This window comes from Lepisma saccharinum, chromosome 6 (assembly GCF_977018435.1).
Source record: "Lepisma saccharinum chromosome 6, izLepSacc3.1, whole genome shotgun sequence".
Taxonomy (NCBI): Eukaryota; Metazoa; Arthropoda; class Insecta; order Zygentoma; family Lepismatidae; genus Lepisma; species Lepisma saccharinum.
The window spans coordinates 6,841,039-6,962,934 of record NC_139234.1 but is presented as its reverse complement, the minus strand read 5'-3'; the positions used below and the strand labels follow the sequence as shown (position 1 = coordinate 6,962,934).

The following is a 121,896-nucleotide window of genomic DNA, read 5'->3' as shown; positions in this document are numbered from 1 at the left end:
AGACCATAGCATGTGCTGCATTGACAATCCTTCGATACACAACGATCATGATTTAAGGCATAGCCTATGACTTGGGGCACGTTAATATTTGAACAATGTTCACCTAGTATCTGGGAACTGAACACAATCAATTTCCCGACTGAGTCATTAGTAGGGGGCGGATTTATAGGTACTAAAAACTCGACAGTCAAATAGGCACCAAAATGATGAAAAAATACACTGAAAAGGCACCCTAAAATAAAAAAAAACGACATTAAAATAAGCACTGAATGTGAACTTATTTCAATTTTCTTCTTACAATGCACCGTTATACAGTGTTAGCACTTCAGTTTATACATAAAAGTGCGCTAACGGTTAACAAACCTTTTTTCTTTTGATCGAAATTCACATTTGCGGGAATCGTCAGTTAAAGTAATTCTCATAAAAAGAGCTAACGACTGTGCGAATTTGAACAAATGATGAAAAAAACAATTAATACCATTATAACAAAAAAAATAATTAAAACAATGTTCCAATTGAGACCCTCAAATCTGGCGAATACCAGATTTCAGTCAGTACAACATCAACAAAGCCTTACATCTTTCAATGTGGGGAAAGCCAAAGACACGTAAAGAAAGCTGAAGTATGCAAAAATTGCAGAATATAAATTTTGTGACACCATTAAGCAAAATAGGCACCTCAAAATAGATATTTATAGGCACTATAAAAATGTGTTTTCGGACTAGAAACACCATGAAACGAACCTTAAACTTTAGACCCTCTGTTTTACTACAAAGGCATAAAAATGGCAAATAGGCAAAATTCCGCACCCAAGTCATTAGTATTATTCTAACTCATTGCTTCGCCTTCTGAGACTGCTGGAACGCATGTAGTCTGTGCAGTTCCTTCTAAATTGATTGATTTGGTCTATTTTACTTCGTTTTTCTGCCACTTCTGGCTAATCGCAAAGATGGGTATGAGCGATCATATGATGATTTTGATGGAGATACTCAGAAAGAACACCCATGACCATTCGTCTTCGAGTTATACATCCGCGATACAGAAACGCGTAGTGAGAATTTTGATTGTTAAGTAATATTTACTTTCATGAAATAACGAAGCAAAAGTGTAAATTCAACAATGATCTTGTAAGAAAATGTCCAGCTTTTAAAGGATAGTATGGAAGAAACGAATATGAGGTAAAGTGTAAGGTGGCTGTCACTTTCCCCTGCTGTTGAAAGAGTGCTAGGAATGTTCGTGCCATTAAAATCATATTTCTCTACCCAATCTAAATTACCTCAAATTTTAATTTGGTTTTTGGAAATAAGTTAAAGCGAATCTTACTTGTTACATTGGTATTACCTTGTGGGGAGATTTCATTCTCCAAGAATTAGGAAAGGAGTAATACTCTGTGCTTCAAATTGTAGATATTCTTTGTCGATTGTTAAATAACAGATTAAGAGATTGCTTTCTTTGCTTATTAAAGGTAAGAGGAAATTATTGAAATACATCACCTGAAAAGTATCTGAGAGTAAGTTGGTAAGATTTTTTTTATATTGATTAAATTATGAGTAATGGCAAATGTGTTGCCATTTTTGCGACGTCCTCTTTTTCATGACTTTGTCCTCCTTTTTCGCCATGTTCTGTCCTCTTTTTAAAATGTATGTGTCTAGTCACCCTAGCTATATGAATCTTCATTTCAGTCACAAAGCGACATCACACAGTTTAGACCTTTTATTCATTATAAATACAACTTCAAATGCAACAGAATCGGTTAGAAACATTGTGTACTACACCCTCTATCTCACACCCACGCAAAGCACTATGCCAATGAATACTTACAAGAATTCACCACAGGTGTCGCAATCAGTGGCGTAGCGTTATAGTACGCCCGTACGCCCGGCGTTCCCAGATTTAAAATTTCAAAAAAGCTTAAATGCTGTGATTATAAAGTAAAACGTGACTAATTTCATAAATGTTTGACCTTCATGGCATTATAATAGCTATTTTTGGCGATCCGCTTGCAACGCTCCACTCTCAACACTCGTTCTAGCATCTCTTTTCAATGCCTGTTCCGGCCGGACGCCGAGCAGGTTCGGCGTACAGGACTCCTATATTTCTTGCTGCCTTTATGGAGGGAAAGCTTCCATTTCTACAGCACGCGCGTAAATGGGCTCTCTTACGCCAGCGTACGAGAGGTCTACCGTGATTGGTTCATGTGACCCTTCCTGCCTTCTGAAGCAGACGACAGCGGCAGAATTCCTACCCGGTTCTTTGCTCTTCGCGTTCATGCAACTCGTTCTATGTGATGCTACAATACGCAATATTGACTGACGTAACTTTAACAATCTCAAATATACTGTTTCTTAATGGCCACTGCATTGTTTAATTTATCGCACGAACAGCGATGTGCATTAGAAACTAAAAGATCAACACAGTTTTTGTCAAATAAGTTGGTGAAGTCCTCGTGGTAGAAATTCAGCCTGTGGCTGCTCTACCACTTAACCCGCAAAACTATTAATTTTTTTATTGTATTTTTTTCGTTATTATCTAACTACTTAATATTGTGTCAATGGAAATGTTTAGCATTCATTTGAAAACTCTTAACATCGAATGGTCTCTGGACAAAATTATTTTAAAATGTTTATCAGCATTCTCAAGATGTAATAAACAGTGGTCTGAATTACTAATCGGCACTGTTACGTCAGTAGAGTGTACGATATTTGGATCATCCACTCTGCTTTGCACAGTGCGCCAAGACGACAGAGGTCCCTGGTTCGAATCCCGGCGTGAGCACGGGTGTTCTTTGTCAGTGTCCCTTCATCAATATCATCACTCATATTCATATTCGCAATTAACCAAAAGTGGTAGAAAAGCGAAATAAAATAAACCAAATCAATCAGTAGTTGGATCACCCACAACAATGACGTCTACTGTTGTGCAGAGGCGCTTGTGATTCAGGTAGGTTTTTAATGATTTGCGTCATGTAGAAAGGTATTTAAAAAGGTATAAAACACCAGAGTTCAAAAAATTTGTGGCGGAGATCTTCAACCAGTATTGGAATAGTCGGGGGTCAGCCCGACGTATCCCCAGCCGTTATAGTAGGTCTGAAAACCCAGCTGACTTCAGGCAAATAAACAATACCTATGGCGACTAATACCATAAGTAAATTATTAAGCAAGAAAGGACCGACCCTTCCTTCGGACTTGGCGTTCCCACCCGAAATGTCCATGCTACGCCACTGGTCGCAATAGTGATAGGCTTGCTAGAAGACGTTGTTCGTTCCTGCTCAATGCTTTACATTACGTTTTTAGGTTCCACTGGGAATATCATGATAAGGGTGCAGGCAGCACTATAAATGTAGACAGTGGCGGCGATTGGGTCCCAAAACCGGGGCGGCAAGGTACCAAAACTCGGGGGGGGGGGGCAAATACAGTATATTTCCCTTTGTAGGTAAGATTTAGCATAGCGCAGGGACAAAAGTGGCGAAAAGTGGGGGGGGGGAGCAACTGCCCCCTCGCCCCCTAATCGCCGCCACTAAGATATTGTAATTTGAAAGGTGGACACAAATTCTACAGCTGAACGTTCGTTTTCTCATTTTTTTAGTAGGTAGCCCTCATTTGGCCATCTTATCCTGTGTTTGATGTTTTCATTTCTTTTAGAAATACTGGGCCAAAAGGGGGTTATGTCTCCACAACCCCCTCCTTGGGCACGCCACTGACTTGTGCCCTCCATACTGAAATACCTTCCGCCGTCATTAATTCTCACGCCATCTTCATTTCCTATTAATGTAATAATTATCACCACTCAGCGCCTAAAGTGGAAAATATTAGCATGGCGGGGGGGTTGGTCGAGCTTTGGGGACAGCTGGGGGATGCTCCTATGGTTCAACATGCTGACAAAGAGACAGCTGGGGGTGCCTTACGAAAATTTTGCTAGCTGAGGAGTTACCCTCCTCCCGCATACGCCATCACGCACTTCAAGCACTGTTATCACTACTAATACGCATTTGATAATAAACATTATTAATGAGACATTTAGTTAGAGTGGAAGAAACCCTCAAGCAATGGCGTGTGCATGATTTTCGAAAGGGGGTGGGTTATGTCGTACTTTTTAGTAGTCAGCCCTTTATTTGGCATATTTTCCAGCATATTAAGTTATTTTTTAAGAAATTGTGAGCCAAAGGTGGGTTATAACACCCGCCCACCCCTTGAGCACGCCACTGCCCTAATGAAATACAGCTCTAGGTCACCGGGTTCGAATTCCGGCTTGAGCAGGCGTGTTCTTTGTGTGTGTCCCTTCATCATTGCATCATATCATCACTCATTCCCATCATCGCGATTAGCCAAAAGTGGCGAACAACCGAAGTAAAATAAACCAAATCAAGAAATATATTTCTACATGTTCTTCGTTTTAGGCAGAAAATGTGTGCCACAACAATCACTACACAACTTTCGCTTTCAAGCAGAGCTGCCTGCACGTATATGCGCAACGTGCATGCACTTCGAAACGAAGGCAAATTAGGCCTAACAGCTTCGTGTTGTTCACCCCTCCGTGCATGTGACGTAGCTGTCGAGCGACAAGAGGAAACGAAGGGAGTAGTGGAAGCTATTTTTTAATCTCGGTGTCTGATTTTCGGTAATTCTCTCCGACATCCTGAAGGCGAGAGTTTATCGTGAGTGATATGTGAACGCGGCGAGAGCTTGTGTTTATCCGTTACGTAACAAGAGATAGTGCGGGAAAAAATGGTGACTCGAAGACGAAGGAAACGTGAAGAGCCTTCTCCCACCGGTTCTGCTTCAGAAACAGCAACAGGTGAGCGTAAACACGCATGGGCGTGCGCAGACTATTTTGTTTGTTGGGGATGCCTTAAGGAGAGTTCCAATTGCGTATCTGAACAATGTTAACCTAATTGTCGAAACTTCATGTTCCTTTTTCACAGAAACTATTTATTAGGTTTAAAAGTTAAACATTATAGTCTCTAAGTATTCGCTTTTAACACAGATTTTCCTATCACTGTGGCGATATTTATATTATTTAAATAAAGAAAGTAAACAATTGAAAATCAATATTGATATTGAATAACCAACTTGACCAAAATGTAATACGATACAAGGTTATAGATATATATACAGGTAATATACAGCTAAATATCTGTCATTAAATAAATCTATAGGTTCACTTTTACAAGTTTTCTAACGCGCATTACTTTATAAAATATAATACTGCATCTGGTCGTTTCATGGTTCATTTTCTGTGCGATTTAGAAGAAATAACTTGTTTGCTACGTGGAACTGACTTTTATAGTAAACAATATGACATTGTTTTAGAGAGAGAGAGGGGGGGGGTTATCTTAAATGAAACGGAATAGCTTACTTTTTTAAACACGCATAGTACCGTATTTTCATTTCTACATTTTATATTCGTAGGTCACATGGCCGTATTTAGAGGGGGGGTTTCTAGGGTTCAAACCCCCCCGAAACATCTGACATGTTGGATTAATGGAAGTTCAGAAACCAAAATCTGTAACTATTTTCATTTTTTTTTTCGAAGCATCACACAAATACAAGGAGACGTTGAAACGATAGAGCTAGAATTTTCATACATTTGGAATTCTGAAAGTTGAGTGAAACAGGATTTATTCTCGGAATTGCAGCCCACCCATAACCCCTCCATTTTCATTTATGCTGTCCTCTTTCCAGTTTAGTTCCTGCGTCACAAGGAATATACACAGAAAATTCCCTTATGATTGTCCCAAAATTTTATTTCCAACTTTTAAATTCCCTGTCCGATAAAGTTGAAAATCCCCCTTGATAGGAGTTCAAACCTAGGATCTCCAGTGTCGTAGCGCATTACGCGATTGAGGTTACAATCCATGCACCAGGCTAAGTTTTTAAAGAGAGTAACTGGTTCCACAGTTTTCAAAATTCCAAAAATTAAGTTATAAGGTCAAACAACAAAAACTTTATGACTAAAATTTCTATCTAAATTTTAGAGCTTTTTCTTGAATGTATCTTAAAATTTGATAACAAAGTATAATAATTGTGCATTTCAGTACACACTGTACGAAACGTAAAAAAAACAAAACAAAAACAAAAAAAACTTGTGCTCGATATTCACTCATCTGCTGAATTGAGTAAGCCCCCTTAAGGATATAATAATAATAATAATTATTATTATTATAATAACAATAATTATACAATAATAATTAAAATTTCATAATAATAAAACAATTTTATTCCAAAATAATAATAATAATAATAATAATTATTATTATTATTATTATTATGATCGATAATAAAAAAACAATTTTATTCCAAAATAATAATAATAATAATAATTATTATTATTATTATTTTGGAATAAAATTGTTTTATTATTATGAAATTTTAATTATTATTGTATAATTATTGTTATTATTTATATTATTCAAATTTATGGCGACGCCCATGGGAACAATTATGAATGAACCCCCCCCGAAAATTTTTCTTGCCTACGGCCATGGTAGGTCATATTAGGGTGTGCCGTGCGCACGCCTATGTAACCCGTAAATGTGTGGGTTGGGGGGGGAGGGGTGTGTGTGTAAAACTTAAGCATATTCAACTCATTTCGGCAGAGCGTCGGTAACTAACTTTACGAGCAGACGAAGTTTTCCCAAGACAACAGTAACAATGCCCAGAAATATGCATGTTATTAAGCATTACTGTACAATACATACGTGTAAAATTACATTTTAATTTAAGGCTTACTGTAAATGCATATTTCTTCTATCAAGAGCAACGACTGCTCTTGTGCACAATAAAGGGCCTCCCCGATGGTGCAGTGGTAGCATTTTCGCCTTGTAATCAAGCGGTCCCGGGTTCGATACCCGGTGGAGGCACAAGTGGTTCGGATCCCACTTTCAACTGTAGGTCCAGTCCCGATTAACCTTACTGTGCATAAAGTTGACTTAAAACAACAAATTAGTCTTGTACACAATAGCAGGTAGCTAGCAGAAGACAACTCGGGCAGTATTTATCCAAACACCCTCTCCCCAAATTTCATAAACAACCTCCAACATTTTTCACAAAGACCCAATTTATGTCCACTGATTGATTGATTGGGTTTATTTTCTATCGGTTTTCTGCCACTTTTGGCTAATTTTTAGGATCAGAATGAGTTTTAAAATTGATGAAGAGTCACTCACAAAGATCACCCATGATCAGGCTTGGATTCGAATCCGGTACCCCTGGTGTCGCAGCGCGCTGTGCTAAGCAATCCACGACGGAGCTCGGCTCAATGTCTGTTTATTTTGGCTTTAAATTTACCATTACATCCCCCCTAAATAAGAACGTATCCACAAGTGGTTAGTTCTGGATAAACTTCTGGGCATTCGAACCCGGGTCCCCTGGCGTCCTAGCGCGATGTGCTAACCACTCTGCCAGGGAGGCAGCGTCAAAGTCTTTTATTTAGCCTCTTTGTTCTCATAATACTTATCATTTTATTTCAAGGCATTATATTATTATATTAAATATGACTCGCGACAAATTGCTGAAGTAATGAATTGGGCCTCCACACAGCAATATTTTGACACCACTGATTACATTGTTTAAAAAAGAGTAAATCCACTTTGCAAAGCATTTGTGTATGTCGTTTTGTATAATTCATAACCGAGTTTGTGTAATTTCATTTCGCTGTTTGTAAACTGTTTGGCACACACAATTGTATTATTATTATTATTATTATTTTGAAATAATGAAGCCCACTTTATAAGCAATTATGCCATTTAATATGGTATCTCCACAGCTCGTTTGATTTGTTGTTTTAAGTCCACTTTATACACAGTCCATCGGGACTGGACCTACAGTTTAAAGTGGGATCCGAACCACTGTGCAATGTGTCTCCACCGGGTATCGAACCCGGGACCCTTGATTACAAGTAACTCCTCCACAACTCAAGCGCCAAGCGTGTAGATATGAGCACAATAGAGTTAAATATTAAATGTAAAGAAATAATCGGTGTACGTTGTTATGGGCGTAACTTGGGGTGGGGAGGGGGCAGAATCGAAAATTTTCCCATCCCATAAAAACAGTGCCCAGGACAATTTTCCTATATAACTGTTATAATAACAAATAATAATAACCCATGCTGCCCCGCAGTCGGAGTACAAAGCACGGCCACGGAGGAGGACCTAAATAACATACATTTTCAAAATCATAAAATTTTAACCTTTAGTATTTTGCTCCCTGGTCTAGGGCTTGTAAAAATTTTGCAGAGCCGAGTGTCTCACTCCAAATTACGCCTATGTATTTACTTAATAAAAGGGTTTACCCTGACCAGAATTTTTCATCTGAGGATGTAAATGTAGAGCCAAAATGATCATACATTCAGAGCATATGAAAACATTTAAGGATATTCAGGTAGCTAATTATAAAGGTGTGTGGATAAATCATTGCGATGTAGCTACACAATCTAATAAAAATAAACACGATCTACTCACATTAATGGATATCAGTCGTTTTAATCGAATGCTTGCCCAGTAAAGTGAATCATCCCAATCACCCACGCCATCTATGCATATTTTGAAATCTGTGCACACTACCGAACCGCATATTGAACAACTTCGAAAACGTACCGTATTCATTATATCACAAATCAACAAATGACTGGATAAAGAATAATTTGTATTTATTTTTTAGAGAGGCGCCCACTGCATGTTGGCAGAAAACTGCCTCTCGTTTCTAAAAATTACGTGTTGGGTATGTCTTGATGTTCATCCCCCACAAGTCGGTTAGAACTTGTGCGCCATCAACAGCGAACACCCTTTTTTAATGGGATCTTCTTTCCCTCTTTTTATAAAACTTTTCTCCGAGAATGTAACCTCGAGAGTTTGAGGTACAGTTTCTTCTACAGGTAGAAATCGAAAGTATATGAGTAGAAATATAACTAACATATAAAATAATATTTTCATGCAAATTTGAAGTAAAATATATTGTACTCACAGAGAACCATTTATACACAGAGTTCACATTCGTTACAGTTAACGTTGTGCTGCCATCTATTGATACTCTGGCGTACTACAACGGCATGGAGTTATCTACGTTTGCCTGAATGAATGAAATCTCTCTACACGTCAAATCAAAACAGCAGAAGATAGCATCGAGCACATTTGCATCATCCTTGGAATATTATTTTTTGCAGTGTACATTCTACAGATAAATCTGGACATAAAGTGGCGTGTACAGTCTGTGCTAAGGGGTAATGCCCCTCCCCATTAAAAATATATGTTATGCACACGAAAATTGGAAAATTATAGCAGTGCCCCCAACAAAACAGATTTTCAAAAAGAATAAACATACAATGAATGAGGTGAAATTAATACAACGTTTCTAAAGATGGGGGAAGGGTTGGATAAATTGTTGAATTATCGCTCAGACCAAGTAGTGATTAAATAATAACAAAGTTACCACAATTTAAAATTACCAAGCATTTATCTTCCGTTTAAAAAAAAAAACCACTAAAATCTTCATTGCTTTTTTACATGCCCCATATGTCTAAGCATATGCCACTAAGACTGTTGTTTTTTTTAACTGTATTTTAATTAGGGAGGGGATGTATTAATTAGCATAGTAATTGAGGATATTGAGTTATTGACTCACACTATTACTGCCTTCTGAATTCGATTTCTGACCTGGGTATTCCATTTTGCATTTCCATTCATCAAAGAAAAGGTTAGCGCTGATGACCTCTGTTTCCCACACACGTCCTACACTGTAGCATGGCCGTATTTAGAGGGGGGGTTTCTAGGGTTCAACCCCCCCAAACTTCTGACATTTTGGATTAATGGATGTTCAGAAACCAAAATCTGTAACAAATTTTCAATTTTTTTCTCGAAGCATCACAAAAATACAAGGAGACAATGTTGAAACAATCGAGCTAGAATTTTCATACATTTGGAATTCTGAAAGTTGAGTGAAACAGGATTTATTCTCGGACTTGCAGCCCATCGGCGACCCCTCCATTATCACTTCTGCTGTCATCTTTCCAGTGTTGTTCCTGCGTTACAAGGAATATACACTGAAGATTCCCTTATGATTGTCCCAAAATTCCCTTTCCAGCTTTTAAATTCCCCGTCCGATAAAGTCGAAAATAAATCCCCCTTGATAGGAGTTCAAACCTAGTACCTCCAGATTCGTAGCGCATTACGTTCGCGATTGAGGTTACAATCCATGCACCAGGCTAAGCTTTTAAATAGAATAACTGGTTCCACACTTTTCAAAATTCCAAAAAAAATAATTTTAAAGTCAAACAACAAAAACTTTGACTAAAATTTCCATCTAACTTTTTAAAGTTTTTTCTTGAAGGTATCTAAAGTTTAATGACGAAGTAAAATAATTGTGCATTTCAGTACACACTGTATGAAACGTAAAAAAAAACAAAAAGAAACTTATGCTGGATATTCACTCATCTGCTGGATTGAGTAAGCCCCCTCAAGGATATAACAATAATATAATAATAATTATTATTAGTATTATTATTATGGAATGAAATTGTTTTATTATTATGAAATTTTAATTATTATTGTACAATTATTATTATTATTTCGATTATTCACATTTCTGGCGACGCCCTGGGAACAATTATGAATGAACCCCCCCCCGAAAATTTTTCCTGCCTACGGCCATGCACTGTAGCACAGAGAAAATACATATATATATATATTCTCTGTGACTGTAGTTTAATGTTCAGCATCCTGGAGAAATTTGACCAAAAAGAAAAAAAATGTACATGTTCTACATTTTGAACAAAACACTGCTTGTGTTACAAAATCTTTCACTTTAGAAGCTAGAAAACCACAGGGAAATTATTTATTTCCTAACAGAATTTATCACCACATCATGGTATATTGAAAACACTTAAACATGTTCCCCAGGACTCCTGGAATCGTAGCAAGCTGTGCTAACCATTCTGTCACAGAGGTCGGCTGCTGTGCCCAGTTATACAACTATTACAGCATATGTACATAATCAAGGGTTTATCCATAAGTTTCCCTGACAGGGGGATATGGGTGTAACTTAATTTTGAGGAGGGTATAAGGGTAAATTTAAAATCAAAATGATCATAAATTTGGCTTCTGTGAAAATTTGTTTGGAAGTATTAGGTGGCGTGTGTAGATAAATCACCCTCCACAATGTCTTCAAGTGAGATGTACTAAACTCCAAAGTAGTCAAAGTTTTTATATTATTGTCTAGTAACCTACTCCATATGCTTCTCTCTCAGATGGTCAAAAAGAAGATGGCAGTTCGGATGGCTCGAGTGAAACCTTCCTGCCTCGTTATTCATTCCTGGTCCTCTTTGTGTCTGCACTTGTCATGCGCTTCGGCGGAGTTGCTAACTCATGGTGGTTGCTGCACCCAGAAGAAATTTATTCAACATGGGAAGGTGAGAAATCTCTCGGTTTCATTGTTGCCCCATATTATACGTATGTTAGCAATATACAAGCGTGTTCTGTTCTATGTTCCTAGAAACTTTTCAAATATGGCGGAAAACACTTGAGGGTGGTTTTTAGTTCTTACATCTACCTGATTCTTGAAAAAAAAACAGAGCAGGTCAAGCAGTGGCGTAGCGCAGTTCTCTGATGCCCTCCTGCAAGTAAAATATTGGGGCTCCCAGTGAAAAAAAAAAAAATCGACATGATGCCAGTGTGGGACGGATGCACAAAATTTAAATAAATCAACTTTTACCCTGCCTTCCCATTGTTTGTCATCAACTTAGGCTATATATCAGTCTAATAGTTTCTCAAAACTAAATCAGGGTGGTCTGAATCTCTGATAATAACTGGATGAAGAAATTAGAAATATTTTCTCTTACTTCAATGCAGTGGCACAGCCAGGATTCTTTTTTCAAGGAGGGTGGAGGCTTCACACAGCCAACTATTTTGTTCGTGATCCTTTGTATTTCTTGTTCGAAACGTAATTCTAAAAAAATTAGCTTACATATAATACACATATATTTTTAAAAAAATACTGTTTGGGGAAATTGTTTAAAGGATAGCAAACACTCCTATCCTTCAGCCCAAAAAGCAATCCTCTGGCTATGCCAGGCCAAGATTCAACGAAAGAGCCACTAACATTACGCTTCTAATACTAATAGTGAGTTAAGTTGACAATAAATAAAAACAAAACTTTAGCAATAAAATTCCATCATTCAAGAAATAAGAAGAACGAAGAACCAGTAATAAAAATATAAAATGAACATGTCAAATATACAAATTCCATAAAATTCCTGGGTATTTGGGTACAAGAAAATCTCAACTGGGACATACATATAGATAACCTAGCAGGGAAATTAAGCAAAAACATACATGGTGTACGAACCTTAAGAACCATAATAAACAGGGAGACAATAAGAACAACATATTTCAGTCTTTTCCCGTCACAACTAACATACGGAATTGTATTTTGTGGGAATGCTAGAAAAAGTGCAAAAATTTTTATTTTGCAGAAGAGAGTAGTACGAATTATGGCAGGAAAGAAAATAAATGAACCATGTAGGATAATCTTCAGGGATCTTGGCATTGTACCATTACCTTGCCTATATATATATATATATATATATATATATATATATATATATATATCATTTTCTGTGCTATGTACAAGTAAAACAAGATATGTCAAGTTTCTCCAAACGTATCAAGGAAGTACGTCAATACAACACAAGAAAAAATCACAATCTGGTTATACAAACTCATAATACCACTCTTCTTGAAAAATACCCTAAATTCGTAGGTATCCACCTGTATAATAAATTACCTGATCACATGAAAACAATGAAATCAAGTACCCAATTTAAGAGGGAATTAACAAAATTCTTATTACATTGTTTTTATTCAATAAATGAATTTCTAAATTTGTAAATATTAAATTACATAAATTGTCAACAAAGAGAGATCGATTGTACAGAAAATGTAATTATACTATTTATATTATCATATACGAAGTACATGCTATTATTGTGCTATTATTATTCCATGTTGTTTTAGTTACATATTTACTTTTAAACTAAAAAAAAAAAAATTCTTTGATTATTATTGTGCTTGCCTTAAATATTGCATGTAATTTCATTCCCATAGTGTATTGTTCCTTTATTTGGATTTCCATCATGTAGAAATTCTTCAAATCATTACTGTAATTCTTGTCTATATTTGTATTAATATTTTATAACTGGATTTGGATTTCCTTCATGTAGTAGTTCTTCAATCATTACTGTAATTCTTGTCTAGAATTGTTTTAATATTTTATTACTGTATGTATTGTTATATGACGATTTCCATACCTATGGACATGGGTCAACGGAAATAAGAATATGAGTATGAATATATACTCAAGCACAGTGGCGCAGGAACGGGGGGGTACAGGGGTACATTGTACCCCCTCAAATTTTTGAAGGGGGGTACTGTACCCCCTTAAATTCATAAATCCCGTTGTATCCCCTGTACCCCCTTTAGACAATTTGACAGACGCAAGGTGCTACTGTTAAAGGAACATATTTTCAATTCGCTCAATAAAAAAGGTTTAGGTATATTGTTTATAACTTACAAGCATTATCTAATTTATCTTACTTAGCTACCACAGAAATTCAAACCATTGTAAACTTATTATACTACCTTGTGCTTGTTACTATGTAGTTAGTTCATTGACCTGTGTTCTTTGAAACCTCTTTAAGGAGATAAAAATTGTGTAAAATTTCTGTGAAACGATGGAATCAGATAAAGTTTACTCTCAGAAAATCACGCTCCAGATGAATGCTCCTTTGCGTAAGGGGGGTACACTTTTCTAAAGAAGCGGTCGCGTCGATTCAAAGATAATATATAAATCTTCATCAGAAGAGCATATGACTGACCTTTTCTTTTGAATTTTTCAAATGGAATTTTCCGAAACGAAATACTTACACAAATGAGACGAGACATTGGGGGGTACAATGTACTCATGTACTTCATAACTTTGTACTTAACCTATATATTAAGAGATTTTTGAACATAGAGATGATACTGAGACAGGAAAAGTCTGTGTTTCCTCTCAATTTTCGAAACGAGACTGAAATAAATCTCTGCAAAATCAAAACGAGGCGATACTTGATGTCCGAGATGATCTCGTTCGAAACTCTCATATCATACTTGAAGAAATTGGTTAAAATAAATTTAAATTACTGTGTGTCTTATCAGACGTACCAAGCGTATAATTCATTGACTTCTTTTTTTTCAAAATGTCGTGTATTTTGTTTACTGTAATTGCAAAGTTAATGCATTAGTAATAATTGCGAGCCTGTGCTGCCCGGTTTAATCTATTTATAATATAATTCCGTATTTCGACGGTTCACAGCATCGAAACAAGATACAATGCAGAAAAACGTTATTAAGAAAAGTTTTACTTTAATGACATATACGTTGTGAAACTTTGAGTGGTGACACAATGTACGTGTTGCTTATACTAAACATTTCGTGGGTCAGGACGAGATATCTTGCCTTGTAAATGAAGGCGAGATATCTCGCCTTCAATTACACAATTCAATGCACAGAGCTTTGGATTCCACTTTAAACTGCAGGTTCAGTCCCGATTAGCCCATGAAGTGAATATAAGTTTTAACAACTTCTGAGTAGACACCGAAACAAAAGAAAAGCACAAACAAGAACGAGAAGGACCTCACCACAGAGCAGGGCCTCTCCAATTGCGCAGTGGTAGCGTCGTCGCCTTGTAATCAACGGGTCCCGGGTTCGATACCCGGTGGAGGCACATGGCACAGTAGTTCGGATCTCACTTTAAACCGTAGGTCCAGTCCAGATTAGCCTTAATGTGCATAAAGTGGACTTAAAATACCAACTCAAACTCACCACACAGGAGACGAGCGGAGGCTGTGACAATTCTCGACTTGTCTCATCTCGATGTCATTCCTAGGTCAAATGAAAGATTCTCCTTTCCTAGACATTAGAACAGGGTGCATTTTGTGATTTTATCAAAGGACGACAACTTACTTTACCTAAGTATTAGATATAGTACTTAGAATTGGACATTAATCGCTTAAAATCTAATTTTGATGTCGAATGCAACACAAACACAACGCCATTTGAAGTTAAACCCTAAAGTCAAACTGGAAGAAAATTACATTAGTCAAATGAATGCACGGGATAAATGAGACTGACTGCATGTCCTATGGTTTCCCAGTTGGCTTGTCAAAGCCACTGTGTTATCTAGACTAGACTTCATTCAATTTCTTGCAAATTTTTCTGCATGAAAGCAATGCATTGGGAGTATAAGGAATATAAGGAAAGTAAAAGTATGTTTAAAACTTCTAAATTATTTTTCTAATCAGTTAGGGTTAGGTTTAGGACATTTCACATTCGGTTGGTAGATATTGGTAGATTTTGGATTGAATTCACAAGGTCTTTGAGCAAGATGGGAATGTTTGATTGAGTGATTTGGTTTATTTTACTTCGCATTTCTGCCACTTCTGGCTAATCGCGAAGATGAGGATGTGTGATGGTATGATGAAATTGATGAAGGGACACTCACAAATATCGCCCATACCCAGGCCGGGATTCGAACCGGGGACCTCTGACGTCATAGCGCACTATGCTAATCCCTCCGCCACAGAGGCCGGCGAGGTGGGAATGTGTTTTGCATTTTCTTTGTAGATGCGAAAATCTTTAACTGTGATGCGCACATGCTTTTGCTTACATTAAAGTTCACCTTTTTACGTAAACGAGGAATTGACAAGACTCCTTAAAACATGCATGTACTGTATATGCATTTAACACTACTAAATACGAAAAGAAACCTTGGCCGGTTATTCATATTATCCACCAAAGATTGAAAAGAGAAATAAAACAACTTTCGAGCGTTTGGCTTTCCTTGCTTGCTCTGAGATCTGAAGGATTTCGGTTTTGTATATGTAATGATAGTATACTTTCAGTGCTTGAAGAACGTCGTTAGGTACAAATAGTTACCGGTATGTTACAAATAAATGCTTTGTCAGATGTTTTACAAATATACCAAACTTAGACGTCTTACAAGTTGATCGGGAACCATCTCAACTCAATATTTTTTTTAAAAAAATAGAACACCCTATAGATGTCTGGGGAAATACCAAATACATGGTCTTTAAAGTGCATTGGATGTGGTACACATCTGCCATAATTTGTTTAAAGATATTTTTATGCTTAGCTATGGGACTTTAAAATTAAAATGAACTGAACTGATGTGGACTCTATAAGTATGATATATTCAAAAATATGGTTTCTATATCCAGTTGGTGAGAGACGATTATTCCTGGTTGGAATAGAGGAGAGAGGGAATCCTCCTCACCCCATTTAATCTCACCCTTCATTAAAAATCAATAGATGTATCTTGGTTCGCAATTTTCACATTTCGAACTCCTGATATTCCATTTCGTTAAATTCAAAATGAGCCCAAGAACAAGGTCCAGAGCTTTATATTTTTCGGAATTGTTATCTGGTTAAAATCTGTTTTTAAAATGATCATAAATACTAAGGAAAACAAAGAAATAAAAATTATTTATGCCAATTTTTAATTTAAAAAAAAACAACTACAGGAAATTCGTGTGCTGTTCTAAAATGGAATATTTCCGATGCCTTCACATCATACCTATAGGTACTACCTTTGAAGTAGTATATACATAATATGGGAGACAGAATTTTGTACCCCCCAAATGAAAAACGTTCCTGCGCCACTGCTCAAGCAAACTTATCATTTCAGTTATGGGGGTTGAACTGGACCTGTAGATTGTCGATGGTGACTTAATATCAAAAGGTCAATTGCAATCTGCTACAAAGAAATAGCAGCGGACTCAAGTCTTGAGAGAGAAAATTAAGTAGCGACTGGAAATTTTCACTAAAAATTTGTCACTCAATGAAATGCCAATTGAAGGGATTGGAGCACTTCGAGCATTGTTTACTCTGTATACCCTGCATGGAGGAATTGAGGCTACTGAACTGGACCTAAGGTCACAGGGATAATTGCCCCTGGGCTCCACCTCCTGAGTTTTTGGGCCCCCCTTGACGTAAAATGTAACAGGTGTGAACAATGTGGGAAATTTATCTCAGATCTTATTTCAATCTCATATTGAGGCTTGGGGGGGGGGGTGCTTGAAAATATTTGGTGGGAAGTTACATTTTACATATCACGTAATATTACTGGTAAAAAAAAAAGGTCATGAATTATGAAGTTGGTTTGTTTAGGTATTGTGTAACAATAAGGCATCGACCGTTTGAGCAACTGAATCTTTCTACTGGATTCACAACTGTACTACACTACACTACGTTTACGAAAACTATGTAGCTATAAAGGTATGAGATGAGAGAAGTTTCCTATCGATTGCCATCTGTGAGCAAGTAACTTAATTCTGAATTTCGGAGGAGGCCCATAATGTCAAGTTGCGTGGACCCCTCTGGCTGAGACAATACGCCAGTGCTTATTATCGAAGATGTTGTCATATGATATGTTACTGGGAACCAAATTTCTGTTTCGTAAATCCATTTTTTTAAATATGCGACACTATCTACTGAATTTCTGGGATTATATAAAATGTCAGGAGCACGGAGAAAGAACATTGCGGGGGCGGCCGCTATGCTAATGAGGTAAAGTTATGTGGACAGTTAACCCATAACTGCTATGGTGAATGAGCGAATGCAGTATTTTAATATTACAACATTCTTTGTGAAAAAATATAATTTGCTCTTAAATTTTATAATTTTTTAATTACTAAAAAGGTCATTCACAGATTATGGACTCCACACAGTTCAAATGTAAAAATATTAGGCCTTCAAATTTATTCAATGATAATTAAAAACTGTACAAATGAACAAAATATCAGCTTGGCTTCCACTGATATAACCATTGAATTTCAAATTTAACAAGCGTGGTCCTGCATTATTCCAAAACATGTTTCCGTCCATTCATTTATTTAAATCTTTAACATGATTACATCATAATGTTATTCAAATGTACTATGATGATAAACGGTCAAATAGGATTATTAAACAATTTTTAGTACATATATATCCTAGACAGATTTATAAACTTTAAGAAAAATACAAAATCTGATAAAATCAAATACATGATATTTGATTATTGAAATGTAACTGTTTGATTATATTGATACTAATTGTAGCCTAACCATCAGGTAATGCATTAATTGTTATTCAAGATGATTTCTTTCAACTATATCATCATCAACTTATCCTGAATTTTTGAACTGGTTTACCCCAACAATTCTTATTTATTGTAAGTAATAAATACACCATGCAGGTATGCAAGTACAAAAAAAAAAAAAAAAAAATCTGACAACTTCAGATTTTCTGGCAATTTTGATATTTTTAATAAAATTTCCCTTCATTTAACACTGCCACTGCCAAGTGTGGCACAGAAACAAAAAGGAACAAGCCGTTTTTTCCCGCCAACATTGTTTCCAATGGTGGAAATGTCCACATAGAGCTCATGTTTTTAAATATTCTGTAGGCTAGTCAGCTGCTCACTTTTCTTTGGCTCCCTCACCTCCGCTCGTACAATCGGGGAGGAAACGTGATCACCAGAAAGGTGTGATAGAGAATAATCAGTGGCATAGAAACCAGTTCTTAATTTCTTTAAATAATTGACTTACATTCAGGTTTAAAAGCTTGTTTTAATAATTTGCATAATATACAGGGTGTTTCTAAAGGTCGTTTACAACGTTTGGGAGGTGATTCCTCACACGAAAACAAGCAAAAAGTGTTAGTTCCATTTTTACGACTGAGGCTTCGTTTCCGAGATAGGAGCCTCGCAAAAGGTGACAAAGTGAACGTCACACCTAACTGGGACGAATACTATCACAGATAGAGAGGCGGTTCCAAGGGAATCATAAAGGAATCGTATGTGCTTAGTCCGGAAGTCACTATGAAAAGTTCACTGCACGCATGCGCAATGGAGTCCTCAAAGGAATTGGGGATATCCAGCAAGAACAATGCATGGATAGGGTATGTAACGCAGCAAGGAGGACCGTGACAATGAGAAATGCGTTAAAGACAACACATCCCGACCTCAAACATGAAAACATGAGCATGGAACACAAAATCCGAAAAGTTGAGCACGGTTGCATACCCCAGTTACACGCGAGGAATGAACGAATCATGTCATGTGGCATACGAGAGACACATTACTCCACCAGGAGAAGGGAAAGAAAAACACAATATCAGATGATTGCGACAACGTGTATTTTTACACACGACAACTACGTAATATCCTCCCCCCCCCCACACACACAACAAACAACAAATGCTCCAATGTCTTACGCACAGACAGTACGTGTCACTGTACACAAACTGAAGGTGTCAATTTCACCACACAAAGGGGGTGGGGAGCAATACCAAGAGTGTTCTCACTGGGATTTGCCAAGGGCGATAATCACAGACGGTTTTCAAAATGTCTGCTGTTCACTTCTACGCAGAGATGACAGCGACGAATCAAGGATTGTCGAGTACGAGCAAACAAGCCAGGTGTATCTGCTACCGTCGCGGCGGCGACGTTGATGCGAGCAACGAGGTCCTCAGCTGATGTGACAGGTGTGTTGTATACGAGGGTTTTCATTTTTCCCCAGAAGAAATAATCGAGAGGGTTGAGATCTGGCGACCTCGGTGGCCAAGGCACAGGCTCATCCCTACCAATGAACCTATTGCGAAACACGCCATGCAGGAAATGTACATTACGATCGAAAAGAGCTGGTGCCCCATCTTGTTGGTACCACATTTCTTGCCGCAGTGCCAAAGGGACGGTCTCCAACAGTTCAGGCAGAACCTCACTAAGAAATGCATGATACGTGCGACCATTCAGGCGAACAGGGAGAATGTATGGTCCAATTAAATGATCATGTACTATCCCGCACCACACATTAACTGAAAACCTGTGCTGGTGATGGGCCACAAAAAGTGCATGTGCGTTGTCAAAATCCCAGACATTACTGTTTCTATTATTGAAGACATCCATCCTGGTGAATATGGCTTCATCTGTCCACAATACCTTTGCCCCGAAGTGAGGGTTTGTGTCCAGCTGATGCAACAACCATTGCCAATACTCCATACGAGGGCGAAAGTCACGAGGTAACAGTTCTTGTACTTTCTGCAGTTTAAAAGGGTGCATTCCTTCCTCTGACAACACTCGCCAAACGTTCACATGAGACGTGTTTCGTGCCAGAGCGAGCACGCGCGTACTGGTGCCAGGATGTTCTGCGACCGCTGTTAACACATCTTATGCAAACTGATGTGTGCGTACACTTCGGGGTCTTCCAACTTCTTGCCGCGGTGGTAACACTGACCCTGTTTCACGCAGTCGACTGTCCACAACGTGAAAGAAGGCGTGAGACGGTAAACGTCTATGTGGAAAGCGTTCTCCATAAAGACGCCTTGCATCACGGCTATTACCGTGTGCCTCCCAATACATGAGATGCATGTCTGCTAGCTGCTGGGTCGTATACGCAGCCATCTGTGTAATAGGGAGCTGGAACCGCAAAATATCGTTTTTGTTTAACATTGGCACACTGCACAAATTGGCCGTATCACCGTACGAACACCACAGACCAATTGTTGCCATACTTGGCTTGCCCACTCCACCACGTCAACTTCTTTCAATACAAAATACTAGTACTCTTCAATGCGTATGGCAACCTATAGCGAACTGCTGATCATATCCCAGCACCTGCAACACGACTGGGATGACTGCCGGAGAGACCCTTCGAGCTCCTCTCGCCGGTACAGCAGTCATGAAAGTCAAACGTAGACTACGAGAGCCAGACTTGCCAGCGCAGCGTTTCCAAAACTCGTCTCTTTTACATCACAGTGATCGCGTGCGAACACTCTTGGTATTGCTTCCAACCACCTTTGTGTGGTGAAAGTGACATCTTCAGTTGGTGTACAGTGACACGTACTGTCTGTGCGTAAGACATTGGAGCATTTGTTGTTTGTTGTATGTGTGTGTGTGTGGGGGGGGGGGGCGTATTACGTAGTTGTCGTGTGTAAAAATACACGTTGTCGCAATCATCTGATATTGTGTTTTTCTTTCCCTTCTCCTGGTGGAGTAATGTGTCTCTCGTATGCCACATGACATGATTCGTTCATTCCTCGCGTGTAACTGGGGTATGCAACCGTGCTCAACTTTTCGGATTTTGTGTTCCATGCTCATGTTTTCATGTTTGAGGTCGGGATGTGTTGTCTTTAACGCATTTCTCATTGTCACGGTCCTCCTTGCTGCGTTACATACCCTATCCATGCATTGTTCTTGCTGGAAATCCACAATTCCTTTGAGGACTCCATTGCGCATGCGTGTAGTGAACTTTTCATAGTGACTTCCGGACTGAACACATACGATTCCTTTATGATTCCCTTGGAACCGCCTCTCTATCTGTGATAGTATTCGTCCCAGTTAGGTGTGACGTTCACTTTGTCACCTTTTGCGAGGCTCCTATCTCGGAAACGAAGCCTCAGTCGTAAAAATGGAACTCACACTTTTTGCTTGTTTTCGTGTGAGGAATCACCTCCCAAGCGTTGTAAACGACCTTTAGAAACACCCTGTATAACAAGCGAGTTCCCATATATTAAAGCTAAATGTTTTTTTTAAAAAAAATACGAGGAAATATGGTTTACTGGCAGTAAATACATCCTGGACAATATGCCACTGTCACACAATTCATCTGCTTCATTATGTTTCTGCAGCCAGTATGATCTTAATTATTATTTTTCAGTTGCACACAGAGAGGTGTATGGATATGGTCTAGCAGTTGAAGATAACAGCACTGCCTGTCCACATTCACTGATTTCTGTCCGAGTAGCGATGGAGGTTCTACGACTGCAGAAGTATTTAGACATATCAGGGAGTCCATTCCAAGTAAGCACTAGTGGTTTATTGTTTCCTATGCTGAAGCAATTACAAATTTTCATAATTACTGGAAAAATATTATGCAAAGCGAGAATATAATTACTTTTTAAAATTACTGCAATGGTACAGTCAGGTTCAAAGATAATTTTTTTTACATGGATGTAAATTCCCAATCACTGTTTTCATTTACTTTTTTATTAGACCCTTACATGGAATGTTTTTGTACTGGTGATATTAGAGAGTATATTCTCTATATTTTTAAGTTTATATTTAGCTTTACATTGTGCAAAATAAACTGAATCAGTATCATGATTGAAAATTCACGTATGCAAGTATTAAGTAACTAATGATATTGCTTTCTCAATTTGTATATTACTTCTTGTACATTCCATTTTTGCCTCTTTGGCTAACCACCAGACTGAAGATGAACGATGATTAGATGAAATTGATGAAGACACACTTGCAAAGGAATATCCATGCCGAGGTCAGGACTCAAAACAGGAACCTATAGACGACAAGATTGTGAGTTCACTCCTCAAAACACTATGCTACTGAGGCAGGCGTATCACTTTTACAAGAATACTGGTTTCAATATTAAGACTTTGTTTTGTGCATGTTAGTCAATGATCAATACACAAATATAATGACTATGGATGTCTAGAAGAGGCACGAAGAAATGCCATGTTTCCTGTCCCCAGAAATTGTAATGGAGTCAAAAATTACATATTTTACACATCATGTAATTACATTACAATAAATATAAAATGTAGGATGTGTGGTGATCCACTCTCCAAAGATCTGACTGCCACATGAAAATCCAGTTCAATGCTGTGGTAGGTGACAAGTGGGAAATTTTCCAACAATATCCACAGATAAAGTGGCTGTGAGGGGTCATTCAAGGACTACTCGGGGGAAGGGGGGGGGTGTAAAAGAGACCAGAGCATGGAGCCGATCACATCACATCTACCATTGCCAAGAATTTTTAAGGCTCTACATTCACTCTGTCCCGCATCTTAACATGGTGTGAAGAGGTATGTGCCCACTACATGTCCCTTCAGTGTTACCAATTGTTGTAAGGACATCGATGTAAACAGAAGTGGACATTGGAGAAATCCCATTAATATGCGAAGTTCAGAAGGGGGAAGCTGAAACATAGTATGTAGCAAGTTGATAAACATAGGCTCTAGCTGAGTTTCACTGTCCATTTATTGGGGAAAATACTCATGAGTTTCTGATATTTTAACCTAAAAAAAAAAAAAAATCCCCCAAATAAAATGTTAATTATATACACACGATCAAGACTTATCATGGCAGGTTATGTTATTTGAAAGTTTCGACAACTTTGTTGCCCGGCCTTCTAGTTCATATTGTGGCCTTATCTCCACGTCTTGGTTGCAATTCTTATTTTTGTCTCTTCTATTTTTTTTGCACGGCTGTCATGTTACTTGTCGTGTTATGGGAATCTTGAAACATTGTATAGTTATATTTCTTGCCACATATTGCCTTATGACCATGCAATAGGAACAACAGGCTTAATTTAATTTACTCCAAACATAACAAGTTTTATGTAGAAAAATTTTCATTAACATTAATTGAAATGTTTTGATTTAGATAGTCTCTCATCCAAGTACTTTTCAGACATAACACTGCTTGATCTTTCTATTCATTAGATTACATTAATAAACTGGCATATTAGATTTGTTTCTTAATTAGGTCTAGGCATTTTGTGAATGCGTCTGCTTGGATTCCGTTCGCCTATGGTTTTTATAGTCGGATTATGGTGGTGAAGTTATTGTACACAGAATTTCAACCTTTCATGTTGCATGTATTCAAATAGCGTTTCTCAGTCTAATGTTTCTCTTATTTGAATGTTAGGTACCTATCGATCAGCGCCAGAGATGATTATTCTTAGTGCGTTGTTCTAGATACTTTGTAGTGGCCTTTGGCAAGTTGGGACACTGTACTACCACACAACACAACTTTCCTTTACCTTTTATAGTTTAGCCACAAACAATTGGCAATGTGCACATGAAGCAACAATAAGTAACAGTGCGAAGGAAGATTTGCTTATTTATCTTTGTTGACTGGTTTTGTGATGTCCTGTATAATTTTGCATCCTAGGCTGCAGCCTACTGGTTAACATGACACCGATTACAAGTAACACTGGCAGACGTTATCTCAGCGAGGCCAAAATTTCAAATACAAGCATTTTTTGGACAATGGAATTAGCTTGGAAAAGACTGACTTGCTTTGCAGTCCCATAAAAATTCTGCACAATCTATTGTACTTGTATAACATTAAAATGCAGATATGAAGGTAGAAGTTATAATATAAATATATATAAATATATCATAGGCATTTAAAAATTTTACACAAAAGAAGAAAAAAAAATACACATCATTAATCACTATTGTGATCCATAGAATATAATAGTTTCTACACATTATTTGTCAAACTTTATATGATTTCATACAGAGGAAGAAAGGAAATTCTAAATCTAGTGAATTAGATTTTAATGTGATGAAACCAAACAGATACGAATTTAGAATCTTACTTTTATTATTCTCCTTCCTCACAAGCTGTGATAGCTCAGTCGTTAGGGCATCTGACTACGATGCAAGAGCTCTGAGTTCGATCCCTGGTGGGGGGAAACCGGGATTTTTTCCACCTGTTTGAGCAGCTCCGGCACCCACCCAGCATCGTATAAAGTGGGTACCTGGAGGAAACTCTGGGGGAGGGGGTAAAGGTGGCCAGGGGTGTGGTGCTGATCACATCACCCTCACCTTTGGCCGTGATCAAGAAAGTGTGGGACCCTAACCCCACCCCCTATACGCCTTCATGGTATGGTGCATAGCATACCTTTTTTGTACCTTCCTCACAAGATTCACACACTTCATACATTTACAACAGATTTTAGTAATTAGTATTTCTATATATTTCTGTACAACGTGTCCGAAAATACTCCCGTCAAGGGTCGTGCAGATCACTGCTCCACTGAAATTATGAGCTCTATATAACAAGTCAACAATGGTTATATATTTCAAATAATGGCTGAACAAACAGTTCCTGGACTTTACCAAGAGCCAAGGTCAAGAATGTTGCCAAACTGCAGTAGTATGTAAAAATAAACAAGTGGTTCACAAGTGATCCGCACGACCCCTGCAGTGTTAAAATATAGAAATTCAAATTTAAGAAATCAAAATTCGAATTGATTGTATCATTGCATGATCTTGTCATCCAAGGATGTGAAAAATTCAGTAACCACAATTATGAGCGACATATGTACAAGGTGTACAACTTTGCTTCCGCCGTTTTCCGACAGGTGGCAACAACAGGAAGTAGCGGTCGAAAGAAGCAGATCGCAGACGTCACGCAGTTAGCTTGGACCTCTGTCAACATAACCCCATTCAAACATTAGTCGAGTGGTGTGTGCATCGTGAAGTTGTTCGCGATTGAAAATGTCAGTGTACGAGCCAAATTCTCGTCATTTGCGGGAGGTTCTACTTTTTTGTTTCAATATGAAGAAAACTGTGGCTGAGGCTCATCGAATGCTCTCCACTACGTATGGTGAGGACGCTATAAGTGAGAGAACCTGTCGTGAGTGGTTTCAACGCTTCAAGAACGGTGACTTTAACGTCGAAGACTGGCATAGTGGTGGAAGACCAGCTCGGCGTCGTGTACTATGAGCTGTTAAAACCAAGTGAAACAATCACAGGTGCTCATTATCGAACGCAATTAATGCGTTTGAGCTGAGCATTGAAGGACAAACGGCCGCAATACAGCGAGAGGCACGACAACGTGATTTTGCAGCATGACAACGCACGACCCCACGTTGCCAAAGTGGTGAAAACGTACCTGGAAACATTAAGATGGGACGTCCTACCCCACCCGCCTTATTCTCCAGACATCACTCCCTCTGATTATCACCTGTTTAGATCAATGGCTCATGAACTGGCTGAACAACACTTCCAATCTTATGAAGAAGTCAAAAAGTGGATCGATTCGTGGATCGCCTCCAAAGATGAACAATTTTTTAGACGCGGCATTCGTACGCTGTCCGAAAGATGGGAGAAAGTAGTGGCCAGCGATGGACAATACTTTGAATAATGCCTGGGTAAGCAATGTTTTTCATTACAGCGTCATATTTTTGGGGAAAAACGGCGGAAGCAAAGTTGTACATCTTGTAGTATATGATATTTGAAATATCTTAAAACTGGCATATATAGTGTGTATGATATTTGATTTGTTAATCTAACTGATTACAATTAATCATTATTTTTCCTCAACCGTTTCAGTTTCTTCGATTTGTAACTGCTGCCATTTCAATGCTCTCGCCAGTTGCGACTTTCTTCCTGATGAATTTCAACAATCCAACAGACACAGACGCATCTATTTTGGCAGCAGCTTTGGTGGCTTTTAGCTTCCCGCTGGTAGCCTTCAGCACGAACAGCTTGCAGTCTCCAGTAACATTATCCCTTGCGCTCTTTCTCCTCGTGTTTGTGCTACCACCACATCCTCAAGGTCAAAGTAAGAACATGCTCAGTGAATTATTCACGACATTCCAGAAGGAATTGTCACTAATCTCCGGAATTTGCTTGGGTGTTGTAATGTACTTGTGCAGCTTCGAGCAGGCGTTGTTAGTGTTTTTTCTTGTGGTGTATCACACTGCGACGCATGCATCCACTATTCACTGTTTACGACAGTGTGTGGCAGGCTTTATCGGTTTTGCAAGCGGGATATTGTTTGGTGGTTACTACGATTTTGTGTGCTTCGGAAAATGGTTTCATTCAGTGCTTTGCCAACAGGTGTCTCTAGTGTTGAATTCAAAAAGTGCCATCACCGATTCTTTGTACTATTACTTCGGGAATGGTTTCTTTTATCAGCCGACAGTATGTTTCCTAACCTTACTCCCTGTGTGTTATCTTATTGTGCATTTTTGCAGTGGTGAAAATGTCAAGACGGAGAGAAACGCAAACACAATGAAAGTAATGGTAGGTTACTGCCTGGCTGCAATTTTGGTGATCTTCCATGCCGTGTGCTTCAAAACAAAACAAGAGATAAGAAACGTTCACGATGGAATTATGATGTCCCTGTGTGCATCAGGGTGTGCTGCGTCAATGCTCATCCACGTAGTTATCAGTGTTCTCAGCCAGAATGCAAGTCCGGAACGTTCTCGGGCTGTTAAATTCACCATCAAGGCATTAGTTTACGGGGAACTTGTGCTACAAGCAATGGACGTGAAGCAAAGTTTACCCCAGTATCCTTCAACCAGTGCTGTGAGTGAGTGGACGAGTAACGCACAGCTCAATGTTACCACAGACGTGAATCAGTGCATGCACTATGCAGGGATGATGTTGCAAAATGGCTCCAAAGCCCTTTTCTTAGATTTCCCACTATTGCGTACCGGCGGATTCAGTCTTATTCACAAAAACGTTCCGGTGCTGGCTAAATTTGGTAATGCTTACTTGGAACTTGATTTCCTTGCATCGTACGCCCAATCCAAGAACCACGTCACGAACTATTTCGAGCTCCAAAATATTGGTGGTGTTTTGCAGTATCTTGCCGCTGAAGATTCTCCTTACGACGTTGCTGTGTTGGTTCAGGACACGGATAAATTTGGACCAACGAGATGGAACGCTTTGAAAAGTGCTTATAAGATGGTGCATCAGTGTGAAACTGTAATCGTAGGTTATCGAATTAAAAGCCAAAGAATTCGGCAGTTGTTCCGGCAAAATGCCGAGAGTTTCTCAGCTTCTCCATATGCCGTCAGAGAGGCGGAGCAGTTGTTCCATCTCAATCTCCATTCCCTTGCTCTGGACAGGCTTAAATCTGCCAATGTAGACTCTCCTCATGCACAGAAACTTATGGAGAAACTTGAAGCTCTTAGTATTATAGATGTTGATTAGTTACTACAACACCAAACATAGTTTCCAACTTTAGTGAGAAGTTACTAAATGCTGTTTGGTTTTGAAATTCGTGACTTTTAAAAGTTCCTTAGTGGTTAATGTGGAGAATTTACATAATATCTTCTCAGACCTCTGTGTTGGTCCATATTACGTTATCTGTATCATATCATATCGTCCAGTTCTATTTTTAATAGGGATAGGACCGATTAATCGGTACTCCATCGGTATCAGCCGATATAGGCATATCGGTGTATCGGTAAAATTACCGATTATTTTACCGATCAGATATATCGATGAAGATCTTTTAATTTAGTGCAAAATTATGCCATTTTGTTGTAATTTTTAGGGATAATTTCCATGCTCTTCTTTCTAAAAAGTAAATGTCTAAATATTTAGCTTCTCTTGCACTGCAGTCACCTCAAAACACACATTTATTAAGGAGATCAATGAACATTTCAGGTTCTTCAAGGACCATTCCTAATTTTATATCGGATCGGTAGAATATCGGTTATCGGTATCGGTAAATTTTATATCTGTACTTTATCGGTATCGGCCAAAATTTCATATCGGCCCATTCCTAATTTTTAAATATTGATAACTGTGCATATCAGTACAAATATTAAAATAGCTGTTATATAATCAGATCCATTTTTTTTCACATAATAGTGGTGCAAAATTAATGAAAATTACGCAATCTGTGAACCCCACAGGACTGGACAGACTCTGGAAAAAATATGGGTAGCTTTAGTTACAACATACCATTTTTCTAACTCACATGTTCAAGGGTCTCAGAAGATTTAAACAGTGTTCTGGGTATGGGGTTGTTTGTGAATGTCTCATCAATTTCATACTATGACTCATCTTCATTATCACAATTAGCCCAAAGTGGCAGAAAAGTGATGCTAAATAACAAAATCAAACATGCAATATGAAGGGTGCGCCAATGCAATTACAAATTCACCCTCTCTGCATACACATACTTCAAAAACAGCAATTCCTTCCTGGCTAGAGCTTGAACCCAGATTCTAGGAGCCCAGAATCACGGGTTGAACATTCAAAGCATACAAAAACTCAGGTCAATCAATTGAAACCATTATTTATTTATTATAACTTACATCTTTGTACAAATAATTGAATGTCAAAACTATCTTGTGCACACTGCCAAAGCATGGATACCATGTTGAATAGTTTTTTGTCCGACGCACTCATTCATGCCTTCCCCTTTAAATAGCTGCCGCTAACAAGTACTATGTATTAACACAAAAATCTACCATTGTTTCTTTTGCTGACAAAACAGGCACTCCACACTCGATTCTATACACTTAACACACAAACTAAAGCAATAGAAATTACTGTAATGGAAGGGCATGGTACATTCATGAAATAATATAATCACATGCATCATATAGGACTTGTGATTTTGTATATTTTTCAATGATGCAGGCAAAATATTGCGAGGAAAACAAAAACAATGCTTCAGAAGAACCAGTAACACATTACTGATAGACTTTTACGTATATGGACTCTTAAAGTCCCATGGTGCAACAGCTCTTTGGGGGTGAAGCAGACTTAATTGGATCTGTGGTCAGGCCAGCAATCACGCACTGTTACAGCTGCTGTTCTCCGACTTTCTACACCCATTTATTTCCAATCTGCACTTTCAGTTGAACTGAATATTATGACTTGGCTGTAATGTTGTCTTCTTATTTTGGTGAGGGCAGACCAACATTCGGCCACAGAACTACTGGAAATCCTGGATGTGTTTGGAAACTGTCATCTTACGACCAGCTAACACCAATGTCACACTTTACAACCACAAGGTTGTTTGTGAAATAGTAAAGTAAAAATTTGCAAGTGTCATCTGCATCTTTTCTTCTCTGTATACACCAGTTAACCAGATTAATAAAATATTTTATAAATTGATTATTTGGAAGCATTTATGAATTAGAACCATAAAACATGATATACAAGGGCTGGACAAATATGAATCATAATATATTATTGGGAGGTAGGATTGACAATCTATGGCCATTCAACTCACTTTGGGTTTGTTCCTGTACAAAGGTGACACAAAAGTTCATATTACTGTATATCAGTGCATTATAATCAAATTCCTGAGCAAATAAGGTTGTAAACCATCATATTATGATGAACCATATTGGCTTTTCAAAGTGTGAAGTGATACATTGTTTACATCTCACTCGGCCACCATTACATCTACACTCGTGACCTAGAGGTCGCTTCTGATTGGTTATGCTATGGAAATAGGACCGAATCTATCCTTGAGAAATGCCACAAGACTTTTCCCTTCACACGGTAGCATTTTGGTCATGGCATAAATGTTAAGAAAAATGCTAAGGAAAACGATTTCGTCTAAAGTGGGCCTTATTCTGTTTACAAATTATTTAATATTTGCCCAGTCCTCGTATATATGGCTCACGTACTAATCCATTTTAGGACTAAATGGAGAGTAAGAGTTCAAGTTTATGTAAACAGTGTACATTTATGAATGTTATTACATAAACAATCATAGTAAGTAATGATGTAGTCAGAAGTAAATTGTGGCTGTTACTGAATCTTTAAAATGCACCCTCAAATTTCTTTGAGTTGTATACATTTATGGCAGGCAAGACAGATAATGCTAAAATTAACGAGACAATACACAATGCACAATGCAGTATAGAGTGTAAGTTGTGGGAAGTTCAGCATGTTTTGAGTAAGCCCCTAACAACGGCAATTTTGTCTTTATTGTACAAAGACAAATACGAGAGCTGACTTAACGCGTTGCCAACCGTGCTGATAGAATTGAGTTTTTTGTTGCATTTGTGCCTTCAGGTTGTCTAGAAAGCCAGATTAACTGTGGAAATTGTTTTACATGCAATAATAATAATAAAACCTTTGACAGTGCCTGACCCTCAAAGAACTCCTATATTGCAGACAATACCGATTGTATAATTGTATAATCTCACAACAAATCACCCTCTTTCTACAGTACTAAGTCATGCACATTCATTATATTGCGTTTACTGCTGCACACGGCTTAGAACACGGTTCTCTCTTTTTTTTTCCAGTTTTATAAAAGAACCAATCGACCCCTTTCATACATTAACATGAAAGGGTCTCACAAATCACATCTGTATAATAGCCTGCAACACTAGTCATCCACAAAATAACGCTGCATACAAAAAAAGAACCTCACAAAAGGAACGCAAGTACCCAATAAACATAAAAACACAGAAAAAAATAGTCAACGAACTAAGTCATATTGAAAGTACTAAAGAACCATTCTTCATTTAAATACATAATCACACAACCTTTACCTCATATCATAGACAAATGTCTTCTCGAAAACTTCATAACCCAAGGCATATTTGATATATTTTGTGTAATTTGCACTAATTATCCCCTAATATGGACAAGTAATATTCACAGATTAATAAAAAGACAAAAAGGAACAAACTCATGTACATATTTCTCCAAACTACCTATCTAGCTAGAATTCGTATATATACATATTAACAACACACACACACACACATAACTTAAAAAAATGGGGAAAAGCTGGAGTTTTCACTTGCATCATAAATGATTACATATTTCTGACATGAAATATCACTACACTCAATAGCAAGTAACATTAGGTATACAAAGGTTTATTATTCACTAATTAACAGTATTGTTTTCCTTTGAAATATGCTCAACAATGTATGAAATTATAAAAGGGCAATGTTATTCATCGACACAAACATATCAGTATTATCAATTGTTGCAAGTAGAAAACTACACCAATCACATTATTACATTGTTGCCTTTGATCCATAATTGCATTATGATTGAAAAATGCAGGACGAAGATCCTGTCTTGTGAACAACACAGTTTCGTTCACTATTCATATCTTACTTTAAACAAAAAAAAACAAAAAACAATGAAGTATTGTATATTAAAACTAGTTCATGGTAACATCAAAATAAATTAAATGTACATTAAATGTAAATATAATTCTTCTTGTATGAATGTAATTGTAACTTTTAAATTACAAATAAATGATTGAAGAAGGGAACGTGTGTTCTGAAACATTACATAAAGATACATTTTAATTTGCATAGAGGAAAGTGTAAACCAATGTGTATACTCTGCTAGTTCCAATGATGCTTGGAAATAAGACTACACAAAATGTAAAATGAATTAGCAATTGTGTACAGTTTCAAATCTTTATAATTTCAGCTAATGTTCATTTGCAAATTTTTATTATCATTAGCAAGATCCCAAAACAACAAACACACTATAACTGAGTGACGACTAATGCAAACTCATACATACTGCAAATGTAATAAAACTTGTGCAAAGTAAAATTATTTCTTCACTCCTGTTTTTGAAACTGAGGGGGCAGGCATCTATCTAGAAATTTATTTTACGAGGGTCCAAGTATTTCATATATATTAATAATAGTAATGATAATTATTATAAATACATGAATAAGTAAAAAGCATCGAGTAATTATTGAGCTTTACTGCTTTTCTTCTACGGTAATTAATGTCAAAATACGCAAGATTTATATATGTTAAATGAAGTCTGGTCATTTTCATGAATATTATTATCATTATTTAAATTTTTGTAAGAACTGTTAATACAAAACTGATTCAGATGAAACAATAAACAGTAGTTTCCTTTTCAAAATTTACTACCTGGGAACTCCTTCTTTGGGATGGGCCAGGCCTCTTTAAATACAGCTGATGAAAGGACACACAAACTGGAACCTCAGCGGTGAGATTGTGAGTGAACGGCAGAGAAGGGGAGAAAGCAAGTGGGCTGAGCACAGCAGTGCAAACATTTGGTAGCTGCAGCCATTATACCCCCTCCATGGACTCACTTACAGAGCCCTGTAAGATTCCCCGGACAGAGCACAAAGCACTACTACTTTGTATTCCTTGACTGGACCTTGGACAAACTCTTCAAAAAGTCATATCGATACAAGTAACTTAAGCTGTTGCAAATACTATGGCTCTATGAGGTTTTATTAATGCAAAATGTTAAACTGAGAAAGTATACAATTTGTAAGAAGCACAATCGCTAATAAATTCTCATTTGATTTTTATTAGAGGAAAATAATTGGACAATAAGTGCACCTCCCATATTTAATAATTGCTCTTACTGGAAGACTAACATCGACTGGTGAAAAAGAGGCACCGGTTAAGAAAAGTGGAAACTCGTTCTGAAGCATGAAAAAGCAATCTAGCAAAGTCACACGTCTGCAATATCTTCACTTATATAAAAATAAATTACAATAAGCACCATATACCTTGTGTGTTTGCCATACAGGTATCCCCGCATGAATAACATGAATGCAGAGGCCTTGAACATCTGAACCACGCGGAGGGACAAATAACACATAGCTCTTCTATGTATACTTGCCGAGTATTTGAATTTTTGTCTATGTTATTTACCATTTCTGCCACTTTTATCTAATCACAACAGTGACAGGCTTCTTGAAAATCTATACCCTAGGTTTATAGGCAATGCTGTACTATCCTATAAATACGGATAGTCTGAATATCTGATCTTTTGGGTAATTCAGATATCTGCCATTATTATATTAAAGTCATTTGATTTAAGGTGAAGAGGGACAATTATGCACCAGGCATGCATTTATTCCAATATCGTCGGAATGAGCAATGCTACTAAAAAGATCTCCGCTAGAAATGAAGAGTATGAATTTCTCCCCATGTGGCAAGTGGAAGCGGTTTCCTAAGTTGATTATTAAGCCTTATACGATTTTTGAAAAATATGATGAATTAGTATTTACCGAATCCCATGTATTCCTTATGGGACATCAACTTCAACTTCAAGTTACGGCTCATCAAAGGGGAGTTTCGACTTTTCCTACTACTATGACATAGTTCAACGTGTCCTTTTTCCGTCCATGTACTTTTCTACGTCATCGGATGTTTGATATTCCCGAGAGAACGAATAAAATAATGGTCCCATAAGCCTAGTGCATTTCTCCTTGCCTCCTACGGCCATCCTGGCAGTGTTGCCAAACCTGATGTGCATAATAGAGCTAAATTTCACCATTAATATAGCTAAAGAGGACTTTCAAGGAGCTAGATTAACTAAGGCTGCATAAAGTGCCTACTAGGGTAATTTTAGTTGTCAGAGGGGTGGGGGTGCTGCTATTACAGTTAGCTTTAAAGTGATGGCAATTTATTCTTAGCTTTCACCGCCTAGATTTGGTGGCATCACCCATCTCAATAATCCAATGATGTTAATATAAAATTGAAAATAAAGGGTTCCCGGATAAAAAAATTGTCATCTTCATCTTAGCCACAACGCTATATATAAAAATACATGGGGAGGAAAGAAGAGGTGGGTGATGCAGCCTATAGCTATACAAATATCACGTCACGTGCAAAATGTACACTCATGGCAAAAGTTGGTATTTATGGGCCAGAGCCAATGGTGGCATCATAGTGGGGCAGAGGTTGGGTGCCACAGTTCACAGTCAAACGAGTGCACGAAAGAGCCAGATCTGGCTCCAAAAGAGCAAAGTTGGCAACAGTGATCAGCAGCTGCCCCAGCGAGAAAGACCTAGGGGAAATTGTCCCTCCTCGCCTTAAGGTAATCCAGGTATCTCAATATTTGGGAAATTCAGATAATAGAACATTTTGTGGTGATCCCTGTTACAAATCTGGAAACTGCAAATGGAATCCACATGATTTCCCTGAATGTCAACAGAATTTCATTTGATTTTTGATATTTAGCATTGCTTTTCTGTCACTTATGACTAATCACGATGATGAGGATGATATTACTGAAGGGACCCTCGTGAAGAACTCGGATGTCCCAAGTCGTGATTCAAAGCTGGCATGTCAACAGAACTAAGGTCTTATCACACTGATGTGACAAGTCCAATGAAAATGCGGGCATGTGCAGGATGTTATACTGCTATGGTGTGAAATGCCGAACTGATAATACATGGGGGCTTCACACAATAAAAATGCATTCATTGTGCATCCGAGGTGACACGTGTCATTCTCGTCAGAAAACTGCCTAAATGACCCCAAAGTCTAGAAGGCAACATAATAGAAAATTTGCTACTCAGCAGAACCTTTTGCAATACTCATATGTTAACACCATAGTTATCATTTCTCAAGGGCTTGTGGCATCAAAACAAGGGATGAATAAGTAAAACATTACCGACATTCATGTTCACTACACACTGTGAATGTTCGCCACTTGTACAGTGACACCTTGTTTGCAATATTTTTATCACATTTCTACATGGTGAAATGCTGAGTTACAGCTTTGACAAATTATATTGTATTTTATAGACATAACTTAAATTGCATTTCTAGCAGTTTTTAGAGAAAGATGTTCACTTACGGAGATTTCACACCAAAGTGACACACATGATGTCCCCTAGTAGAGTGACATTCCACTTGGAGACAAACTTTAAGAAGTAAATGCAATCTTTCATACTCAGGGTACCCATTAATTTTCTCAAAACATTTGAAGGCAATTTTAAAATACATTTCCACACCATAGTGTACTGTTTTAACGTGCCAATAATGATGCGAGATTTCATGTTGCTTGTCACTTAAGCACTAACGAATGAACTGGGAGGCTTGTGTCTTCTCACTGTGGTGTGAAGCAAGTGTTGTATGTCACTTGTCAATTCGGAATGAAAGTTCCCTTAACCCTAGAACACTACCTTACGTAACATCTACCTATGCTTTGTGCTCAAATCCCTCCCCTACCTCCCACCCACTCACCCCTCTGCCTAGCAGGGGCTCAAGTTGTCTGTCGGACATAAGGCAGCACTGAGGTAAGGAGGGTGCAAGTGCTGATCATCTTGATTTGGTTTCTTATGTTGTGCACTGTATGTAAATTTTATGTAGCTGTAGTAAAATGAGAAAAATCTTTCACATAATTTTGGCATTTGTAAATTCAATTTGGATACTTACATTTTGAAAACGAAAGTTTAGAAGCATGCACTATTTTCTTGTAAGACTTTAAAATTACATTTGTTCCTTATTTACAGCGTTATGAATATTATTATTGTTTGCTTTTCATTTTTCGAACTTTTTGCCTTCATTCTTAATGTACGAACGGGCTTGAAAAGCAAGACCTTCTCTTCAAATATTCTATGTTTAATAAAACCATGTTTATACATTTTAAAATGAAGAATAAAACTCAATATAAGGAAAAATAAACAAAATAATGTTCACAATGAATAGAAATTTGTTTTCTTGATGTAGAGGTTGTTATAAAAATCGATTCCTTCATGTACGTAAAATGTATGTAGCGCTAGTTGCACTGCAATATTGGAACACGGTAGTGTTCTAGAGTTAATGGTAAACTGTACTTACAATTCAAAATAAATGAACAAAAACTATATTAAAAAAAAAAAGCATTTTTAGCAATTAGCCTCAAATGGCAGAAAAGCAACGTAAATTAACCTAACTCATTCAATCAATGAATATAGAATACCTCTCATCAAGAAACTGGTTCAAGAAAACAGTGAAATTTATTTTCTCACAAATTCTGGCAAGTACAAATCCCACTTAATTTTCCATGACTTTCTCAGGCTTTCCAAGTCAGTGGAAACCCTATTGGAGTGGTGTGGTACACCGTAGATATTACTTGTGACTTGGGTGACAGTCGGATGAGACAGTTTTTTTCTTTAGCTTGCGATGTCACTTCAGTCACATATGCTCGCTGAATGATTTACCCCAACGAGCTGTATATAGACTACTTGAACTCTGTTGTCAGGCATTGATTGGAAAACACATTAAACAGTGGTGTACGCTGAGTTCAAGAACTGGGCTATCTCACAATACTGTTGTGTTTAGAATTGCAAAAAAAATTCTGAAAGGGGGAAGGTTCTTCCTTCTTTAACGTTTTTAAGATTCATAAATGAAACCAGCAATCACATAGTTATAACTGATATTATTATTGACCCATGCTTATAAATGTGGAAACATCAGTCAACAGAAGGAATGAGATATATGTTTAACAGAATGAGTAACGAGGAAATACGAAACAAGATTATTTACATTAAATTATCTACCTTGACAAAACAATACCGAATACAAAAAAAAATCATGGTACTATTTAAGGCTAGGTTTGAACCACCTGTGCTGTTATAATAGTTTCAATGATTACATTTTTCTGAAGACAAATTGATTTTAGACTATGGTTTCATCTTACTTGTTTATGTGTTGAAAGATAGAAACATTTTCACATTTCGAATAACTTGAACCTAAAATAAGAGCCAACAAAATTTTCTTGTTTTAGCCTTCATCTAAAATTTATTACGCTTCGCAGATAGCTCCTGACATTAAATTTCCTTCAACTTAACCCTACCTTGAAAAACCTTGCATAGTATGTACATTACGTCTTTATTTTTACCATCTAAATCACCTGCCAAAAAGGAATACATGAAATAAAGGAATTTTATGGTGCATTAATGATTCTGAAACCATGGCAATTTTTTCTCGACTGTTCAATGTTTCAGAGCTTAAATACTATGTCCTTTTGGTATTAACAGTTCTGTTTGACTCTTGGCCGGACAGAGTTTGCGTTTTAAGTCCACTTTGTGCACAGAAAGGCTAATCGGGACTGGACCTACAGTTTAAAGTGTAACCACTGTACAATGTGCTCCCACTAGGTATTGAACCCAGAACCAAGCTGGAATTCACCATCATGTAAAGGGGGCTGTTACGACCAATGTAGGAAATGCCTTGCAAACCTTTGTGTTATCAACGATTGTAACTTATGACTTGGGTGTGAAAATCCCCTTGATAGTTACATGCTGATTCTCAGACATTAACATATCTTGTCATTAAAAATACTTTAAGTTATGTCAGAAAACAGATTCAATTGGTATTTTATCGATATTTTCGTAAAATTGCTGTACATTTCTACTGATATTTCTACAAACGAGATAAAAATAGAAAGAAAGACAAAAAAATTAAATTGGAAGGTTGGGTTGGTACCATACTAAAGAATGGTGTCATAAATATTGGGAGCAAAGCATCCTGCATCCACACCATGTTAATGTTTCAAGTTGCTGGGAAAACCCAAGATGATCCTGCAAATGGGATCAACACATCAAAATATTGGGAAAAGATCCACAGGCAAGTACACTTTTTGTTTATTTTCTTATTGTTGAACAGTGATTACATGAATATGCAAAAACAGGGTTCTCATTCATTTTGCCAAAATTAATTCCATGACTTTTCCAGTCCATTTTCAAATAATTCTTCCAACTACTTTACATAACATTATATAAATGGTAAGTCTTCAACTTTGCATGGTAATCAAATTAATTGAGTGTTTTATCACCGGAAATAAATAAATGAAAACAAAATGCTCTTATACAAAATATCTAAAACAAAGAAGTTTGTGGGAGAAAAAATGTGTTTTTTCCGTGTCTAATCCTGAAAAGCACAAAAAAACATCACATTTTCCTCACTTGTTCACTTCTAAACCTATTTCTCTTACTTTTCCAAGCAATTTTAAAATAAATATCCAGACTGCTCTATGCTGTTTTCATTTTTAAGTGATAAACTGCACTTGCTTTTCAACAATGCTCAAAATAAATGAACAAATGTAAGTTTTGAAAATATTTTTACGTAGAATACAGCGGAACCTCGATTTTTACGTATGAATAAACTTAAAATGCAGAAAAATGAAAAATCAAGGTAACTTTTACATGTTGCTATGTTGGATTGATTGATTTAGTTTATTTTACTTCGCGTTTTGTGCCTCTTGGCTAATTTGCAAAGATGGAGTTGAGTGATGAAATTGATGAATGGACATTCACAAACAACCAAGCCCGAGCAGGATTCGAACATGGGACCCTTGGCGTCGCAGTGTGATGTGCTAACCACTTGGCCACAGTGTCCGGCTGCTATGTTCGAATCCTAAAGATTGAATGTATATAATGTGGAAAAATGTTAACATCGGGATTCCACAGTATTTCCCATCGAGGAGGTAGTTGAAGACAAAAGGTAATATATTTTCATTCCCAAATCATGTCAAGCACAAAAAGCCAAATTTTCTCAAATTTTCCAGGATAAGTAAGGCATGGGAAGCCTGATGTGAAATCAACAATTCACATTTATTAAATATTCGGAATTTTTTCCCTAGATCAGTAAATAATGTGTCCACTCCTTAAAATACCCTTACTACTATCCGTTAAGTTGCCTCAAGGAAAAAAAATATGCAACACAATCCATAATCACTACTAATCATAATTTATTCAACATATTTCCAAACATCACTGGTATAATTAAAAAAAAAAAACGGTAATCATTAAGAAAGTGACAACCTCTGCAAAGGAACATGTGTTTACAAAACATCACATAAATCATTATCGTACAAAACATTGCCATGCTGTATGGACACCCTTTTATACATATTGTTATTACATCTACGCAAATTCTCTCATGTACAAAAATGTCATGTTTTCTACCTCGGATTTCTAGTAAGAAACAAAGTGAACTGACAATGTGTTACTATTTATGTACATTCACTATGGAAGCAGTGATATCCATGATGGAAAACAAGTGTTGCTAGCCACTGAGTCTTGCCACTAAATTCAGGCAACATTTTAGTTGAGAGGGGAAAACTTCTCATTACGTTTATAAATTCTTTCCTATCATTCTTTTAGTGCACAATTAAGCTGGTAGCTATTTATCTGAGTGGTAGCAAATTTCAGTCATTTTTTTTTTTGGTACAATGCAAATTACTTGATAATCGTACACGCCAAGTACCAAAAAGTGTCTGTAACATATTTTGTCATTTTTGCACTTCATGATCACCGAATGACTGAAAACTTCCAAAGCAATTAATTATTGTCATCAGAACTTTGCTTTTTACCAAGACATTTCTTTTGAGCTGAATGAAAACCAAAAACAACTATTTAAAAAATATAAAATATTACTATATGGAAAGTAAATTATTTCTTAAAAAGAACAGTTATTTACTTGATTACATATCAATATTTTTATAATCAACAAACAACAAAAATATATTCCCTGATGTTACGAAATAAGATTGTAAATATGCATCCAAAGTTCATTTTATATTGATTTTAATACAACTCTACACCTATTAATTGGTATTAACTCTGAAGTTCGTGAAAAGACTGGAATTGGCATTTGCCTAAATGAAACAATGTTATGTACATAACTCAATTGCTAATGGCTTACCATTTTCTGTTTTTTCAAATAGTGTAAACAAGCAATTGGCAATACTTTTCCAGAGTCCAAATATATCATAGAGTCTGCAAAAAATGCCACGCCAACACTTTCGTGGAGTCTAGATATCCTAGAAACACATGTGAAATTATGAATAATATTTTAGAGCAAAACTATGATATAGTTGCAATGGAAAATTTATAATTAAAAGTTTCAAATATTTTAAGCTGCTTTTAATTGTTACAAGTATTGGTGTCCGTCAGCATTGGTTAGAGTATCTGCATTGCTTCACAGTGTATTGCCTCATATACATAATTGATCACAGGTAGGCTGCTTTAGCTAAGAGAGGTGAGAAAAGGGACAAGCACACTTTTAACCGTCAATCGTGGCATGCACTTGGTTTCGGCAGGAAGACTGGAAGAGCCAAGGCCAACGCACCTCTCGCACAGCCTATCCTAGGTTCTGTAACCTTTTTAAAACTTCTCTTGTACTGCACAAAATGCTATCAACTTGCATCTAAGTGATCACAGCATGATATCACAATTCGTACAGTCAATGAACATATTAAAATCATGAATTGCACTCATTCATCTTTCTTTCCTAGGTGCATCCTTATGCTTATCTTAAAAATGATATTACTAACTTCTGAATATAACAGAAGGGTATATCAGAAATGATCTTGGAGAAAGATGGAAAAATATTCCTCGGTCTGGCCCTAGAAGTAAGGTCTATGTCAAGAAACAAGCAAAAATTACTTGTTAACTACAATTAAACTGCTCAAAAAACTTTCACTAGGTCAACTCATTTTACAATTATTAACTTTTTCTACACACAGGTAAGAATATTTTGAATTCATTTGCATTTAAACAAAGCTAGATAATTTAAAAAGCTGATGGACTGGCTTTAAGTAATGACTTTACATAACCGTTAATATTTTAAATTTCTCTCTTAAATGATTTCAATTACTTTTATTCAATTTTTATCATATTCTTCATGAATTACTGTCCTTACTGTCAACACAATTATTATGAATCATCTTTAAAAACATTAACAGTTATTTAAGTTTCTTATTTGTGAAAACATTTATTAAAAGAAGAAGAAGGAAAAGTAACGTTACCTGTGGGTGTAAATCAAGTTACCGTGACAAAAGCTTCCGGAGTAGAGTTGGAATCTTGCAGTCAAAGTAAAGGTGATACCAAGAATATTAGCACACAAAGTACATTGTGCAGAAAAGTAGTCTTACCTTAATTAGAATTGGAAAACAGGAACAAAAGTCACAAAAATTAAAAGGCCACGGAAGGAAATTGACATTTTGATAATATCTCATCCTTGCAACACTCAGTAAAAATAGGTAGCACTGAGATTTATCTTTCATCATTTCGTTTTATCCTGGCAATGGGGATGAGATATCCCCAACATGCTGACACCTGTTTGCAGCAAGCCTTTTACTTTGTGCTGTTTTGCATCTTGTTTCTGCTTCCCAATTTTAATGCTGGTCAGACTATATATGGTACACACATGTAAGTGCTAACATTTTTTTGAAACACCCAATTTTTACTTGTTTCATTTATAATTAATTTGTGTTGAAGCTCGCACCTCATGGGAAATAATATCCTTATTTTATTGTTTCGTTCTCATCAGTAGCCTCTTTCACCAATACATACTTCTCCCACCAGACATCGCTACTGACATTTTCACTAACACTGTCCTAAACATGAAAACTATTCTTGTAAGACCAAAGTTGGCAAGACTTTCTCTGCCATCTTATCGCTAAAGATTTTCCCAACTTTTCAGGACCTACAACAAGACTGAATAAATCTGCATAACATTGTTCCCATTCAACTCCAATGCTAATATCAGTCTTTAGAAGAACTTCATAGTGCATTAACAACTGAAGGGGCCTGTTGTACATTTTACAGAACTTTGGTACATTTCGTTTATACACTATAGAAGGATCAGTACAATTCTGCGGCAACACGTACGATTCATCCACACTTAGCATACATATCGTTCCACACCAGCAATTCCTACACACACGTTAACACACACATGCACCCTAGTACATATGATATGACATTATTACCCAGTTAGGATTTTGTGAACGAAACCCAATAGTTACGACCCATCCGTTCCTGACGAGCATAAATCTAATGCATCCAAAATGTAGTGAAATATCGAAAACGGACCTAAATATACAAGCACCTATTCTTCACTGCACAAAATTTCTTTCTTTTCAAGCTACAGAAACTCGCATACAGCTCTGGAAGTTCATTACGAAAAAATAACGATATGGGGGGGGGACTAACTTCGATTTGGCAAAGCACATCGGAATAACCACTACATAATATTCCAATAATAAATATAGAAAACTAACTGCATTTTGGTTACTAATAACTCTTACACACCACAAGCTAAGATTTATGGAAGAAAAAAGAACAAAATGATTAGAGGGATCGAAATACAAAAATCATGTCCCTGTTATTATCAGTTCTTCTTTTTTAGCACCGTCAGGGGGGAGGGGGTGGGGTTAGGCCACTCCGCCGCTTTAATAATGTACATCTTCAGTCGGGAAATACTTCAAACTGAAGCAACTCACAAAAAAACGTCGAACTTGTCATTCCATTAAAAAATCTAAGGAAGCAAAGGCCTGAAAAATAAAGTAAAGAGCGCATTAAAGATCGCTGTGATAAAGACAGTTAATATAATTACAATAAAATTTGCGTTAAATCTCTAATAGTGATGTCACGAAAATCACAGAACTGTAATTCAATAACTGTAATTTGTTAATCACCATGGCTGAATCAAACAAGGCTAGATTTCCTGCTGAATTTTCCAGTTGGACTTTGATCTAGTTGTGTAGTACTTGCTCACTTGCTGGTAATCGCCTCCCAAGGCATTGGACAGAAAAGACAAGTTCAAAATATGGACGAGCTACTTGAGGAAGAGTGTTGTAGGAGAATAGCTATGGCTGTTATTATTTAAAATTAAAATTAACAGAAAAGCTTGGGCTTCAAACTGGCTCAAAAGAAAGTTGAAGTAATCAAGGTATACTCAACAAGCTATTTAATGAACTTGCATATGTATATTCGTACATCAAATTCCAATATGCTTTTCTTTGTTTAACCCTCCCGTTGCCAAGCTTTTCGACACCTTTATTTTACCAAGCGGGGTATTTTGACTACCCCAATACAATTTTGCGGTTTAGTGTAATTTTTGTTTTTAGATTCTGTTATTTTCAATGAATAGCTTTATTTAGTATTGAAATACAGCTTTTCAAATTCTTGAAAGTATATTTAAACTGAACATAAACACCGTATGGTGACACTAGTGCAGCGTTGCCATGTATGCACGCTCTAATTCAACTCAACAATAGTAACCTGAAACAATAGAGAACAATATATGCTATTTGAGCTAAACAATGGATGTATGGTAAAACTCAATGGAAAAATTAAATAACGGAGATGAATGAGAGAAATATTTCATAAAACCTTCATTTTTGACAAATAAGAAGATAAGACATTTCATACCAAGCGGGGTAGTCTGACAACCCACACCAATATATCCCGTCAATAATAACTATAAAAACAAAAAAATTGGGTCAGTCAGGAGTGTAAATACAATTTCAATCATTTTAGGACAAAGTCATGAAACCACAAGTATGTAGCTCTTCAGATAAAATTATTATAGGGAAAAATCAACCTGGGGTAGTCAGAATACCCCGCTTGGTAATGCGAGGGTTAAAAAAATATAGACCTGGAAAATAATATAAATAGACCTGGACATTTAGTAGACACCCTGCACTTTAAACTGTAGGTCCAATCCTGATTAGCCTATATACACATAAAGTGCACTTAAACAAAAGTTCAAACAAGTGCAACTCAAAGTATTCAGTTTATTCCGTGATTTGAATAACTCTCAGGACAATTCAGACTTCAGAAAGTGTCATGTCAGTGTCCAAATTTAGTCTTTAGAAGTTTATTTTGCATTTTGCAGTTCATCTCAGATCATTTCGAGTCGATATACCAGGTGTTCCGTTCAAATCTCCCTAATTTCAATTAATCGTACAAAAGTATGAATGATAGAGCAATGAAATTTCAGAGAATTGAAGAAAAACTCATAAAGTTTATTTTCCACACACTAATCAACCTCCACATGTGCCTCATTGGTAGCACGAACAATATCCAGTCTGTATTCAACTTATTGCCATGTTCTCTCCAAAATGTCCCCTGTTACTGTTACAATCGTATCACATATGCGAGTTCGTAACTCTCGGATGTTATTCACTGGAGTCGAAACACACGATCCTTGACGTGACCCCAGAGGAAGAAGTCCAGCGGAGTGAGATCAGGTCGAATTTCTTCCACCTTTTCCTCCGACACACAACGGCGAGCTCCACCAGATTGTTTTAGGACACCGCCGGTTGTTAGAAAGTTACTAAACCACAGCCTAATTGATTTAGCATCAGGTGCAACTCCTCCGTCCACTCGTCTGAAATGTCGTTGCGTTGCAATCACAGATTTTGTCTCAGCATACCACATTACTGCTTGCGCGTTGTTGAACAGTCGCCATTTTTATTTATGCAACCGTGACGCTGCGTAGTGAGCAAACGGACAACTTCAAGTCATGAAACCAAAACTTGGAAGATCTGGCCTTTCATTTGGTGTTCCAGTTATTTCACAATTCATGGTACTTCGTTCACAGTAAATAATTGAAATTTGGGAGAGTTGAACGGAACACTCTGTATGATAGCAAAATGCACCTCATACAACTTCAACACATTAAAAGTGAACATTACAGTGTGTGATTTCGTTTTCATATTTCGTGCTTCCGTCGAATTTATTATACACGCCTCTAGCTATTGCAATACACTGAATAATAATAATAATGCAGAATTATTCAAATTAGAAAATGGCTACTTACTATACATGTGGAAGACCCATGTCCATCATTTCCTCCTGCGTAGAGTCGTTGGTGTTCATTGCTACGTCCCTGTTGTTCTGTTCAAAGCCAAAGGCAGGTGACATGTGGTGGCGTGGACTAAAGGGGTTCCGTAGACAAGCTCCCTTCCTGGGTGACCGTGCCTTCACTACCCTAGGCTTGTACATCTCCTCTAGCACAGATGGTGCGACGTATGTGAAACCCTGCAAGATTCACGATCAGTATGGTGAATAAAATATCACGATTTCTGTACAAAACAGCATATTTGGGGATCAAAAGCAACATATAAAATGGATTTTGATGTTAAAAATGGAAAATAAAATTCCAAATTTGATACAGAAACTGCACTTATGCAAAATAAAAAAGGATTTCATTATAAGAACACATTTATACATCGACTGGAGTATTATTAAATTTATTCCTGTGCATGGACATCACTACTCATTTCAAATTTTTCAGCAGAATTAACCAATATTCCAGAATTTTACATAACTCACAGGATAAATCAGACTGGAAATTGCTCTGTTTGTACATAAAGTATAAATTTCAGATGTTTATTTCTTATTTTTCACTTGATTCTGACTCATTTGCTGAAAAAATACGGTACAACAAAGCCACTCACACTTTTTTAGAAAAATAAAAAAAATAACATTACAATGTGCTACCGCCATTTGGTTCAAGGAGCATAAATCTTAATCTTAAACCTCAGCTAGCTTATCTATAGGGTAGGGTTCTTTGTAGACAACGAAACCAGACAGGATGCCTTCCAATGGAGACGTTTAAACAAATATATTATATAAACACAGCATACATGGAGTAAGAATATTTACATGATAAGTAGAGGCACATATTTTTGGTAAATAAAAAGGCAAAATTTCGGTACAAAAACTGAGTCAATTTCGGGTTCAAAAGCGGTAAATAAAATAAAATATCGGTGTTATAGCGGTGAAAAAATGAATGAAAAGTGGTATATAAAAAGACATATTGGTTTTAAAATTGTGAAAATAATCCTAAATTTGATTTAAAAACTACACTTATTCCACAGAATTAACATTTCACTTCTAATAGCACATTTATGTAATCATCAGAGTATTAAGTTTATTTCTGTGTAAAGGAGTCCATTTTTGCTTCTCCAATATTAACAGCAGAATTAATCAATTTTCCGGAAATTGCATAACTCTCAGGATAATTCAGACCTCGGAAGGTGTCACGGCGGTGAATAAACCCTGAATTTCGTGTTTAAGAGTTAATTTCGCTTTTTGCAGTTCATTTCGCATTATTTCGTGACAAAATATGGTCACAAAATGCACCTCACACCTTTCAAAAACATGAAAAATTAACACTACAATATGTTTTTTCAAATTTCGTTTTTTCGTCAAAAACGAAATATGCATGCCCCTAATGATAAGCTATGTTCTTCTGTAATTCTTGTTTACAATCAAGTTTTATATTTGTATTTTTTTTTATTATTTCTTATCTTGATTTGTATATTCTTTTATCTGGACTTCCTTCTTAACGGAAGGTCTGGATCTGGACTTCCTTCCTGTCTTTTTTGTGAACTTCCCTCTGGATTTGCATTTATTATGTTTTTGACGATTTAATGAATTCCTTTATCCAGCTATATTCTTTTAAGCTTTGGGAATAATACTAATATCCTCCCTTGCGGCTGCAATTGGAACGCGCCAACACTAACTGAGTACAACAGAGTGTATACTTGGTGCAAATGACTGTCACACGCATCCAAGTAGGTGCTACGGTTGAAATGCGCAACCAAAAGTGCTGTGGGGCGTCGATTGGAACGCGCCGCCACTGATGTAAACAAAATTTGCGCTACGGGAGTGATAAATCAATCAGACAGATGTAATATCTGTTCAAAGACACACATTTGTATCAGTGCTTTGACTTCTTTAGTTTTCTGGTCAATTTACATATGATCACTGGTTTGATTTATCGCGTATATACATTAATTTATTTGTTTTATATTTATTCTTTATCTTCTTATAGTAGATTCTATAGTTTTTCATCTTTCCAATCTGCTTTGTTCTTATTTATAAAGTTATTCACATATATTATGTTAATTCTTAATCTTTTACACCTGGTGCTGCCATCTCTATTCCTCTTTGGGAAACTATTTACATTACTTGGTCCTATTGGGTATGTAACAAATGTTTGTTCAAAACCAAAATACGCATGTCCCTAAAAATCAGGACACACCTTCCTAAGTTTTTAATTTTTAAATCATGCAATAAATGCTATACTACAAATTTATTGTTGGTATTCTTTTGCTACAGTGCGTCCATTTCGATCTTCAGCCGAGAGATCGAGAGAAGCGTGGCGGGCGGCGCTGACGGAGATGCCGAAATTTGCGGCCTGTAATGCCCGCTTATTTTTATGGACATATGCAGACATTTATATAAATATTGCAAAACGAGCACTAACCTCTGTTATAATTTATCATCTGTAATTCATCCAAGTTCTGCACTTATATACACAAAAAAATACGCTTTAAAAAACAATGTAAAGAGCCACAGATAATAAAACATTTTAATCATAGTTTTGACCAGTAATGTCCTGCTTAAGTTTATATCCTTGAAAGAGTTTTGTGGCGATGGGGATCGTTTGGAGGTTTCGAATGTGCCACACTGTATCAAGATTACGCTGTAGACGAAACCGTTAAAAGTCAATGGTGTTCGTGAGCTTCCTTGCAATCCGAAATCTCCGAGCTCAAGTTTTTTGTTCCTTCGCGACAGAGCTGTGAATATAGTGGCGAGCAGATGTAAACCAAGAGCGTGTTAATTTCGTACTGTGCGCAAGAGTGTTATTATTGGTTACTTGCCGTTACTTGTTTGTGTTATTGCAGTGTGTATGTGTGTTGTGTCAGTGAGACGATTGGAATGCCAGCCGCAAGGTTCACGTTACGAGGGGGGCTGATAAGTTCTCGGCCTGACCCAGAAGGACTTTAGCTACAGGCACGAAAGTTTCAGGCTATTCAACGTATTCTCCCCGAAAGTCTACACACTTGGCACTCGGTGGATATCAGTTTGAAAAACTCTCATAACACAGGTTAGTGCTCGTTTTGCAATATTTATATAAATGTCTGCATATGTCCATAAAAATAAGCGGGCATTACAGGCTGCAAATGTCGGCATCTCCGTCAGCGCCGCCCACCATGCTTCTCCCGATCTCTCGGCTGAAGATCGAAATGGACGCACGGTATACATGGACTGATATGAAATATAAACTAAGGAAAAAAAACCTAACAGAAAATCCTAGGTTCCAAGCTGGCATCCTCGTATCATAAGAATAACAGCTCACTAAAAGAGCAAAATTACAGAACGTCAGACACGACAATAAAAGACAAACTTTGAAAAATGTATTGAATAGAGATGGATAGAAGAACATAACTGAGCAAGTCAGAGCCTATAAAAGGCACCTTATAAGAGAAGAAGAGAACTTATGCTCTGGTTCTTTAGACACTGAGAATAAGACAAAAATAATTTCCTGTAGCTAAAAGGTTTAAAATAACCACACGTATAAATACGAACCTGGAACACTAGATTGGCACTCTCACTAAGTGTAGATTCATCTGGAGAATCCACTGGGGTCTGTTTTGTGAACTTTGTGTCAAACTGAGACACATCGTCCTCACTTGACTGAAAAACACAAAGGAATAATCACAAAAAAAATCAAAATTACACAGAGATCATAATTACATCAATTCTGCTCAAATTTCAAGATGCTTCTTACAAAGAGGCTAAAAAAATGCAAACCAAAAACAAAATATGCACAATTTTTAAGGTGGAAGCGGGGATTCCTTGCTCCCCCACGTTCCCTGCAAAAAATACTAAGGAGATCCACGATTATTACAGCCTCACATTTTATTACTAAGACAATTCGATGTGAATGTAACTAACTGTAACTTGCTTATCAAAAGACAAATGATCTTTCACAAAGTAATTGAGGTAGAAATTGTTAGGTGGGGAGAATTCTTGCTTGAGCCTTCGAGCTAACTGGGGGAATGATCCTACATAAAAGGTAAAGTGCTCTCCTGTGCATAGCACCATGCAATGAAGGCGTATAGGGGGTGTGGGGGTAACACCCCACACTTTCTTGATCCGGTCGTGAGTGGGGGTGATGTGATCAGCATCATGCCCCTGACTGCCTTTAACCCCCAGGGTTTCCCCCAGGTACCCATGTTATTCGATGCTGGGTGGGCGCCGGGGCCGCTTCCATCGTTAGAAAAGTTCCCGGATTTGAACCGGTCGGGGATCGAACCAGCAACCTTTAGCATGGTAGTCAGACGCATTACCGACTGATCCTACATACATACGTATTTTAACATGGGGACAATGGGACGGGCAGGAGGAATGCTTTGTGTAATTCTTCCCAGCTGGGGAATACCATCCCTCAATATCCTACCTACCCCCCACTTTTGAGCACTGATTGCGATATTACACATATATTATGTAGGCATAATTGAGGTTACTGCATTACAGTTCCAACTGCATGCAGTGGAAATTTTCAACTGCAGGTTGGCAACATCAGTAGAGACTTGATGCAGCCAACTGTTCAGACTCAAATTGGAGACCTGTTTAATTGCTTTAACCTATTTAAATGTAATAACTTTTCAAATTGCAGTGTACATTCAGCTGATATTATTTTTGGTAGATAGTATTTAACATCTGGACAGAACATGATTTAAAACATTTGCAAAGTTCATAATAAATAAAATGTACAAATGAATCATACAATATGAACTGCATTGTGAAGTTTGCCTCTTTACAAATACAGTAGTACCAACTTGCATAAATCAGTGTAACTTGGGGATAGTGCAGTACAAATGGGCAAAGTGGGCCTGGGAACTTTTAAGGGCACATAAGATAATGTCTTCTAATTTTGTAAATTATATCCAAACCAGACAAAATCATGACTAATTATTTTTTTGTAACTGATATTAGATTCCATGTACTTCTTGACTTTTGAAAAGGATATTGTGTCGTGTGTCAAAATGTTATAGAAAATTAACGGATTTCAGACAATGAAGAAACCAAAGTTCATATTTAAATTAATTCTTTACACCTTTAATTAGATCTTGTCCCTCCAAGAGCCTTCCTTCATGAAAGACAAAAAGTGTGAATAAAGGCTTTAAAAAAAGAAGAAAAAGGGTTGATTTACATCTTTCATGTGGTTTCTTTTTACTAATCGACATTCAGTCTAGTGGGAACTCTGTACATATGTTTTGCTAGTGAGGAAATTACTGGCTAGGCTGCAATATCAGAGGCTGTGCAATTTTAATTCTTTCCATTCACCCGTGTGTGTAGTTTACGTACTTGTTTGTACAGTTGAATCAATCAAAGCTAGTATGCCCTTGCCCTAATGTACACTCAAAGAGCCACACAACCTAGGGATAAGACAGATTAATCAACACACTATTGGCGTAGGCCGATATAGGCATGTCAGTGCATCGGTAAAATTACTGATCCGATATATCAAAAATCTTACAATTTTGTGCAATATTGTTCCATTCTTTTTATAAATTTTATGGATATAATGCAATGTCCAATGGGTACTTTTTAAAAAACTAAATGTCTTAATATGCATGCAGCTTCTTGTGCATTGCAAAAGCTTTGTTTAATTGGTAGCATACATTTATTAAGGGGGGGAAGGACAATTTCCCCTAGGTCCTTCTCTCTCAGGGAGCTGGGGTGCACTGTTGCCAACTTAGCTCTTTGGAGCCAGATCTGGCTCTTTTGTGTACTTGTTTGGCAGTGAACTGTGGTACCCACCCCTGCCCCACTATGATGCCATCACTAGCCCTGGTCCAAATAGAGCAACTTTTGCCATGAGCATACATTTTGCACGTGACGTTATATTATTATATTGGTTGCGTTGCCCCACCCCATCTTACATCCCGAGCTACTTTTATATATATCTGTGAATGAGGTGAGTATGACAATATTGTTATCCAGTAATCCCTTATTTTCGATTTCATATGACTATCAGTGGATTACTGAGATGGGCGATGCCGTCAGATCTACATGGTGAAAACTAAGATAAGATTGTCATCACTTTAAAGTTACCGGTAATAGCAGCACCCCCACCCCCTTGACAACTAAAATTACCATGGGAGGCACTTTATCCAGCCTTCCTAACTCTAGTTCCTTGAAAGTCAACTTTAACTCAATTTAAGGTGAAATTTAGCTCTTTTTATGTGCATCAGGTTTGGCAACACTGCCAGAATGGCTGTAGGAAGCAAGGAGAAATGCATTACACTTATGGGGGAATTATTTTATTCATTTTCTTGAGAATATGAAACTTCCTATGGGGGAAAAAAACATCGGGAAGAGGATCCATTGAAGATGATATTTTCACTAGAAAGAATCGAAACTCCCATCTGTTTAGCCGTAACTTGAATTTGAAGTTGTTCCTCCATAAGGAATAAATGGGATTCTGTAAATACTTATTCATCATATTTTTCAAACCCTGTATCTAGCTTAATAATTAACTTTAAAAACTGTTTCTACTTGCAACATGGGGAGAAATTCATACTCTCAAATTATGCGTGGATTTTCTTTAGTAGCAGTGCCCATTCCGACGATATTGAAATAAATGCATGACTGGTGCAAAATTGTCACACCTAACCTTAAGGATTACTTATGTGAAATTTAGAAAATTTCGCACTTCCGGGGTTGCCCAGATTAATGATTAAATCCTATTAATTTCGAAGATCCACTGTCTTCATTCACAAAAGGGTACGGCATTTGAAGCGGAGATGGTACCGCGTTACTGCATTGTTTCTTCCTGGGCGGCCGTAGTTGCGATTTCTCCCTGTCAGCGGCGCTGGCGTGCACATCCTGGTTTGCGTGGTCTGCTTCCTGTTGTCAGGTGGCATTGCCAGTTGGGGGTTGGGGTGCTGGGCCGTACTGCTCGGCAATGTGCTGTTCCTGTTCCCTGCGTGGCTGGAGGGGGTCAGGTACGTGCACCGCATCTTTTCTTTTTCAGGTCGGGGATCTTTCTGAGGACAGGGTGCCAAGTTGGGTGTGCCTGTCCATTGTCCAGGTTCAGTGTTGGTTTCTGTTGGATGATAGCATGGGTTTCTTTGACAGTGTTTTCTATGACAGAGCCGGTTAGGTGAAGTATGGATATGGAGGAGATGGTGTGGTTAGTGGAGTGGAGGTGTTGGGAGAGGCCTGATTTTGGTGTGTCATTTTTGGCATCTTTTACGTGTTCGTTGATCCTCTTGGACAGTGTGGATGGTTCTGCCAATGTAGGTGTTGTGGTATTGGCATGTGGTCTTGTAGACACCAGAGGATGCAAGTTTGGGTAGGTAGTATATCTTGAAGTTGGTTAGTGCTCTTCCGATTTGGGATATGGGTTTGTGTGCCACTCGGATGTTGAAAGGTTTGAGGGCCTTGGCAAATTTGCCAGATGTGGTGGGGTGGTATGGAAAGGTGATCCATTTGGGCTCTCCATACACCAGCGCCGCCGAACGGGAGAAATTGCAACTACCGCCACCCGGGAACAAACAATGCAGTGACGCGGTACCATCTCCGCTTCAAACGCCGTACCCTTTTGTGAATGAAGACAGTGGATCTTCGAAATTAATAGGATTTAATCATTAAACTGTGCAAGGCAGAAGTGCAAAATTTTCTAAATTTAATGTAAGTAATTTTAAACCACGTTTACCGCAACCATCATGAAGTAACTTTAAGGGTAAAAACTAGGGATGGGACCGATTAATCGGTACTCTATCGGTATCGGCCGATATAAGCATATCGGTATATCGGTTTATTTACCGATAATTTTACCGATCCGATATTTTTTTTTTTCAAAAGTTGACAGAATTCTGTAATTATTTCGCTTTCATGGAAGAAAATTAACAAGGTCACAGAATTCCTCATATATTCCTCTGAAAACAGACCGCAGGAATCTTTCAATTTAACTTTTTTTTTAGCGGAGTAATATTCATAACGAAGACAATCGTAAAAAACTGCAGCCGGCAAATCGGTTCCAAATCTCACGTTCATGTTGTGAAGTTAACTGCTATATATTTTTTTTAGAGGAACGGTGTGCAGAGTGAATCCGACCATAAGCAATTGCAGTCAATAAATCAGTTCCAAAACTCACATTCGTGCTTTCTCATTGAAAGGTAATGAAGTCTTCGCTACCATACCTTTGCGTACATCTTCGAGCAGGTTGACAAGAAATACATGCTACGCACGCACAGCTTGATTGAGGGATCTCACTTTTCGCACCCACAACTTCACCGCTGCTTGCTCCCTTCGACTTGTTACATCATGAAAAGTTCCGTGTGTTAATGCTAAGAAATCTTCACAACGAATACGTGACGTCAGACCACGGAGGGGTGGGGCTTGTGTTCGATTTGGTGTGCGACCAGATAATACCGCTTTCTAGACAGAGAAGCGAGCAGAGGGGAGGGAGCATGGAAGATTTGCAAGCCAGTTGTTGGCCATGCGTTGCCAAATTGTGCGTCGTTCTTCAACATATAGTTGTTTCCTTTATTCGATAGCAAGTGTTTGTATCGCCATGAAAGAGAAAAACGGACACAGAAAAACTAGACATAATATTTGACCTTGATAAAGGTTTGACAACAAAGGAAGGGCAGGAATTTATTCAGATGGCAACGTGGCACTCGAGCGCAAGAAAGGGGAAGCAAGAGAGAACAAACTTATCGCAGTAGTCACGCAGTATTGCCATATGAACGAAACTTCCACTAGGAACAGGGAAAGGGGATATTTTCATTTTGTGGCAGTTGAAAATTGTCAGTAATGCAGGTAGTACACCTGAGCCGACTGAATCGAAACTAGTGATAATGGCCTCAAGTGGAATCCAGGTTCTGTGAAAATCGGCTGCATTATCCTGTATATATGTTTTCAATTTCCGCAACTTTTATGCTCCTTTTGGTTTGATTTCACTCCACATGGAAAGGTGCTCCAAGATTCAAACGTAGTAAATAAAATTGCATTTTCTTTTGGAAAAAGCACCAATAAAAAAACTGATGGTGCCAAACAGAGGCGGATCCCCCCCCCCAAACACACCCACCCACACGCAACTCTCCTTAGTCGGCAGCTGTCCTACAGAGAAGGAAAATTGAATAATTCGTGAACTTTCATATTGAAAATGAATTTTGCACGTAACATTTAGAGATATATTAAATTTGTCTGCTCCCGTGGGAATTTCTCCCACCTCGACATTAATATTTTTTGGTGTGCCGTTACTGATCTCGAATTATATTAAAATTCTCTCAGAGTTAGAATAGCCTATTTTTGCATTGTATTTCACATTTTTAAAGCACATTTCTGGGGGTGTGCAGGAACTCGAGAAAGTCTGTTCCCGGATCGGGGGGGGGGGGAGGATCTCAATACAGACTTCAGAAGTGGCATTTCTTGAAAATAGCAATTTTTATTCCATAAATGCAAAAACAATTACTTGAGGGGAAAGTAATGATTAGAATTCGAGATATTCACAATGCTGGTGAATTTCAACATTTCCCGCTTCGTAAATTTCCCGACTTAGACGAAAAATGGAAAATTTTTACCCACCCAGAACATTCGTTTCGTAGGTTAAAAAAAATTCCCCATCCCGCACACACTTAAATATCCGATCTAGCGACAATAGCGAACTTTGCAGTCCAGTTGTTGGAAACACTGTCTCAACTGTGCTGCATGCTCACTCGGCCTGCTGCTCTCTTTACTCTCTCTTTGTTTGTGTGCATCGTGTTGAATACATCGCGTCACGACTTTTGTGTCTAGTTATCCAAGTTCGTTCGTTTTTTTTTTTTTTTTTTTTTTTTTAAGTTTCTGCGTAGAGACATGCCAAAAGAGAAGAGTACAGTGTGGAAACATTTTAAAATTAAAATAACCGATGTTTCTAAAGTTGTGTGTCAACATTGTTCTGCCGAAATTTCTAGAGGCGGGAAGTCGACAAAATCATATACAACGTCTAACATGCAATATCATTTGAAACGATGTCTTCCACATCTGAGAAAGCTGAAAGATTTATATAGTGAAGAAGTATTTGCTGAAAGTGAGAACTCTAGTTCCGGGGGAAATAATGCTGAAAAAGAAGATAAAGTACCAACACCTGGCCCAAGTTCATCTGTTCTTGCTATCCGTGAAACGCTATCAGGATATCAAAAAAACAATTCAAAACTTACCATGCAGCCGACAATAGACTCTTTGTTAAACAAGAAAAAAAATATTCAAGAAATGACCCAAAATCAATAGCAATTGATAGAAAAATATGTGAAATGGTTGTTCTGGACATGTTACCGATGCAAACGGTAGAAAAGGATGGATTTCGAAGGTTTGTCAACTTTTTAGAACCACGGTATCAGATACTTAATCGGAAGGCATTGTCTTCCTCACTGATACCTAAAATGTATGAACGTGTATCACAGAAGGTCCATATAATGCTGGAAACTTGTACATTCATTGCTGTAACAACAGATGCGTGGACCTCAATTGCTGGGCAAGATTTTTTGAGTGTGACAGCACACTTTATAGACACAAATTTTAAATTAATAAATTTAAATCTTGAAGTAGTGCCTTTCAGTGGCACAAGTCACACTGGACTCAATATTGCAGAAAACCTCAAAGAATGTTTTAATAAATGGGGAATTTCCTCGGCAGTAAAAGTAATCATTACAGACAATGCTCCCAACATGAAACGTGCTGCAGGCTTGTTGGATGATCCATTACCTATATGGATACCATGCATGGCACATTTGCTTCAGCTTGTTGTCAACCAGTGCCTAAGTCAAACTGAAATATCTTCGGTTATTAAAATTGTAAAGAGAATAGCAACGCACTTTCATATGTCACCAAAAGACTCCAGAAAATTAAAGGAAACCCAAGAAAATCTAGGACTTCCAGCTCATAGTTTAATCCAAGATGTTCCCACTAGATGGGATTCAACGTATCTTTTGTTGGAGCGTTTCTTCGAACAAAGAATTTCTGTAACAATTGTAACATCATCTTTGTCACTCCCAGTCGAAATATCATCATCACAGTGGACCCTAATCGAGAGTTTGGTAAAGGTGTTGAAAATATTCCATGAAGCTACTGTATCATGTAGCAGTAATAGCACATCGATATCAGATATAATCCCAATGAAGAACAGTGTTGTACAGGCAATGAACAGTTTTGCATCTGAACGCCGAGTGAGGAACTTAGCAGAAGATTTGAAATCAACACTAGAACGTCGATTTCAAGAACTTCAGCCTGGGACAAAAGAAGTCTACATGAAGGCAACAAGTCTGGATCCTCGCTACAAATTAAGGTAAGCATAAATCAGTAACTTTGCAAGGACCTTCTCTGTTATATACCTGTCACTTTTTTACCAAATTTGTTCTTTTTTCCTTTGCATATTTTCAAGGTAAGACTCTACTTTATGCCCTTTTCCTAAGAAATACGTGTCATATATCGTTGGAAAGCTTATTGTATAAGGAATTCAACAACTTAAATTACAAACCTTTGTTGCATGGTGAGGCATCTCATTTGCTAGCATTTAAATATGCCTGGATCATGTTTTATCAGAAGCTGCCTAACTTCAGGCAACACAATGAAACTTTACTTTCAAATAGACAATACTTATATTGAATAATCCCATAAGTAATCTATTAGGCAAAAATGACTTTGGACTTGGCATTCCCACTCGAAATGCTCATGGTACGCAATTGGTATTTATGAGCAACCATTCATTTACACTTTTCATATGTATATCTGGGCTGCTGCTATCTACTTCACGTGCTTGGGGTACAAAGAGGTATTAATTACATTGCAAAATGCTTTTCTTCAGTTAGGTGAGTCAGGTTTGGACTCTTAGCATTAATAGAACACACCTAAATGCTTTCGGTACTAATTTACTATTCCACAAACAGATTTCTTCATTTTTGCACAAGAAACTACTTACGGTAATAAGTTCCTGTAGCATTGTCTAACGTCTGGAAAGTGTTTTCTGTCATGTGGGAATGTATCATAGCGGAAATCCATTATTTTTGTTGAAAAGTAATTCTTCGACGCACAATAGCCTTTGGCGCGTACACCTCCGTAGATTGTCGTGCTTGTGTTTTGTCGATTGCAGGGTTTCCAACCACGCCGATGTTTTCCAAAAAGATGATGTATTATGGATGCGTGGTGAAATTCATACCGGGTGTGAAAGATCCACTGGATTTTGTAATTGGGTACTTGAAAAACAGTAGCCCCACAAACCATTGATGGATAGCCCCAGAAACCATTCATGCATAGCCCCACGAACCATTTCCGGCAAGGTTAGGTTAGGCAAGCATAGTTAAAATTGTGTTCGTAAAATAATGTGAAGAAGCTTAAAAAAAATAAAAACTTCATGAGTATTTTTTGGTTACGAAGGTTGGAAACACTGCATCGACAAAACACAAGCACGACTCGCGATGATGTACGAAGGTGTATGCGCCATACTGTTTCTTACGTAAATAAAGAAGTACTCGTAATGTGAAAAATGGAAATTACTTTCATGAAAAAAAATGTGAATCCACCTTCAAGAATGTTCCGCGAAGCAGATACATAAGTACGAATTTTAAAAGTGACGAAACTAAGAAGTTACATGTGTTTGTGGAATAGTAAATTCTTACCATGCTTTCATTGTTAGGTTAGGTGTTTCAGGTTTAGGGCTATTAGTATTAAAATGTCCCTAAATGATTTCAGCATCTGATCACGTAAGATTCAGTGTAAAGCACAAAACCCCCTGTTGAGCCTCACATGAAAAAAAAAAATGATAGAACTATGTATCCAAGACGTGAGTAAACCGAGAACAACTTCTCACTGTGAAGTGCAAACAATCATGTACACTACTTTTCAAATCTTACTTTATCTGGTAAATAATGCTTTTGAAGCTTTTAACTGTGCTAATTAGCTTCTCCATGCTTCAAATTTACTTTCCAAAACTGTATTCTAAAGCATTTTTCTAATTAAAAAAAAAACAACATGTAAGGGCTTGTATGGGGATCTGGTGGCTAATAAAGCCCATTTCTTTTAAAGGGCTAATTTATTGCTAGGCCTTAATTAAACTAGTCGGTAATTAGGCAGGTTTTTTTTCAGTATTGTGGTGAGTTAAGTCAGTAATTTTGACTGACTAGTTTCCATCCATGGGATGAAGTTGTAGTAATGGTTGTTGAAAAATAGAACTAGTTCCCTCAAAATAAAATCTGAAATACACCACCCAACAAAAATATTATGATTTAACACATCTTTCAATTTCTAATTCAAATTAGTAAGTGTGGACAGTATTAATGCAGTTTTCAGTGTAGGATTATTGCTAAAGTTCATTTTTCTAATGTACATGCTCATACACATCAGAAGTAAAGTTTTTCATTTCATTTTACAGGATTTTTAGAGAAGCATCACAGTCGACTCTAGTAAAAGAGTTGCTACAGCAAGAGTTTGAAGCCTCTACCTCATGTACGGAAACTGGTGGAAACCATGATGAACAGATTTCAAGTCAGTCCAATGCTGAATATGGACTTTGGGGTATTTGTACCCAACTTCTTGAAGAGTGTACCCATAGTGAAACACGTTCCACATCTCCTCTGGAAGCTGAAATGGACTCTTTCTTCAATGAACCATTGATATCTCATAGTAACAGTGCCCTTGGTTATTGGGAAGGAAACACCAAGTATCCACTTCTGAGAAACTTGGCAAATAAATACCTAGGTGTGCCAGCATCTTCAGTTTCGTCTGAAAGACAATTCAGCACAGCAGGATATATCTGCAACAAAAACCGCACAAGACTGAATCCACAGAAGGTTCAGCAACTTACATTTTTGAATAAGAACCTGCCAGTTGTAGACTTCAAGTGGGACTAGTTTGTGTTATTTCTCTTTCCATTCAAGAAAAACCAATTGAAATATCTGCATGTTAAATGTGATTAAAATTGATTTTTTATTTTTCAGATCAATGTAAACAATGCAATACCTCAGAGTTTGTTGATAGACAGTGCATATTATATATGTGTAGTTAATAGATGTGTTTTTATCAATATTTCTAAATATAACTTACATTTTTCTCAGATATTGATTGAAGGACTGTATATTATTCCAATTTTCCTATACTTGATACTTTGTATTGAAGGAACACCATGCACAAGGTGTTGAGATTGCGAGTTGGCCACTCCACACAGCTACTACTTTATATCGGATCGGTAGAATATCGGTTATCGGTATCGGTAAATTTCATATCGGTACTTTATCGGTATCGGTAAAAATTTCATATCGTCCCATCCCTAGTAAAAACACAGTGAAGCACATCGCTCATCGCCAGAAACTCGCAGGGACAAGTTTCCGGTAATTCAAAAACATGGAGTTAAATGAGGAAAAACATAGTGGAGCCCTGCTCATTGCGAGAGGTTCCCAAGATCAAACACTGTTTGATCTTTCATCCCTTGTTTCAAGTGGAAGGCTCCGTGATTGGTCCACTCAAGGTCACTTCTTCCTTTTTTGGAAGACATCCTCCTTTTTCCCCACTTTTTTTGACAGAATTGTCGTTTGCAAGCTTGTGCGATGGCGGTCAAGGTGACTGTCCGACAGCCGGTTCATTCATTATATCCTGACATTTTTATGACTTGACCGGACTTCGTGCAATAAGCAAGGGTCCCTGTGCCTCACAGCACATCCCTCATCGCCAGAAACTCGCAGGGACAAGTTTCCAGTAATTCAAAACCATGGAGTCAAATGGGGAAAAACATGGTGGAGTCCCGCTCATCGCAAGATGTTCCCAGGATCAAACACGGTTTGATCTTGGGTCTCTTCTTTCAAGTAGAAGGTTCTGTGATTGGTCCACTCAAGGTCACTTCTCCCCTTCGTGGAAGACACCCTCCTCTTTTCCTGCTCAACGGAAAGAATGGGTACCAGTTTGAGTGGGAGAGGCTTGTTCGAGGTGCCTGTCCCGACATCTGGTTCATTCATTATATCCTGACATTTTTATGGCTTGACCGGGCTCCGTTCGATGAGCAAGGGTTCTTGTGCTGCACTGTGTTTTTACCCTAAGGAGGTCAATGAACCAATTGGAATTTTATATCGGATCGGTAAATTTTATATTGGTACTTTATCATTAGCATCCCTACCACAACCACTAAGTTATGGTTACTCATTAAAAAGAAATAATCATGTTACAGTTACTTCAAAAGACTGGACCTAACACACAAACTAAAAATGCAACAACCGCATACGAAAAGAAACCACTCTCCTCCCAATTCCCACCTCCTTCTTTCACGAGAGGAAACTCACCAACGAAGGCTTGAACGGAGGTTCCAACTTCCTCGCTAACACATCCGCCCAGTTTATGAGCTTGAAGAATGGGTGAGTCTTTATCGATTCTGCATCCAATGGCCCTGAACCTAGTCTTTGGTTTACTTGTCGCTGCAAGATACAAAGATGACAATCAAAGTAACGTTATAACAACAAATGAAATAGACTTAACCTCTTACAGATTATTAACCGTACATAATTGAACAGTTTTACTATTCAACACAGATATTTGAATCTTAACAACAGTCACAGATGTACTACACCTGCGAGCCATAACTTCAATAGGAATTAATCGTGATTAACCTACACACATATCCATTATGAAATAGGGCTGAACACATATTTAGCTTCAATTGGTCAAGTACCAATAAGTGATATTCTACTCAACTGATAATAAATGAAATTCCAAATCTTTAACCCAATTATCTGATTCCTGAATCCCAAATCTGTATCTGGTATTAGAATCTTATTTTTAATTCTAAATACATCATAATTTTTAGAATCTGAAATGAAAGGCATAATTGAAAGGCACTGCAGAGCTAGGCCAAGGCTATAGAGGAATCTTAGAACAGAGAAAGTAGGTAGAAAGTGAGACTTACTTTGAGCAACTTTCTAATTAAGTCCCTAGCATCTGGAGTTAGATACGGTGGTAGATTTAACTTCCCTTTTAGTATCTTCTCTATAGTCTTCTTCCTATTCTCAGCTGTAAATGGAGGCTGGAAGGAAAGTTAGAAAATAGTTTAAGCACTATTTTGGGGGTTTTGGGGGGGGGAGAACAAGGTAGCTTACCCAGGTTGAATACTCCAAAATATTCAAGATTAAGAACAACATATCTTAAGAAGAAAATGAACAGGTACTAATATTTTACACTAAACAGTTATTATTTTCCTGTAGTTTACGGTTATTACAAGCATGAGAAAACAAGTTTTTCTTTGTGACGTTTCAGGAGAACACACGCTCCTTTCATCAGACATTTATTTTCATTTTGACTAAAGATACAGTTATAACAATGGTTAGTAATTTTTTAAACAAAAAGAATCCATTATATAATGGATGTTGTCAATGTTACATTGTTGTAATATAGCAAACTTAACTGTGAAAAAAGCAGTCTTGTTTAATTTTTATTTGATTTTTTTTTTTTTAAATTATGAATCCCAAATATCATCATAAGATGGCACAAACACGATTTGGACATTATAAATCTAAACCCAAGAACAGGTTTGTCAACTCATATCATTGAAGAGAAGCATTTGATTAAAAAGAGAAGGGTTTTAAAAAGATTAACGGGAAACACAGAGTTGAATGTCTGGGAAGCTTCGTTCATTGCAGAAGAACACTGGAATAAATTAAAGAATGAAAATGGTAACATAGATCCAGTATGGAGTTTTCTTTTTCACAAATGGAGTAAGCCACCATCTTTAAAATTTAATATAAGAGAAAACATCAAGAGACTTTGTGAAAACAATGATGAATTTGAATTACCTGATGATATTTGGGATTCATATATAAAAAAAAATCTGAAATAAAAATAAAACAGACTGCTTTTTTCAGTTAAGTTTGCTATATTACAACAATGTAACATTGACAACATCCATTATATAACGGATTCTTTTTGTTTAAAAAATTACTAACCATTGTTATAACTGTATCTTTAGTCAAAATGATAATAACCGTAAACTACAGGAAAATAATTCTATAATGCAAGCAATGCGTACATACAAGAAAAACTGGCATTGAAATATTTATCTAATGAATTTCATGTTCTTATTTGCATTAGTTTGTCCCCAAATAATGAAGTAGAGACTTGGTAATGTTTACGCTTATACAAAATATTATTTAAGAAAATTTAAATTAAAACATCTTTCAATAATCTTACAACTGCAACAAGTTTCACAAAAAGATGTGAATAAAGAACACAGTTAAGAAGCCCAGTTAAATTTTCGCGGCGATGATAACTGATGATTGCATGAAACGACAAAGGAAAATTCACAAAACTCCCTTAGTGCTATCAACATGAGTGTAAAGAAACTTTCAGGCTAATGGGACAAGCGATAAGGGATGTTCACACTGATGTGACTAGTGACACAGACACTTTCAGAGTGTAAAATAGAATTCACTGCACGTGAGAGTCCAAACAGCAAACCATTCTGCAAGCGACACGTTCATGTGGTGTATTCGTATGCTACGTGTTACTTCGGTCGGAAAGCTCCTTAAAGGAAGGGTACTCAGATCAAAGCGGCACACCACAAGAAGATTTCCCAACGAAGTGACAAGCGACATGAAGCCTTCTGTCTACTATCCTGCTAATTGTGCAAACAACTGATCTAGGTGACACGATAAGCTGCACATGTCACTCAAACTGGGCCATTTCTTCAATAGCTTGCAACATGTTGCTGTGGTTTGTTGTTCGTGCATACGCGATGCGTGTCTTGCTTTAGGGAGATTGCACACCAAAGCGACACAAATCACTTGAGGATTTCACCAACTGAATGCTGGCCTGTGCTGCCCATTATGCTGCTACAGTGTGAAACGTTGCTCTTGATTGGCTGTTCCCAAGAGACATGTCTGTCGTGCCGCTTGGGTCTGAAAGCTACCTTGGACCGTTGTCACGTGCCGCTTTGGTCTAAAATCTCCTTGAAGAAACGGTAGGCTGCATTTATTACAGACTGCTTGTTTCCAAGCTACACTTCTGGTTTGTCGCCTTGGTATGAAATATCTCTCAGGATACTGTTTATATTCTAAGAACATAGAAAAATAAACTCTAGTACACAATCCAACACCTGATATCCGGAATCATATTGCGATGTTTCTTCTTGTTGATTGATTGATTTAGTTTATTTTACTTCGCATTTTGTGTCTCTTGGTTAATTTGCAAAGATGGGGATGAGTGATGAAATTGATGAATGGACATTCACAAACAACCAAGCCCGAGCGAGATTCGAACCCGGGACCCTTGGCGTCGCAGTGCGATGTGCTAACCACTCGGCCACAGGGATCGGCTGTTTCTTCTTGTGTTAAGCATGCTATTTTTTTTATTTTATTATACTTTCTTTCCAAACTAATGCCATTTCGTGACTACAAATCACTCCACAAATACAACTGTTTCCATCAATTCACTTACCGACTTTCAATAGAAACAAATCTACACAATATATTCCAAAAACTAACTAAGCTGTATTACTTTCCTAAGAAAATTAGTTGCGGTACTGATTGTACTGCCATCTATGTTAGTCATCTGCCTTAGGAACCAGGTTATCGGGCCGTTTTTCAAAGTACCTATTCAAGGCGCTGTACCTGCACATAGAGGCAGCAATTAGAGGAGCAGTTCCCTCTTACTTTTTGACCCCACACTATGGACTCTTAATCCTAAGCCTTGTCTACTAAGGGAAAGTAAACTGTCCTTGCCCCCGCCCCTTAATAAAAGTTGCAATTTCTCACATCTAGGGAGAAAATATCTGCTTGCACCTTTTATTCATGTTTTACCAAAATTCACGCATTGAAAGTGATGTAAAGATAAATTAAAATTTGGTAAGAAAATTAATATATGGTGGTTGTATATACCCATTAAAATTTCTTATGGTTCTAGTGAAACTTTGTTTTTAACGATTGTAAATAATCTGAATTTTTCAGGAATTTTGTACCATGCTAAGTTTTTTAGAACCTACTTCATGATTTTTCGAGCCTAATTTAAGATTTTTAGAACCTATAAGCACCCTTTTTTAGAATCTAAAAATGAAGGTCTAGACATAACATGGTTTTGTGTGTCTACCATGATAGTTGTACTGTAAAATAAATACCCTGTCAATGAGAATGAAGAGAAAATTTTTAAAAATACAAAAAAACTTTACGATAATAGAGGGAAATATAATTGCACTGTACAACTGAACACAGAAGGACAAGACCCTTACCGCTCCCGTCAACATGTCGTACATCAAGGCACCTAACGACCACCAGTCCACAGCCTTCCCATGACCACTTCTCGTCAGGATTTCTGGTGCCCTGGAAAACACAAATCTTCAGTACAGCTGTATTCACTTTTTCCCCATCAAAGCTTTCTTGTGATATGTATACATGTTCGGTGCTACCGTTTTATTGGTACTCTATTGGTACCAGCTGATATAGACATCCCAATTTATGAGTAAAATTACAAATGTTTTTACCATTTTCATGTACATAGAGCCTGTAATTCAATGAATTTATTTTCTATTTTGTTATTACTTTTGCGACTAAACACAACTTTGCAACTAGGGTACTTGGTTACCTGAATTAATTAAGGAGGTTAATAAACCAATTCATGTTCCTAAACAACATTTACAACTTCCATCGCATCCGTAGAATATCGATGAACGATATCAATAAATTTTATATCAGTACTTTATTGGTATTGGCCTAAATTTCATATCGGCTCAACCCTAACAATTTTGGAAACTAAGACTACACATATTATTGGCATTGAGATGAGTAGCTAAGGATAAGAGAACATTTTAATCTGGTAAGTAACACAGATGTAACTTGGTGGGGGCAAGGGGCACTTGACCTCCCAAAATATTATGGTTTATGAAAATATTATTACAAGTTATTGGTACTTTTCTTAACCTCTTGGAACCTATGTAAAAATTAATTTTCATTCTGGACCCCCTTCCCCCAAGTTAAGCTCAAAGTGAAATTCTGGGTAGTAGTAAGGTGATTGACATCAAATCCTCTTACCACTGGTGATATTCCAAGTGGGTATTAACTGTGTGAAAGTGCAGAGTTCAACAACTTCATTTTGGATAATCAAATTCTTCATAGAAATATTAGCTACAAATTGATATCTATAATGGGTTATACAGATTAATTATGTCCTTTTCCTATTTGAAAGAAATCACACTCACACTTATACACAAATGCTTAATATATCTCCTTGATAATTAACATAAGCAAATTAACGAAGAAAGCTCACAAAGACAAGACTAGAAGAGTAAAACCACTTACATGTACTCTATTGTTCCGCAGAACGTGTGAGTGACAATGCCTTCCTGTATATGTTCCTTGCATAAACCAAAGTCAGTCAGCTTTACATGCCCCTGGGCATCTAGAAGAATGTTTTCTGGTTTCAAGTCCCTGCATTAGAAAAATTGTAATCTCAGTTTCTTTCGAAGCAAAAATAGAAACCAGAATGGTTACCCAAAGATCCAAGTTCTCAGGGTAAAAAAGACATTTATAACAGAATAGTGGGGTCAATAGTTTACACCAATATTTACAAATAGTTATTTGCATTGATTTGTTCACAACAATGAAGCAGAGATGTATCAAAGTCAAATTATGGACATAAAATACCATATTTCACTTCATAATCGTCAAACCCTATTTTTTCAGTCCAAAAATTGGTTTATAATCTTTCAATGCGCAGAATCTTTGCACACACAAGGTTAGATTTTTGTCTGTAAGTCCGTACATTGTAACACTAGTAAATTTTCTCAGGTGTAACATTTCAACTATAATACATAAATGAATCAATAACAACTAATGTGTTAACTTCTTTTCCAGACTGGAAAAATGTTTGTTAAACTGTCACGAACAAACGTGTGTCAATTTGGACTATTGAACCTTAACGTATATTCATGAGTGAATGCAAATCATACACCAAAAACAGCTTAGTAATAAATGAATTCTAAGTAGCAGTAATACCTGCACAACTCATTTTCTTTCTATATATATTAAAAAAAAAAAGCTTCACAAAATAGTCACACCCCACTTTCTTAGTAAAAACTTTTGGCCTATAATCTGGATGAAATATGACATGTAGAAATTTCCACTGGCGTGAATCTTTTGTAAGATAATCTAGACTGTAATCTCACATGTAGAAGATTTATCTTAAATGTTAGCATCCTCGTTTCTAGACTAAAACTTTAAGGCTGTCATAAAAGTAAAAGCTGATATGTAAGGGCACAAATTAATGATAACTAAAAATTGACAAATGCAACCTCAGAAGTGTCTTTTCAACAATAAATGAAAAGAAAAATAAGCATTTCACATTACTTTGAAAATAAAATTCATGCAAATTCCATTAATGGGGATGGCTATCAGGTTTTGACATTTTGCATTTTTGGCCATCACAAAAATTCAATGTCCCTAATCACAGGGAATAAAATTGTCTTCTTTCCTAAGAGATCTTAGAAACCCAATACTTCACTATTTCTACTGTAAGACTGTAAATTGTAGGGCAACCAGGGTGGATAAAAATCATGATTTTTATTTTAAAAAGTCAATTTTGATGATTTCTTTTATTTACATTTTTTGATTCTTTTTAAAAAGCCTACTAAAAATTGCTGGTATGGTTTTTGGTACCACACATATAGACATATGTTTTATTTTCCTGTAGTTTACGGTTATTACAAGCATAAGAAAACAGTTTTTCATTGTGACGTTTCAGGAGAACACACGCTCCCTTCATCAGACATTTACTTTCATTTTGACTAAAGACGCAGTTACTAAAGTTAGCAATTTTTTAAACAAAAAGAACCCCTTATATAATGGATGTTATCAATGTTACATTGTTGTAATATAGCAACTTAACTGTGAAAAAAAGCAGTCTGTTTTATTTTTATTTCAGATAAAAAAAATTTGATCACATTATTTTTTTTATTTAAACTTATGAATCCCAAATATCATCAGGTAATTAAAATTCATCATTGTTTTCACAAAGTCTCTTGACGTTTTCTGTTACATTGGCTTACTCCATTTGTGAAAAAGAAAACTCCATACTGGATCTATTTTACCATTTTCATTATTTAATTTATTCCAGTGTTCTTCTGCACGGAACGAAGCTTCCCAGACATTCAACTCTGTGTTTCCCTTTAATCTTTTTACGTCGTCACAAAGAAAAACTATTTTCTTATGCATGTAATAACCATAAACTACAGGAAAATAATTCTACAATGCAAGCAATGCATACATACAAGAAAAACTATTAGATATAAGTTTTTTATAGAAACGCTATTTCTAGGTAACAGCTCTGTTTGATAAAAGCACATAAAAAATTATATGTAAATATAAATTTTTCTGTTTCTGATACTATATTTATGAACCTACTATGGAAATGTTTGTTGAGTGTGTTAATGAAACTATAATACGTAATTTCACTAACTTTGATTTCAGTGAAAATAAAACATTCTGGAAGTACTCTAGAATTGTAACTAAAAATACTTTTTAAAGTCTTTGTAGCTGAATTTTGGCAATTTTTAAATGATAGTTTGAAAAATATCACCTGGCATGTTTATTAACAGTTTAATGATCAGAACAATATTTACTGTTTGACATGATATTGTATATTTTTCTACACAAAATGTTTGTTATTTTTGTCTACAAAAATTAATGAATTTTAAATTAAGAGAATTTAAGTGTGTTTACAGTTTACATATTACATTTCCTTTCGTATGAGCTTCACCCCATCAGTACATATATTTTGTTTCTTTTTTCTTTCCAAGAGCTTAATAAACACTATTAAATGATTTTTTCTTGTATGTACGCATTGCTTGCATGATAGAATTATTTTCCTGTAGTTTACGGTTTTACGGGGGAAAAATACATCCATGCCAAATCAGAACATTCGCGTATAACAATGGATAACATATTTTTAAATTTTTTCCTGAGAGCACAAAGACTATGTTCTAATAATGAGGATATCAAAAATGAAGAAGAAAGGCTCTTTAATATAGCAAAAGAAAATGGCTTTCACACTAACAGAATAAACCAAATCAAAAAACAAGTTGCAAGAAAACTAAAGGAAAAGAGAAATACAGACAAAGATGAAAAATCTGTTGAAAAGAAATTTGTGTGCATTCCATTCCACAAGGGATTCTCACATAAAATTGCAAAAATTTTTAAAAGTTTTAATTTCAAAATTGTTTTTAAAGCACCAAGAAGTTTGGAATGTACATTTAATGAATTCAAAATGAGAAACTCGCTACCAGATGTGGAAACCACAGGAATATATAATATAAGTTGTTCATGTTCAAAAGATTATGTGGGACAAACAGCAAGGAAAATGGCAATAAGATGGCACGAACATGATTTGGACATTATAAATCTAAACCCAAGAACAGGTTTGTCAACTCATATCATCGAAGAGAAGCATTTGATTAAAAAGAGAAGGGTTTTAAAAAGATTAACGGGAAACACAGAGTTAAATGTCTGGGAAGCCTCGTTCATTGCAGAAGAACACTGGAATAAATTAAATAATGAAAATGGTAACATAGATCCAGTGTGGAGTTTTCTTTTTCACAAATGGAGTAAGCCACCATCTTTAAAATTTAATGTGACAGAAAACATCAAGAGACTTTGTGAAAACAATGATGAATTTGAATTACCTGATGATATTTGGGATTCATAATTTAAAAAATTCTAAAATAAAAATAAAATAGACTGCTTTTTTCACAGTTAAGTTGCTATATTACAACAATGTAACATTGACAACATCCATTATATAACGGATTCTTTTTGTTTAAAAATTACTAACCATTGTTATAACTGTATCTTTAGTCAAAATGAAAATAAATGTCTGATGAAAGGAGCGTGTGTTCTCCTGAAACGTCACAAAGAAAAAACTGTTTTCTTATGCTTGTAATAACCGTAAACTACAGGAAAATAATACTATTAAATGATTACGAGATTAATGTACTTCCACGAAAAGTGTCTGATATCTACAAAATCCTCACGTACATAATTCTCTAAATGTTTTATATAAAGTGATTTAAATCAGTGATTTTTTAAAATCACCTGCTTTAAATGAATCCACCTTGAGGGCAACATATAAAAATTCTTACCTATAAATAATTCCCTGTATGTGTAAATGTTCTAGCGCTAAAATAATTTCCGACAAATAGAAACTGCAAAGAAAAATATCAACATTATTCAGCAATACATGTATACACATTTAAAACATACAGAATTTGTTTAATTAAAAATTGTAACAAGGGCTGAGCCAATATTGATGTTTGTTTAAAGTCCACTTTATGCACAGATAGGCTAATCGGGAATGGACCTATATTTTGAAGTGGGATCCAAACTCACAAAGAATGCCGTGCAACAACAAAAGAGAGACTAAACATTGTGGATATTAGAAAAACTCTGTGATTCTTTATATTTTGCACCTATATGAGTAAATAAGGATTTTGCGAAAAAATGACATATTTCAATACTCCAAGGTAATTCCTGAATATTTCAAGGAATAACCAAGGTAACTGCATTGAAATACTGACACATACGAGGGTAGATCATTAAGTATCGCACAACAATTTTTTCCCGTGATGTTATTGTGGCAGGGACGTTGAAATTTTACACACACATTGTTTGAAGGTCGCGCTAGAGACGTCATTTGTTTGATCAGGTGTAACTCTTGCGGCAGAAGTGTGAACTACTTAGCGCATATGTTATTGTCGTCAACGTGTGAAGAACAAACGAAACGAATTACAGCTCTTTGCGGGTGAAAGGACAAAATTTTTGTGAAATTCACAGGCAAATGTTGGGCGTGTATGGGGATATATTAATTATAATAGTGGGCTAAAAAAATTGTTTACTGCATTTTTATTTTCATGTTTATTAAGTAGAATCTATTTAAGACTGTTTGGACCGTAGCAACATCACAAGGTGGTCCACATTCTTTCAAGGAGGCCATGTGAACCTTGTTGACTCATCACGTTCCGGGCGACCAGTAACAGCTGCAATGGAACAGAATGTTACAGCCATTGTGCATATGGTGGATCCATCTGAGAACCTTGTCAGAGCGGTTCAACATTTCCTATGGTACAGTATGTAATATCGTGCATCACACACTGAATTTTCGTAAAGTTAGTGCCCGCTGGGTGCCGAAGAACCTCACAGATGACCATGTGCAGATGGTTCTATTCCAAAATGACGGAGTTCTATGAACAGGGTATATTGAAACTAGTGCCACGATGGAAAAAAAATGTGTTGAAACACTTGGCTCCTATGTCGAAAAGTAGCTAAAAGATGTGGTTTCATTGTGTATAATTTATTTGTTGTCTTACATATTAAACTTCTTTTTTAAAAAATTGTTGTGCGATACTTAACGATCCACCCTCGTATATACTGATGAAAACGTTGAACATTATTTCAATTGTTAAAAGTTTCAAGCACTGGCACATGCATAAAACAAATCTGTATTGGCTCAGTTCTAATTGTGAGTAATACCAATTTACAAGAATAATCCATACACAATTTTAATTGTCAATATTCATCTTCTAGCTTATGTTTGTTACAAACATTTGAACGTTAAATAAACTTCTGATGAAGACAGAGGGTTCTCTCAAAATATAACACTAAAAAGCATATTTAAATTGCTTTTATATACAGTCGCGGACACGTTTTGGTGGTAACAATACCACTGGCGTTCAATGATATTATTACAGAAGTGTCAATAAACCAGAAGAATTAAATAATGCAAGCATGCATTACATACATACAAGAGGAACTAATTGTTGATAATCGAAATATTACTTTACATATAACATGTATGCTCTACGAAAAGAGAAAAGCAAATTTAATACTTCCATCTCCACTGTTACCAACCAACATAAAACAACAAATTCAATTTGAAACAGAAAATTCTTCAGTATTTTTTAATATATATGTTCGTCTGTCTCAATACTTACCAAGCAGTATCTTCTAGAAATATGCCCTCCCTTTCTAGATGCATGAAGAGCTCTCCTCCACTTAGATATTCTAGAATTAGGTACAGCTTGCCTCCTGTTTGAAATGCATATTTAAGATCCACTATGAATGGGTGCTGGAAAGCAAGAGAAGATAAAAATCATCACATTCCAAGGGATACATATGATAAACGTGACTGTCCTGTGGTTCAGAGATAGAGAACAAAATTTTAAAAATGTTGGTATTTCACGTCACGAGTCATGAACACATTAGAAAAACAAAATTACAACACACACCTTGCTTTGTGCTCCGAATTTTTTGGATGGACTTTCATCCTTATACAGCGATGGTTAAAATTAGGGATGGGACCGATTAATCAGTACTCTATCGGTATCTGCTGATATAGGCATATCAGGGTATCAATAAAATTACCGATTATTTTACCGATCCGATATATCGATAAATATCTGATAATTTAGTGCAAAATTCTGCCATTTTGTTGTCATTTTTATGGATAATCTCCATGCCCAACTTTCTAAAAAGTAAATGTCTAAATATGCAATTTGTTTTGCACTGCAGTCACCTTGAAACACACATTTGTTACGGAGGTCAATGAACCTTTCAGGTTCTTCAAGGACCATTTGGAATTTTTTATCGGATCGGTAAATTTTATATCGGTACTTTATTGGTATCGGCCAAAATCAGCCCATCCCTAGTTAAAATGGATTAAAAGGTAATGCACTTTTTTGTAATACACTAGAATTACTTTACAAACATAAATGTAGCAGGGGGAAAGTAAAGTAGTTACAATTGGTAAAATCAGATGCCTTAGTCCCCTACAAGTTTAGGCATAGTTTCCCTTCAAATATGATAATAATAACCCGTGGCTCTACAGCCCTGGAAGGCCTTGACGTATCTCCCGACTGCTAGTCTCCTCCCACAATCCTACCTAGAGGTGTGGAGACTTTCAATCGGTAAAGGGGTGACATGGGGTCAGCAAGTGAAACCCTCAGCCACTGTAGAAGAGTTCCAAGACAGAGTTACACTACTCAGTCCTAGCTCCCCAATTTCCTCACGATGGTGGGTTGCCACCAGTCCTATACACAGGCCAAAAACCCATGCCGTCCCACAGTCGGAGCACAAAGCACAGCACATTAAACCGCATGGCCACGGATCTTTTGGAAATCACAATCTGGAGAAACTCCATTTGGGTTACGTTCAGTAAGTGGAAACATAACTGAATCCACGTCACGCTATTATACACAACATGAAAGATGAGCAGCCTCCCCTACCCCAAAGGGACGCATTTCTCTCTGCACAATCAGGAAGAGGATGGTGTCCGAAAGGAAAATGACAGTTTCAAGTGGCCAGGGATGCAGGAAAGGGCACCAACAACTAAATGGGAGTACCCACATGTTTATACACCTCTGTAGTCCCTATCTGGAACTTGTTCCATGGGATGGTCCCAGAAAATGTGAGGTGGGAGGAGATGGGGTGGAAACTGACACTTCGCAATTGCCGCTTCATTAATTTCATTCATCATCATTCGTCCTTTCTTTGCAATTAGACCAAAAAAGCAATGATAAATAAATAAATAAAATCATTTAATTTTATCACTCTCCTGTGATTCTGGAATCTTTGCTCTATTTATTTCTTCCTGATTTACATTATCGAGTAAACAGTCTGGAATCCTGCGTTGTTTTACAACATACTTTAATTGCTTTTATTATTATTTTTCTTAAAGAAGACAAGTCCTATACAAGTAGGCCAATTGTACTGGAAGACACTTATAAATAACATGAAGAAATAGCTATCCTCAGAAAATTACTGGTTCTATCTGATGATAAATTAAAGATTTCTAGTCTCTTTATCAGGTGATTGGAAAGAGTTGGGGGAAAAAACACAAATGAAAGAACAAAAAAAAGATAACATCAACCAAGATCTTATCTTCACTGATATTATTTATTACCAACAACTTAAATATTTATCTGGAATTCAACACATCTGATAAAGTTCTAACTGACAAAGTTAAAAGTATGTGATCACTGCTGCAACAAGATATCCAATTAAATGAATAAATTCTTTGACATTGTATGTTGCATATTTCTGCGGAAATCAGCTACATTTCACTCCTATAGAGCATGATTCCATTCTAGGTTCCAATGGCCTTTCTATGCAACCAGCTGTCCAGTCGGTGAATCTATTTTCCTTAATTTGTCTTTGCACTACCGTTGTATGCACCTTGTATTTTCTTACCTTGCATCACTTCTGGCTAATCATGATGATGAGGGTGAATGATATTGAAACAGATGAAGGAAACAAACTTTTGGAAATAAATACAGTATTTCATACCACAGTAACACAACTAGCTACATGTCCGCCATGTGCTGTTCAGTCTGGCCTACTTCATTAATAGCGTCAGCCTTCCCAATGCCATAATCAAGGGGTTTTGTGGTAAATACCCAGTGGAGACACACAATGGTTCGGATCCCACTTTGAACTGTAGGTCCTGCCCCGATTAGTCAAACTGTGCATGAAGAGGACCTAAAACATCATGTTAACCTGAGCTTTTTTTTTTTTTTTCCAGACTGAAACCGGAATTTTTATTGATATGAAATTTGTGGTATCCAACATTCACCTGAACACAAAACTAATATTTTTGTGAAGAAAAGACAAGTTATTTATTATTGAGTAAAAAAAAAAAAAAAAAAAAGTGATGCATGCAGTGAACTGAGATGACTTCGTAACACAATACAGCAGGAAGAGAGGCAGCCTCCAAGCTGGAGTGGTAAGCAGCATGGGCTGCAAAGGCAGAGATCCCAGGTTCAAAACCTGCTCAAGGCATGAATGTATCCGTGTGTTTGTTTCACCATTTATTGCAATGATGCCTGTTGAAGGTGGAGACCTGCACATCACAATGGCAAATTGTGTCTAGTTTTATCCATGTACTTTTCACCCATTTGACCTGAGCATGTAGCGAATTGAAGAAAGCAAAGGTCTGCGAACTACATGCTTAGGATTATTATCAGGATGGCCACTCTAGGACCATGATAAAATCCAAGTACTGTAATGGTCGGATTGACCATTACTGGTTTTGGTAATATGTTTATTAATTGCTGGCCAGCTACAAGGTGTAGGGTTAAGTAATCTGTTTCCATGAGGGTACTTTTATGTTATTATTGCATGTAAGTGTATGTGCTTATTGGATTGTGCTTTGCTGGATGTTAGATTCCCCTGTTTTTTACCTCCCCGGTTGGGGGAGCTAGCTGTCTTTCAAAAGACCGTTAGCAGTGGAATTTTCCAACGCTACGGGGTCCTCGTCCACGGACGTTTACCCCGGCTATAAAAAAGGCCTGTGGGCTTTAGGAAAAAACAGTGTTTCCCCATTGATCGACGAAAGAGGAACGTCTCCTCAAGTTTAGTCCACTTATGGTGGCTAGACTGGATAAAATACTGTAGCATCTGGTTATGCCAGCCACTGTTGCTGTCCCAAGTCCACTTTTAGAAAAAGCTTTGAATATGTGGATATTTCCGTATTGAATAATTGATGCCCAAAAGAAGGAGTGAAGGTGTAAGGAAACACATTTGTAAGGAACGGAATATCATTTAAGCTAAGGGTAGGCCCACAGAGATAGTTATGCTAACTCTGTGGTAAAGGACATGCCGATGGTTATGCCATAGGTGCGCAATTATATTGATTTAGAGATTTGTTAATTTGGTGTATGCAAGACACACATGGAAACGCTGTGTAAAATATGTATATATATAACTACGTATAATAAACCAATATATCCTACTAGAATGTTATGATTTAAAGAACTACGGTACTGTCCATTTAACAAGTTGTATATTCACTTTCTGTACATGTGTAAACGAACCAGGGACCTAAAAATATAAATTCTATGTGAAAGCCCCCTTTCGTAATTCCGGCGCAAAAATAATCTGCTCGCTTGGCACCCAGGGTGAGGTGAAAGGAGAGATTAGAATATTAAGGCAGGAAGCAATCCAGAGGGCCGGATAGAAACGAGGGATAGGGGGGCCGAACTTTCACAGTATAATTCCCAGTTTTCAAGGTGAACTTTCCAAAAATTGAAGTGCATACAAGCAGATGTTTTCTCTATTTCAACCTTATGTATTACTGTCTCTCACTCCCCCCTCCCCCCACACACACACTAATATATTAACAATATAAAGGGTCAATGCGATTCCAATGTATCCCAAATTCGAATTCAATTCAATTGAACGGTATCCTAATATTTAATTTAAGGTGTGGAGTTTACTTTTGCTATTTCGCTAGAAATAGATCTAGAAATAAATTTACAAATACAAGCCACAAATGTTACAGGATATACTAATCTACGAAATATTGTTAATGGTATAAGATTTTCAAACTCAAATTTACCTCATCAACTTCAAGATATATTATTTTGTAATAATCTTCCGTCGGTCAGATAGATTGTTCTGCAAAAGACACTAACAAAGTAAACGGATTGAGAGAATTCTGTTCATTTTCCATGCAGCTTTCTTTTCCTTTCTCGAAGGTTTGAGAAGTTATAAAACAATGTGAAAAGAAAGACAGACTTCACTTACTTTGACAGCCTCTAGTATATTCCTCTCTGCCTTGGTGTGTGCTGTGTCTTTCTGGTTCCTAACAATGGATGCCTTTCGTAAGACCTTCATGGCAAATATCGTTCCTGAATCCTGTCCTGTCACCTTGCGCACAAGAAAAACCTTCCCGTAGCCACCTTTCCCGAGGACTTTGCGGAGCTCGAAGTCCTGAGGTCCCGCCTTCTCCTTTCCGGTGTTCACGGTCTGCTCCGACAGGTGCACAGTCTCCAGGTCGGGAGAGCTATGAAAGAGAAAAAAATTAGTATACAGGAGCACACAAACTTCTTTTACGCGGAACCTAAAGGAGGCAGTCTGAACTCCAAAACGTTGTGCTAATAAGACTCCATACTCTCTCACGTAAGTAGTTAAATACTATTTAATGTATTTATTTCCTTTAATAGTGAGTAACACGCACAAACACACAATATGTTACAGGTCCAAGTAAGGACTCTGTGTATCCCTTTATTATTTGTAACTGATATATAATCTCATTGTATGAAAAAGATGCATACACAGCATATTAAAGAAGGTCAGGAGGGTGCACAGAACCCACAAAATCTCCCAGGGTTGGCAGCAATAGTCTGTATCCAGGAAGAATGTAAACAAATGGCTGATAGCTCGGAAACATCAGTGTGGGACAGAAAAAATTATTCTCCATGAAAGACACTACAAATAATTAGTATGATTGTTCAGTATGAACTTATAGACATGAATAAAAATCAAATCATATACAAACTACATGGGTTCATGAAATTACACAATCAGAACCAGGGTGACTTCCATTTTGGTACATAAATTCTGGTTGGCTGATTTATTCATGATGGAAGGAAAAGTGGGGAAAACACACACATACACGTAAAAAAAACTTACTAGACACAAGATTTGAACATGTGATCCCACAAAGGGTAAGTTCTGCCTTCACCAATATTTTCACTTCCATGAAAGGCATTGCGTATTGCATGAAATTTTTCAACGCATACCTTACAACATGGAAGGTACATACATCCATACATGGAGTGTGCTTTCTCTTGTGTAAATCTATAGTCCTTAGAAAAATGTTGCTAATAACCCAAATATGCATTACCAATGACTGCAAAAGCATAATTAAAATCTAAAAGAAATTAAGCATAAATACTTACTCTATAATTGCATTCACATTTGGATCTTGATCATAATCCCCCTGCAATAACAAAAAAAAAAAGTTATTTCTCCTCAGCGAAAACAAAAAATAGTGTAGCACTAACAATTGCACAAATACTTTCCATTATTTTTTGTAGACGAGCACCTTTTAAAAGAACAGTTGCACTCCAATTTCTACAATGATAACGATTTAGTGTATAAGGATTTTCGCAATATTATAGGTCAATTTGGAATTTGAAGCATCCAGAAAGTAATTAGCATAGTTTAGAGTCTTGCAAAGTACTATTTATCAGAGTAAAATATAATGTAAAAAGCTTAACACATAGCCCAACCTTCACTATACATTCCTATTGTGAATGACCGATGGGCTACAATTGCATCATGTCTCTTGTGCACTTGTGTTGGATTACACTGAGTATTTCTTATACTCTTCCGAATAACATTGAACAATATAAATGCACACTGCGAAAATTATTTAAGAAGATTTTGCAGCTAGAGACAATTTCAAATCTGAGGACGAAGTTTTTAGGTTATTTCTCATTAATTATGAAAGCCTGTACGCAGTTTATTTTAATTTAACCTTTTGGATCCCAAGCGTCTCGAACGAGATACCCAACTGTAACCCTCACGGTCCCAAGAGTCTCGATTGAGACGCTGTGTCAAGGTCGTAGTTTTTACGTTATAACTTTTCTATTTTTGGCTAGAATTTCGATTTTTTTCTTTTATATTGTTCCTAACACATGTATTTAACAGAAATGTTTCTTGCACCTTTTTTTTTCTTCATGAAAATGGAGGTGAAAAGGCGGGAAAAGGGACTTCTCTTTTCAAGGGAAAATATAAATTTCAAACATTTCAACAATTTTTAAAAATAATTTTTGGGGGTTTTCTCCCTTCCCCCTCCATATATACGTCAAATTTGCATAAATTTTGCATTTTGAAAAAAAAATTTGGGGGGGCGGGGGGAAACGCCATTTTTTTAAGAAAAGTATTTTTGAGGGGATTTCCCCCCTTTCCCCCTCCATATGTATGCCGAATGTGCATAAATTATATATCGTCTGAATCTGTAATTCATTCTGCGTACAACGGTATATCTTTCATATTTCTAGGGCATTTAGTTTCTGAGCTATAGTCGTTTCAAGGTACCGCTGCATTTTGAAGCTTGAATCAGTGGCGTGCCCACCATTCCTTTTTGGGGGTACAACTCAAGTTACATTGGTCATACGACAATGATGCAAATATTTTTGTGTTCCTTACATGCCAGCGATAATTTCTATGTGTATTTTGAACTTTTCATATCCTTTTTTTCGGGGGGGGGCGGGGGGGACGAAACCTCATTTTTTTTAAAAAAAAAAGTATTTTCAGGGGATTTCCCCCCTTTCCACCTCCATATATACGCCGCAGGTGCATAAATTATATATCGTCTGAATCTGTGATTCATTCTGCGTACAACGGTATATAGTTCATATCTCCAGGGAAAATAGTCTCTGAGCTAAAGTCATTTCAAGGTACCGCTGCATTTTGAAGCTTGAATCAGTAGCGTGCCGACCATTCCTTTTTGGGATGTACAACTCAAGTTACATTGGTCATATGATAATAATGCAAATATTTTTGTGTTCCTTACATGCCAGCGATAATTTCTATGTGCATTTTGAACTTTTCAAATGCTTTTTTCCGGGGGGGGGGGGCATGGCGAAACCCCATTTTTTAAAAAAAAAGTATTTTCAGGGGATTTCCCCCTCCATATATACGCCGAATTTGCATAAATTTCATATAGTCTGAATCTCTGGTTCATTCCGCGTACAACGGTATATCACTCATCTCTCTAGGGCAATTAGTCTCCGATCTACACTCATTTAATTGAAACTCTGCATTTTGCTCAAAATTGGCTCGGGACAGAGAGGCTTACTTGTGAAAATGGCCTTGGGACTCAAAAGGTTAAGAGCCCTAAACTTGACCCACCAAAGCTAACAATGAAAGCATGTGTGAAGCAGAAAACCTCGTTGCACTCCACGAGCGTCAAGTAGATGACTGCATCAGTTCGTAATCAGGACGAATAATCAGAAATAAATACACAAAGGAGTACGTGGAAGGAAAAAATCATTATCCATTAAAAATGCATTAAGTATTCACTAAGGTGACGAAGCATGTGTTAACATGCATAAACATAAATCAAACTGGGTTCTTGACTAAATAACTGAGTCTAATTGATAGATTTGATGCATTATGCAACATAAAATTTGAATCAGTTGCAGAAACAAAACTGATACCAAAGTAAAAAAAAAAACACCTGTCTGACAACTCTTATGGTTATTATTTGTCCAACCATTTATACGCACACACAAAAACTGAAAAAACAAATTCAGATCCTAATGCCACCCAACCTAGGACTCTGAAATTCATAAAAATGTAAAATTCCTTTAAATCAAACACTCACTACCAGGGTGGAATGATTTCAATCACTCTATATAAATAATTCATAGAATAATGTACATAACTATCATTTAATGGTGATTATTAGGGCCGAAGATAGGAAAATAAAGGAAATAAAATATATGTACTGATGGTGTGAAGCTCATACGAAAGGAAATGTAAACGCAGGATTTCTCTTGATTTAAAATTCAATAATTTTATGGGCAAAAATAGAAAAAAATTGTGTAGAGAAATATACACAATACTAATCATGTTAAACCATAAATAGTGTCAATATCATTAAACTGTAAATAAATATGGCAGCTGATATTTTTTGAACTATCATTAAAGAAATCTCCTAAATTCAGGTACAAGACTATAAAAATTTTTAAGTTACAATTATAGAGTACATCCAGAATGTTTTAGTTTCACTGGAAGAAAAGTTACTGAAATTATTATTAGTTTCATTAACAAACTCAACAAACATATCCATAGTAGCTCCAGTATCAGAAACAGAAAATTGTGTGTTTACGTACATATTTTATTTGCTTTAATCAAACCGTTAAAATATTTTACAGGGCCATTTACTACAGAGCATTCCCCGACATTCGCTACGAGACTCGGCAGCAAGCGGTCCGGCATCAGCGCTAGTCTTTCCCAGTGAACGGGTCCGCGACAGTCAAATGCTACAGTCTGTTTTATTCGCTCTCTTTCCCTTTCTGTTGACGTTACAGACTGACGCCAGTAATATCTTCCCTAGGAAGTTGTGTTGTATCGTGTCCGTGTGATGAAGATTGTGGCTTAATATGGCACCACAAACGTTTACATTACAACAAAGGATTTATCTTGTCGAGTGTTACTTCGGAAAGAGTAATTGTGGAGAAGTGCGACGACGTTTTTGCAACGAAATTTCCTGGTGTTCCCGTTCCTCATAGGACCACTATATTAAACCTCATAAAAAAAGTTTAGAGTATCAGGGTCAGTTCTGAATAAAAGTGGAATGAAAAATGGGGAAATAAAGTATACAAAGAAAATCCGCACACCATCCGTGAGTTAAAAGAGAGTATTGTACGAGAAATTGGGAGAATTACAGTAGACGAACTTGCACGTGTAAATGAGAATTTTCTTCGGAGATGCCAGGAATGTGTTGCAGCAGAGGGACATCATTTTCAACACCTTCTGTAGTCAAGGTTAGTACACAATATGAAAACTGTAATTTTAATAGCCGACTCTAGCGACTGTCGCTGATCCCGCTCACCGGGAAAGACAAGCGCTGATGCCGGGGAGCTTGCCGCCGAGTCTCGTAGCGAATGTCAGGGAAGGCTCTGTAGAAAAAGACTTTCTATAAACAATATATATATATATCTATGTGCATGGTGCAAAAAACCATGCAAGCAATTTTTAAGCGTTTTTTTTAAAAAAAATCAATTCAAATTTAAAAAATCAACAAAAATGATTCTTTAAATAAAAATCATTATCTTTATTCACCCTGCTCACTACCAATACACCACCTGACAAGCAGCTCACTGCACAGGGATTAATCATGAGACCCAGTGGGGGAAAAAAATGGTTTGGCAGGACCTTTTGCCAATGCCAGGGCAGTTTTTTCTTCTTTCTTACACTGCTTTGAATTTTTCTTAGAGCAGTCACGTGAATCTTTGTGTGGTTTGCTTTCACTGCTGCCTATATAATCTCAATAGTGTTGGGACTACGAAAACTTGTGAAACTACCGAGAATATCTGGACAGTAGCGAAAGCAAACCACACACAAATCACATTAATACCCTGGAAGGAATTCTAAGCCGATGTAACTTTTCAGTTTCTGCAATATCATTGTGGTTTTTCGAAAGGGGACAGAATCTTGAAAACAGCTGCCCTGGCATTGGCCAAAGGTCTAGCTGAGTCATACATCAATAGGATTCCATGTTTTATGCAATATAAAATTTGTTTTAGGGCCTGGAAACTACAAATAATCAAGATGTGTGATCCCAAGAGTACCATATAAAACAGCACACAATTGCACTGTAACACATCATCTACAGAGCATTCCCTACGACACTCGGCGGCAAGCGACCCAGCATCGGCGCTTGTCTCTCCCGGTGAACGGGCTCAGCGACAGTTGCTAGAGTCTGCTATTAAAATTACAGTTTTCATATCATGTCCTAACCTTCGCTACAGAAGGTGTTGAAAATGATGTCCCTCTGCTGCAACACATTCCTGGCATCTACGAAGGAACTTGGCATCTACACGTGCAAGTTCGTCTACTGTTATTCTCCCGATTTCTCGTACAATACTCTCTTTTAACTCACGGAAGGTGTGCGGATTGTCTTTGTATACTTTATTTTTTAGATTTCCCCATAAATAAAAATCGCAGGCTGACAAATCGGGGGACCTAGATGGTTTTCGAAACACCCGTTTCTTGTGAGAGGCAGCGGATAGATTTCCAAGGAGACTGTTCTAACCTTTGTCCTATCTCATCGAGTTTTTCCTCAGTAAGTACACGTGAGTTTTTTCTTTCCACTGTTATTCAGAACTGACCCTGTTACTCTAAACTTTTTTATGAGGTTTAATATAGCGGTCCTATGTGGAACAGGGGGGTGTCAGTCTGCAACGTCAACAGAAAGGGAAAGAGAGCAGAAAAAAGAGACCGTTGCGTGCGACTGTCGCAGACCCCGTTCACCGGGAAAGACAAGCACCGAAGCCGAGCCGGCGAGTCTTGTAGCAAATGTCAGGGAATGCTTTGTATATGAACCATATGAAAATTTTTCACTTTCCACTGTACCCCACTGAGGTTTACATTCATTATTTTTTTAATAGACAGATTTTGATGATTTATGTAATATAAAATTGGTCCCAGCACGTGGAAAACACAAATAACCGAGGCATTTGATTTCAAAGTCCATGGGAGTAAAAACCTGCCATCTTGGAGTACTTTCATCACTTTTTATTAGTAAAAAACAGTTATATGCAGACCCAAAAAGCCAAAGAACACGTGCAAAAAGATCACACCATCAAACTTAGTACTTCTAACTTAACAGAAACGTCAAAAATTGCTATCAGCAACAAACCTAACATGAAAATATAAACACAAATAAATCTAACACTCCTAGCCTAATCGGGCCTGGATCTACATTTTAAAGTGGGATCCAAACCAGTGTGTGCCTCCACCAGGTATCAAACCCAGCAGTGATTTATCCACACACACACGCCCAAATTTTGACGAACACCTCCCCCCCCCAAGCAGAAAAATGGAACACCTGAAAATACTTCAACATTAACAGAAATGAACCATTGGTAGCTCTACAAGAAGCATAGTCCAGTGGACCATTTGCTCAACTAAAACCAAAGTCTCAAGGAAGGAGGGTGGAATGGGGAGCATGGTCATTTCCTGGAAACACCAGCTCCCTTGACAAGGCTTCGGTCAGCTCTAGGGAAGGGATGTCTGGAAAATGTCAAACAGATCTCTCGCCCTCCTTCCTGGGAACACATGATACGGCACAGTGTTGACAGTTTAAGGGTTTGAATATCTAAATAATTATTTCTTAAATATGCTACAGATTTGTCAATGAAATATACATTTTGTTGCATTTTCCTTTCGATTCTTTCATGTGAAAAATGTACGATAAAAATAAGGGAAGAAATTCAAAGATACAGGTTTGACTTCTTGTAGTCAATTGTGCTGCTATGGTTAGCAACACTATTTTGTGTAACTTGGGCGAGATGGATGATTTTTGGGAATGGTAGAGAAGAGAACAGTCAAATTCCTTAGGTCAGTGTAGCATCTCAGTTCATGTGTTGTCGTTAAGCTTAGTGTAACAATGTCTGAAACTTGACTGCAAAACTGGCTAAAGAAGATATAGAAAATGAATCCAGACAGAAAGAAACTGAAAGTGGTGAGTTGGAAAGCAGTGACACTATATGTATGATATTCATAAGTACCAATATAAAATTTACTGATATAAAATGGCAAGTATTTCATGAAGAAGCTAAGTTCACATCCTGTAGTTCATGTATGTGACCATTTTCGTGGCTGTAAGAGTTCTTACCTTTGTAAAATAAATTATATATTAGAAAGAGAGTTGTAAAGGGGAGGGGTGGTTGCCTGGGTGCTAAGGACAAATGGTGTGCCGAACAAGCAAAACAGATAAAAATAGAAAAGTATCAACATCGTAGTGCCCTGTGAAGTTACTGGCACCCTATTAAATTAAAGTTATTGTCAGTTTGCATAGATATGGATTTAGTAAAAATTGTCTTCTTCTTCTTATCTAGTTGGTTCCCTGCAATATTTAATTTTTTCCAACTTTTTAGAGGAAGCAAAAGAAGTATAAGGCATTAAACATAAAAAGAAATTTAATTTACATTAAGTCCCAAATTTATATCTGACCATAGGCGCACCAGTGGGGCACAATGGTGGTTGACACTGCCTGCTGGAAAACGTGGAGAGAAGACTTTTGTTTGATTCATTGTGGGCTCTTTGTGTTGCAAAGTGAAATAAATGATATTCAATTTTTAAATAATTGAAAATATAGCATTACCTCAATTTAGGAGTGAAAATTCCTTGCCTTTGCTTTGCAGCTAACATGCCATGTGTTTATTTGCACATGTTATTTAGTTTTCTTTTAAGGCAAAGAGGCACATGACACCACTCTCTCGTTAAGTATTTGAGAGATAAACTCTCAACAGCGTCAAGCATATTTTCCAAAGATTTGTAAGGGTATAAGACTTCAATATGAAATTCCTTGACCGATTTCGTTCAAAAGCAATACCAGGTATATAACGTGCATCCCAACTTCCCACTATATTTTAAAGTCTTCATGGCCATGTTCTAAATATATAGTTTCATTACTTTATTTCAGTTTGTGAATCATTGTTTAAACAGAGATTTGACAACACCAGCAGAATTTGGAACATAGAATCTAAAAATGTTTTACTACTTCACTACACACCCGTGCAATGCATTCTCACCGACATTTTATTGATGAATTGGGCACCCCCAAAGATTAACTCCGAGTTACACCTACGACAAGAACCATACAAAAATACAGTTAAAATTAATATTGCGCAAGTGTTCCTCATTTCTTTATAACTTCAACTTTAAAATCTTTCAACAGCTTATGAATTGCATGATATGATTCCTGGTAATAATGTCTTTAAAAATTGTGTTTTTCAATGTCAGATCTTGTGTTTTGTCTAACGATTCATTAAATCCGGAAAGCAAACTCGCATCGTTAGACTGAAATGTTAACATTATCACAAAAATCTATTTTCCATCTTTTCCTGCATTTGACATATTTTATCTTCTGCTGCAATGTTTATTTATTTATTTGAAAAGTCCTGAATACAGAAAAATCCATTTTACATCAGGATATCAGCCGGAAAAGAAATAAACAAAATAATAAGATGGACACATACACACACATATACATATATAACAAGAATAATAACAACTAGGGCAAAAATAATATTATTTACTCTTCAGCTGCTTTATGCACGCCGCTCTGTAAGTCTGCTTTGATAAATGGAAGCCCGGAGCGTCACTTAATGAGTTGTAAATGGTTTGTAGCCTGTAGAGAAGTGATCTTTGTTCTAAAGATAGCCTTGAAGATTTAATGTAAAAGAAGTTGTTGCATTTACTGTTGGGACGTGGGATTCTGATATTAAGAAGTGGCAAGAGTTCGCTGGTGAAAAGTTGTCCATTAATGATTCTGTAGAGTAGGGTTAAATCTGAGAGTTGACGGCGAAGAGAAAGGTCATGAATTTGTAGAGTGGATAGAATTTCTTGTTTGGAGAAGTTTGCAAGGGCTGGGCATCTGTGTTTGACTATTCTGGCGAAGAAACTTACTACTTTGTTTGTTTTCTTTAAATTGCTTTCACATGCCATTGACCAAATACAGGAGCCATATTCAAGAATAGGAACAACACACATTGTAAAGTAGGTTTTGAGGGCAGAAACGTGTGTTACGTCTGTAAATCTGTAAATTAGTCCAAGTGTTTTCATCGCTTTCGAAGTGAAGGGAAAGGGGGGGCAGTTAATCTCTGGAAACATCTATGAACAAATTGAAGTAGGGCAAATATTTTTAAAAACTGTCCAAAATATGCACTTAACATCCCTAAACTTACAACCCCCTCCCCCCCAATGGAAAAATCCTGGAACACAGAACCCCTTGATTACAAGAGGATGACATTACCACTATGCCATCGGGAAGGCCTCCAATACTGCCAATGAAAGTAATAAAATATGATAAAATACAATGTTATAGCCAAATAATTAATTTTGCTGGTGAAAATAGCCCTATATGCTTTTCTCACCACCTGGTGAAAATAGTCGCAGCCTTATTTTATAATACATTTACGAAACAGTATGCAACGTTGTCTGCTACTGCTGTGTTGGGTGCTGACATACTTTAGTTCACAATAACACATTTCTGCAAGTTAAAAAACAGAAAAATGTTCATAAAAAAACAATCTTCATAAACCACGAAAAAATTCACTTTTCGAGGAAACACACCACTTTCTAGCGGGGGAACAAGAGGACCAAGGGTACCACCAAACCATGTTAAACATGTATAGCTATGTAACATGATTAGTTCGAAATTAAACATTTGGAACTTGGACCCATACATTTGTCCACTGGGATGAATTTTTAATGTTCACAGTATACTCATAAAAACTAACGTAATTATTCTACATGGTTTCAATTGATATAAGCACAAGTTCACCATTTACAAACCAGTGAATACGACGTACTCAATGACATTTGCATGGTACGAATATCACTATGCACTCTGACGATTATGTAACTATGATGATACGACACTTTTCAAAACAAATGTAACATCTTTCGTTCACTAAATGCACAGAAGGTTACTCTATGCGGTACACTCTTTCTTATAATCATAATCATGGTTTCAAATATACTACCAGATGCACTTAGCCACAAACTTATGTAAACAGAATTGCGAAACACCTAAGATTGATACGTATTCAAGGAGCACATATGGAAGCACCTTAGTAACAAACCCCAACTGGCCGCACACCGGAAATCAGCGGGCGTATAATGAATAACAACTCTCATTCAAATACATCATCACACATTTTTTTTAAATAAAAAAAACATAATTTGAACAAGCCCACCTCCTCAATTTCAATGGCATCATCATCGGAGTCGTCATGGTCTACATTTTCTGCGTCGTGCAGTTCTATATCAAAAACACCTGCCATTGTCCTCTTCGAAATTACTATAAATCACATTGAGAAGTACTTTAATTCACTAAACTGTACAATTCCAATTATATTCATGTATTCCGAACAAAATATACTTCTTCTCGCACTACATTCCCTCCACCTGCTCATGAAGATATTCACAGACTAATGCTGCAGGCTCCCCCAAATTACATTGGCGCGCTCTGACGGCTAGTCGTTGCAACATAATGCAACGATTTCTGCGAGAGAAATAGGCTTCTCAAGAATTAACTCGCCAAACTTCCCAGGAAGGTTGCAAGACTGTAAAAAAAAAAAATTAGTGATAATATATTGCACATTTTGCACCGGTGAAGGAAACGTAGGGAAACGATACTTCCAAAGTTGCGCTCAAAACAATCCGCCATGTTGATACGTCATCTATTCGTAGCTGGTTTGTCATCTGCTCTTCGAGCTTTCAGTTTAGTGTAGCCAAGGACGTATTTTATGAGGGGGGTCCGACCCCCCGAAAGAGTTACCAAGTACCAAAGTCTTGTCCCGTGCTTAACATGGTGGGAATGAGACAGGTTGGGTGATACTTAAATTGTCCTGCCTGGCGGTGGTAGTAGCATAGGTAGTAGGGGAGGGGGAGGGGGGCTTGGTAGTGTCCTGCACCTTGACTGCTTATCGTCAAAACCTTACCTCGGGCCTATTGGCTGCCATCACTCTCAAATTAGTCCTTTTGTACGCATACGCTAGTGCACACAACAATCCTGCCATTTTCGAAATGCATCTTGGAAATCTTGTTCTGCGAGTGCCAGCACTGTCTGCGTTTCTGTTTGGACCATTCATTTCTGTCAAACGATCAGCCTTTCAACTTGATCATTAGTCAGAAGAATAGGAAAAAAAAAGGGTCATAGGAGGCCCAAGTCAGGTGCATAGGATGGGTCATCAAAAAGTCCCTGGTGAATGAGGAAGTGTTAGATGTTGAGTTATGATGCAAAAGCCAATTCTTTTGTTGATAAAGTTTGGGCAACATCTTCAAACATTTTCATGAAGCTGCAGCAAAACATCACAATAGTAGATGGAATTGACTGTTTGAGACTGTTCGGTCTGCTGTAATTCTTTGTGTTAAATCCCTTTGTCGTCGCAGAAAGTAATGAGCATGCTCCTTGACTTTGCTCTTCAACTGTGTCACTTTTATTTAGGTTTTAGTGAGTTTGGACGTTTTCTCTGGAAGGATTGTTGGTTATCTCAAGAGTTGTAATCGTAAACAAAGCTCACATCACCAGATAACCCTGGACACGAAAATTGCATCATCGAAGCAACTTGGAACTCCCTGATGAAGTCAACATGCTGCTGCTTCTGATCAGGACCCTCGCACAAATTTGGCACTTACATGATGCACGCTTCTTTCAACAGCTAGAATCCATTAGCAGGTCCAATTATGAATGGGCTGTTGAACTTTGGCAACAATATCAGGTGTTGTGCAGCTGAAGGGCATCCCTTAGTGTTAGCGATCCTCAATGGATATCTGATGGGCCCTCAACCGAGCATGTCATTCAAACACCCAGGTACAGCACAATGCTTTTCTCCCCATAACACTCGTATAATCATTGTCAGTGGCTCCATTTCACTTTCCCCAAGAATTTAGCAAAATTTGACACAAGCTCACTGTTTCTTCCTCGGATCCATCACAAAATTGCCACACACCACATGCACCACTTGAACTAAAAGGAAATATAAACAGTCAGCATGTGCACGCACTTGTGCAAAACTTTGTGGATGTAAACCATCAACACCTTCAACCACTTCCATGAAATTTTGTATACTGGCTCCCAAGATATGCTCTCACTACAATATACCATTGCATCATGCTACTACAATTACTGTCCAGATGGCACCACCAGTCCCGAAAATTCTCGATAATACCTCATATACATTAAAGTTATATGATGTCATGTTTTTGGTAAAATACAGGAAGCAGGATAACATTCCATATTATTTAAACAAAATACTTTGTTCAATGATGTGTTTCTCAGGGTGTCTACCATTTTGAAAAACAAAATTCCCTGACTTTTCCAGACCAAGTCATTATGGCAATTAGTACACCCAACAGCAAAAGAAACAGTAGATAAATTGTCCATTACCATTTTCATCCGGTCTGTATTACACAATGTGATGATGAAATAATGGCATCAATAAGCAGAGGGCAATGCCCGCTTCGAACAAACGTAGTTTCATTCCTTACAACAACACAGAATGTAGAATAAAAAAGTAATGAAAATAGTGGTGGGCAATTCACCTAACATTATCTTTGCCGTTGACTGTACATGAACATTTCAGGGAGAAGATCATGATATTTTAGCTAAACACTCATGCTAAGAATCTACTTAACCAAGTTTTAGAATATTCACAACAGTAATGATGGGGGCTTCCCAATGGTGTATTTGTAACATCATGGCCTTGTAATCAAGGGGTCCCAGGTTAGATTCACACTGGAGGAATATAGTGGTTCAATTCCCACTTTAAACTGTCCCGATTAACCTACCTCTGCTTAAAGTGGACTTAAAAACAGAAACTCAAACACAACAGTAATTAGCTGTTGGGCCCAGAGGCGTGCATGCAGCCTGTGTTACCGCAGGTAACGGCAAAATGTAAAGAATTAAAAAGTTGTTTCAATAAAATGACAACATTGCTAAATACGTTAATGAACACCGTTGCCGTCGAGTAGATATTGTCTGACATTTTTTCTGCAGCCGACAGAAGTGAAGAGGGAGGCCGTTCCGCTACCCTGAAGAGGCAACAAGGGAGAAGAGGGCGCCAATGCAAGGAAAGAGATGGAAGAACTTTGGGGGGCAACGTGTGCTATGTGGTTATTCATATGCCTGTTAAGGGGCCCTGTTGCCATTCAGACCTACCGGATCAGCAAGTGTTGTCACATCGGATTGGCAGAAAAGAGCTAAATCCCGCCTAAAATAGGAATATCATTTCTGTGAAGCAACTATAGAGGTAGACTGCAGAGCCAAGGCTGGATTGAACTACAACTGAGATTAGTTAGGTAATAGATGAAAATATAGTTCCTTGGTGTGATTCGTGATTTGGACAAACCTTGCTCCAAAATACTAAGTTGGCAACAGTAGTGCGTACAGCTGGACTTCGCTTCCACAAAGGCGTGGAGGTCTGTCGTCTGCTCAGTGCTCACCACACAAACGTCAAACGTATATTTTCTCTGTGGTCAAACTGACTCGAGAAAAGTGTGGTTCCTTCTTCTTCTTCCCCTTCGCACCTCACTGCAAAGAAACAGAGACAGATGAAAAATTGACAAGGGTCTACTACTATTCATTGGATTTTCGTGGTAACTGTCGCATGACTGGTAGTTCTTTCTACGAGTGTTTGTGGCTAAATCACTATGCTGATTGCAAAACAAGAACGAAATGAACAAATATCTAGCTCGAAGACATGTTTTCTTTACCGGGGGGGGGGGGGGTGATAACGTCTAGCAGAAATAATTGTCGTACTGATAGCCGGTAACACTTTTGAAAAGTCACGCCACGCCACTGGTTGGGCCGTATTGATTAATGATTCATTGAGTTTATTTTACTTCGCATTTTGTGCCTCTTGGCTAATTTGCGAAGATGAGTGATGAAATTGATGAATGGACTTTCACACACATCCAAGCCCGAGCGGGATTCGAACCCGGCGTATTGATTAATGATGGCCAAAAAAGTATCATAATTATAGCATAAATAGTGGATACATAATTATGGTACAATTGAGTAATATATGTGTTAACCCTAATAAACAAACACCCTTCCCCAAACGATGAACTGATAAATTATATGTCACTTATTGTGGTAGAGTTCTAGAGCTTCTCCTTTCTTTTTTTGTTCAAATTGCAATACTACAAAAATTTAGATTTTTGAGAAACAAGAAATTTCCCTGACATTTCCAGAAGAAAGTAAATTCCCCGACTTTTCTAGATTTTCCAAACTGGTAGACATCCTAATTTCTGTACACTAACTGTGTGACATGTAAAATAAATAATGGGAAAATGGATAGATATTCACTAATCTGGTGGATCAAGTAGTAAAATCTCCCCAAGGATAATATTAAATTGAATAGTAACATTAAATTTTTATTTATTGTAAACAGTAAATTTTGTTTATTTTAATTAGTTTCTAATAATAATAATAATAATAATAATATATCTTTATTGAGCGGGCGAGGTTCAGCGTACGCTGTTCTCCCACCTAACCCTTGTCAGAATACAGTCTACAGTTACAAAAGGTATATATATCCAATAAGAAAAAAAGAAACAAAACCAAAAATAATAATAGTAATAATAGTAAATACGTAAGAAAGATGAAAGAAAACGTATGGACAATTTGAAATCAAATAAGAAGTGTAAAGATACAATTAATGAGTATATATATACACATAAAACTAAATTCTAAATACAATTTTAAGTATATGGCCTATATATATATATATAGGCACACACACACATGTTCACGTAAATGCATATTTGTTAATCTTTGATGGTGCAAAAATAGAAATATTTGACATGAAGTAATACCAAATTCTTACATTGACATTAATACATTGTGGGATGTATTTTTATTTGTGCGTGCTTCTAGATTCAAACTGTTTACATAGTAGATAGTCCTTTGCTGTGGATTTAAGAGCATGCAGTGTTGATTGGTTAGTTATTGTTATGGGTAATTTATTCCAGGTTGAAACTGCATTTACCGAGTATGATGATTTGAAGGAGGCGGTACTGTAATGACATGTAATAATAATTTTAACAATGATAATAATAATAATTATTTCTAGTATTCAACTTTTACTAATGGCCTGACAATTGCCCTTACAAACATTTCTGGCACGCCCATGCCCCCACCCTCTAAGTTCAGAAATATCCTGGTCCACAATCCTCTAGCACCCCACAACCAACACATTCCTGTTCACAAATGCATCTTCTCTCTTATGATTTTCACTGCCACAAGGATTTTCCCTACACTCAAAAGGATCAAACCTTATCTACATCCTGACCTGTAACATCTGTGGCAGCTCTTATCTGGAGGAAACATCCACAGTCAACCACCATCGTTCTTGCATCCAAAATGTGGATTTCAATGTTGCTGTCCACACTACAGTCATAATGCCACCTTTAATGGCTGATTCTGGGTAGCACCGATTACCGTCTGCTCTGTTACTCCGACATTTGACAAGCCAGCCAAGAGGACAATGCTTTTCTGTACCAACTTCATTTTCGCTCTTGAACTGACGACCTTTCTGGTCCAATGCTGCCTACTGTACATGCTGTCTTTTGCCTACGTGTAATAACATAGCTGCAAAACACATAATTTTTCGAGCTCTGTCTGGTGAGTGATTTTTTCCCTGTCAAATCCTCCAAAACAAGGCCCTTGTCACCACCACTGTATTCCAGGTATATTGCAATTTCCCATTTTTGGAAACGCTAATGCCATCTCTCTTAGGGTTACCAGATCGCTGTAAGGAAATGTAGGACATAATGTCACAAAATGTAGGACACAAAACATTCACAATAAATAATTCAGAACGTTACAAAGAAATTTAAAATTTTCAGCTTCTTAAAAAAATATTATTTCTTAATGAATTCTTAAATGAAACAGTTTCAAACTTTTTAAACAATACTAAACAATTAATTTCTTACTACATGTTTTAACTTCTCAGAGGAGTCAATTTTTTTCAAAATTTTACATTTATTCAAAATATATTTATGAGAGACTGGACAGTCAAACTCTTTGAAATGATACTGAACCCCAGAATCAAACTCTCTATAGATTTTTGAAAAAAATGGATCCGTTGTGCTGATGGTAATGAAAATACTCTCTCATGACCTGGAATGGAAAGCCAATATTCAACAATTACCATCACTTGAAATGGTCCCAGAAGTTTAATCCAGGGTAGTTTCTAGTTCAATAACTTGATATCTATACCCCTTGCATTACAATCAAAATATTGAATAAGAATGGATACACCTTGTTCCATCAGTATAAATCCTAAGGCAAGCAATTCCACTCGGGCAGTGAACAATGACATCATCAGATATGACAATGTTCTAGCAGAAACCTTTATTTTCTTTTTGGCCAACGACTGAATCAAAATAAATTTCGCCATTGAGTTTGGGAGCAAAGTCCATAGACTTGTAACTTGCATGGTTTCTCTCTGTTCAACTGGAACACGTATTTTCCTAATTAATATTACGAGACGTTGAAAATATAGGACATTTATGATATTTTTCAAATTCCTCCCGGACATAAGACTAAAATGTAGGACATGTCCAGGAAAAATAGCCGTCTGGTAACCCTAATCTTTCTACAATTGTGGAAATTATACATTGTTCAAACTCAATAAGTTATATCAAATATCGGTACACAAAGAATAACTATAAATATAATTTCTTGTGAAGCCAAATAAAAACTTAAGTACAAATTATTTTTTCTAAAAAATAAAAACTTACACAAAACTTTTTCATCACTATTTTCAGGGTACCTCCAAGTCGTAGAACAAAAAACCCTTTCTAGAGAGCTTACTTAGTTTTTCACATTTGACGCAATTTAGCCTGTGTATAGCAGTACATGCAAAATGGGTCAACAGATGAATAAAGATTATGATTATTACTTATCTCATATGTATAGCGAACAGAGGCGGCAACTTAAAATAAATTTTGGGGGATAAGGTTTGCATAAATAATATTTTATACATGTAAATATACATAATATCTGTTGTTCTATGTACATTGGGCAGGGAGGGGGGGGGGGGTTGGTGCCTATGGGAGTGAACCACTTTTAAGTAAGAACATAAATGTTCTGCTTCAACCAAACAATTACCAACAGAGAAATATAATTTATCTCCATGGTGGCTGACAAAAGACTGGCAAGTAGCTCCAAGTCTGGATGGGAAATCATTGAAGACTGGGATATCGAGAGAGAGAGAGAATTCAACACTCACAACCACACTACTAAGTGTGTGTCTTTGATATTATTGTTAGTAAAGTATATTTGAAGTCAAAAGTAATAGCTTATTTTTTGTTTCTTATAACAATAACTCTCCCCCAAAATTTTTTTGGTTGGGGGGATTTTTGAGGCCAAGATTGTTGGTGGGGGAGCCCCCCATCAGGATTTCGCACCCTGCTCCAAGTTACAAATAGCTTCTACTTTCATTAACAAAATATATTTTCATTATGTGCTGTGACAAATATTCAGAAAGGAACATTGCCACACAATTTATTTTACACTCTACTTGAATATGTGGTCTTAGCAGGAAAAAATAGTTTTTAAAAATGATTTTGACTCATTTTTCCACAGTTGGTTCATCGATCGAGTTGGTGTTTTCAGGTTAGGTCCACTTTTGCACAGTAAGGCTAATCGGGACTGGATCTACACTTTAAAATGGGATCCGAACTACTATGTGCCTCCACCGGGACCCCTTGATGACAAGGTGACGATGCTACCACTGTACCATCAGGGAGGCTTTCTAGGGTTGGGCAAGCATTGAAAACAACTGTTGGCACAACGTACCACCAACTTCAATTTGTCAACCAATGTAAACGCAACTTTTCTCACAGAAAAATCCAGTTGGCCCCCAATGGTTCTGGTTACTTGAAATATATTAATGACAGTTCAGCTGTTTCATTTATTCTGATTGATTGTAATATGTACATAAAAAAGTTGAATTTCTAATGAAATATACATTTTATATGCAAGTGCAAAAGTTAAAGTAAATAAAACATTTTACAGTTTCAATTACATTTTATTATACATGTTCAATAAAAATATAAAAATATTAAATAGCTATATAATTAACCTTATGTTTTGTACATTTAACAAAGTGGTAGAACTTCTTGAACAAAAATATATATTTTCACTAGGTAAGTACAATTTTAACTTCATAAAAATATTTTACCACTAAGAAAAAATAGTTTTCACTCTGAAGAATTTATTCAGATAAAGAAAAAACTTTTAAAATAAAACTCATTAACAGCAGACACTACACACAAAACAAATTATTACATATCTTGAGATATTACTGAAAAACATTGCATTTAAATATTGCTTTTGTGGTTTTCCATTTTTACATAAACAGCCATGTAAAAGGAACCACACAAATATATTGAATACAGAAAACAAATAGATAAAAAAAAACTTTCCGTTGTCACAATGAAAAGTATGACAATTGTTACAAAAATAATACTATTAATCACACCGATTTAAAAATACTATGACTTGAATATTCTTTTTGTAGGAACATTTTACAATAAAAATATGGATACAAGTTTCTCCTTAAAAAACATAGCCTATACAAGATAGATGACAAAATATGATCACAAATCTCAATCTTTCTTCTTTGCTGTGCATTCATCGTGGTGCGACTCTCTCCAGTGTTGAAGCTAGAATGCATAAAGAATTTGATCATTAGGCAATGTTTTTATATATATATATTTTTTTTTTTTTTGCTGTTAGTAAACATCAAGTGTATTAATCCATTCTAATCCATTTATGTCCTGCCCCATGACAGTGCAGTCTTCTTGAACAAAAATATATCTTTTCACTAGGTAAGTACAATCTTAACACCATAAAAATATTTTACCACTAACAAAAAAATAGTTTTCACTGAAGAATTTATACAGATAAAGATAAAACTTTAAAATAAAACTCATTAACAGCAGACACTACACACAAAACAAATTATTACATATCTTGAGAAATTACTGAAAAACATTGCATTTAAATATTGCTTTTGTAGTTTTCCATTTTTACATAAACAGCCATATAAAAGGCAAATATATTAAATACAGAAAACAAATAGATTAAAAAAACCTTTCTGTTGTCACAATGAAAAGTATGACAATTGTTACAAAAATAATACTATTAATCACACTAATTTAAAAATAATATGAATTGAGTATTCTTTTTACAATAAAAAATATGGATACAAGTTTCTCCTTAAAAAACATATACAAGATAGATGACAAAATATGATGCATATTTATACGGTACAAATCTCAATCTTTCTTCTTTGCTGTGCATTCATCGTGATGCGACTCTCTCCAGTGTTGAAGCTAGAATGTATAAAGAATTTGATCATTAGGCAATGTTTTTATACTAACAGTGTATTTTAAGGGCTGTTTGGGCTATTAGTAAACATCGAGTGTATTAATCCATTCTAATCCATTTACGTCCTGCCCCATGACCGTGCAGTCGTGCTTTGGGTTCTGGCTACGGGATGAATACAGGTTCAAGTCTCCTGGGAGAAGCGTAACAACTTTTCTCCTATGAATGAATAGCATAACACGGTCTGTGACGTTTTTCCTGCGCGATTTGTACTAAAGACGTATTACGTCATATTTCGCGTAGGAAAGACCTCACATTTCCTCCTTCGTAGTACGCCTTGCGTCACGCTTGCTTTGTTGGTTGTGCCAGTCGCCGCTAGGTGTCTCTACCTATCTTTGCCTAGAGCTGCTTTTACGAACGTGTAAGCTGAATCAGTTCCGATCCGACCGACTCTCACGTAACAGCCTTGTCCTCGCATGACAAAGAGCGAGAAAAGGAACGAGGATGACGTGCGATTAATGTGGAACGGTGTCTCGCTGGACGAGACTTGCATTTTTTTTGGATCCTAATTGCACGTGCTCGTTTTAGATTATATCTCCATACTTCGTATAATCACCCGAAAGTGGATCTTGTTCTCGCAAGATTCGGATTTTGGAGTTAAGTAGTGGAAAGACTACATTTCTTGTGAGGAATCAAATACGCGTGTTCCGAGTCCAGTTTGACGTGTGCACAGACTGTTTGTCGTATTCTACAGGACACACGTTACCACTACTTCTATGGAACGTCTTCATGGAAACCTGATTGCGAGGAAAGTTGAGTTTCGTAATACCAATGTGAGGGAAGAGACGACCGTATGAGAAAGAAGCCAAATCCTATTAGATTCTCCAGTTGCAGAGTTCGATTGACCAGATGGAATGGTTTTGAGTGGACTATTGAGTATGTACTGTGTCAAATCCTTCCTTTTGCGCCATATCAAATATAGTGAAGTGCGTCGGGTTGAAATACTTTGAATCTCCGGTTCGAATAATTGAGAGGAAGAAGATATAAGTGTCGGGTTGTTGGAACTATGCAAAAATGGAATTAATCATGTAATTGTTTGAACTGGTGCGTCGTCGTCACTATTCGTCGTATACAAAAAGTAAAGGAGAATTTCTAATTTTCTTAATAATAAATTGAGCAAGGCGTACGTTAGAGTAATATATTATTGCGTATCAGGAGGTGACAGAATGCAATGAGAGACAATGTTTGTCTGGCACGAAAATATTAAAATAAAGTAAGAAGAGAGCACCAAAGTAAAAAAGGGGACAAATTGTTACAAGAATGAATAAGAGCTTTTTATTGCAATGTGTTGTTGAGAAGTTAACTCGTTGATGATATTTGATATTACATGGTTCTATGGGTTGGTTGAATTTATTCTTGTCCGTTGTCGTAATTGTAATGACCTAATGCAAGAAAATACGGGGTGAACGAGAGAGAGAAATAATTGTTGAATTTATTTTTGGAAATAATCTTGTGTGATTTAAAAGACGGGTTTCTCGTTAATAACTGCTTTGATGTACTTGTTTTCATGTTGGGACGTTAATCAACCTTCGTTGCGAGATTAACGCAATAAATTCTGACTTAGTGTCACAAATGAATTTTGCTCTCTCTTCTTTTTTTCTTTTTTGTTTTTTTTGGAACCTTGCTTGTTAATGAAGAACGAGAGTTTATTAGTGTCAAATGAAAAGATGAATTGATTGGTCAGAGTGGTATACGTATTTTTTTGTGTGTGGTTCCGGGTACACACCCGTACATGAATATACGCATATCTAAATTGAAAGGTCGACATAGTGTGAAATTTTCCACGATATTCTGTGACAATATGTTTATTATGTACTTTGTTTTTGTTTAGTGTTTTTGGGAGGGCCTCATATATTTAAACACGTGCACCCCCTTTTGTCATTGGTTCTCTATAGAGACTGAGGTGGCAGTGATAAACGCTTGCCATTAACCTCAACATTGTTGTGACTTTTGTAACTGGTTTGTTGTTATTCGTTTCTACGAACGTACGATAGTTGATCCCGGACCTTTTGCACGTTTCCTTAAATAACTTTCTCTATCTTTGCTTACGTACGCAACAACCACGTTACAGGTCATAGAAACCTACAACAACGAATTGGGGTTCATCGTGCTGGAAACTATTCATCATCCCTTAACTAGTTGGATTATCTTCCATCTCGTCAGGTGGGTGAAGCCGGCAGTCGATAGGAAGGCCTAAAGGGGCTGTTGCACCATGGGTTATTATTAATCCACTTAAGGCGAAGAGGGACAATTTCCCCTAGGTCTTTCTCGCTGGGACAGCTGTCGATCACTGTTGCCAACTTTACTCTTTTGGAGCCAGATCTGGCTCTTTCGTGCACTCGTTACTGTGAACTGTGGCACCCGCCCTCTACCCCACCATGATGCCACCATTGGCTCTGGCCCATAAGGACCAACCTTTGCCATGAGTGTACATTTTGCACGTGACGTGATATTCATATATAGGCTGCGTCACCCACACCCCTCTTTCCTCCCCAGGTATTTTTATATATAGAGCTGTGGCTTAAGGTGAAGATGTCAATATTATTATCTGGGAATCCTTTATTTTCGATTTCATATGAACATCATAAAATTATTGAGATGGGTAATGCCGCCAAATCTAGGTGGTGAAAACTAAGAATACATTTCCATCACTTTAAAGATAACTGTAATAGCAGCACCCCCACCCCTGTGACACCTAAATTACCCTAGGAGACACTTTATGCAGCCTTCGTTAATCAACATCCTTGAAATTCATCTTTAGCTCTTGGTGAAATGTAGCTCTTTTATGCACATCAGGTTTAGCAACACTGCCAGGATGGCTGTAGGAGGCAAGGAGAAATACATTACGCTTATAGGAGAATTATTTTACTCTCGTTTTCTTGGAGATATCAAACTTCCGATGGCGGAAAAAAATATATGATCGGGTAAAGGATCCATTGAAGATGATATTTGCGCTAGAAACTTTTTTTTTAGCCGTAACTTCAATTTGAAGTTCGTCTCTCCATAAGGAATACATGGGATTCTGTAAGTACGTATTCATCGCATTTTTCAAACATGGTATCTAGCTTAATAATAAACTTTAAAAACCGCTTCCACTTGCAACATGGGGAGAAATTCATACTCTCAAATTATGCGTGGATTTTCTTTAGTAGCAGTGCCAATTCCGACGATATTTAAATAAATGCATGCCTGGTGCGAAATTGTCCCTCCTCACCTTAAGTTAATTTTCCCATATATTTTTTTTTTTTGAATGTGATTGATTTCTCCACCTGTCTGGCAGCTTCGGCAGGCAAGTACTGTAAGTGGATTAAAATGGATTACCTCTCTCCATGTAACCACCAAATGGATATCGTTAGATACAAAGCAAGTGTATTTTGAGGAACAAGTAATTAATTTGAATTACTGCATTCCTAAGACAAGAATTATTAACACTCCTTGATGTAGACATTTAATAATAATGTGTGGAGTAGATTTTATAGCAGTGTCTGGAAGTACCTAGTTACATGTAATACGTAGCAGCTACATTTAGAGGAATTCTAACTGTTAAGCTACTTTTTAGAAATTACTTTTTGCATACGAGTAATGTTATTGACAGTTACTTTTGCAGGCACTTTACAATACTCAAATTGTTAAATTGAAAATTCGTAACATGGAGGAAGTTAAACTTGACAACCCTGTTTCCAACTATGTGTCTTTCCTGGATGTTAAAGTGAAGCAATTTTTATGGAATCTCCTAAGGCAAGGAAGCTAGGCTTTATTGCATACTAAATTTAGAACATTCACACTTTATTGCAATTTGTAATTTCTAATTGAGCATAAGAATTCAGCATTTTTAGAGAATTGTTGCATTCTCTTGGAATGTGGTAGTGGAGCTGGGGAAAAAGTGTATCTTGTTGAGATTGGAATGCAAGAGAAAGAATAAACAGGTGTGAAATAAGACACTAAACCTTTAAATTGGCATTTATAGGTATTATAAAGATGTGTTATCAGTAGGGTAAGCCACTTGATGATTTTGCATCTATTTTTAATAAAGGCTGAAAAATTGCTCGAATATATGGAAATGTGTATGTTGAAATAATTTGTTAAATAAAGGCAATTTGTTCAGTTATGTTTTTGTTTTCCCTCATTTTCGAGGGACAGGTCATTTTTTGGCAATTTTGAGCATTTTCAATAGTTTCTGGAAGGCAATGGTATTTTTTGTTATAATTTCAGATTTTATTTATTCACCATTTCCGCTTGCTAACCCAGCAGAACACATGCTGGGTAAAAAGTACCCACACAATCAAAATTGCTTCTTAAGGGCATGTGGTACAGTTTCCACAGGGCTCTTGCCTCTGGGTAGTGTTGCCAACTTAGCTCTCTTGGAGCCAGATCTGGCTCTTTTGTGGACTCGTTTGGCTGTGAACTGGGGCGCCCATCCCCGTGGCCCATTATGATGCCATCACTGGTTCTGGGCCACATAGACCAACTTTTGCCATGATTATACATTTTGCACATGGCGTGATATTATTATATTGGCTGTGTCGCCCCACCCCTTCATATCTCATCAGGGAATCCTTTATTTTCAATTTCATACAACCATCGGTGGATTATTGAGATGGGTGATGCCACCGGATCTAGATGCTGAAAACTAAGAATAAATTGTCATCAATTTTAGAGTTAACGGTAATAGGAGAAATACATACTCTTGCATACACCCGGGTTGTTTTTTTTTAGTAGGAGTGCCCATTCGGGCGATATTGAAATAAATGCACAACTGGTGCGTAAGTGTAACTCCTTACCTTAAGTCCGAATTTTAATTGTTTTAAAGCATGTAAATAATGTATCTTCATTGACATATCTAAATTTATTAAGTTTAAATGTTTCTATTTCATTACATAAGATGAGTGCTCTCTCCCATAAGTATGGATGCATGCTGTGTAAAAAAAAAAAAATACCAAGAAGACAAATTACTTAAGTCTGGATTTTAATAATTTTAAAGCATGTAAATAGGTAGTAATACCTTCATTGATTAATCTAATTTTATTAACTTTCAACATTTGCATTGAATCACATAATTGATAAAAAAAATAGAGGGAAAAAAAACATGTTGAAATGACAAGCTGAAATGTGTCAGTGCACATTGGGTGAAATTCACCCACGCAGTATTTCTACAGCCCTGTGAGCAGAACTAGCAAACTAAGAAACAGCTGATTCAAGGTCCCGACACTCTAAAAGGGTTCCCTAGAAAGGTACTGAGAAGGATGGCTTCAGACACTCATCAGAAGTGATACAAAAATATATATTTGAAAATCTGCTGGGTAATTTTTGCCCACGAGCATGTCGACACATAATCAAACATTTAACCTTTTGAGTCCCAAGGCCATTTTCACAAGTAAGCCTCTCTGTCCCGAGCCGATTTTGAGCAAAATGCAGAGTTTCAATTAAATGAGTGTAGATCGGTGACTAATTGCCCTAGAGAGATGAGTGATATACCGTTGTACACGGAATGAACCAGAGATTCAGACTATATGAAATTTATGCAAATTCGGCGTATATATGGAGGAGGAAAGGAGGAAATCCCCTGAAAATACTTTTTTTTTTAAAAATGGGGTTTCGCCCCCCCCCCCACCGCCCCCCGAAAAAAAGGATATGAAAAGTTCAAAATGCACATAGAAATTATCTCTAGCATGTAAGGAACACAAAAATATTTGCATTATTATCATATGACCAATGTAACTTGAGTTGTACATCCCAAAAAGGAATGGTGGGCACGCCACTGATTCAAGCTTCAAAATGCAGCGGTACCTTGAAATGACTCTAGCTCAGAAACTAAATGCCCTAGAGATATGAAAGATATACCGTTGTACGCAGAATGAATCACAGATTCAGACGATATATAATATATGCACATTCGGCGTACATATGGAGGGGAAAAGGGGGGAAATCCCCTCAAAAATACTTTTCTTAAAAAGATGGTGTTTCCCCCGCCCTCCCCCCCAAAAAATGTCAAAATGCACAAAATGCAAAATTTATGAGGGGGAAGGGAGAAAACCCCCAAAAATTATTTTTAAAAATTGTTGAAATGTTTGAAATTTATATTTTCCCTTGAAAAGAGAAGTCCCTTTTCCCGCCTTTTCACCTCCATTTTCATGAAGAAAAAAAAAAGGTGCAAGAAACATTTCTGTTAAATACATGTGTTAGGAACAATATATAAAAAAAAATCGAAATTCTAGCCAAAAATAGAAAAGTTATAACGTAAAAACTACGACCTTGACACAGCGTCTCGATCGAGATGCTTGGGACCGTGAGGGTTACAGTTGGGTATCTCGATCGAGACGCTTGGGATCCAAAAGGTTAAAATAGACCTATAGCAATATCTCCTACCCCTATGTTTCAATTTATGTCGGATGAAAACTTTTTGAACTGGAAATTAAATCCAGGCCACATTACTTATGAGTATGCTCAAATTGTTTTAGTGGAGGTAGAGAGGAGCTTCTCCACATAGACACCTTAACTAGCAGGAAATAGACCATCATTTTTATTTGACAATCTATGCCAAGTATTTATTTTCATTTTAATTCATGTTTATTGCGAAAAGTCACTGCAATTTGTGTTTTCCAAAACAAAATCAAGATGAAATTACTTTCTTGTTAATTGATTTTAAATGATGCAGATTGTATCTTAACCTTTTGGATCCCAAGCATCTCGATCGAGATACCCAAATGTAAGCCTCACTGTCCCAAGCATCTCGATCGAGATGCTGTGTCAAGGTGTGTCAAGTTTTTACGTTATAACTTTTCGATTTTTGGGTAGAATTTCGATTTTTTTTATATTGTTCCTAACACATGTATTTAACAGAAACGTTTTTTTGCATTTTTTTTTTGTCTTCATGAAAATGGAGGGGGAAAGGCGGGAAAAGGGACTTCCCTTTTGCGTCTCTTTTCAATGTCACATTTTTGCCGACAAAGGAACACCGGCTTTACCGGCTTTGTTGTTCTAAAGCAATGCTTTTCACTCCCACCTGTGAACTGCTTTCGACGGAAGCTTGTTTATCAGTATCCGATGTCAAAATGAAAGTTTTCCGTGAGGGGGTGGGGGGGAGGGGGAAGACTGGTTGCTGAATCTGCGTTGTGAGAATGGAATTTTGAAACGCGCTGAAGGAGACCTTTGTTTTTTTTAGCACAAGTGTCCACAAGTTGCGACAGGGGTTACCCTGCATTGTCTAAAAATAGAATTTCAAACAGCTGCAAGAATCGGTGCTCATTTTTCACTGCGTTCTAGCTTTTCGTCCGTGAATGTTGTGCGTAGGTGTAGGTGTCGTTTTGTGCCCAAGTGCGAGGACATTTTTTGGGTGAAGTGACAATTTTTTTAAATTTTTTTGTGGGTTTTCTCCCTTCCCCCTCCATATATATGCCAAATTGCATAAATTTTGCATTTTGACATTTTTTCAGGGGGGGGCGGGGGGAAACACCATTTTTTTTTAGAAAAGTATTTTTGAGGGGATTTCCCCCTTTTCCCCCTCCATATGTACGCCGAATGTGCATAAATTATATATCGTCTGAATCTGTGATTCATTCTGCGTACAATGGTATATCTTTCATATCTCTAGGGCATTTAGTTTCTGAGCTAGAGTCATTTCAAGGTACCACTGCATTTTGAAGCTTGAATCAGTTGCCATTCCTTTTGGGGGTACAACTCAAGTTACATTGGTCATACGACAATGATGCAAATATTTTTCTGTTTCTTACATGCCAGCGATAATTTCTATGTGCATTTTGAACTTTTCATATCCTTTTTTTTTTTGGGTGGCGGGGGCGAAACCCCATTTTAAAAAAAAAAGTATTTTCAGGGGATTTCCCCCCTTTCCCCCTCCATATATACGCCGAATGTGCATAAATTATATATCGTCTAAATCTGTGATTCATTCTGCGTACAACGGTATATCTTTCATATCTCTAGGGCATTTAGTTTCTGAGCTATAGTCATTTCAAGGTACCGCTGCATTTTGAAGCTTGAATCAGTGGCGTGCCGACCATTCCTTTTTGGGGTACAACTCAAGTTACATTGTTCATATGATAATAATGCAAGTATTTTTGTGTTCCTTACATGCCAGCGATCATTTCCATGTGCATGTCGACACTGTCATGTACTTTTTTCTTGGGGGGAGGGTGGGGGAACCAAATTTTTTTTCCCGAGATTTTGGAATTTTGAGTTAGCTCCCTCCCCCCTGCCACATATATGCCGAATTTGCATAAATTTCATATAGTCTGAATCTCTGGTTCATTCCGCGTACAACGGTATATCACTCATCTCTCTAGGGCAATTAGTCTCCGATCTACACTCATTTAATTGAAACTCTGCATTTTGCTCAAAATCGGCTCGGGACAGAGAGGCTTACATGTGAAAAAGGCCTTGGGTCTCAAAAGGTTAATAGGTGAAAGGTCAGGTGAGTAGAGAGGAAGAGGTGGAAAATGTATTAAATAAAATAGGAATCTCACCTGACAACTTTCTGAGCAGTAACAATTTAACCAACACAGTGAACATATCAACATGGCTGGTTTGTGGCACACACAACAGTCTTGGTCTTCTTGTACTTCATTATTATTCTGAAAAAGAAAAAAAAAAGTTAAGCTTGCTGTATGTATGGAGATCATTTTTAATCATAAATAGGAAACTCCAAGATGCATTTTTTCTGGGAACTTTTCTACCGTTGGAAGCGACCCCGGCTCCCACCCAGCGTCGAATGACATGGGTACCTGGGGGAAACCCTGGGGGGTAAAGGCAGTCAGGGGCATGATGCTGATCACGTCACCCCCACTCACGACCGGATCAAGAAAGTGTGGGGCGTTACCCCCACACCCCCTATACACCTTCATGGCGTGGTGCTAAGCACAGGGGAACATTACTTTTTTTTTTTTACAAGATGCATTTTTAAAAAATGCTCACATGTGGAAAAATTAAAAAGCAAAAATATCTCGAAGAGACATAGTTTCCAACAAATATCTCCATCCACTTGAATCTTGTAATGGACTTATCCTCAGTCCATATACGAGTACTTCCAGACATTGTGAACTGACACTTTAGGAGCAGTTTTATTCATACAGGATGCAGCAATGGATTGGGTGATTTGAAATACTACCACACTTAAGACAAAATAATACATAATATACATAATTAAGACAATATGAACTACTTCATTAATTGAAGAAATACCAAAAGAAAATAGAAATACAATCTTTACATTTTGATTTATTTGAAAATAACATTACTACAATGACATTTATTTCGTTCCACACACTCTCTCGTACTTGGGGTAGGAATCTTCCTAGAACAATATTTAAGTTCATTGAGGGTGCATAGGGGTTGGCTGGAAGACTTCTGCTTTCAAATATTCCAAAAAATAAAATAATTGGTGACCCAAGGAATATCCTCGTCATTTTTGTAATATGATTTTACAGCGAATGCATGCTGTGCCCTGTCCTAACTTCATCATAACTAGGGAAAGGATTTTAAGGTGCGGCACCTTTCCAAAAATATAGCTGTTTTCATACCGATCATTTGAGACATGTATTTTAGGACATGAAATCGAGTAAAATGAACACACTTTGTTGCACCTTTTCTTTTGATGCTTCAGCACCTTTTTCCTTCCTTTTCTTGGACGTTTTGTTAAAAAAATTGGACAGAAACATAAATTATTTACACTCTTCTTGAGCACCTACATAAAATCCTAGTCTCATTTTGTAGAGCACAACGAGAGCTATAAAATGGTATAATATAATCATTGCAGGCAAATAGTTCCCAAGATAATGTAGCAAAACCCACAAGGTTAAACACAACGAAACCTATTCGATAGAACTACAGTTCTCAGGCATGTATCCAGAGGGGGGGCTTAGGGGGCTTGAGCCGCCCCGAAAGTTTTAGGTTTACACTAGATAAAATGAGGTTTTTGGTTTCTTGTGGTGTGAAATAAAATAATATGACAATAATTTAAGGAGAGAAATAATTATCGAGGCAAGACGGAGAATGTTCCGTAACCCTGTTATTGATAATAGCACGTATCCAAGATGGGGCACAGGGGGCTCGACCCTCTCCCCAGGAAATTTTTCAATTTAAGTTAGATAAAATTAGGTTTTTGGCTTCTTGAATAATGTGAAAATAATTTAAGGAGAGAAATTTATCGAGGCAAGACGGAGAATATTTTATACCCCCTGTTATTGTTAATAGCACGTATCGAAGGTGGGCATGAGGTGGCTCGAGCCCCCCCTCAGGAAATTTTTCAATTTACACTAGATAAAATTAGATTCTTGGCATCTTGAATAACGTGATTTATAAATCTGAGAGAAATAATTATCGAGACAAGATGGAGACTGTTCTATAACCCTATTATTGTTAATAGCACGCATCCAAGGTGGGAATCAGGAGGCTCGAGCCCCCCTTCAGGAAATTTTTCTGTTTACACTAGATAAAATTAGGATTTTGGTTTCTTGAATAATGTGATGATAATTTGGGAGAAATAATTATCGAGACAAGACGGAGAACGTTATATAACCCTGTTATTGTTAATAGCACGTATCCAAGGTGGGGTTGAGGTGGCTCGAGCCACCCCCAGAATTTTTTTTATTTTTTACTAGATAAAATTAGGTTTTTGGCTTATAATAATGTGACGATGATTTAAGGAGATAGACAATTATCGAGGCAAGACGGAGAATGTTCTATAACCATGTTGTTCATAATATTGCACGTAAACTTTTCTTGCGCTTTCGGTGTTGTCGCAGCGCACTTGAACACTATGTAGAGACAGACTTGTCAGCATTTGGAAGCTGCACAACAAAGGTAGCGCCACACGTAGGGCGATTCGTTGTAATATCAAATCTCTGGAAGGCGGGAGAGGACACGTTCTTGAATGAGAGAAGGAGTCAACTACTGGCAATATTTACGAATCGTTTTATCTGCGGAACGTTCTAGAATATAATGAAGATATAAATACGTGGATTCAATTTTTCGATTAGTGATGAGTCAGCGTCCTCTGGTTGCTTTATAAGATATAGTGATTCGGAAAATGAAGACATTGACGACTGCAGAACTTCCGGGACCTCAGTGTAATGCTAGTTCGGGTCGAGGGCTGAAGAGATCAAGCCCCACCCCCCTCTCTAAAGTGAATATTTCAGCAGTACCGGATATTGGAGTGGTTTATTAAAACAGAAATAAGCTGCATAGATCAACTGAAAATCAAAGTTTTGAGTGATGAGTTAGTTTTGCCAGAACTAAACTTCGTATATGCAGTCTGAGAATTTCATGATATAAAAAATACTTTTGTTTAAGCCTACTGGGTTCGAAACACATTCAAACACTTAACTACCATAAAGAGACAGCCGAATATTTTATGAATGTCAAGAAGAGAAACCAAGAAGATGTTGCATATGTAGACATTTTAGGCGGAAATTGTAGGCTCTACCAGAACCCGAATCAGGGCTCTACCAACTGAGCCACCTAGCCATCCTTGACTTCAACCGATTTTTCGTTAAAATGTCTACATAGTACATGTCCTGTGTATATCAAATCGTAAGGTGTTGCCTGTATAGTGAACAAGCACAGAAAATATAGGAGAGAGAATAAAAGTGAGGAGCATTCCCACCTTTTGAGGAGAATTTTTTCTTCTTCTGTGGTCAACAAGAGCTACTATTTCGAGGTGACAATGACAGTGGCTTAATACGGGAGATTTCACACCGTGTCGCCTGAGGATTTCACAATTCGAAATTAGGTTTGTGAGGCCTTTTGTGTCGCTACGGTGTGAAACATTGCTGTTGATTGGCCCATTCCAATCGACATGTATCGCCTTTTCCTTCGGTCTGAAACCTTCCTAAGTCTTCAAAATCGAAGTCACAAGGATGGAAAATTAGGGCCTTGTTAAGGTTAGGTGTGAAGGCAGGCAGACAGCACCGCAAAGGATCATATCCAAAACTGCAGGAAGAACGCATCTTACTTCAATCTCCAATACGGAATGATAAAAACTTCTGGTGAGTTGATTTTAAAAAATGTGTCCGAGATAAAGAGTGGCGTGCCCAGGATTTTCGGAAGGGAGAGGGATTACGCATACTATTTTTGGTGGTCAGTCCTGAATTTTGCCAATTTTTTCCTGTCTTTGACGTTCTTCTTTTTTTAAAGAAAAGGAATACTGGATCAAATGGGGTTATGACCTCACCAACCCTCCCTTGGGCACGTCACTGGAGATAAATGAATAAGCATTTGATCATACTGGGAGACGAAACATTAGATGTGTTGGGAACAAAAGGTTTCATTGTGCATTTATTGTTTCGTGATCCACCTGTATTCGAGAAGACTTCCTTTGTTTCGTGCGGATATATGACAAGACAGCGGAACCTGTGACAGTCATTTTTGAACACTTGTGAATGCTAAGGCTTGAATCTGAACAATTTGGTAGGTTTCGGCTTTTATAAGAGCTGCAAACATTGGAGGACAAGACACGTTAGTGGTGTTCAGGCTCGAATCAGAGAGAAATATTCGAGAGCTGTCTGCGTCAGTTGGCAGCCCACAATTTGAATCTCGCGTTGTCGAGTGGATTGCCCATCCCATGCATGTGTAACAGCTTCGTAAAAAACACTCAAATACACCATAGATGTTTTTATGCCTGATAAGAAGAAATGGACAAACACACATACTGAGATGGTTCCGGCACACAATGTTAATGCATGGAAACAGAGGAGTCGAGTGGTAAAAAATGTTCCGATTTCACGTTCTGATTAAAATGACAGCCTTACAGTGGCGACGATTTAAGGGATAGTTGCTCCCCATTTTTTTGCCTCACTATTATGCCCTGTTAATGTTAAGCCTTGTCTACCAAGAGAAAATGAACTTTCCTTGCACCACCCTCCGCCCCCCGTTTTTGAACCCAATTGCCACCACTGGTCTTAAACATACAAGTGTGAGGTTCTTACTATACCCCTTAAAAAAATTGGTGTTGAGCCCCCCCCGAAAGGAATTCCTGGATACGTGCCTGACAGTTCTCTATGCTGTCCACGCACATTATATATAGAGGAACAGAGAAAGATAGTATTGAATAAAGATATTATATCAGCACCTTTTTGAAAACATTATCAGAACCTTTTCTCCTCCCCTTACCGCAACATAATTTTGCACCTTAAAATCCTTTCCCTAATCATAACTGAATGGTAAAACGTTGCTGCAAGATGGCAGAAATCATACGTTACCTCTGATGCAATAGCCATATCCAGTGTTGCAAAACTGCCCGATTCATTGCTACATCTTGTATTTTATTTCTTTGTATGATTCATGAAACATATAATGAAAAAAAAACAGGAAATTTGCAAGCAGTAGTCTTTCTTCTTGCATAACACAATTTATTCAAATGTATTCTGCCAGCACTATATAAAGATACATTTGAAGGTAACAGACTGACAAAACTGACAACCTATGAATCTGTATTTTCTGAATCAAAGTTAGAGGAATAGTACTTCATGAGGTAATTTTTTGCAGACAAATTTTAGAATTTAGAGACATGTATTGTATATTTGCAATCCAAAGATGTTCTCTTCTCACTGATAAATAACTTTGACCATCAAGGTCGATATTTTTCTGGAATTGTTCATATTGAAAAGTTTACCTTGTAGGAATTTTATAATGGTTACCCCATATTACAAACAAAATATAGAGGCACGTATAAGTAACCTTAGTGAGAATTCAATAAATACGGTTTCCAACTTACCTCAGTTACATCTGGAACCAGATTGTCAGATCCAACAATATGTGATTGACTTTCTTCATCATTGCTCCCATTGGCTGCAGTGTTTTCTACATTTCTTCGAACAGCTGATGTTTTTATGGACTGAAGTCTTTCTCCATTTCTTGCTTGACCAGATGGAATCATGGCACATTGAGAAGCACGGGGATTGGATGGTACAAATTGGGTGGGTTGCCAATTCTGTGCATTTGCCACAGGTTGGTAGGTTGTCAGCATTTTCCCGGATTCACTTCTTGATCGTTGACATGTCACTTGCCGTTGTGACAGATCTTGTGGCATGTCAGAAGCTGGTTGGTAAAGTGGCATGTTTGTATAACGGGGACTATTATAAAGGCGTTTATATGCGGTTACAGGATTGCATTCCCAAGGCTTTGTGCTGGAGATATCTGATGAATTGGCCTCTGGTTCTGGGTTCTGAAACACTGAATAAGGCTGCGACATTGACTGATAATTCTGTAGTTGAGGTTGCTGTCCAATTTGATGATTTTGATTTGAATAAGCATGTTGACTTGCAATGTTGCCAACTGAGTGATTCATGCTGGATAGTTGAATTCCGAGCACTACAGCCAATCTTTGTGCCTCAACATGGCCACTTCTATCGACAAATACCCTAAGTGGCATGGCAGGTCGAACTTTCCACAGAATTTTAAACCACTTCAAAAGATCTTGGTAAGTCAATGGCAGAATCATGATCTCCGTGACTCTTTCATGCAATGTAGTTATTATTGGTTCTGCAGAATGTCCGGTTTCTCTTTGCTCTTTCTCAAAACAACTTATCAGATTCATGCAGTTCTGTTCCACCACCTCTATCCAGGCTTTTATGTTAGCATATATTTCCTGTGCACCATGAACAATCCGTAGAAGCAGCTCCTGGTAATTTATAAGTAAGTAATAAATCCCAGAAATGAACCTCGCCATCAGCTGAACGTTTTCGCTAACATTTTGGTTTTGTTCAGGCAATGTTTCCAGAGTAGTTTCTGCTACAGTCAAGCTGGAATTGCTGCTTGAACAACATGGGTCTGCAGGTGATACAGGGTGTGCTAATGTTCTGATGTCTCTTACGCTAATGCTTGGTAATTTCGTAGTGGTTGAGCAAACTGAATCTTGTGTTCCATCCTTTTCATCAGTTTCCAAAGTCCTGTCCTCCGCTTCCTTCTTTACAAGTTCCTTCTCTACGAGTTCTATTCCGCGTGTCTTGTCTATGCATTTTAGCATACGGTTTTGTAGTCCTTTAACACGCTCATAAGATGCTTCCATTTCTTCAAGTGTAAAGGAGCGTTGCTCTCCATTTACAACAATTTGTGGAAATACTGCATCACAGTCGATTACATCCGATGAACTCTGAGGGCCTTCATTGTCTTGTTTCTTTGTCTTCTCAAAATTCACATCTCTAGTATATTGCTCGACAGTTTTGTCACCCTTGCTCACTGTTCTCTTCTCTCTAAACGACTTCTCATTATCCTTACGGCTGGTTGTGATAACATCACAGGATTCATATTGGTTGCAGTTTAACGCTTCTGCAACAATAGAGACCGTTTCTTCTTCAGAAAGTGCTCCATCTTCGCTACAGGTGACTGTTCTTGGTATGTTTGTACTGATTGGATGAGCAAATGCATTTTCTGATGTTTGTATGCCTACATCAACAGCAGTTTTTTGATTGTTTGAAAGTCTGCTTCTGTCAGATGGAGCACTGGTGGTGGTAGTATCAACTTCCGTACTTACTCCACTTGTTCCTTCTCTAGATGGTGTTTTCTCAGAATCATGTATTCTGCCGCAATATGTACTAGGCGTTTGTAGTTGCTTATCGCTATGTTCCTTTAGACTGGTCTTATTTGAACTGGAGTGTCTATCTTCACCTAGTGTGCCACTCAAGTCAGTCTGGGTTTTGCTCGAGTTCTCAGAAGCCTCCTTACATCCATCATTGGCATAATTTGAACTCTCTTCACCATTCGGACTGCTTGTATTTTTTGATGACACTTCACTGCTCTTTGGGGAAGATTCTCTATTTAAACTTAAATGACTTCTGGTGCAGTAAGGACTTCTGCAATCCACGGGAGATGCTATTCTTTTTTGCATTCTATTTTTACTGTTGCTTATTTCAGGATTAGTGTTGTTGTTCTTATCCATCCTGATCCTATCTAATTTTGTACTTTTCCTAGCACCACCATCTATTGTATTGTTGCAAACTGCTAGATCAACAGTGGCAGCACCAATAGATGAACTTGAAAAACCTGAAGAATCAATCAACTTGTTTTTGTTAAGACAGGAATCATCTGTGTTAACCGATACTCCTTCATCCAGAAGATGATTCAATTTATGCAGTTTCTCTTGAATATTTTCACAGCCCTCTTGCACCATCTTGTCCACACTGCTATCAACTGACATTCTTGTTAGACATGTCTTCCTCGATTTTCTTTTGAAATAGTGTCCACCTTTACCTTCCTGTATTGTACTAGGTGTTTGTAGTTGCTTATCGCGATGTTCCTTTAGACTGGTCTTATTTGAACTGGAGTGTCTATCTTCACCTAGTGTGCCACTCAAGTCAGTCTGGGTTTTGCTCGAGTTCTCAGAAGCCTCCTTACATCCATCATTGGCATCATTTGAACTCTCTTCACCATTCGGACTGCTTGCATTTTTTGATGACACTTCACCACTCTTTGGGGAAGATTCTTTATTTAAACGTAAATAACTTCTGGTGCAGTAAGAACTTCTGTAATTCACGGGAGATGCTATTCTTTTTTGCATTCTATTTTTGCTGTTGCTCATTTCAGGATTAGTGTTGTTGTTCTTATCCGTCCTGATCCTGTTTAATTTTGTACTTTTTTGTACTAATTTGTTGCAAACTGCTAGATCAACAGTGGCATCACCAATAGATGAACTTGAAAAACCTGAAGAATCAATCGACTTGTTCTTGTTAAGACAGGAATCAACTGCGTTAACCGATACTCCTTCATCCACATGATGATTCAATTTACGCAGTCTCTCTTGAATATTTTCACAGCTCTCTTGCATCATCTTGTCCACACTGCTATCATCTGACGTTCTTGTTGGACACTTCTTCCTCGATTTTCTTTTGAAATAGTGTCCGCCTTTACCTTTCTGTGAAAGTTTTCTCTTAGTTATTCGTTTCCAGAGTGCTTGAACCTTGCATGCTTTGCTGGTACTTTTTGCATTCCTTTTTCTCCGTCCACCTGCACCATTTCTTGATTGTAAATACAATATATCCTCAATTAACGAATTACACTGTTGCTTAAAAATGTTGTCATCACGTTCACTATTGCAAGAACCACGTTTAGTTGACAACTGTTGTGATGAACTCTGTACTGCTCCTCTTTTACTGGATGATGACCTGAAGAAACAGAACAGAAACAGTATTATGATTTGCAGGAAATATTTATTTCTTAGTCTACACATAATTGCCAACATATATTAAAATCAATGTACTTAATCAGGGCGACATAGCGATGCCACAATACAATACATGGGTTATAAAATGCATGAGGAACGTAAACAAAATTTTCAATATGAATTCTCAAGAAATATAATCACATATGTAGGGTTCACAGCACAAGTGGCATAACTGCACTTTTCATGGAAACGGGGTTACATGTATAATTTTGAAACTGTCAAGTATCAACATTTCAGTGCTAGAAGAAAATATCTCCTAAGCTTTTAATTCTTGCTTGTAGAGCCACCGCAATGTTTGTGCTCCACCAGCTATAATACTAAGTTATCTAAATGTGCCTTTTTCTTAAAACTGTGTTGAATGGAGTTATGCTACTTGTGATCTGAACCCCTCATATATTAATCCTAGTAGGATTACACCACTTCTGCAAATGATCAAGAATGTGAATGCATGGGGTCAGTGATTTATCCACCCGCCCCCAATTTTGATGAACACCCGCCCAAGAAGAAAAATGGAACATCCCCCCTGTAGCAACAACAGAATGGCAATACTAAAACATTAACAGAATGGAATAACCTATGTAGCTCTACTCCAATGGACCTTTCGATCAACTAAAGCCAAAGTGGCAAAGAAGGCAGTTGGAATGTGCGGCATGGTCATTTCCTGGAAATGCCAGCCCCCTTGACAAGGCTTCGGTCAAAAGTAGGGGCACTGCCATTTGACAAATGTCAAACAAACCTCTTGCTCTCCTTCCACGGGAGCACATACTGCACACAGTGTTGACAATTCAGTGTTTCATTACTTAAATAATCTTAAATACATTACAAATTTTAAAATTCAAAACCCTTGAGTCAGTGAAATTTACATTTTGTTGCATTTTTCTTTCAATCCTTTCATGTGAGAAATGTATGATAAAAATAAGGGAAGAAATTCAAATAGGCTGCACTCCTAATAGTGAATTGTGTTACTATGGTTAGCAACACTATTTTCTTTAACTTGTGCGAGGTGGATGATTTTGGGGTGGCAGAGAAGAGAACAAGTCGTCTTAGGTCAGTCTCAGTGTAACATCTTAGTTTGTGCGTTGTCGTTCTGCTTGGTGTAACAATCTCTGCAACTTTACTGCGGAAGTGGTTGATGAGGAAAAGGAATTTTGAGAGCAAAAATTACACCAACTATACCCTGTCCCAGATAACTGTAGGACAGGGCCATGGATATCGGCAGAGGAGGAAAATCCAGTGGTGAAAGCACAGCGTTGCCAACCATACACTCCTGACCGTACACGTACGGAAATTTCATTTCAGACCTTAGTCCGTACGCTAAATGCACGGCTTGTCAAAATTTGCTCTTGCAGTTTTATCCCTAATATTTCCCTAAGAAATTCTTAAACCAATCGTACGGACTTGGAGATAAAAATACGGTCCGTTTGCCATGTGCGTTCGGTATTATCCTTTTCAAAAGTTTGCAACGCTTACAGAGAGAACGGGTAACTACCGTTGCCCATTACACAATTCCATTTCTCTCACTATTCATTGGTGAAGCCATCTCGCGTCACTACTTGCGCACAGACTTGTTCTCGTTCGCCTGGTCTACGGTTAGCTGGTATGGAGTTTATGTGCCCCACATTTCTTTAAGCAGAATATTGCATGTCCTGAACACAAATCCAACTCATGCCACCCTGGCAATAACCACCACATTGAATTTAACACAAAATTCCCACTTTTAAAGTTTAGGTTGAGCACAGAATGACCTAAAAGCAACAGAAAACACAAACATCCTACAAAATATGCAGACTGAAGGTTGTCAGGCCATCTGGGAATTGTTTTCAGTAGCTTCAACGTGGGATTTTCTAGTGCTCTGGGCAACATTCAGGTGACACTGTCCATATTAGCGGCGATTTCATTTATACTTATTTCCAGTTCTCTACTTTTTAAGAGTTTAATGATCATTATGAAATTATGAGCGCAATGAAGGTTCGCTACTCAAATGTCAAGAGTCAATCTGCTTATCACTCGCTCTCTCCAAATCTGCTGTCCAAAGACGACCTTCTTCACAGATCATATATCCTTGCCTGCCATTGAGCGGCTGAGGAAGCTTTCTCGTCACACTACAGCAAGATGGGTGAGGGGCAAAGCAAGGGAGAAAGGAAAATACGTTATACGTTCCGCGAGTACATCAGTACGACGATTGGTACCCGGGACATCAGAAAGAAAAGAAGGAGGGAGAGATTTCCTCAGAAGTGCCGGGTACTTTAGTACGTTCGGTAGTAGAAATATGGAGAATTGTCAAGAATTAGTGAGAGGACTATGCAGACTGTATAGTGACATTAATAAAAAAATATTAAAGGGAGTGTAAGATTACAGGCTAGAAATTTAATAGATGAAACAAAACATTAAATGAATGAATGGAAATATAAGCACAGAGTGGATTAAGATAAAGAAACAAATCAGGGTGGTCACTCTGAGACCATGGTACAATTCAAATATAATTCCCGGTTTTCTACGCAAACCTTCCAAAAATTCAAGGATACAAGTAGACGTTTTTTCTATTTCAACCTTACATGTAGCTGCCTCTCATCACACACACACATAATTTTTAACAATACAAAGGGTCTGTGTAATTACAATGTATCCAAAAATTATAATTCATTCAATTAAACAGTATATACAGGGTGTCATTTTAATGGCGCCCACGGACCACGGAAAGGTATAGAGGACATAAAAACAAACAACTTTTCTCAGTAATATTTTCTTGGCACATCGTTTCAGCGCTACGGTCGCTCAAAAAAGCCTGTTTTGCCGCCTGAATGCTGGCAACCACACACAACATTTCATTGCATTTGTGACGTCATATCCCGTCGTGAAGCGATGCGTTCCAGGGTTGCCAGGAATATACATATTCTGTGAAAAATGACATAGCTTAAATTAGCCACATTATGTACCGTAAAACAAGGAAACACGTTATGTAACCTAACAGGAAGTAAACAAACTGTACGAAAAGTGGTAGAAAGAAAATAGAATTCAAGTGGAAGTGGTCATATCAAATTTTGTCTCAGCTTACATGTCAAATATTTGCAAATCTAGTTACCAAGTTGGCATCTACAATTTAGTCTATCCACTTCGTCCTTCTGATACTAGTTGTCTGAACAGATTACAAAATTGAAATCAAAATTCCAAAAGTAAGTAGCACATAATAATAATGTCTATCCAGGGTTTTATGAGGCAAGTGACAAAAATTATTGAAAATAAAGGGATATAAGTAGTAGTAATACAAGCTCTCCGACGACTGTGTTTATCTATGCACCGGATACACACGTAATAGTTTGCAACCATGAATGGGGTAGGCAGTATATTCGCTACTGATTCATCATTAGATTGTTACTGTGGTTGTACGAGGTGTTTTAGCTGTAATGTAACAACGTGAACCTCGGATACTTCTGTTATCAGCACAAAAGTACCACAAGGCATCTGGACACAAACCTGTAGATATCAATCTTGCAACAAGATTTACAAATATTTGACATGTAGCTGGGCGTAAACGGCCACATGTAAGCTGCATGTCCAATAAAATTTATTGTTGTTCATATTTGACATGTAGGCTGAGACAAAATCCGATATTGACACTTCATTTTGAATAAGTTCTTTACAATTTCTTATATCGTTGGTTCACTTCCCCCTTCCACTGAGATGACTGCTGATCTTCTGGCTGGTAGGCTATGATGTTTGGTCTACTGGAGGCGTTTCCTGCTTCGTTTTACAGCTAATAATGTGGTTGGTAGTTTGTCATTTTTCAGATAATTTGTGTGTTCCTTGCAACCCTGCCGTGTGCTGTTTCGCAGTGGGAAATGACGTCACAGATACGATCAAATGTTGTGTTGGGTTGCCAGCAAAACGGTCTTTTTTGAACGGCTATAGCGTCGCGACGCTGATTGCAGCAAACCTTATCATAGATGTCGGTAGGTTCAAATTAATGGGGAAGGAGCAGGAAATTCAGCAAATTTCAAATACAAAAAAAATATTTTTTTCCCCATAGAACATCATATTATGAAATTTGGCACACAGATAATAAACTGATGTTTTTAAAACTTATATTCTTTTTTCAAAAAATTAAAATGGTTGTTTCTGAGATTTTTTTTATTTACAAAATTCAAATATGTTGCATTTCAAATTAAAACACATTAAAACAGAAGAGTATAACACAAATTTGAGCTCTCAAGGTTGAATAGGTTCTGATCTAAAGACTTTAAATTTTCAAATTTTTGCAAATATTGCTTTCTTGAAAGTTGAAAGCTCAAAAACTAAGAGTCTTAAAAATCCGAAATTGTAGTTTTTGTCAACTTTACTGGTACTACCACTGTATACAGGAAGAGAGAGTAAGCACCACTTGCGTTATTTTTTAAAAAAAACATTTTTGATATCTTTTCATATTTTTCAATGCCTATACACCTTGGAATGTAATTTATCTACCTTAACATATTTACATAAGTAGACTTTTCATTTCCTGTCGTACTGCCTGCAAACATAAAGCAGCTGCAGCAGTCACGAGGCACGACAACGTGGTACAGCTGATCCGCGTTAGAAGAAAGAGGACTGCTCGCCTTTCTCTGCAATTTTTGAGTGACTTATGCAGTTCTTACATGGTCACTGTCCTTCCTCCTTCACGAAAAAAAAAAAAAAGGTTGACCGCCATCTTTGGCAATGCTGTTGGAAACACTTCTTCCATGCTGGCCACAAGTGTTGTTAACTTCCAGAATTTTCTATGCATCCATAGCAAGACTCGGTATGATTATTCACGTGTGAAACGTAACAGTAATGAACAAATTAGCTTATTAAGTTAGTCAATGAGTAACGGTCGTATGGTATTTATAAGAAATAAAATATCCAGCCAATACTTGGACATATTTAAATCTCCGAAATATAGAGGGTGCATTTGCAAATAGGGTGAGGAAGAGGGTGCATTTGGAAGCGTGGGAGCTGCTGATATGAGTTTTCTTTACTGTGGCCATCGTCCGTGTTATTCGGTTCTTTTGTGTAGAGTTTTTGTTGTCTTGTGTTAAAGTATGGTCTACATTCAAAATAACCACGAAGGTTGACAAACGAGACGAGCCATCGATTTGGAGTGGTGAAGGTAAGGACTCGATTAGGAATCTTCTTTGAAAACCATTCAGTTCATGAACTTGTACCAAAAAATTTGGAAATGGTGAATCATGAGAGCGTGTCCTGAACTATGCATAACCAAAACAAGTTTCAAAAACGGAAAGTTTTCATTAAGTACTTAAAAGTGTCTCAGTAAAAAAACAATATTATGTTTGAATTTGTTTAAGACCTACAGTTTAAAAGTGGGATCCAAACCACTTGACCGAATTATCGAATCCGAGGCCCGCAACGAAGTTACGTTTTGTGTGGTTATGTATTAGCAATGTTATTTATAAACAATTTTGTTGGAACATAAACTTTACAGGCCAGAACGACTTCAGTAATTTCCATTATGCAGTGCAAAGACAGGAACATTCCCAAAATCACATTCGTGCAGTGACTTACAAAATGTGGATTGTGGGGGTCATAACCCCTCTTTTGGCACAATATTCCTAAAAAAAAAAGGATAAAGGCAAAATACACATTGTAGGGGCCAGGTTAGCGGGGGGAGCAAGGGCCCCCTTTACAATTCCAGCTCCTTCCTGTGTGTATACCAGTGATTTATTTATCCACACACACATCACAAACCCCCTCTCCCAATTTTCTCAATACTCCCCTAAATTTTCTACCAATGCCCAATTTTTGCTAATTTTGGCTCCAATTTTACCCTTACCCTCTCCCCCCTTATATTACATTTGAATATTTTGTAATTAGCCGAAATTAAAAACTGACCCATCACTTGCCTATCTCAAAAAAAATTAACGGCACACTCCTGAAAATACACTGGCTGACAAAAAAAAAAAAAAGAAAAGTGAAGCACCCAGAAGGAGTGGGCGAAGATTACCCCATTTCGGTATACATGCATACCATTGATGTGTGAGTAAATGATTAGATGTACAAGGATCTGTAATGTGTAGAACGCCCACCAGAGGGCATTTGTGACGTCACCTCCTGTTGCTGATAAGGTGGGACCAGTCACCTGCTGTGAGTCAGTGCAGCACGAAGTTGAGAGAGGAAAACGAAGCACCGGCGATGCCTCGCAGACGCGTTAGACAGCCGATCCAGCAATTGACAGCATTTGACAGAGGCCGCATTGTGGGACTGCAGGAGGTGGGTTGGTCATATCGGGCAATTGCCGGGCATGTGGGCCATTCAGATGTCACAGTGGCCCGATGTTGGAATCAATGGGTACATGAGGGCACCCATGCACGTCGTGCAGGTTCAGGTCGACCAAGAAACACCACCCCGAGGGAGGACCGTCGTATGGCGCTCCAGGCAGTGCAGGATCCCACAACTTCGGCACCAGTCATCCAAGAACATGTACTGGACACACTACAACATCCTGTGAGTTCCCGCGCAGTGTCACGACGACTCGCATCCGCTGGATTCGGGTCCTACCGCCCCATGCGCCGGTTGCCGTTGACACCACAACACCGACGCCTGCGGTTGGTGTGGTGCCATGCTCGGGAGGCATGGACAGAGGACGAATGGCATCGCATCATGTTCAGTGATGAGTTTCGCTTCTCCATGACCTCCGATGACCATCGTGTGCGGGTGTGGCGGCGTCGAGAGCAGAGGGTCCATCCTGCCTACATTGTGGAGAGACACACAGGTGTGACCCCTGGCATCATGGTGTGGGGAGCCATTGAATATGCGTTCAGGTCACCTCTAATAGTGCTTCGGCAGACTTTGACGGCACAGCGATACGTCACAGACATTCTGCGTTCACACGTCCTACCCCTTACGGCACAGCACCCTGGGACAGTGTTCCAACAAGATAATGCACGCCCACACACAGCCCATGTGTCTATGGACTGCCTAGAGCATGTTGAGGTCCTCCCGTGGCCAGCACGATCCCCGGACCTCTCCAACATTGAACATCCGTCCTAGTGCCACCCTGCGGGATCTGGAGGGACAGCTGCAACACCTGTGGACGAACGTGCCTCAGGAAAGGATCCAAAGGCTGTTTGACACTATTACGAACCGCATAAGGGCATGCATTGCGGCCAGAGGGGGTGCGACACCCTACTGACTTGGCGCCACCATTCCACCTGTAACTGCCAACGGCCTTGACTCTTGCATCCTATATTGTAATCAGTTCAATAAAGATACATGGACTTTCAGCATATGTAGTTTCATTCACATCCAACCACTCCTTCTGGGTGCTTAACTTTTTTTGTCAGCCAGTGTATATATATTGTTGGGAGAGATGTACTCCCCCCGCCTTTCAATAATAAAAACCTGTATATTACGAGGTGCATTCAAGTTATAACACCTATTTTTTTTTTTTTTTTGCAGGACTGGAAGTAGATAGAAACACGTGGTTGTACAATACGAGGGCACTCATTGTCCATGCGTGACAGAGATGGCAGCACTGTACAGCACATAGAACTCTAGCAGCAGTGGCCAGAGTGAGGACTGTTTTAGATAATTAAAATTGCGACGTTTTCATTACAAGAGCAGTGTGGTAATCATTAGTTTTCTCCATTTGCATGGTGTGACACCGATTGAAATTCATTGCCAGTTGGGTGAGGCATGTGGTGATGGTGTCATGGATGTGTATAATGTGCGTTCGTGGGTGCAACAGTTCAAAGAAGGCAGAACGTCATGTGACAACAAACCAAGACAATCTCGGTCTTGCACAAGCCGGTCTGATGACATGATCGAGCGAGTGGAGAAAGATGTTTTGGAGGATCGCCGAATGACTGTGAAACACATCCCCTCCAAAGTTGGCATTTCTGTGGGATCTGTGCACACAATCCTGCATGAAGACCTGAAAATACGAAAAGCATCCTCCAGGTGGGTGCCACGAATGCTGACGGATGACCACAAGGCTGCGTGCGTGACATGTTGCCAGGCAATGTTGACGCGTGATGACGGCATAAATGGGACTTTCTTTTCATAGACTGTGACAATGGAGGAGACATGGATGTCGTGCCAGTCTGCTCAATGGAAGCACACAGATTCACCGCCACCAAAAAAATTTTGGGTAAGCACCAGTGCTGGAAAAATGATGGTGGCCATGTTCTGGGCCAGCGATGGAGTAATCCTTACTCATTGCGTTCCAAAGGGCAGTTTGGTGACAGGTGCATCCTACGAAGATGTGTTGAAGCAGCAGCTCCTTCCAGCATTGCGTGAAAAATGGCCGGAAAAGGCTACACGTGTGTTCTTTCACCAAGACAACGCACCAGCGCATCGGGCGAACATGATGCAGCAGTTTCTTCGTGAAAACAACTTTGAAGTTATTTCTCATGCACGCTACTCACCTGACCTCGCTCCTAGCGACTTTTGGCTGTTTCCAATGATGAAAGATACTCTCCGTAGTTGCACAGTCATTAGCCGTGCCGCTATTGCATCAGCGATTTTCCAGTGGTCACAAAAGACTTCTAAAGAAGCGTTCGCAGCCATGGAATCATGGCATTGACATTGTGAAAAATGTGTACGGCTGCAGGGAGATTACGTCGAGAAGTGATACAAGTTTTATAGTTTTTGTGTTTTTAGTTAGTGAGAAAAAAATGGAGGTGTTATAACTTGAATGCACCTCGTACATACCTTCTAGTGTGAAGATCCACATCCATAGGGGACAGCCTCGTCAGTACCACAGAGCACTCTCTAATTCCCTGTTGCAGAGAGCGAGGTTGCTTACGTATGTTCACAGATTGGGAGGCCTGTAATGAAGAAAGTAATATACACAAATTATAGGGCAGTGACTGTGCTCTGAAAATCACAAGTTTATATTTTAGAAATAATATGTACGGTTCTGGATAAATGTTTCTCCAAATCTTGTGTGAATATACTTTCAATATTATAAAGAGAAAGGAAACACTCATCAGACAGTAGAAATTGTCAAATTTCTGCAGACCCGAGCTGCATCATCAGTTGAAGAAGAAAAGAAGGAATCGGAAGTTAGAGACGTGCAGATTGCCAGGTCTTGATCAAAGAAGTAGAAGAAAGAAAGAAAAATAAAACTGTTCTGTCAACAGACTAGTCGGAAACTGTGAATGGTGGGATGAGGTGGAGACAGGGGAAAGTTTTGGTGGCCTCATGGTTGATATGTAAGCCCTCTCCCATCTTTTGCGAACTGAGGTGTTGGCTGATTGGGGTAAGAGATGGATGATCGCTACCCGGAAGCAGTCTTTGAAAGGAATATTGTGGTGGTGGGTATGGATGGCGACAGCGAAGTCCAGGTTGTGGGTGAAGGAGCGGTGGTTATTGATTCTG

At 37.5% G+C, this 121,896-nt stretch overlaps 4 protein-coding genes and 1 non-coding gene across 6 annotated transcripts in view; 2 read left to right on the top strand and 3 right to left on the bottom strand.

Moving 5' to 3' along the window:
* Positions 1-4,544: 4,544 nt before the first annotated feature.
* On the top strand, positions 4,545-29,708 carry LOC145988530 (uncharacterized). 2 transcript variants are annotated; one of them, XM_083123431.1, is made up of 4 exons: positions 4,545-4,794; positions 11,239-11,400; positions 21,745-21,887; positions 26,174-29,708. In XM_083123431.1, the coding sequence occupies exons 1-4, from the start codon at positions 4,725-4,727 to the stop codon at positions 27,782-27,784; spliced, it is 1,986 nt and encodes a 661-aa protein (XP_082979557.1). In that variant the 5' UTR covers positions 4,545-4,724; the 3' UTR covers positions 27,785-29,708. The 2 variants fall into 2 exon arrangements, with proteins under 2 accessions (XP_082979557.1, XP_082979558.1); XM_083123432.1 differs by lacking the exon at positions 11,239-11,400.
* On the bottom strand, positions 8,658-8,787 carry LOC145989515 (U11 spliceosomal RNA). Its single transcript, XR_014441876.1, has one exon. It is a non-coding gene; the product is annotated as a U11 spliceosomal RNA (small nuclear RNA).
* Positions 29,709-37,835: 8,127 nt separating the features above from the next.
* On the bottom strand, positions 37,836-86,389 carry LOC145988529 (ribosomal protein S6 kinase beta-1-like). The gene is made up of 12 exons (XM_083123430.1): positions 86,170-86,389; positions 76,627-76,667; positions 75,470-75,728; positions 70,882-71,015; positions 69,034-69,096; positions 65,201-65,329; positions 64,135-64,225; positions 60,826-60,942; positions 60,206-60,337; positions 48,471-48,578; positions 44,908-45,128; positions 37,836-42,634 (listed from the first exon to the last, which is right to left on the bottom strand). Coding segments are annotated over exons 1-12 (1,383 nt in total). The 5' UTR covers positions 86,257-86,389; the 3' UTR covers positions 37,836-42,633.
* On the top strand, positions 55,962-58,894 carry LOC145989212 (zinc finger BED domain-containing protein 4-like). Its single transcript, XM_083124517.1, has 2 exons — positions 55,962-56,226; positions 58,309-58,894. Exons 1-2 carry the CDS (start codon positions 56,057-56,059, stop codon positions 58,784-58,786), a joined length of 648 nt encoding a protein of 215 aa, XP_082980643.1. The 5' UTR covers positions 55,962-56,056; the 3' UTR covers positions 58,787-58,894.
* An 8,790-nt stretch (positions 86,390-95,179) lies between the features above and the next one.
* Positions 95,180-121,896, bottom strand: part of LOC145988976 (uncharacterized) — a 52,130-nt gene continuing 25,413 nt past the window's right edge. The window contains exons 3-6 of the mRNA XM_083124279.1: positions 121,228-121,343; positions 109,102-112,486; positions 103,856-103,963; positions 95,180-95,323 (exon numbers count right to left, since the gene is read on the bottom strand). Coding sequence (XP_082980405.1) covers positions 95,267-95,323; positions 103,856-103,963; positions 109,102-112,486; positions 121,228-121,343 — 3,666 coding nt within the window. The 3' untranslated portion in view covers positions 95,180-95,266. The remainder of the gene's footprint in view (positions 95,324-103,855; positions 103,964-109,101; positions 112,487-121,227; positions 121,344-121,896) is intronic.

Bases quoted from the DNA above. Each gene is read 5' to 3' on its own strand.
- LOC145989212 (XM_083124517.1), top strand. From the start codon at position 56,057: ATGAAGAACAGTGTTGTACAGGCAATGAACAGTTTTGCATCTGAACGC. The intron at 56,227-58,308 runs GTAAGCATAAAT...TTCATTTTACAG, and splicing joins GATCCTCGCTACAAATTAAG to GATTTTTAGAGAAGCATCAC.
- LOC145988530 (XM_083123431.1), top strand. From the start codon at position 4,725: ATGGTGACTCGAAGACGAAGGAAACGTGAAGAGCCTTCTCCCACCGGT. The intron at 4,795-11,238 runs GTGAGCGTAAAC...CTTCTCTCTCAG, and splicing joins TGCTTCAGAAACAGCAACAG to ATGGTCAAAAAGAAGATGGC. The intron at 11,401-21,744 runs GTGAGAAATCTC...ATTATTTTTCAG, and splicing joins AATTTATTCAACATGGGAAG to TTGCACACAGAGAGGTGTAT.
- LOC145988529 (XM_083123430.1), bottom strand. From the start codon at position 86,256: ATGGCAGGTGTTTTTGATATAGAACTGCACGACGCAGAAAATGTAGAC. The intron at 71,016-75,469 runs GTAAGTGAAGTC...CTTGCTTTCCAG, and splicing joins ATATACTAGAGGCTGTCAAA to CACCCATTCATAGTGGATCT. The intron at 60,943-64,134 runs GTAAGGGTCTTG...CTTTCCTTCCAG, and splicing joins ACGACATGTTGACGGGAGCG to CCTCCATTTACAGCTGAGAA.